Source organism: Ahaetulla prasina, chromosome 3, assembly GCF_028640845.1.
Source record: "Ahaetulla prasina isolate Xishuangbanna chromosome 3, ASM2864084v1, whole genome shotgun sequence".
Taxonomy (NCBI): Eukaryota; Metazoa; Chordata; class Lepidosauria; order Squamata; family Colubridae; genus Ahaetulla; species Ahaetulla prasina.
In genome coordinates, this window is record NC_080541.1 from 14,216,196 (window position 1) to 14,360,374 (window position 144,179).

Here is a 144,179-nt window from a genome sequence, read left to right on the forward strand (position 1 = left end):
TCATCAGTGCTTGGAATACTTTACCTGACTCTGTGGTCTCTTCCCATAATCCTAATAGCTTTAACCAAAAACTTTCTACTATTGACCTCACCCCATTCCTAAGAGGACCATAAGGGGCGTGCATAAGCGCACAAACGTGCCTACCGTTCCTGTCCTATTGTTTTTCTTTTCTTCTTCCTATATATGTTTATATGTGTATATACTACATAATCTTTTTGTATGATGTTGTGACAAATAAATAAATAAAAAATATAGGGTTTCCTGCCTGAGCCGGGAGTTGGACTAGACTAGAAGACCTCCAAGGTCCCTTCCAACTGTTATTCTGTTGCAAAAAGGAGGAGAAAGAAGGAGGAGGAAGAGGGGTGTCAGAGTAAATCAAACAATGTTTCATGGCCATAGTGCAAACCCTTTTCTATGTGCATTCTGACACTGCATGCATGCCCAAAATGGTGCAAAGGTGACTATGCAGTGACTGCTGCCTATAGCCCAATATTGCCAAGAGAGGATCCTATAAGGTCTCCAGGGCTTTAGCTGGCACATATGGGGCTATGGTGGCTCGTGTGGTTAGGACGCTGAGACAAAAGACCGTTGAGAGGTCAACAGCTCAGCAGTTCAAAACCCGAGAGCGAGCCACGTGACGGAATGAGCTCCCATTCATTTGTCTTAGCTCTTGCCCACCTAGCAGTTCGAAAGCATGCACGTGCAAGTAGATAAATAAGTACCACGTCAGAGGGAAAATAGCAGGGACATGAGAGGAGCCCCCTCGGGCCTCCCTTGGGCAATGGTGATGTTATCGGGTAATCCTTTCAACCCAGAAGTGCCTTGGTAGGTGCTTCCAACACAAAGGTAATAATAGCTAGGACATTTCCCATCACTCATTAGAGCACCTGGAATTTTTTCCCCCACACTCATCAGGAACCAGAATATCAACAGTCCATATTCATCCTATGTTGTCTGGCCTGTTGAGCTGAGACTTTAAATCAAAACTGAGAATTCTGGTCTTTTTTTTGACAAAACTTCTCAATTCACGATGCCGCTGGGGCAGTGGTGGGATTCCAATAATTTAACAACTGGTTCTCTGCCCTAATGATTGGCTGGCTGGCTGGAGAAGTTGGATTGATTATATTCAAAACAAATATCAGACTAAAAAATATCAAATAGCTTATGAGCGATTGTAGGAATTGTACTGTATTAGTGTATTTGTTTAAATGGGAAAGGGGAGTTAAGGTTGCAAAGGGGAGAGGAGAAGTTATGGGTGATGGTTTATTGCTGTATTTTAGCTTATGATTGTTAGATGTAATACCCTGTATTTTGCTCTGGGAAGTCTCGGTGTGGGGGTGGGGGTGGGGAAGAGTCAAGGGGAGGGTGGAGGGGAGAGGGTGGAGGGTGGAGGGAGGTGGGGGTGATAATTGTTGAAAAAAATTTTTTTGTAAAACTTTTTCAATAAAAAAAAAAGATTGGCTGGCTGGGTGTGGCCATGGTGGGCATGGCCAGGGGGTGTGGCAGGCAGCACTCAGCCTTCTGCACCCCCCTGGGAGCAAAAATGGGCTGTGGGGGGATGCGTCCCCCCCCCCGTGTCCCATTTTGGGCCTAGGAGCAGGGGTGAAATGGTCCCAATCTGATAGCGATGGTGGCGGATGGTTCAGAGAACCGGTAGCAAAAATCCCTGCCCCACCATGCCCAGCTGAGCCGCGCAATCATCAGAGGTTGTTTTTTTTTTTTTTTACTTTTAAAAGCATTTTTTTTTCGGCTGAAAAAATGCTTTTAAAAGTAAAAAAAAAAGCCTCTGTTGATCGCGCGGTTCGGCTGGGATCGTCAGAGCCTTTTAAAAGCATTTTTTCTACAACCTCTTTGGATGAAGAGGTTGTTAAAAATGCTTTTAAAAGGGTCTGACAATCCCAGCTGAGTTGCCTGATTGTCAGAGGCTTTTTTTTTCTTTTAAAGGCAAAAAAAAAAGCTTTTAAAAGAAAAGAAAAGCCTCTGATGATCAGGCAACTCAGCTGGGATCGTCAGACCCTTTTAAAAGCATTTTTTAAAAAACATCTTCGGCTGAAGAGATTGTAGAAAAAATGCTTTTAAAAGCAAAAAAAAAGAAAATTTGGCCATGCCCACCCAGTCACATTACGCCCCCCCTCGCAAGCCACGCCTAAAGAACCGGTAGTAACAAATTATACATTTCACCACTGCCTAGGAGGCCTCCCTGCACTTACCTGGGAGCCAAAATAGGGTGTGTGGGGACTCCTGGAAGGGGCAGGGTGGGAAAAGGCGGGCCAGTTAGTAATTTAACTACCAGTTCGCCTGAATCGGCCCCAACCGGCTGAATGCCCTCACTGCTCTGGTGTGTAGTTCAGTGAGGTAGAAATCTGATAAATAGGTCTTTATCCTTACCCTTCTCCCATCCAGGAACAGTGCATAATGGGACATGGCCCAGTGCATGATGGGGCAGTCAGTGCATGATGGAACATGCGTATAATTTAGGAAGTGATATTATAAATCGTGTGAATGTCAGCATTGTGTACAGGTTGTCCTTGACTTATGATCACAAGGGAGCCCAAAATTTTTGTTGTTGAGCCAGAGAGTTGTTATTTTTTTTTAATTTGAATTTATATCCCGCCCTTCTCCGAAGACTCAGGACGGCTTACACTGTGTTAAGTAATAGTCTTCATCCATTTGTATATTATATACAAAGTCAACTTTATTGCCCCCAACAATCTGGGTCCTCATTTTACCTACCCTATAAAGGATGGAAGGCTGAGTCAACCTTGGGCCTGGTGGGACTAGAACCTGCAGTAATTGCAAGCAGCTGCTGTTAATAACAGACTGTCTTAGCAGTCTGAGCCACCAGAGTTAAGTGAGATTTGCCCTGTAAAATGTTACAACTTTTCTTGTCACAGCTGTTAAGTGAATCACTAGCATGGCTGAATCAGTAACATGGTTGTTAAGTGAAGCTGGCTTTCCCGTTGTCAGAAGGTCACAACTGTAATAAGCACGAGCCAGTTGCCGAGCGTCTGAATTTTGATCACGTGACCATGGGGAATGCCACAATGGTCATAAGTGTAAAAAATGGTCATAAGTCACTTTCTTCAGTGCCGTTGTAACTTGGAACGGTCACTAAAGGAATGGCTGCAAATCAAGGACTAGTTGTACTTTTCTTTTTCAGAGCTCCCTGCAAAATTGGTTGATCTGGCAGCGATGAACCTGACGGGGATGGTGAATGGCATGCTAAACACCGCTCTCAGAGGTAGCTTCTCATTGGATGACTTTTTTCTCTTTGATGAATCACATTCAACCAGCAGACGAAGACATTGGAAAAGAGAAACACATATGTTCTGTCCCCCTCGCCTCAGTCCGAGCGATGGCTTAATTAGTCGGCACTATCAGCTCTGGCAGCAAATTAGCGAGCGTCTGCCAAGTGTCTCTGTTATCTCCCTTGATGCCGATGAGTCAACAAACAGTACTTCAGCTCTAGTCAAGCAGTTGATTTGCCTGCTATGAAGAGGCATAGCAGCCCTGCTGCTTTTATATCCTGTGGGGTGTGGCTCCATGACTCAGCACTTCCTAGGCCTGCCCCACCCCTGTTTCTGTTGTTCCCGCCTCTCGTGCCTATGAAACCTAGGGTCCAGCCAGGCCTGATTGCCATCAGCTGGGTTTGGAGGCTTGGCCTGGGGGGGGAGACCTCGTTATCTCCTCCACCTGGCCTGCCTCTGGCTCCTGGAGCTGGACCAGGGAAGCTGGTGCTCCCGAGATAAGTCCTGATGGCCCTTCCCCCTCACTTTCCAAGTCACTTCCTGGCAGGGGGCCCGGCTCGGGGGGCGCAGACACAACAGCATATGAAGTGGAGCCACTGCCCAAAACCCTGGAAAATATAGCAATAGCAATAGCCGTTAGACTTATATACCGCTTCATAATGAATTACACCACTTCTCTAAGTGGTTTACAGAGTCAGCCTATTGCCCCCAACAATCTGGGTCCTCGTTTCACCAACCTCAGAAGGATGGATGGAAGTCTGAGTTAAACTTGAGCCGGTTGTTGTGGCCCGTCGCCTGCCAGCAGAGCTAACAGCAAAATCTGACCAGGAGGACATTAAGGGAGAACCTGGGCCAGCTTTGGAGCTTTTGGAAGGCTCTGATAAGAAAACAGCCATTGGAGGCAGAGGCAGAGTTGGGGCCTTCCGTCCTCCCTCAGATGGAGAGGCAGATGTCTTTGGGGCCTGAGCTGAGTGAGGAGGAGGAACAGATGGGGCCCGTCCCAGGTGCACGTATGCACAGAGAGGAAAGGAGAAGAGAGCAAAGGAAAGCAATAAGCCGGCTCTCAGAGAGAGGCAGACGCAGATGATAGCCAGACTCTCCCTGGCTGGGAAATAAATAGGAGGGGTTTGGGAGTGGTCGGTTGTCACAAACAATTGTTCGTTTCTAGTATACAGCAAGCAATTGGCTAAACCCAGGTTTGTTGGGACTAATTACATTTGATTTTTTTGTTTATCATCTGTGATAATGTGATATTATTATTTGAATAAATGACTGTTACTGCCCTGTTATAAAAAAAGGGGGGGTTGTGTTACTCATGAGTAAACATCTTATCACTACTTCCGAAAGCTGGGTCAGAACACTGGTCAGAATCGAACTCCTATCATTGGGCAGAGTTAGCCTGCAATACTGCATTCTAACTACAGCGCCACCACGGCTTCTCCTGTGTTTCCCCGAAAACAAGACCCTGTCTTATATTTTTTTGAACTCTGAAATAAGTGCTTGGTCTTTTTGCCATGCGCTGAAAAGCCCGATTGGGCTTATTATCAGGGGACGTCTTATTTGGGGGGAGACTCCCAAATGAATGTAAAATAGCTCTGTTATTTCTTGACGTGTCAAAGTCAGAAATCTGATGCTATCATCCGGAACACGACAATATCTAAAGACTACACCAGCTCCACCTGCAAGCCCCATAAATATTTATTTGCAAGCATCCTTGTATTCAACATGTTTCCCCCAAATCTACCCAACTCTGAGTCCTACCTGCCAATTCTCCATCTTTCTTCTCTATTCCCCAGGGATTCCAGAGAATAAATTTTATCAGAAACTCAGGGAGTGAAATGTATTATGGATTCCTGTGGGGCCCAAAGTATTCACGAGGCATTTTAGCAGCCCTACATAAGTGGAATAGAAAGTTAGTTTCCTTGCAGCTCTTTTAATTATGAGTAGGGTGACTGTTTTTAAATTGTATTTCCACAGGAACAAAAGAATTCTTCTCTTTGCTGAGCATCGTATCTTATAGTTCGTACGCCTTCCACAAAGTTTCCATTGTCCTCTACAATAGTAAGTTAATGATAATTGGGACCACCCAATAGAATTTTAGTTTGTTTATATCCTGCCTTTATTTTTTTTTATAAGTAATTCAAAGTGGTAAAATACCTAATACTCCTTCCTCCTCCTATTTTCCCTATGACAACAATACTGTGAAGTGAATTGGGTTGGCCCAAAGTCACCCAGCCGGCTTTCATGAGTGAGGTGGGACTAGAACTCACCATTTCCTGGTGATTGGCCCAAAGTCACCCAGCTGACTTTCATGCCTAAGGTGGGACTAGAACTCTCCATCTCCTGGTGATTGGCCCAAAGTCACCCAGCCAGTGTTCATGTCTGAGGTGGGACTAGAACTCTTCATCTCCTGGTGATTGGCCCAAAGTCACCCAGCCAGCTTTCATGAGTGAGGTGGGACCAGAACTCATCATCTCCTGGTGATTGGCCCAAAGTCACCCAGCCAGCTTTCATGAATAAGGTGGGACTAGAACTCACCATTTCCTGGTGATTGGTCCAGTTACCCAGCTAGCTTTCATACTTAGGGTAGGACTAGAATTCACAGTCTCCTGGTTTCTAGTTCAGCACCTTAATCAAACTGGCTTTCTTATTCTTTTGGTGGATAAGATTTTATGGTCCATAATATTTTATTGTTCACAGTATCCAGCTTAAAGAACATAGATCCTACCAAGTTCTCCACACGATACTGCTATTGCTTAAACAACAGGACTAACGACTTAACAGGCAAGTTGTGAAACAGAAGTTCAAAAGAGATGTAATTTGTCAGTCTTTATAGTTTCATGCAAGCAATATATTGCCACTAAGAGGTGGAAAAGTAAAAAAGAAAAATAACATTCTTCCTAATTGTTTCTTTTGTCTTTTATCCTCAGTAGATGTTAGCTTTTTTTCTTGTTGACAATAGAATAGATATTAGTAAACAACATATATGAACATTAAGATTATTAGTATTGGATTAACTAAAGTCACTCCCCAATCACCCTCACCATATCTTCTCCGTACAATATAGATTTTCACATGATCTATATTAAAACTAAATTGTTGTTGTTGTTGTTAGTTGCAAAGTCGTGTCTGACCCATTGCGACCCCATGGACAATGTTCCTCCAGGTCTTCCTGTCCTCTGAAGTCCATTTAAACTCACGCCGACTGCTTCAGTGACTCCATCCAGCCACCTCATTCTTTGTCGTCCCCTTCTTTTTTTGCCCTCAATCGTTCCTAGCATTAGGTTCTTCTCCAGGGAGTCCTTCCTTTTCGTTAGGTAGCCAAAGTATTTGAGTTTCATCTTCAGGATCTGGCCTTCTAAAGAGCAGCCAGGGTTGATCTCAGGGGTGAAATCCAGCAGGTTCTGACAGGTTCTGGAGAACCGGTAGCGGAAATTTGGAGCAGTTCGGAGAACTGGAAAATACCACTTCTAGCTGGCCCCAGAGTGGAGTGAAAAGGGAGATTTTGCAATATCCTTCCCCCAGGAGTGGGAAGGGAAAGGGGACTTTGCATTATCCTTCCACTGGAGTGGGGTGAGAATGGAGATTTTGCAATATCCTTCCCCCAGGAGTGGGGTGAGAATGGAGATTTTGCTGTGTCCTTTCCCTACCACACGCACCAAGCCACACTCCCACAGAACCGGTAGTAAAAAAATTTGGATTTCACCATTGGTTGATATCCTCTACGACTGACTGGTTGGATCGCCTTGCAGTCCAAGGAGTCACAGGAGTCTTCTCCAGCACCATCGTTCAAAGAAAACTAAATTAAACTATATTAAAACTAAAAAAATAGGGGTTTTTGTGGGGGCGGGGAGAAACTAAGCAACAGTTTATGCCAAGAATTTATATGTCAGGATAGTCCTACCCTGGATTTAGGAGACCCAGTCTATAGCCTGCTATCAAAGAAATTAAAAAGGGGAAAAAGTATGGGATTTCCATACTGCCAACAAAGGAATACCACATGTTTAAACAGCCTTGAAAACAGATAGAAGGTTCTGAACCATGTAAACTAATCTTTTTGTTCAGTGATCCCGCAACAGTCTATTTTCCAAGGTCGAAGGTAGCAGGCTTTGGCCATAGGTTTTATGCAAATTCATTTATTGCCACTTGTCTTTTAGGTTTTTGAACCCTCCACACTTTTCTCTGCTTCGACAGTAGAAAGAAAACCGTACAATTCTTGGTGGTCTCTGAGCTTGGCTGTTTGTTTGCGGTTGTTTCGTTACCTAAGTTGGTAACAACATCAACACTGATGATATTACCGAGCTGGGTAATTAAATGTCTGCAAGGAAACACCCAAGTTCACAGACCCTCAAGGATTCCACAGTTCAACCCTGCGCTACAGATATTGTCTATTGTCCCATTGTCTTCTATGGGAAGAAAGGACAAGATTGGAATGTCAACAACATTCTTGTTAGGAAATTGCTATTTGTCTAACTAGTTGGTCAGGCAATATATAAACCAACTATGTATGTTTGCAGTAAGAAAGGTATTATATTGCTTTAAGGCTGTATTGCATCATCATGTATCCTGATTGGCTGAGCTCTGTAGCCAATGTACTTAAGGAAAGTTAAACTATGGTTTGTTTGGACACTACACCATTGTTACCTGCTGATATGCTGCAACTCTATGTTTGAGCTCTATGCATGATCGTTGCTTGATCATGGCTATTTAACGATTCTTTAATATTTACTGACTGTTGTGTACTGAACTGTGTTCTTGGCTGAACCTAAAGAAGATCTGGTTTGTTGTGCAAGTCTACGATTGGTAAGAAGACTTGAAATATCCCTGGACTGGCTTTATATGTGTATAACCTGTATAACTCACAGAATCATCTATTGTAATGTCCTTCCTGTTAAAGACTACTTCAGCTTTAATTGCAATAATACTAGAGCAACTAATAGATTTAAACTTAATGTCAACCGCTTTAATCTAGATGGCAGAAAATATGACTTCTGTAACAGAATCATCAGTGCTTGGAATACTTTACCTGACTCTGTGGTCTCTTCCCATAATCCTAAAAGCTTTATCCAAAAACTTTCTACTATTGACTTCACCCCATTCCTAAGAGGACCATAAGGGGCGTGCATAAGCGCAGAAACGTGCCTACCGTTCCTGTCCTATTGTTTTTTTCCTTTTCTTCTTCCTATTTATATGCTTATACCTCCTTATATTTACTCATATATGTGCTTATATACTATATAATCTTTTGTATGATACCTACATATATTGTTGTGACAAAATAAAATAAATAAATAAATAAAATAAATAACCTGGATTGTTTTTGGACTATGATTTTGCTTTTCCCTAAAAGTAAAATATTATCAAACCCTAGTTTGTCTGTGTAGTAACTGTTATTGTCCACAATCATTCTCAGTCGCTTTCATGCGCAATCTCAAAGGGGACTCTGCTCAGTAGTCCACAGCTTTGGCTGTGAGCCAGACAGTCCTTAACATTGGTTATGGGCCCAGAGTATCCTTAACTTTTTTTCTTTACTTTTCTAGATTTCACAGCGTTGCTGGTGGACATTGTGGGAAACTCTACCAGTTATCTTACTGAGATTTTCAAGTCGACTTCCATTGTGTCAGGTAAAAAATGGTTGCTGTCTCTTTTTTTTTATTTATTTATTTACATTTATATCCAGCCCTTCTCCGAAGACTCAGGGCGGCTTACAGTGTATAAGGCAATAGTCTCATTCTATTTGTATATTTTACAAAGTCAACTTATTGCCCCCCCAACAATCTGGGTCCTCATTTTACCTACCTTATAAAGGATGGAAGGCTGAGTCGACCTCGGGCCGGGCTTGAACCTGCAGTAATTGCAGGCTGCTGTGTTCTAATAACAGGCTTCTAACAGCCTGAGCTATCACGGCCCTTTGGCTGATCAATCCAATACTCATTTTATTCCACATGGCTAGATGAAGAAAATGAGGAAGAAGGGAATGTAGCTTAGAAAAGAAAATTTGGCTGAATGGGTACGAAGACCTCATCCCATCCCATCCATCTCTTAGCTCTCTTGCTTTCAGTTTTAGTACAGTTTTAATAATATTTTAATCTGTGTAGTTTTAATGTATGCCTCTTCCGACCCAGTTCTCCAAACATGACAAACCCTCAAAAATTCTTTAATAGGAGCGCCAGCAGCCCCGACAAAAAGTTTCTTTCTCAACGCAGGCTAACAAGTCTGTCTAGCCGGAAGATGAATAGTGGTCTGCCATATTTATTTATCTCTGCCCCCTGCCTTTTATCCCCAGAGCCAAGGGGCTTCGCTAGCAGTGGTGGCTGTTCCTTCCCAAGGACCGGCCCACGGATTTCCATTGTTCTCCTCTCCTTTGCCTTCTGTGCATCCGCACATGAGGTACTGGACCCAGCTGTTCCTCCTCTTCCTCATCAGCCACCTCCACACTTGGTGGCTGTTGACTCTCCATCTGTGGGCTGACAGATGGCCCAGGCCCAGGCTCCGCCCCCCCCCTCTCTCTTTCTGCCAGTTCTGCCAGTTCCATTCCCTCTTCCCCCTCTCAGGTTGCTTGCTGCTGATACTGACTCCCACACCTCCTTCTCCTCCTCTGACTCAGCTGCTGGAGGGGGCGGTGGCCACAACAAAGCCCACTTGAATTCTATGGAGGATGGCTTTCCACCATAGAACCAAGCCAGTCCATATCTCAATCCTTTAACTATAGAACCAATCAAAGAAAGCAATTTCAGGGGGGAAAAAATCAGGCAAAAACTCTAACCCTCCCCCAAATCATTTCCTTTTGCATTTAAGAAATTATCAGTAAGTATTAGTTTTTTTTGTTATCCATTGGCATTTGAGGCATTTTGATTGTAGAACCTCAGAGAGTTAATGGTTTGGGTTTTTTTTTTAAGTTTTTCTTATTTCCTTTCGTGTGCGAATTGAAAATTAGTTTCTGTTTGGATTTTAGTTCCAGTTTAAGGAACCTTAAATAAGTTAACCAAAAAAACCTGTCTTTTTTCAGTGAGCCAGAGCAATGATACAGACTGCATCTACATTTGTGTCATGTCAGGACGAATAGGTAAATCTAAGACTCATCTTTGTTCAGGAATTTACTGCTTAGAGTTGAACCCAATATATGTGTCTAGGCCTCTATCTCTCTTCCCTGTTCCAGTTATGGACTATACCATCTTACCTAAGCACAGGAACTGGGTATGTCTAGTTTAATGAAAAGAAGGACTAGGGGAGACACGATAGCAGTGTTCCAATATCTCAGGGGTTGCCACAAAGAAGAGGGAGTCAAAATATTCTCCAAAGCACCCGAGGGCAGGACAAGAAGCAATGGGTGGAAACTCATCAAGGAGAGAAGCAACCTAGAAGTTAGGAGAATTTTTCTGACCGTTAGAACAATTAATCAGCAGAATGACTTGCCTCCAGAAGTTGTGGATGCTCCAACAATGATTTTTAAGAAGAGTCTGGACATTTGTCTGAAATGGCATAAGGTTTCCTGCTTGAGCAGAGGGTTGGGCTAGAAGGTTGGATTCAAATTACCTTTACTACCATTTCACAACAGGACCATGCATGCTCACTCACTTTGCATGCACAGAAACTTCCTGATGACGTCCGGGTCAGTGGCCGGAACCCCCCACCAGTTTTACTACTGGTTCTTATGAATTGGTCCGAACCAGGGGCAACCCCCCACTGGTCCTCACTGTCCTGGTCTCTCAGAAATGCTTGAAGACCTGGTTCAGCTGACTCCCTTGGGGCCTACAGAGCAGCACATAATTGATCATCTATCCTCTATCCTCCATCTAGACATAGACATAGATATAGATATTGTTGTGTCTGCGCCCCCCGAGCCGGCCCTCCTGCCAGAAAGTGACTTGGAGCTGGGCCTCCTGCCAGAAAGTGACTTGGACAGTGAGGGGGAAGGTCCGTCAGGACTTACCTCGGGAGCATCGGCTTCCCTGGCTCAGCTCCAGGAGCCAGAGGCAGGCCAGGTGGAGGAGATAACGAGGCCTCCATCCCCTGACCCTTTCCCCCCCAGGCCACGCCTGCAGACCCAGCTGATGGCAATCAGGCCTGGCTGGACCCTAGGTTTCGTAGGCAGGAGAGGTGGGAACAACAGAAGCAGGGGTGGGGCAGGCCTAGGAAGTGCTGAGTCATGGAGCCACACCCCACAGGATATAAAAGACAGTGAGAGCTACTGTGTCTCTTTGTAGCAGGCAAATCCACTGATTAAGAGCTGAAGTTTGTTTCTGAGTGACTCACCAGCGTCGTGGAAGATAACGGAGGGTCTTGGCAAATGCTTGCTATTCTGCTGCCAGAGCCGATAGTGCTGGCTAATTAAGCCATCACTCGGACGGAGGCGAGGGAGGACACAACAGATATATATATTGATATTGATATTGATATTGATATTGATATAGATATAGATATAGATATAGATATAGATATAGATATAGAAATGGAGTGGTGTGGTGTGGTGATGAAGCGGTGGAGTTCTCGCCTCACAATCAGGAGACTGTGAGTTCGATCCTAGGTAGAGGCAGATATTTCTCTCTCTGGGCACATTGAGAATATATCTGCTGAACAAAACTCTGCATTGGTGACAGGAAGGGCATCCGGCCATTAAACGCTCTGCTAGCTCCATTCAGTTGCCCAGACTCCACCCTGCAAGGGATTATGGCGTCGTTAAAAATGATGATGATAGATATAGATATAGATGATAGATATACTGTATTAAATTCTGCAAAGACTTTTTGCTCTGGATTATGGGAGTTAAAGTTTTTCAACCCTGTCAATGCTCAGGTTCCTGCTACAGACAACCTCAGTGCAGTGATCTGACCACTAGTTATAGTAGTCACTGAACCAAAAGCAATGATATCTTTATCTTCCCACCCTTTTTTCTCCCCCTCCATAGGCAGAAACCTTACAGATCTATGGGAAGCAATAGAGAAATCTCCTATAGTGAACTACACTTTTTCCGGTAACATATCTGATTTCTTGGGTGAGTATATGTGATAGAAGGTAGTCTGGAGTTACAGGAGGGAAGGCCTTTTTTCCCAGATAGCTAAGGGACAACAGAGTTTGGAATTTCTGGTGGGCAGGAAGAGGCCAAGATCAGACCGTCTGTAGCAATTCACAAGCATATCAATAGTTATGTTGGATAATCGCCTTAGTCTGGCAAGATTCTGTCTGTAAGCAAATAACCAACTCTTTATAGTTGATATAGTGATATAGTACAGGGGTCTCCAACCTTGGTCCCTTTAAGACTTGTGGACTTCAACTCCCAGAGTCCCTCTGGGACTGGCTGAGGGACTCTGGGAGTTGAAGTCCACAAGTCTTGAAGGGACCAAGGTTGGAGACCCCTGATATAGTAGATATAGTGCTTTATCACACTCTAGATCTGATTTTTGTCTCTGGCCAGTGGGCGAATGAACTGATTTCAAAAGATTTAGTTATCGAACCTTTGTCATGGTCAGATCATTCTCTTCTTCGTCTGGACTTTTGAACCGCTACTCACCACCGCAGGGAGACGGAACCAATGCGTTGGTTCCGTCCCAGGCGCCTGATGGACCCAGAGAGGTTCCTGACGGAGCTTGGGCCGTTTCCTGAGAACCTGGCCCGCGGCACGATTGAAGAACTAGTTGCGGCCTGGGAACAGGCCGTGGCTGGAGCTTTGGACCGTGTCGTGCCTTTGTGGCCTCTGACCCGGCGCAGGTCTCAACCAGCTCCTTGGTTCTCCGAGGAGCTGAGGGAGATGAAACGCCGGAGAAGACACCTAGAGAGTGTCTGGAGATCCAGCCATTCTGAGTAGGACCTACCTAGTGGCATTGAGGGATGCGAAGCGTTCCTACGTTTCCTCCCTCATTGCGTCGGCAGATAACTGCCCGGCCGCCCTGTTTTGGGTTACCCGCTCTCTCCTTCAACAGGAGGGGCGGGAGGACCCATTACAAGGGTGTGCCGAGGAATTTAACAGTTATCTATACAATAAAATCGTTCAGCTTCGGGATGGATTGGATCAAAATTGGGTAGATCCAGGCGAGTGTTTCGAGACCCGTCTTGTTGAGACTGTTTGGGATGGTTTTGACCCTGTGACTCCCGAGGACATGGAAAGGTTGCTGGGAAGGTTGAATGCCACCACATGTTTACTGGACCCGTGCCCATCCTGGTTGGTGCTGGCCATGCAGGAGGTGACACGAGGCTGGCTCCGGGGAATTACAAATGCTTCTTTGCGGGAGGGGGTCTTTCCCGCTGCCTTGAAAGAGGCGGTGGTGAGACCTCTCCTCAAGAAGCCTTCCCTGGACCCAGCTGTTTTAGGAAATTATCGTCCAGTCTCCAACCTTCGTTTTATGGCGAAGGTTGTAGAGAGTGCGGTGGCATGTCAACTACCCCAGTACCTGGATGAAACCGTCTATTTAGACCCGTTCCAGTCTGGCTTCCAGCCTGGATACAGTACGGAGACAGCTTTGGTCGCATTGGTGGGTGATCTCTGGAGGGCCAGGGATAAGGGTTACTCCTCTGCCCTGGTCCTATTAGACCTCTCAGCGGCTTTCGATACCATCGACCATGGTATCCTGCTGCGCCGGTTGGAAGGGTTGGAAGTGGGAGGCACCGTTTATCGGTGGTTCTCCTCCTACCTCTCTGACCGGATGCAGACGGTGTTGACAGGGGGGCAGAGATCGACCCCGAGGCGCCTCATGTGTGGGGTGCCGCAGGGGTCGATTCTCTTGCCTCTCCTGTTCAACATCTATATGAAGCCGCTGGGTGAGATCATCAGTGGTTTTGGGGTGAGATACCAACTGTACGCTGATGATACGCAGCTGTACTTTTCCACCCCAGGCCACCCCAATGAAGCTATCGAAGTACTGTCCCGATGTCTGGAAGCCGTACGGGTCTGGATGGGGAGGAACAGGCTCAAGCTCAATCCCTCCAAGACGGAGTGGCTGTGGATGCTGGCACCCCGGTACAGTCAGCTGCAGCTGCGGCTGACTGTTGAGGGCGAGTCATTGGCCCCGATGGAAAGGGTGCGCAACTTGGGCGTTCTCCTGGATGGGCGGTTGTCGTTTGAAGATCACCTGACGACCGTCTCCAGGAGAGCTTTTTATCAGGTTCGCCTGGTTCGCCAGTTGCGCCCCTTCCTGGACCGGGATGCCCTATGCACAGTCACTCATGCTCTCGTTACTTCTCGCTTGGATTACTGCAATGCTCTCTACATGGGGCTCCCCTTGAAGAGCACTCGGAGGCTCCAGTTAGTCCAGAATGCAGCTGGACTAACTGGACAGAATGCAGTGATAGAGGGAGCTGTTCGGAGCTCCCATGTAACACCCATCCTGCGCAGACTGCACTGGCTACATGTTGTCTTCCGGGTGCGCTTCAAGGTATTGGTTACCATCTTTAAAGCACTCCATGGCTTAGGACCGGGATATTTACGGGTCCGCCTACTGCCATCTTGTATCTCCCAGCGACCGGTGCGTTCTCACAGAGAGGGACTCCTTAGGGTGCCGTCAGCCAAGCAATGTCGGCTGGCGGCCCCCAGGGGAAGAGCCTTCTCTGTGGGGGCTCCCACCCTGTGGAACGAGCTTCCCCCTGGACTTCGACAAATACCTGACCTTCGGACCTTTCGCCGCGAACTTAAGACTTATTTGTTTCGTCTTGCTGGACTGGCTTGAATTTTAATTTTAATTTTTAGCTGATTTTATGGGGTTTTAATTTTATATTAACTTTTAGTGTTACTTGTATTTTAATATTAGGCCAAATTTAATAAGTTTTTTAATGTTTGTTTTTAATATTGTATGTATTGCTGTATTTTTATTCTGGCTGTAAACCGCCCTGAGTCCTTCGGGAGAAGGGCGGTATACAAATTAAATTATTATTATTATTATTGTTATTGTTGTTGTTGTTGTTGTTGTTGTTGTTGTTGTTGTTGTTGTTATTATTATTATTATTATTATTATTATTATTATTATCATCACGAATGAAGGCGAATATACGTGTCCCAGGATAATGCTGCAGGATCCAATCTGGATCGGCATTGGGACCAGAGGTTTTGTCTTCTGATCTTTCAGACCTGTGCTGGAGCCCATCCTCAAGAGAACTTCTCTAGCACGAGTCTAGCCTAAAGAGAAATTCTCTGAAGATGGGCTCCAGCACAAGACAAAACGTCTGGTCCCAGTGACCGATCCAGATTGGGTCCTGTAACTATAAAGCAGCTACTCGGAAGAATCTCCATCTTAACTTATCTGACTTTATTATACCTTACTTTCATATTTATTCTCTAACCATGGATAAAATAAATCCCATATATTGTAATAATCAGCTTTCTTCCTTTCCTTTAATTGCAAATGTTAATCTATTCATTTCTGCAATATTCCAATATTACCTTAATCACGTTTTCATCAGCAGTAATCAAGTCAAATAAGTTAAGAAGGGAACTGTTATGATAATAGATATGTTGAGTATTAAGCATTAATATTAAAGTAAGAGTAGATATAAATAATGAATATGGTGGTAAGCTTTAACTGTTATGACACAAAAAATTTGTACCCAGACGACACACTGTTTAATGAATCAGGGAATGTTTTGCATTAAAAGAAAATTAAAAATAAAAATAAAAATTCAAAGAAGAATCTCCATGTGTCACTCTTAGTTCTTTGGGTCTAACATTATGTCCTGATTATGTTAATTCAGAAGAGAGAGAGACTGAGCAATGAAAAGAGGGTTTAGAGCAGGGGTCTCCAACCTTGGTCCCTTTAAGACTTGTGGACTTCAAGTCCCAGAGTCCCTCAGCCAGCAAAGCTAGCTGAGGAACTCTGGGTGTTGAAGTCCACAAGTCTTAAAGGGACCAAGGTGGAGATCCCTGGTTTAGAGTAGTCCCCAGCTGCGTGTTCATTGGAGCCAGTTCTGACATTAGACAGTGTGAAAGAAGCAGTCGTATGTTACAGTTGTTGCATGTCATGAAAGATTATTACAGCCCTCTCTCTCTCTGTGTCTGTCTCTCCCTTTCTCCCTCTCTCTCCCTCTCTCTCCCCCTCCCTCCCTCCCTCTCTCTTTTAAATACCAGGGATATACAAAAGAATCTTTCCTATCTCAAAAGCTGAATAATTTGATCTTTGTAGTTTTTAACATCTTAATGTTAAATTTGATTGTAAGATAAAAACACAAAAAGAAACAAAAGAAAACTAAGAGAAGAAAAAACAAGGGTCTGGAAAGAAAGAAAGAAAGAAAGAAAGAAAGAAAGAAAGAGAGAGAGAGAGAGAGAGAATAGAGACTTCTGACTTTTTTCAGTGCAGTAGATTACAAAAAGAACTAAAACCTCAGTAATGTAATATAGCTTTATATTTCTCCACATTTCAAGCCATTTCAAGAACAACAAAACCATTCTACTTATCAAAACCTAAAATCAAAATTTCACCTTTTTCCCAGTTGGAGCAAAAAGTTCAGGCGTTCAGTTTTTTTCACTTTGACCTCAGTTTTTCACAGTTTGACTTGGGTGAAATAAAGTCAGAATTTTACACCAGATTTTGTATTATTCCTCTTAGAGAGAGAGAGAGAAAAATAAGAAAATGGAAGAAGGAAGAAGGAGAAAGAACAAGAACAGAACACAATAAAGCTGGTGCCACACCAAAAATGAATATTCAGGGCTAGACATACCTAACTTTACAAAGATAATGTTTCTGCATCAGGCTCCTCTATTTTCTCCCAGATTTGTAGAAAGTTCAAGCTTTAATCAGAAGCTCTTTGCGACTGTCAACTTTTTTTTTTTTTGTCCCACTCTAGGTCAATATTTTGTTCCTTGGTTTCCTCTTGAAGATCTGTTCGTATTTTAAAAGAACTTAGGTCCAAATAGGAGGAGCTGAAAGAATTTGATCGTTGTACACTTAACAGATTGTTGTACACAGGAGAGACATTTTCTCGCTCCTCAGACAATGTATATCCACATTGACAAGCTGGCTGGCATGTAAGCTGGTTTGAACTGACCAGCTGGAAATACTAGGGAGAAAATACCTTTTTCTCATGTGCTGAAAGAGTGCACCGGCACCCATAATGCAATGTGCCCCGCTGCGCATGCTCACACGCACCCCCCAGCTCCCCATTGCTCCCCTGCGCATGCATGTGTGACCACCCCCCCACCCCATTTTAGGCCTCTCTGCAGCCTCCTGGGCCAAAATATGGGCTGCAGGGGGGCACCGCACCCCCAGTGCTCCCCCTGTCCGTCACATATGCGCGCACAACCCCTGCCCCCTGGACATGCAATGCGTGACCCCTCACACATGTATCTCCCGCATGCGCTCCACCCCCGTTCATCCTGAAAATCAGCTGGCTGGCAGGAGATGTGCTCGCATGCACGGTGGAGCTGAGCTGGATGATGGCTCACATGCCTGCAAAAAGGGCTCTGCGTGACAGCTGTGGCACGCATACCATATGTTCACCATCACGGTACTAGGGTTTGTAGCAGGGGTGAAATGCTCCCGGATCGGATGGGATCGCGCAATCTGGTAGCGATGGCAGCTGCTGGTTCAGAGGATCGGTAGCAAAAATCCCTGCCCCCAACACCTCTGCTGAGCCGCACCATCTGCAGAGGTTTTTTTTTTTTAACTTTTAAAAGCCGGTTTTGCTTCAGCAGAAACAGGCCTTTTAAAAGTAAAAAACAGCAGAACCTTACTTGTACTCTTACTTAAAGTAAAAGTAGAGATTCTAAGGCACTTACCTGATTACTGATGAAGGCATGGCTCTTTTTCCAGCCCAAAAGCAGTTTCAGTTTCAACCAGACAGAATCAATCTATTCTGCTAATCTATTTCCTCGGTGATCAACTGGCTGGCTTTGCTGGCTGAGGAACTCTGGGATTTGAAGTCCACAATAAAATAAAATAAAATAAAATATTTGTGCAGCTTTCTGAGATTTGGTGTGTTTCTGTAGTGTTTCACTCTAACTACACAAACACACAAAATCTCAGAAAGCTGTATGTGGCATATTTTGTGTGTGTGTGTGTGTGTGTGTGTGTAAAGTGTGAAAGTTGGTTTTTGAGCTTTTTGTGGCTGTGTGAAGTGGAGCTGCTTTTACACTGGGTGTGAGACAGTTGTGTTGTGTTGTGTTGTATGTGTGTAAAGTGTGAAAGTTGGTTTTTGAGCTTTTTGTGGCTGTGTGAAGTGTGAAGTGGAGCTGCTTTTACACTGGGTGTGAGACAGTTGTGTTGTGTTGTGTGTGTGTAAAGTGTGAAAGTTGATTTTTGGTACCTCTTATTGTTTTTTTATACTTTGTTTATTATTTTTATTATTTATTGTTATTGGCCATGACCACCAAGCCACGCCCACCAATTAAGCCACACCCACAGAACCGATAGGGAAATTTTTTAGATTTCACCGCTGGTTTGTAGCCCCCATACTCAACATGTCAACACTCCTCACATGCAGCCACTGTTTTTCCATATTCCATTTGGTAATAGCCATAACGTTTTATCTCTCCCTCCCTCCTTCCCTCCCTCCCTCCCTCCCTCTATCCATCCATCCATCCATCCATCCATCCATCCATCCATCCATCATCCTTCCATCCCTCACTCATGAATGTTCATAAGATTGCCGATCGAATGGTGGTGAAAGAATAGGGAAGATACCTCCTGGACACAAGCTAGTGAAACAACAGGCTAATCAATATTACATTTATTAGCAATATTTCATTTTTTGGGGGGTGGGGTTTGAATTGTCTGCTTTTCTGTATTTTATCCTACCAACTTTTAGCCTGTTGAGTACGTCAAGTGGTATCCCTAGAGATCTAATATCCCTGTACAGCCTTTAGATACAATGATGTGGAATGTATGAGTGTGAAGCTGAAACGCATTCCACAAACAATAACTATGTTTAACATCTTTCAGTTCCAAAGTTGCCTACCTGGACACATACCGGTACTTTGAAGGAAGACCTGTGGTTGACGAAACAGTCAAATTGGCTCAAACCTGGAAAAGCAGAAGGACCAGAAGTTCCATTGGTACAAGCTTCCTGGTGGCTGAAGACCAACGCTTCCAAAGAATCTGGTCTTCCATCTGCTGAACCAACCATAACAAGGTCTTCTCCTGCTTCTATAGAAATCTCCAGCACTTCGTCAAGTTTTCTGCCAGCTCATAGTGAGTCTGTATAGGCTATATAGTTCATCTTCTTTTAACGACTCCATAATCTCTTGCAAGGTGGAGTCTGGGCAACTGAATGGAGCTAGAGGAGCGTTATAATGGCCTGATGCCCTTCCAGTCGCCAATGCGGAGTTTTGTCCAGCAGATATATTCTCAGTGTGCCCAGAGAAAGAAATATTTCTCTCTACCTAGGATCGAACTCACAGCCTCCTGATTGTGAGTTGAGAGCTCCACCTCTAGGCCACCGTACCAGAGGTAGGTTTCAGCAGGTTCTGACCAGTTCTGGAGAACCGGTAGCGGAAATTTTGAGTAGTTCGGAGAACTGGTAATAAAAATTCTGACTGCCCCCTTCCCCATCTATTTTTTGCCTCCCAAGTCCCAGCTGATCGGGAGGAAATGGGGATTTTGCAGTAACCTTCCCCTGGATTGGGGAGGGAATGGAGATTTTATAGTATCCTTCCCCAAGCCCCACCCACAGAACTGGTAGTAAAAAAATGTGAAACCCACCACTGCACCGCACGATTTTTGTATAGGCTATGTAGTTGTGTGGTATGAATTTGATCATTTCAGCAAATCAATCATAGACTACTCAAACCATCGCTGACTTCATGCGGTATAATCTTACTTGTTTTAATATAATATAATATAACAACAGAGTTGGAAGGGACCTTGGAGGCCTTCTAGTCCAACCCCCTGCCCAGGCAGGAAACCCTACACCATTTCAGTCAGATAGTTATCCAACATTTTCTTAAAAATTTCCAGTGTTGGAGCATTCACAACTTCTGCAGGCAAGTTGTTCCACTTATTAATTGTTCTAACTGTCAGGAAATTTCTCCTTAGTTCTAAGTTGCTTTTAAGGGATTTTACTTGCTTAAGAGAATTTTTATTCCAGTCTTCCATTTATCGAAAATACATTCAACATGGTGTATAAGTATATTGTATGTGAGAGCCACTTTGGTGAATGTATCAGCCTAGAAATCAGAAGGCTCTGAGTTTTAGTCCTGCCTTCTTTGACTTAGGAAGGAGGCAATGACAAATCCCTTTTGAAAAACTTTGCCAAGAAAACTGCAGGGACTTTCTGGAGAGTCTCCAAGAATTAGATATAGTTGAACAGAAGACAAAAAATTGCATCATCTCCAAACTGGCTTGCAAGATCATCTCAAATTTAGAGATTGTGGCTTGCAACTACAATGCAGCTAAGAGTGTGGGTTAAAAGTGGGTTTGGTTGTATGTGTGTAAAGTGTGAAAGTTGGTTTTTGAGCTTTTTGTGGCTGTGTGAAGTGTGAAGTGCAGCTGCTTTTACATTGTGTGTGAGTCAGTTGTGTTGTGTTGTGTGTGTGTAAAGTGTGAAAGTTGATTTTTGGTACCTCTTATTGTTTTTTTATACTTTGTTTATTCTTTTTATTATTTATTGTTATTGGCCACGCCCACCAAGCCATCTGACCACCAAGCCACGCCCACCAATTAAGCCACGCCCACAGAACCGGTAGGGAAATTTTTTAGATTTCACCGCTGGTTTGTAGCCCCCATACTCAATATGTCAACACTCCTCACATGCAGCCACTGTTTTTCCATATTCCATTTGGTAATAACCATAACGTTTTATCTCTCCCTCCCTCCTTCCCTCCCTCCCTCCCTGTATCCATCCATCCATCCATCCATCCATCCATCCATCCATCTATCCATCATCCTTCCATCCTTCACTCATGAATGTTCATAAGATTGCCGATCGAACGGTGGTGAAAGAATAGAGAAGATACCTCCTGGACACAAGCTTGTGAAACAACAGGCTAATCAATATTACATTTATTAGCAATATTTCATTTTTTGGGGGGTGGGTTTGAATTGTCTGCTTTTCTGTATTTTATCCTACCAACTTTTAGCCTGTTGAGCACGTCAAGTGGTATCCCTAGAGATCTAATATCCCTGTACAGCCTTTAGATACAATGATGGGGAATGTATGAGTGTGAAGCTGAAACGCATTCCACAAACAATAACTATGTTTAACATCTTTCAGTTCCAAAGTTGCCTACCTGGACACATACCGGTACCTTGAAGGAAGACCTGTGGTTGACGAAACAGTCAAATTGGCTCAAACCTGGAAAAGCAGAAGGACCAGAAGTTCCATTGGTACAAGCTTCCTGGTGGCTGAAGACCAACGCTTCCAAAGAATCTGATCTTCCATCTGCTGAACCAACCATAACAAGGTCTTCTCCTGCTTCTATAGAAATCTCCAGCACTTCGTCAAGATTTCTGCCAGCTCATAGTGAGTCTGTATAGGCTATATAGTTCATCTTCTTTTAACGACCCCATAATCCCTTGCAAGGTGGAGTCTGGGCAACTGAATGGAGCTAGAGGAGCGTTATAATGGCTCGATGCCCTTCCAGTCGCCAATGCGGAGTTTTGTCCAGCAGATATATTCTCAGTGTGCCCAGAGAAAGAAATATTTCTCTCTACTTAGGATCGAACTCACAGCCTCCTGATTGTGAGGCGAGAGCTCCACCTCTAGGCCACCGTACCAGAGGTGGGTTTCAGCAGGTTCTGACCAGTTCTGGAGAACCGGTAGCGGAAATTTTGAGTAGTTCGGAAAACTGGTAGTAAAAATTCTGACTGCCCCCTTCCCCATCTATTTTTTGCCTCCCAAGTCCCAGCTGATCGGGAGGAAATGGGGATTTTGCAGTAACCTTCCCCTGGATTGGGGAGGGAATGGAGATTTTATAGTATCCTTCCCCAAGCCCCACCCACAGAACTGGTAGTAAAAAAATGTGAAACCCACCACTGCACCGCACGATTTTTGTATAGGCTATGTAGTTGTGTGGTATGAATTTGATCATTTCAACAAATCAATCATAGACTACTCAAACCATCACTGACTTCATGCGGTATAACCTTACTTGTTTTAATATAATATAATATAACAACAGAGTTAGAAGGGACCTTGGAGGCCTTCTAGTCCAACCCCCTGCCCAGGCAGGAAACCCTATAGCATTTCAGTCAGATAGTTATCCAACATTTTCTTAAAAATTTCCAGTGTTGGAGCATTCACAACTTCTGCAGGCAAGTCGTTCCACTTATTAATTGTTCTAACTGTCAGGAAATTTCTCCTTAGTTCTAAGTTGCTTTTAAGGGATTTTACTTGCTTAAGAGAATTTTTATTCCAGTCTTCCATTTAACGAAAATACATTCAACATGGTGTATAAGTATATTGTATGTGAGAGCCACTTTGGCGAATGTATCAGCCTAGAAATCAGAAGGCTCTGAGTTTTAGTCCTGCCCTCTTTGACTTAGGAAGGAGGCAATGACAAACCCCTTTTGAAAAACTTTGCCAAGAAAACTGCAGGGACTTTCTGGAGAGTCTCCAAGAATTAGATATAGTTGAACAGAAGACAAAAAATTGCATCATCTCCAAACTGGCTTGCAAGATCATCTCAAGTTTAGAGATTGTGGCTTGTAACTACAATGCAGCTGAGAGTGTGGGTTAAAAGTGGGTTTGGTTGTATGTGTGGTTTACTGGCCAAAAGGTGCCAGTGTTGTGACCCAGGCCCAAGTAGTTATTACCAGATGCAATCAGTCCTAAACAAACATTTTCAGAAAAAGTCCTTTGGCCTTATCACAAACCTTTGTCTTCTTTGGCACCCTGCCAAAGGCTTTTCTTGGCAAGAACCCCACAAAGTTCAGAAACAGGAGACCGGCTAGAAAGAAATGTAGCAACGTTGCTTTCCTACAAAGAGCCCAAGATCTGTTGCTGCTCTTTTAAGCCTTAAATGGGAGGGGCCAATTAAGGCCTTACTCCTGAGTCATCCTTTTTGCTTTAGCTGCTCTTGCCTGCTGGCAGCTCTTCCTATGCGTGCACTAGGAACAGGCTCCTCCTGTTTCTCTGCCTCTCTGCTGTCCACCTCTGGAGGCTCCGGAGTCCGTGCATTGCTCCCAGATGGCCCTGGCCCCACCTTTGCCTCTGATGCAGAGCCCTCATCTGGGCTTTCCCCTGACTCCAGGACTGGCCCATTGTCCTCCCCAGCCTTCTCACTGTATGACTCCGCTGCCAGCTCTGCAGGCTCCTGGCAGACCACAACAGCCAGAACTAACAACAGTTTATACCTTCTCTACCTTAATAAAAAATAATATGAGAATTAACAAATGTCATGATGGATATCAGAGGTCAATAGCTGTGGGCCCCTCTGATGAAGCCCATGGTTTTTAGAACGTTGCAACTTGGAATATCAAAGCAGTACATGATAAAGAATATGTATTGAACTGAAAGAAAAAGAAGAATTAGCTTTCTGTGAGACTATAAAAAAAAAAGTGGGGTGAGACAATAGACCTGAATCAAGGTGATATCGTCCTATGGCAGTGATGGTGAACCTTTTCGGCACCAAATACCCAAACCGGAACACGTGTGTATGTTCATGCACCGGAGCACCGGAAACCCAAAGACCAGCTGGCTGGCGCACATATATGTGCCAGCCAGCTGGTCTTCGGGTTTCTGGCATGTGCATGCATGCCGACCAGCTGATCTTCTTGCATGCCAGGGCACTGGAAACCTGAAGATCAGCTGGCTGGTGCACACATGCCTGTTTTTTGGCTGTTTTCAGGCTGTTTTCGGTTGTTTTTTGGGGCTTTTTTCAGACCCTTTTTTAGTGCTCTGGTGCCCATAAAGACCAGCTGGTGACGGCGCATGTGCCCACAGAGAAGGCTCTGTGTGCCACCGCTGGCACATGTGCCATAGCTTCACCATCACGGTCCTATGGAGTTGAGTTAAAGAATATTGGCAGGGAAGTGAAGGTCTATGTTTGATTGCCATAGGACCATGCATTCAAACCAATGAAACTTCCTTCTCAAGAAAGTTATCAAACATAAAAGCACCACATTTTACTCCAGGAGCTGCAGATCTCTTAAGGTGGATGGTAAATGTTCCATTAGAGACTCTGTTGATTTAAATACTTTTCTTTCTTTCTTTTTTCTCTCTCCAGCCCCAAGGATACCTTTACAAGCGAAGACCATTGTTGTGAAAGAGGATGAAACGGTCCCACAACCGTTCACAATATGGCAAAACTCTGCTACTTTGAAAAGTTCTCCAGGTCCTTCTCCTCAGATCTCATCTTGGTTGCAGGCAAACGCTTCAATGGGATGGGGCATTTCTCCTACCCAACCATCTATACCTTCAGCTCCTTTGATCCAATCAGACTTTCTGTCTATGACCCGGCCAGCACCAAGTAAGCGTTCAAAGTCTGGAAATATTCAGCATTTCAGCTCTCTTGTTTATTGCCAAGTTTCCCAAGCTTTTTTCCCTTTTTCCTTTCCTTTTTCCTCTTTCCTCTTTCCTCTTTCCTCTTTCCTCTTTCCTTTCCTTTCCTTTCCTTTCCTTTCTTTTCCTCTCCCCACTTCCTTCCCTCCCTCTCCTCTCCCCACTTCCTTCCCTTCCTTCCTTCCTTCCTCTCCTCTCCCCACTTCCCTTCCTTCCTTCCCTCCTCCCTCCTCCCTCCCTCCCTCCCTCCTCCCTCCCTCCTTTCCTTTCCTTTCCTTTCCTTTCCTCTTCCCTCCCTCCCTCTCCTCTCCTCTCCTCCTCTCCTCTCCTCCCTTCCTCTCCTCCCCCACTTCCCTTCCTTCCCTTCCCTCCTCCCTCCTCCCTTCCCTCCCTCCTCCCTCCCTCCCTCCTTTCCTTTCCTTTCCTTTCCTTTCCTCTTCCCTCCCTCCCTCTTCTCTCCTCCCCTCCCCTCTCCTCCCCTTCCCTCTCCTCTCCTCTCCTTTCCTCTCCTTTTCTCTCCTTTCCTTTTGCATCTTTGAATCATTGTTGACCCATGTCGACTGGCTGGACAAATCCCTGGAATTTTCTTAGCAGTATTCTTGGAAATGGCTTGTCATTGCTTGCTTCTTAGTGTTAAGAGAGAGGGACCTGCCCAAAGTCACTGAGCTGGCTTTCATGCCTGAGGCGGGACTAGAGCTCATGGTCTCCTCATGATTGGCCCAAAGTCACCCAGCTGACTTTCATGTTTAAGGTGGGACTAGAACTCACAGTCTCCAAGTGATTGGCCCAAGGTCATCCAGCTGGCTTTCATGCCTAAGGCAAGACTAGAACTCACAGCATCCTAGTAATCGGCCCAAAGTCACCCATGCCTAAGAGGAACTATAACTCCTGGCCACCTGGTTTCTAGTGTGATGCTTTAACCACTATACCAAACTGGCATTTTTTCATTTGATTTAATGTCATCCATTCACTTTCCTTCCCAGCCACTGCTGGTTTCTTTTTCCTGAGTATTCATATTTGTGATCCTCAGCTGTTAGGGATTCACACAATAAATGGGACAATGTCACCTGCAGGGACAACCTGGTTTAGTTATGTGATGACCTCTCTCAATTGAAATGGCCCAACTTATGCCGACAAAACTGGAGGAATTTCATTCCTTGAAAAAGTTGACTATCAAATTAATTTCTTATTAGTATTTATTTTAACAGCAAGCGAAGCATGAAATAATGAATCCCAGACTGTGCAAATAAACTCTCCATTCAGCCAACTGATGTTATTTTTTAAATAAAGCTTTTAAGCCTTTAAGAATATGCACAGAAAGTTTTTTTTTTAAAAAAGAGAGACTTTATTTCATGCAAGCAGAAAATCCTTTTAGGGTATCCACGCTTAAGAGCCATACGTTCTTTTTAATCCAGATCTCTCTCTTATTGTAGCTCGTCTTCTAGAATTTAAATTTCATTTTGATTAATTGAGATCGGCTGGGAGCAGACTAACGATTTTATTATTCAATATTTATAGCAATGGGTGTTCCTTCTCCATTGGCTTCTCCATCTACAGAGGAAAAACCAGTTGCCTTGAAGACCCATCCTCCTTCTAGTAAGTTGCAACGATTATGCGTCATACTGTGCTGTGTTCTGTTTGTCACACCTTAACAAAGTATATTTCAACACTTGAGAAGGTGCAGAAAAGGACTACACAAAGATCTTGGGAAACTTGTTTATGATCTTATTGCACTAATGAGGCCATACCTGGAATACAGTGTCCAATTCCGGTCATCAGGATACCAAAAAGAGGGTCTAATCTAGGGCAATTTGCCATGGCCAACTCACAATGGTCAACTCACCGTGGGACAACTGACCATGCAGTGGTGGAATTCAATTTTTTTTAACTACCGGTTCTGTGGGCATGGCTTGGTGGGCGTGACTAGGGGAAGGATACCGCAAAATCTCCATTCCCTCCTCACTCCAGGGGAAGGGTACTGCAAGATCCCCATTCCCTCTCCACTCCAGGGAAAGGATATTGCAAAATCCCCATTCCCTCCCCACTCCAGGGGAAGGATATTGCAAAATCCCCATTCCCTCCCCACTCCAGGGGAAGGATATTGCAAAATCCCCATTCCCTCTCCACTCCAGGGGAAGGATATTGCAAAATCTCCATTCCCTCCCCACTCCAGGGGAAGGATATTGCAAAATCCCCATTCCCACTCCACTCCAGGGGGAAGGATATTACAAAATCTCCATTCCCTTCCTCCTGGGGAAGGATATTGCAAAATCTCCATTCCCACCCCACTCTGGGTCCAGCCAGAGGTGGTATTTGCCAGTTCGCCGAACTATGCAAAATTTCCGCTCCCGGTTCTCCAGAACCTTTCAGAACCTGCTGAATAGCACCTTGGTTACCACAGCCAACTTGCTCTGGGACAAGAATTACACTAATCTTGAAGAAATGGTGGAAGAGAATTACAGAAAGGATGCCAAAGGAGGGACAAAATGAAACATGAATGACACAAATTAAAACAACATTTTAATTCTTTTAAATCATTAAATCGAATTGTTGAATTGTCCTGTGGTGAATTGTCCTGCGGTGAGTTGGCCATGGCCAGTTGGACATGACCAATGGATCAGGACAAAATGGCTGTGGTGAGTGGTCTCATTCCAAGATGCTAAGAACCTAAGAAAGAGTGCGGAGAAGAGCAACAAAGATGATGAAGGATCTGGGGACTAAATCATATGATGAGCAGTTTAGGGAGGTAGCTACGTCTCACTTATTGAAGAGAAGGATTGGGGGTGGGGCACATGATAACTGTCTTCCAATACTTGAGGGGTGTTCTGTCCCCCCTCGCCTCCGTCCGAGCGTTGGCTTAATTAGCTGGCACTATCAGCAAACTGGCGAGCATATGCCAAGTGACTCTGTTATCTCCCTTGATGCCGATGAGTCACCCAGGAACAAACAGTACTTCAGCTCTAGTCAAGCAGTTGATTTGCCTGCTACGAAGAGGCATAGCAGCCCTCGCTGGTTTTATATCCTGTGGGATGTGGCTACTATTCCCCGCCTCAAAAAGTAGTGTTATTAGCTGTTTTAGAAAATACATTTTTCCCCAAAAGGTTTCCAACCATTTTGATCACTACTGTATAGAGAATATAGTTCAACTCCTTGCGCATAAAGGACAACTCTCGGCTAGCTCAGCCACAGTTGTGTCAGATGCTGTGAGACGAAACAAGCCAACTTGGTTTTCTTTTCAATAGTGACTTCATTTGTTAGATCTGCTACAAACCGGTTTTCAGTAATAGTCGAGGTCTTTCTGTATAAAGTTAATGCTGAGAGCTTCTCCCTCTCAGCCCCTTTTTAAACATCCCACGCTGCTCATGCCCCGCCCCATGGCTGAACTGCTCCGTTGATTGGACGCCCGGCCACTCTCTCCTTCCTCGTCTGACAGCCTTAGCTGCCACGTCATCTGCTAAATCCCAGAACTAAAGCAGCTCTTTCTAACACCCAGCCCTCGTCTCCCTCTATCCCAGCCACCAGTGTGCTGATTCCCTTCCCATGCTTCCCAAACGCAGATCCCTGCTCCCCTTGAACAAGTCCTCGATATGTCATCCCTTTGAATCTTTGATTAGGGGATGCTCCCATGATCTGGATCCCTGTAGCGTCCTGTGTCGAGCCGGAGCTGGGCTCGACAACAAACATTGTGCTAACCCATAACTGCATTTCTAATGGGAACCTCCGCTAAAGCAGTGCAATTGACTTGAAATCTTGCGTTTAGAAAACTTAGAACTCCGCTGCCTTCAACACGACCTATGTGTAACTCATAGAATCATCTGTTGCAATGTCCTTCCTGTTGAAGACTACTTCAGCTTCAATCACAACAATACAAGAGCAAACAATAGATCTAAACTTAATGTTAACCGCTTCAATCTTGATTGCAGAAAATATGACTTCAGTAACAGAGTTTTTAATGCTTGGAACGCACTACCAGACTCTGTGGTATCTACTCAAAATCCCCAAAGCTTTAACCAAAAACTGTCTACTATTGACCTCACCACATTCCTAAGAGGTCTTTAAGGGGCGTGCATAAGAGCACAAACATGCCTACCGTTCCTGTCCTACTGTTTCCTTTCGTTATATTCAATTTATATAGTTATTACATATTTATACTCATATATATGCTTATATATTATATAGTTACTTCATGCTTATGCTTATATATACCGTTGTGACAAAATAAAATAAAAAAAAATAAAAAAAATTCACTGGTTGCTAATGTGTTATCTTCTGATTCTCCTTTCAGTGACAGAAAACACACCCTTACCTGCCCTCGTGACGTTGCCACAAAGACCTAACAGTGACAGCTTACCAAAGGTGAATTCCAGTAAGTAGTTTCCTTTCGAGCGAGCAAACATGGCATACATTTGCAGAACTATTCTCACAGACTCTACGCACGAAAAATACATCTTGAGGCAGAAAAAAATTGCTACAAGACATCCCACCTCCCATTTTCACCTCTCAATTTCTCTCAGGTTCTGAGCTTCGCCTTCATTCCTGCCTCTTCTCCTTTTGTTCCGAGTCACCATGTGGGACTATTAAAAACATTTCAAGCTTCTAGTCCTTAAGCTTATTATCTGCACCCATGATATCACTTTAAATTGAAGAGCTCCGCTTGTTTGAGATACGGTCTTGCTTTACTGCTTTTCTGCTGCTGCTGCAAAAAAAAAAATTGTTCTCTCTGAATTTGGGCCTGGAAATAGTTTTTAGTTCCATCTGGCATTTCTATTTCTTCTGACTGCTAACCTGATCAACAGGACTGGAAGAAAAGAGATGAATTTTAAAAAAAAGTTAAAAATTCCTTCCTTTAAAGGGCAAAAATGCATGCCTGGTCCATATTACACGTAGTCCTCGACCTATGACCACAATTGAGCCCAAAATTTCTGTTGTGAAGCAGAACATTTGTTAAATGAATTTTACCCCATTCTACAACCTATCTTGCCACAGTTGTTAAGTGAATCATTGTAGTTGTTACATTATTAACACAGCTGTTAAGTGAATCTGGCTTCCCTATTAACTTTGCTTGTCAGAAAGTCACAAAAGGGGATCTCCATTTATTTATTTATTTATTTATTTATTTATTTATTTATTTATTTATTTATTTATTTATTTATTATTATATTTGTATACCGCCCTTCTCCCGAAGGACTCAGGGCGGTTCACAGCCAATAAAAACAACAGAAAACATATAATACATATAAAACAGCTAAAAAAAGAATAGAAAACTTATTCAATTGATGGCCTAAAACTTTTAAATACAAATTTAAAACCCCGTTTAAAACCCCTGATTTAAAACCCCAATTTAAAACTATGTTCACGCTAGTCCTGCTCTTCGAAACAACAACGTCTTCAGCTCGCGGCGGAAGGTCCTGAGGTCGGGGAGTTGACGAAGCCCCAGAGGGAGCTCGTTCCAGAGGGTAGGAGCCCCCACAGAGAAGGCCCTCCCCCTGGAGGTCGCCAGCCGACATTGTTTAGCTGACGGTATCCGGAGGAGGCCCTCTCTGTGAGAGCGCACTGGTCGGTGAGAGGCTACTGGTGGCAGTAGGCGGTCCCGTAAATATCCCGGCCCTAAGCCATGGAGCGCTTTAAAGGTGATAACAAGTACCTTGAAGTGAACCCGGAAGACCACCGGGAGCCAGTGCAGACTGCGCAGGAGGGGTGTTACACGGGAGCCACAAGGTGCTCCCTCTATCACCCGCGCAGCCGCATTCTGGACCAGTTGGAGTCTCCGGGTACCCTTCAAGGGGAGCCCCATGTAGAGAGCATTGCAGTAGTCCAGGCGGGATGTAACAAGGGCATGAGCGACCGTGCATAAGGAAGCCCGATCCAGAAAGGGGCGTAACTGGCGTATCAGGAGAACCTGATGAAAAGCTCCCCTGGCGACGGCCGTCATATGATCTTCTAAAGACAGCCGTACATCCAGGAGGACGCCCAGATTGCGAGCCCTTTCCATGACTCCAGGACCCTGCAATGGTCATAAATATGAGTCGAAAGCCAAGCATCTGAATTTTGATCATATGGCCATGGGGTCATACATGTGAAGAACAGTCATAAGTCCAGTGGTGGGATCCTTCTGGTTTAACAACAGATTTGGTGATTGCACATGCGCAGTTTATCAAAAAAAAATCACCTTCCGCGTTAGTCCTCAGGAATGAAAACAGCTGAGGTGTGGCAATCCGCTCTGCCATGCTAATCAGCTGATTGTGGGAGCTACTGGTTTGCCCGAACTGGTCTGAACCAGTAGAATCCCACCCCTGCATAAGTTACATCTTTCAGTGCCATTGTAACAGTCACTACTCGGTATGTCTAGTTTAATGAAAAGAAGGACTAAGGGAGACATAATAGCAGTGTTCCACTATCTCAGGGGCTGCCACAAAGAAAAGGGAGTCAAACTATTCTCCAAAGCACCTGAGGGCAGAACAAGAAGCAATGGGTGGAAACTGATCAAGGAAAGAAGCAACTTAGAACTAAGGAGAAATTCCCTGACATTGAGAACAATTCATCAGTGGAACGACTTGCCTCCAGAAGTTGTGAATGCTCCGACACTAGAAGTTTTAAAGAAGAGGTTGGATAACCATTTGTCTGAGATGGTGTAGAGTTTCCTGCCTGGGCAGGGGGTTGGACTAGAAGGCCTCCAAGTTCCCTTCCAACTCTGTTATTATTATTATTATTATTATTACTAAACAAATTGTTGTAAATCGAGGACTACCTAAATATTTCTGAAGCAGGACCATTGGTGAAGGAAACAGACAAAAGAAGATAACATGCCAATAATATCGTAGGAGATTCAGGGCACAAATTCACACTTGCACATAAGACATTCCTGTTCCAGTGTGTATCTGCATTGCTATAGCAGGACACCTCTAGAAAAAACAGACAGGAGAAACTGCACAAATTTCAAGCAAATGTCTTCCCTGCATACATCTATGGAGACTCTCAGTCCCAAAGGTGCTTTTTTTCAAGAAGCAACTAGACTTTCTGGTTTTTCTTTGAAGAAGTTTCGCTCCTCATCTAAGAAGCTTGTTCAGCTCTGCTTAGGTTGAATTTAGTGGAATTGACTGAATTCTCTGGACCGAAGACGGGAGGTCAAAAGATCGGGTATCCAATTCCTTGCATAATTGCATTCTTCAGTCCGCTGGCCCTATTAGCTTATATTCCTTTGAGGCTGTCTCTGCAAAGTTGGGCCTCGTGGCTCCCGAGTGACACCTATCCTGCGCCGGCTGCACTGGCTACCTGTGGCCTTCCGGTGCGCTCAAGGTGTTGGTGAATGTCTTAAAGCGCCCATGGCATAGGGCCGGGTACTTACGGGACCGCCTGCTGCTACCGAATACCTCTCACCGCCCGTGCGCTCTCACAGAGGGACTCCTCAGGGTGCCGTCAGCTAGGCAGTGTCGTCTGGCGACACCCAGGGAAGGGCCTTCTCTGTGGGGCTCCGCCCTCTGGAACGAACTCCCCAGGACTCCGTCAACTTCCGGACCTCCAACCTTTAGATGAGCTTAAAACCTACTTATTCATCTGCGCTGGACTGGGTTAGTGTTTTAATGGGTTTTAATGGGTTTTAGTTCTAAATTTTAATTCTGGCCAATTTTAATAAATTTTTTAACTGTATTTTAATTTGTATTTATAGTATTGTATTTTTACTTGGCTGTGAACCGCCCTGAGTCCTTCGGGAGAAGGGCGGTATACAAATTTAAATAATAAATAAATAAATAAATAAATAAATAAGAACAGTCATAAGTCCAGTGGTGGGATCCTTCTGGTTTAACAACAGATTTGGTGATTGCACATGCGCAGTTTATCAAAAAAAAATCACCTTCCTGCTCAGGAATGAAAACAGCTGAGGTGTGGCAATCCGCTCTGCCATGCTAATCAGCTGATTGTGGGAGCTACTGGTTTGCCCGAACTGGTCTGAACCAGTAGAATCCCACCCCTGCATAAGTTACATCTTTCAGTGCCATTGTAACAGTCACTACTCGGTATGTCTAGTTTAATGAAAAGAAGGACTAGAGGTGACATGATAGCAGTGTTCCACTATCTCAGGGGTTGCCACAAAGAAGGGGGAGTCAAACTATTCTCCAAAGCACCTGAAGGCAGAACAAGAAGCAATGGGTGGAAACTGATCAAGGAAAGAAGCAACCTAGAACTAAGGAGAAATTCCCTGACATTGAGAACAATTCATCAGTGGAACAACTTGCCTCCAGAAGCTGTGAATGCTCCGACACTGGAAGTTTTAAAGAAGAGGTTGGATAACCATTTGTCTGAGATGGTGTAGAGTTTCCTGCCTGGGCAGGGGGTTGGACTAGAAGGCCTCCAAGTTCCCTTCCAACTCTGTTATTATTATTATTATTATTATTATTATTATTACTAAACAAATTGTTGTAAATCGAGGACTACCTAAATATTTCTGAAGCAGGACCATTGGTGAAGGAAACAGACAAAAGAAGATAACATGCCAATAATATCGTAGGAGATTCAGGGCACAAATTCACACTTGCACATAAGACATTCCTGTTCCAGTGTGTATCTGCATTGCTATAGCAGGACACCTCTAGAAAAAACAGACAGGAGAAACTGCACAAATTTCAAGCAAATGTCTTCCCTGCATATGTCTATGGAGACTCTCAGTCCCAAAGGTGCTTTTTTTCAAGAAGCAACTAGACTTTCTGGTTTTTCTTTGAAGAAGTTTCGCTCCTCATCTAAGAAGCTTGTTCAGCTCTGCTTAGGTTGAATTTAGTGGAATTGACGGGAGGTCAAAAGATCGGGTATCCAATTCCTTGCATAATTGCATTCTTCAGTCCGCTGGCCCTATTAGCTTATATTCCTTTGAGGCTGTCTCTGCAAAGTTGGGCCCCTCGTGGCTCCCGCATAACACCCATCCTGCGCAGGCTGCACTGGCTACCTGTGGCCTTCCGGGTGCGCTTCAAGGTTTTGGTGACCACCTTTAAAGCGCTCCATGGCATAGGGCCGGGTTATCTACGGGACCGCCTACTGCGACCAGATACCTCTCACCGCCCCGTGCGCTCTCACAGAGAGGGACTCCTCAGGGTGCCGTCAGCTAGGCAGTGTCGTCTGGCGACGCCCAGGGGAAGGGCCTTCTCTGTGGGGGCTCCCGCCCTCTGGAACGAGCTCCCCCCGGGACTCCGTCAACTTCCGGACCTTCGAACCTTCCGTCGCGAGCTCAAGACACACTTATTCATCTGTGCAGGACTGGCTTAGATTTTAAATTTACAGGGGTTTTAAATTGATTTTAATATTTATATTTTTATTTTTAATAATAGGGCATTGGAATAAGTTTTTTAAAGATTATTTTAATTTTGTATATTGATGTTTTATATGCCTGTGAACCGCCCTGAGTCCTTTGGGAGATAGGGCGGTATATAAATTTAAATAATAAATAAATAAATAAAACCAAGTCACCGAGCATCGCCAACAAATTTACAGTCTTAACCTGGAAGATTCTGTTTCAAGCAACTAATTGACCTGAAAGCTGCCCATTTTTCTTGTTTTTGCTTTTCTTGGAATGGGCAGAATTTATCCTCAGTAATTACTTAACAAAGAGAGAGTCAGGGGGTGCAGCTATCCTGACACAAAGCTGGCACAACGTCAGTGATAATTTTTTTAAAAATATTTATTTATTAATTTATATCCCACCATTATTATTTTTAGAAATAGCTCAGGGAACAGACATACCTAATACTCATTTCTCCTCCTGTTTTCCCCACAACTCTACAACCCTGTTAGGTGGGTTGGGCTGGGATGGACTGGCCCAAAATCACAAAACTCACAATCTCCTGGTGATTGGACAAAATTCACCCAATGGGCTTTCATGCTTAAGGCAGGACTAGAATTTACAGTCTCCTAGGGATTGGCCCACAGTCACCCAGCAGGCTTTCATGCCTAAGGCGGGACTATAATTCATGGTCTCTTAGTGATTGGCCCAAATTCACCCAGCAGGCTTTCATGCCTAAGGCAGGACTATAATTCACTGTCTCCTGGTTTCTAGCCTGATGCCCTAAACTTTATATCAAACTGAATCACTTGCAGGGAATGCTGACTCCTTACGCATGAGTGGATCTTGTTTCCCAGAATTCTTGGCAAAGGCCACGTCTCAATTAGAACATTCTAGGAATCCAAATTTACACAATTGGAGGCTATCGGGGTGGAAACAATTAATTTAGAGCAGGGATCTCCAAGCTTAGCAACTTTAAGACTTGTGGACTTCAACTCCCAGAGTTCCACAGCCAGCTTTGCTGGCTGAGGGACTCTGGGAGTTGAAGTCCACAAGTCTTAAAGTTGCCAAGGTTGGAGACACTTGATGTAGAGTACAGATAGTTCTCGCTTAATGACCAGTCACTTTAGTCACCATTCAAAATTAAGACAGACCTCCCCCAAAAGGTACTTACAACTGATTTTGAATTTCTCACACGCCCACCTATGCTTACATAATTGCTTTTTGGGCTCTTGGCATTCGACTCACATTTATGGCTGTTTGCAGCCTACCGTCATGTAAGATTTTTGGTGGTGCATTTGTTGTGATCTTCACTTAAGGACTGTGGCATTTTTTTTTAAAAAACAACCGTGGTATTTGTTTCATGACCACTACAAAATTGTAAAATTGATCACGGTCACATGGTGACGTGCTTAATGATGGCCCTGAGTTACGACTGTAATTCCAGGATCAAATGTAGTTGTAAGTCAAACATTACCTGTTACTGACATGTGTCCTAGGACTGGCTGATAGGCTGAATTCACTCTCCTATTGCATAATATCTCTGCAATAAATAATTTGTAAGGTACATTGGTGTGGAATGTAGAGTATGAAGATTTAGGTTGAGGCACGAGTCTGTCCTGCTTTAAGCACCCCATACTTCTTTTGCGGAATGCGGTGGCTCAGGGGCTAGGACATTGAACTTGTCGATCGAAAGGTCGGCAGCTCAGCGGTTCGAATCCCTAGTGCTGCCGCGTAATGGGGTGAGCTCCCATTACTTGTCCCAGCTTCTGCCAACCTAGCAGTTTCGAAACCACGTAAAAATGCAAGTAGAAAAAATAGGGACCACCTTTGGTGGGAAGGTAACAGCGTTCCGTGCACCTTTGGCGTTGAGTCACGCTGGCCACATGACCACAGAGACGTCTTCGGACAGTGCTGGCTCTTTGGCTTTGAAACAGAAATGAGCACCGCCCCCTAGAGTCGGCAATGACTAGCACGTATATGTGAGGGGAACCTTTACCTTTTTTTACTTCTTTTGCATTGAATGGACGTCTTGCAAAATTACATAGATGATTTTGCTAATTTTCCCATGGATCTTATGGGATGTTTAATTGGTGTTGAGAAAGGGGAAGATGAGCTGGATTTTGGCAGGCTGATTAGAAATATTAGGAACTAAACCAACCATCAACAAAAGTTAGCCTTTGAAGTGGTTTCAAATTCATTCAGAACTGAATTTCTAATGTGAAATTTGAACAGTCTTGGGTTGATTAAAAAAATAATCCATCTTTTCTGTCAGTACGATATAGGGAGGTTGTCTTTGGAAAACATGGGGCAGGGTGAATTACTACTATTAAGGTTGTAGTAATGTTCTAATTCCCTAAAAATTAGCTCCGCCAAGCTTAAAGGGCCTGAACAGAAGATTCTACGACATTGCAAGGTTTAATTTGACTGGATTGTACCTCTTACCATGACTGGATTGTTGTGTTATTTATAGCAGGGGTCTGCAACCTTGATCCCTTTAAAACTTGTGGACTTCAACTTCCAGAGTTCCTCAACCAGCTTTGCTGGCTGAGGGACTCTGGGAGTTGAAGTCCACAAGTCTTAAAGGGACCAAGGTTGGAGACCCCTGATTTATAGAGTCCATATTTTTTTTTTATTTTGTCACAACAGTATACACAAGCATCAACATAAAATAACTACATATCATATAAGCATATATATGAACAAAAGTATGCAATAACTATATTAATTCGATATAATGAAAGGAAACAATAGGACAGGAACGGTAGGTACTTTTGTGCTCTTATGCATGCCCCTTAAAGTCCTCTTGGGAATGGGGTGAGGTCAATAGTAGACAGTTTTTGGTTAAAGCTTTTGGGATTTTGAGAAGAAACCACAGAGTTAGGTAGTGTGTTCCAAGTGTTAATAACTCTGTTACAGAAGTCATATTTTCTACAATCAAGATTGAAGTGGTAACATTAAGTTTAAATCTATTGTTTGCTCTTGTATTATTGCGATTGAAGCTGAAGTAGTCTTCAACAGGAAGGACATTGCAATAGATGATTCTATGAGTTAAACACAGGTCTTGTTGGAGTCGGAGGAGTTCTAAGTTTTCTAAACCCAGGATTTCAAGTCTGATGGTATAAGGCATTTTGTTGTTTTCCGAGGAGCAGAGAACTCTTCTTGTAAAATACTTCCGGACACATTCAATTGTATTGATGTCAGAAATGAAATATAGTGTAGTATGATATATATATATGTATGTATATATATGACTACCAAACCAAATTAACCAACCTACTCCAAGACCCTGCATACAAGCCCCTAAAAACAGACCCCACCACCTACCTAGAAAAAACCACTAGATCCAAAATAAAAGCCTCCCCCATCAGCGAAGAAATCCAACAAAGAATCATTCCCAGAGAGAAATCATCCAGATGCCCTAAGCTCTACGGCCTCCCCAAGATACACAAAGAAGGAACCCCACTCAGACCCATAGTCAGCTCCATAGGCTCACCTCTACAAAACCTAGCCAAATTTCTCGCCAAACAACTACAGCCCTATGCAGAATCCATCGCTTCACACGTAAAAACCCCTTTCCAGTTCATAGAGATCATAAAGAAACAAAACTTACAGCCCAGCGACCTACTCGTGAGCTTTGATGTCATATCCCCCTTCACCCAAGTGCCAATCAAAGAAGCCTTGACAGCTATCCAAAACAAATATAACCCCCCCAAGCACATACTAGATCTGACCAACCACTGCCTATCCAACACATACTTCATCTATAACGGACAAAAATACAAACAAATAGAAGGCGCACCCATGGGATCACCCTCTCACCTGTCATTGCCAACCTCTACATGGAACACTTTGAAACCCAAGCACTAGAAAAATCTGATCACAAACCCAAACTCTGGCTCAGATACGTAGACGACACCTTCATAATCTGGCCACACGGGAAAGAAAAACTTGAAAACTTCCTCACACACCTCAATAGCCTACACCCCAAAATACAGTTCACCATGGAAACAGAAGTTAACAACCAACTTCCTTCCTAGATGTCTTAGTCTACAAGAAACCCAATGGCTCCCTAGGACACACCATCTACCAGAAGAAAACACACACAAACCGCTATCTGCATGCACTCTCACACCACCACCCAGCACAGATCAACTCCGTAGCCAAGACACTCATCTCTAGAACAAAATGCTTAGCTGATGAACAACACCTAAAACCGAACTACACACTCTCACAAACGTACTAACATCCAATGGATTCCAGAGAAATAAGATTACCAAACTAATCCAAAAGAACCCCCACTAAAACCCAAGACAGAGAGCAAGAAAATGGCACAGCCCTCCTCCCATATATAAAAGGCACCACAGACAGAATCAGCAAGATCCTCCACAAACATAACATCAAGACAGCATTCTGCACAAACCAAAAATATCCACCATCCTAAGAAACCCCAAAGACAAAATTGAGTTAGAAAATCAAGGAGTATATGAAATCCCATGCACCGCCTGCCCCACCACATACATTGGACAAACCAACAGAAGAATAAGTGCACGATTGAAGAACACAAGAACTCATTCAAAAAGAGGAACCAACTTCTTCCTGGTCCAACACTTTAAAGTCACAGGACACGATATTGACTTTAAAAGACCAGAACTATCGCCAAAACTGAACACTTTAACAACAGAATAATCAGAGAAGCCATCGAGATAGAAAACGCCCACACAGCATGAACAAACGAGATGATACCTCCGCCTACCAGCCATTTGAAACCTGCCCTTATTGACAAACGTGTCCCTAACACGAGGAATGACACCAGACCCACACTCACGAGGTCCACACAGGATGTCACCACCACACATCCACCCAGAAAGCACACCCAAACCCACACTGATCAGGAAGCACGACCAAGGACCAGAAGCCAGACCGCAGCTGCAACATTAGCCACTTCAAATGGCTGGTAGGCGGAGTCAACCTTGGGCGGGCTCGCGCCTGCAGTAATTGCAGGCTACTGTGTTCTTAATAAGCCTTAATAACAGGCTTTACCAGCGTGAGCTAAACCGGCCCTATATATATATATATATATATATATATATATTACACGGGAGAAAACCCGAACAACCAAAGACCTATATACATATACATATATATATAGTGTAGCCCTATATATATATAGTGTAGCCCTATATATATATAGTGTAGCCCTATATATATATATACATATACATATACATATACATATACATATACATATACATATACATATACATATACATATATATATACATATACATGCACATATATATATACATATACATATACATATACATATACATATACATATACATATATATATAGTGTAGCCCTATATATATATAGTGTAGCCCTATATATATATATATAGTGTAGCCCTATATATATATACATATACATATACATATACATATACATATATATATATAGTGTAGCCCTATATATATATACATATACATATACATATACATATACATATACATATACATATACATATATATATATATATATATATATATATAGTGTAGCATGAAATAAATGAAATATCATGATTTATAGATCATTTCTGTCGATAACTAACTTGTGGAATAGAATGTATGGGCCGTTTTGATAGGAGCAGAAACAACAACTGAAGCAGTTAGATTAATTCTGCCATTCTGCCATTCTGCCATTCTGCCATTCTGCCATTCTGCCATTCTGCCATTCTGCCATTCTGCCATTCTGCCATTCTGCCATTCTGCCATTCTGCCATTCTGCCATTCTGCCATTCTGCCATTCTGCCATTCTGCCATTCTGCCATTCTGCCATTCTGCCATTCTGCCATTCTGCCATTCTGCCATTCTGCCATTCTGCCATTCTGCCATTCTGCCATTCTGCCATTCTGCCATTCTGCCATTCTGCCATTCTGCCATTCTGCCATTCTGCCATTCTGCCATTCTGCCATTCTGCCATTCTGCCATTCTGCCATTCTGCCATTCTGCCATTCTGCCATTCTGCCATTCTGCCATTCTGCCATTCTGCCATTCTGCCATTCTGCCATTCTGCCATTCTGCCATTTTGTTGTTAGTTGCGAAGTTGTGTCCGATCCATCGCAACCCCCTGGACAATGTTCCTCTAGGCCTTTCTGTCCTCTACCATCCCCCGGAGACCATTGAAGCTCACACCTACTGCTTCAGTGACTCCATCCAACCACCTCGTTCTCTGTCGTCCCATTCTTCTTTTGCCCTCCATCGTTCCCAGCATTAGGCTTTTCTCCAGTGAGTCTTTCCTTCTCATTAGGTGGCCAAAGTATTTGAGTTTCATCTTCAGGATCTGGCCTTCTAAAGAGCAGTCAGGGTTGATCTCCTCTAGGACTGACCATCTGGATCTTGCAGTCCTGCTCCAGCTCCTTTCTTGTGAGCTCCTCAGAATTTCAGGTGAACCCCAAAGTGCCAATCCTGTCTTGTTTATTGATGACCATTCCATGCCTGCTATGGGTCTGAGACCACCGTTCTGGAAGTTCAACCTCTGATAGAAGTTAGGATACCCATCACTGCAGTAAAATAAAAGTCCAGAGATTGGAGATAAATTGTTGCCCTCCTTCTGCCAAATTTGGAATTTTACAGAATGCTACAGTCCCAGAATTGGAGACACCATTGAAGTCATTGAATTCAACTCTTCATTCAGTGCAAGGATCCAAATGGAAGCATCTCATGAGTGAGGTCAACACATCTGTTGAATGAAGTCTATCACCTCTTTGAATAGATAGAATAGATTTTTTTATTGGCCAAGTGTGATTGGACACACAAGGAATTTGTCTTGGTGCATATGCTCTCAGTGTACATAAAAGAAAAGATACATTCGTCAAGAATCATAAGGTACAACACTTAATGATAGTCATAGAGTACAAATAAGCAATCAGGAAACAATCAATATTAATATAAATCATAAGGATACTGGCAACAAGGTTACAGTCATACAGTCATCAGTGGAAGGAGATGGGTGATGGGAACATTAATAGTAGTGCAGATTTAGTAACTAGTTTGACAGTGTTGAGGGAATTATTTGTTTATCAGAGTGATGCCCTTCGGAAGAAACTGTTCTTGTGTCTAGTTGTTCTTGTGGCCATAGTTCTGGTCTTTTTAAAGTCAATATCGTGTCCTGTGGCTTTAAGGTGTTGGACCAGGGAAGAAGTTGGTTCCTCTTTTTTGACTGAGTTCTTGTGTTCTTCAATGCGTGCACTTATTCTTCTGTTGGTTTGTCCGATGTATGTGGTGGGACAGGCGGTGCGTGGGATTTCATATACTCCTTGATTTTCTAACTCAATTTTTTCTTTGGGGTTTCTTAGGATGGTGGATATTTTTCGGTTGTGCAGAATGCTGTCTTGATGTTATGTTTGTGGAGGATCTTGCTAATTCTGTCTGTGGTGCCTTTTATATATGGGAGGAGGGCTGTGCCGTTTTCTTGTTCTCCGTCTTGGATTTTAGTGGGGGGTTCTTTTTGGATTAGTTTGGTAATCTTATTTCTCTGGAATCCATTGGATGTTAGTACGTTTGTGAGAGTGTGTAGTTCGGTTTTTAGGTGTTGTTCGTCAGCTAAGCATTTTGTTCTAGAGATGAGTGTCTTGGCTACGGAGTTGATCTGTGCTGGGTGGTGGTGTGAGAGTGCGTGCATTCTGCACAAACCAAAAAATATCCACCATCCTAAGAAACCCCAAAGACAAAATTGATGTCTTTGCTTTTTAGTACGCTGTCTAGATTTGCCATGGCTTTCCTCCCCAGGAGCAAGCGTCTTTTAATGTCTCGGCTGCAGTCCCCATCTGCAGTGATCTTGGAGCCCAGGAAAATAAAATCTGTCTCTACCTCCATTTCTTCCCCATCTATTTGCCATGAATTGAGAGGGGCGGGTGCCATGAGCTTAGTTTTCTTAATGTTGAGTTTCAAGCCAGCTTTTGCACTCAATTCTGCCATATTGTCTTATTATTTGCTTTCAAGCTCAATAAGTAAGCATCTTGCAGTCCTGCTCCAGCTCCTTTCTTGTGAGTTCCTCAGAATTTCAAGTGAACCCCAACGTGCCAGTCCTGTCTTGTTTATTGATGACCATTCCATGCCTGCTATGGGTCTGAGACCACCGTTCTGGAAGTTCAACCTCTGATAGAAGTTAGGACACCCATCACTGCAGTAAAATAAAAGTCCAGAGATTGGAGATAAATTGTTGCCCTCCTTCTGCCAAATTTGGAATTTTACAGAATGCTACAGTCCCAGAATTGGAGACACCATTGAAGTCATTGAATTCAACTCGTCGTTCAGTGCAAGGATCCAAATGGAAGCATTTCATGACTGAGGTCAACACATCTGTTGAATGAAGTCTATCACCTCTTTGAATAGATAGAATAGATTTTTTTATTGGCCAAGTGTGATTGGACACACAAGGAATTTGTCTTGGTGCATATGCTCTCAGTGTACATAAAAGAAAAGACACATTCGTCAAGAATCATAAGGTACAACACTTAATGATAGTCATAGAGTACAAATAAGCAATCAGGAAACAATCAATATTAATATAAATCATAAGGATACCGGCAACAAGGTTACAGTCATACAGTCATCAGTGGAAGGAGATGGGTGATGGGAACAATGAGAAGATTAATAGTAGTGCAGATTTAGTAACTAGTTTGACAGTGTTGAGGGAATTATTTGTTTATCAGAGTGATGCCCTTCGGGAAGAAACTGTTCTTGTGTCTAGTTGTTCTTGTGTGCAGTGCTCTGTAGCATCGTTTTGAGGGTAGGAGTTAAAACGGTTTATGTCCAGGATGCGAGGGGTCTGTAAATATTTTCACAGCCCTTTTTTTGACTCGTGCAGTCTACAGGTCCTCAATGGCAGGCGGGTTGGTAGCCATTGCATTTTCTGCAGTTCTAATTATCCTCTGAACTCTGCGTCTGTCTTGTTGGGTTGCAGAACCATTTGGGTCATTGGTTTCATTGCTGAACTGCTGTTAAAGCTAGGAAACTTTTCAAACCATCCATCAAATCTGTTTCCTGTCATTTAAATCTGATATGAAGTGTCTTGATCTCTGAAATTGTGAGCTGCCGTCAGCAAGGAATTGTGGAAGTTGTAGTTCAAGCCAGATAGAAAACATCAAGCCAGATAGAAAACATCAAGTTGCCTGCATGGGTTGATCACATGGAGATAGTTAGGGGATAACAGAAAACCAGAAGGAGTTTCCACTTCTGGCTTTTGAAGGTGTTTCTCTGAGATGTCCACCAGGACTAAAAGACTGGTCAAATCTTGGAGATGAAAGCAAGAATTGAGAAGTCTTCTTTTGATGGTTGGACTTGATAGCAGGTATACATTTTCTTCTCAACAATTTCCTTGTCTGTTTTGGCTTTCTTCCCCCGAAGTGTATAACTTGCTCATTGCTGGCACATGACTTTTTAATTTTAAACAGGCGGCGAGGGATGGAGAGCTGGAAAAAGAATAAGGCCATTGTCTCTGGAAGAGGGAAAGCCACACCTGACCATCTCACCCCTGAAGTATGGGGAAATGATATATTTTTTTTCCCTGCCTGGCTTTGGTTCAAGAATGTGACAGAAAATGGATTGGTTTTGGGGGCAGGCATCTCCTCACCTACAAGATAAAGCTGTCTATTTTTTTTTCTTTTGCCGGGAGAGATTCTTCTAAAGCAGTGGTTCTCAACCTTTATAGTGCTGTGACCCCTTTAATACAATTCCCCATGATGTGGCGACCCCTTTAATACAATTCCCCACGATGTGGCGACCCCCAACCGTAAAATTATTTTCGTTTTGAATTTATCACGCCTGAAGCCGTATTGGCTAGCGATCTGAACTGCTTGCGATTGCCTTGAGGACGGAGGCATTAAAGCGGAGACTCCTCCCCTATTAAGTTTATCGCGCCTGAAGCCAGATTAGGCTAGCGATTGGGAGTGATTGCAGCTGGCTTGAGAGGGAGACATCAGAGCAAAGATTTCTCTCTTTTTTTAATTGATCACGCCTGAAGCCGAATTCAGCTAGCAATTTGAAGAGCCTGCAGCTGGCTTGTGAAGTCAACCATTGGAGCGCGATTCTTCAACTCGCAAGTATACTTCCCATATTTCCGATGGTCTTAGGCGACCCCTGGCAAATCGTCATTCGACCTCCAATGGGGTCCCGACCCACAGGTTGAGAACCACTGTTCTAAAGGGTTGAAGAGACGTTGAAGGCCACACGAGATATTTCTTCCTTTTCCCCCAAAAGACCCTGTAGGCTTCAGTTCTTTTATCATGACCGAACCCAAGCCCCGTCTTGGAAAGATAACAGTCCGATACAAAGGATTTTACATTCATAATATTACACTCAACCAAGGAAATCTGTGTTTTTGTCATCATTTCAGGAATGACTTGGCCTTCGTGGCTTCTTCTGAACGTACGTCACGTGTATTGTGAGAACCACAACTAGTCCTCGACGTACGACCGCAATTGAGCCCAAAATTTCTGTTGCTAAACGAGACAGCTGTTAAGTGAGTTTTGCCCCATTCTACAACCTGGCTCGCCACAGCTTTTAAATGAATCAGTGCAGTGGTTAAAGTTAGTCGCACCGTTTTTTTTTGGGTTTTTTTTGTTTACATTTATATCCCGCCCTTCTCCGAAGACTCAGGGCGGCTTACAGTGTGTAAGGCAATAGTCTCATTCTATTTGTATATTTACAAAGTCAACTTATTGCCCCCCCCAACAATCTGGGTCCTCATTTTACCTACCTTATAAAGGATGGAAGGCTGAGTCAACCTTGGACCTGGTGGGGCTTGAACCTGCAGTAATTGCAGGCAGCTGTGTTTAATAACAGGCTTCTTACAGCCTGAGCCACACCTTCACTTCACCGTTGTTAAGTGAATCCGACTTCTCATTGACTTTGCCGATCAGAAGGTCACAAAAGGTGATCACGTGACCCCGGGACTCTGCAACTGTCATACGTGTGAACCAGTTGCCAAAATTCAACCACTTTGACTTTTGATCACGTGACCATGGGGATGCTGCAATGGTCATAAGTGTGAAAAATGGTTTTTTTCAGTGCCGTTGTAACTTCAAACAGTCACTGAACGAACGGTTGTAAGTTGAGGACTACCTACAAAGGCACATTGTATTTAGGAGAGGAAAAAAATAGCAATAAACTGCTTGGGTTACTGACGGTTTTACAAAGGACATTTGCAAGAGGAGAAAGAGGAAGTTGTAGATATCTTTTTTTTTTTGTTTATTTATTTATTTTTGTCACACAGTATATATAAGCATAAGCATATAATTTGTTTTCTGAGGTTTTCGCGGGTGTTTGTATGTAGGTCTTTGGTTATTCGGGTTTTCTCCCGCGTAAAATTGGAAATGTCTTGGCGACGTTTTGACGAAGTCTCATTCGTCATCTTCAGGCTTCAGCTTCGTGCTTCTGGGAGCAATGTTGCTCCCAGAAGCACGAAGCTGAAGCCTGAAGATGACGAATGAGACTTCGTCGAAACGTCGCCAAGACACTTCCAATTTTACGCGGGAGAAAACCTGAATAACCAAAGACCTACATAAGCATATAATAACTATACAATATATAAGTATATATATAAGTATGAGTATGTAATAACTATATTAATTGGTTATAACAAAAGGAAACAATAGGACAGGAATGATAGGCACGCTTGTGCTCTTATGCACGCCCCTTACAGACCTCTTAGAAATGGGGTGAGGTCAATAGTAGACAATTTTTGGTTGAAGCTTTTGGGATTTTGGGAAGAGACCACAGAGTCAGGTAGTTTATTCCAAGCATTAACACCTCTGCTACTGAAGTCATATTTTCTGCAATCAAGATTAGAGCAGTTAACATTAAGCTTAAATCTATTGTGCGCTCACGTATTGTTGTGATTGAAGTTGAAGTAGTCTTCGACAGGAAAGACTTTGTAATAGATGATTCTATGAGTTAAACTCAGATCATGTCGAAGGCGGCATAGTTCTAAATTTTCTAAACCCAGGATTTCAAGTCTGGTGGCATAAGGTATTTTGTTGTATTCAGAGGAGTGGAGAACTCTTCTTGTAAAATATTTCTGGACATGTTCAATTGTATTGATGTCAGAAATGTGGTATGGGTTCCAAACAGGTGAGCTGTATTCTAGAATTGGTCTAGCAATATCTGTTTGCTTCGAGGAGTGAAGAAGTGACTAAAATCTAAATTTTGGCTTTGGTTTCCTGCCTGCAGAGTCTGGATTCAAAAATATGATTTTCAAAGCCCTTTTTTGATAAAACGCTCAGCTAAAATTAAAACGAGGAAAAGTTTCTGTTTCTGGTTTGCTCCTCAGAGCTCAATTCACTCCCTGTTTAAATTTTGCAACAACTCTGAAGTAAGTTCATCCAAGGAGTGACAAGGTCACACCGTTGGTTCTGTGGCAGACCTGAGAGCCTTCCAGCCCCTTCCCTTGACAGCTTGTCAAGTATTGTATGTGATTCTTTGTCTTGAATGTAGTTTTCCTCTTCTGCTGTAATTAGATGCCATTTTCTATTAATTTCATGGCTGCTTCTGACAGCTCAGGCATATGTCATCAGCCTTTCATTACTTGGGGGACACTTCCCCACCACTCTCTGATCATGTAATCGGTTCAAAGTCATGAAGAATGCTAAGCACGATTCCTGAGGGAATTCAATCTCCCAGCCCAAGAGAGAGAGAGAGAAAAAGACTTTTGATAAGGCTCAACTTCCAAGAGCAAAGATTTGAGATCGGATGAAGGTTCAGGTTCCTTCTTAAGTTTAAGGAAACATTATTTGGGTTACCGAAGGGAATCAATCATCAGGAAATGATTCTCTTTGAGAAAGATCAGTGAGCTTACCAAGCTGATGAGAATTTGGGCTGTCATCTGTTGTACGTTAATTTGAGTGTTCCAAATTTTTCAAAAGGCAACTGGATTTTCTTTTGTTTTTCCTTGAAACCATTTTGCTTCTCATCGAAAAAGCTTCCTCCGTTCTGACTGAATGGTGGAGAATGGAAGAATTTATATTCCTCGCAGTCATCTGGTCATTCATCCTCTTTCTGAGAGTCGTTGAGGCCACTTGGGAGTTTATCTGTGCCCTCAGGGTCACCTGAATAATGCAACTGAAAATCTCCATAGATGTGAATTTGAGAGGAAATGTTACCGGTTCACACCGGTTCAGGTGAACCGGTAGTAATAAAAGCTACCAGTTCATCCGAATCGGTATTTCCGACGGTCAGCTGTGCCTCATGATTTATATTTAAATCTAAATATAATTAGCAAATCTAAATCGCGCGGCACAGCTGTTTCCCCCCCCCCGCTGTTCTACTTACCTTCAAAAGGCTTCTTTTTCCACGCAAAGAGCACATTTGGTGCGCAGTGTGCATGTGCATGTGTACAGCATGTGTTTGTGCATGTATGCACGCGGTGCGCACTGTGCCTGCAGGGGCAGCGAACCAGTGGCAACCCGCGGAGGATTTCCCCACTGGAGGAAACTCCAGGTTGTTTAAGGGGATTTATTAATTTATGAAACTTAAGTGGAAAGGGTGTTGAACTAAATATATGATGAAAGTGCTTCTAAAGAACAACCCCTGTCATAAATTACTATTTTTAAAAAAAATATTTAAAATTTATTTTTATTTTTATTTATTTATTTTGTCACAACAATATATATAAGTGTCATACAAAAAATTATATAGTATATAAACATATATGAGTAAATATAAGGAGGTATAAGCATATATATATATAGAAAGAAGAAAAGAAAAACAATAGGACAGGAACGGTAGGCACGTTTGTGCGCTTATGTACGCCCCTTATGGTCCTCTTAGGAATGGGGTGAGGTCAATAGTAGAAAGTTTTTGGATAAAACTTTTAGGATTATGGGAAGAGACCACAGAGTCAGGTAAAGTGTTCCAAGCACTGATGATTCTGTTACAGAAGTCATATTTTCTGCAATCTAGATTAAAGCATTAATGAAGAAATCACATTTCTTTACAGAGATCTCAAAGAGGCCATAATGGAACTTTTCACAACTTAGTCTCAGAAATATTCACTTAGACATTATGTAAAAAGTTGAGCTCCTAGGATGGCTGTGTGGTATGGTGTCGGCTGCTTAAAACAAAACTCCAGTGTCAGGGTTCCTACGGATGCCGTAACTAAATCATGAACCTCGAGCCAAGCTTTGAAAGAAATCCAGTTATTTATTAGGAGCTTCATGTCGGCAGGTTCCCAAGTGAAGCCAGCTCTGACGCTACATAATTTATGCCCCAATTATAACCCCATTTTCCCCCTGCTCCCCAGGGTGTGTCATCAATCGCATTTCCCACAAAGCAATTTTGTGTGTTGTAGAGGTCACTCCCCTCCGGTTGCTGTAGGTAACCCTGGTATACAGCCTTGAGAGAGATAAGCATGGAATGTGCATCTGTCTTTGGCTGCCATGTCATTTCGCCAGTTCCACCCCCAACCCCTGATCTATGGCAACTCAAGAGGACGCCTGGGATGCTTGCCAAGTTGACATCCAGAATATTGGTTTTCTCAGTGCAAAAACACCTATTTCTTTAAATAAAAGTACTCAGATGTGCCAACAATTGTCTTATTACACAATCATAAAATGTCAATCCCATGGACTACTTTGGGATTACATGCTTCTTTTTCTCTAGAATGCACACAGGTCATCAAAAAAGGCAATTTTGTGACTGTGCCATCCCTCACGGTTCAAAAGCTGAATCCTTGTGTGATGGAGTTGTGCAAGTTTTATCAACGGTGCTTCTGTACCAGAGACCGGAGTTACTCAAGGGATCACGCTATGAGGTAAATCTAAAAATGGTCTCATCGAAGTTCTTAGTGGGGAATCTAGATATTACAAGTTGTGCAGATTCTCATGAGGGCGTTTTGTTTTGGTGAAGAGTTGAGTGATACGCTTCTTCCAAGTTGATGCTTGAAGCAAGAGAGGTTCATGCTTTTCAGAAGAAAGCCAACCCCCCATGTTGGTTTCTGGATCTTTCTAGTCTCTCCTAAGCTCTACTTCTCCATCTTTTCTTATCAAACTTTGGTGAGATTGCCACAAAGCATGCCCTTTACCAGCAGCCAGCTTTGGCTATCACCATTGGACAACACCTTCTCTCGCATGTTCTCACCCTCAAATATCAGGAACATGTAACATGAACTTCTAACATCTTCTAGAGTTCCCCAACCATGGTGTTCCAAACTAGACCAATGAGGCTAGACTTATGTCACTTCAGTAATGAGTGGGTGATATATGAAGATACCAGAAGTCACTGATGGAGAAATGGGTCCAAAGATGGTTCTTCAGAGGAAAACCCATCCTTCTGGTGAACCCCAGTGATCTCAAACAGGCTCAGCGCATACGAGGCGAGGGAGTTAAGAATGTTTCCTTGAGTTTACATTAAAAAATTCTAGACAAATCATTAGATATTTCTGCACCTGAAACTCTGGGGGTAGAAGCTTGAGGAAGAAGAGAGCATCAGCTGAATTTGGCTACTTTAGATTTGATTTTATGGGCTTAATAAACGATGACCTCCTTAAAAGGGATCTCATCGGATTTAATGAACGGGTACTAATAGAACAAACATGGTTCATATTTAATAAGTAGAAATCAAGCTTCCTCAGCTTGAGAGAATCAGAAAGGCCTGGCAATTTCTTTGATCTATTTATTCATTCATTTACTTAGTTTTGCAGATGTTAGTATAACCATCCCATTTCAGGGAGTGTGGTTTGCAAAGCAGCGCAAGCAAAATCAATAAGAATTAATAACAAAACCATAAAATATATGTAGATAGCCCAGTCCACCCCCACCCCCATACTATAAGCCGATAGGAACAGAATTTTACGACTATGCAAAGAAGTAAATAGGATGTCTCAAAGGTGCTGATTTTCAAGAGGCAACTGGGCTTCCTTGTTTTTCTTTGAAGATGTTTCGCTTCTTATCCAAGAAGCTTCTTCAGCTCTGACTGGATGGTGGGGAATGGAAGGATTTATATTCCTTGCAAACAGCTGGTCATTTGCATCCTTTTTAGAGGGTCGTTGAAGCCACTTGGAGGTTTATCTGTTTCCTCAGTGGTGCAAATGGGTATGGAGCCTTCTTGGAACTGCTGAAAGGACTGTGTTTATGCAAGATATTTTTCTGCCCTGTGTCCCTTCACTGTTGAAGACCAGCACAGGCTATTGGGGATGAGTCTGTGTTGTCTGTATCTCAAAATGAAGCACAGACGGTTCCTGTAGCCTGCAATTTTTTTGTTCATGCTCCTGCACCATTTGAAGGATGTTCATCCCAAAGATCAAAGCTAAAGCTCTATGGAGAATCTCAGTATTATGACCTGGACAGTCCTTCCAGGAGTTCCATTTACACTACTCAGTCGGCCCTGAGGACACAGACGAACCTCCAAGTGACCTCAACGACTCTCTAAAAGGATGCAAATGACCAGCTGTCTGCAAGGAGTATGAATCCTTCCATTCCCCACCGTCCAGTCAGATCTGAAGAAGCTTCTTGGATGAGAAGTGAAACGTCTTCAAAGAAAAAACAAAAAAAGTCCAGTTGCCTCTTGAAAAAACACCTTTGGGACAGCCATGACATGGATGACTGAGAGTCTCCATAGATAATAGGATATCAGGATATAAATATGTGGGAATTCACAACAAGCTTCCCATATATTTAAAAGATGTGATAATACAGTAATGGCCAAAATTGTGGAAACCTTTTGGGAAAAGTGTATTATTTGGAGTTTGATGGCTAATAACACCCCTTTTTTTTGGAGTTTCAAAATAATCCTATTCCACTGCTGGAATGACCTGGGAATAGCCCAGACCTTAACTCAATTGAAAATCTATGGAGCCGACTAGAGAAACTTGTTAGTCAGAAGCGACCCAGCAATAAAACCCAGTTAAAAGAAGCAATCCTTCAATCTTGGTTTTATATTGTAACAGCTGCAGAACTAAAAGACTTGGTTCACTCCATGGGAAGACATTGTAAGGCCTTAATTCATGCTAAAGGTTACCCACCTAAATATTAACTGACATGGTGATAATTTTTGTATATCTGGTTTTTTTCTATGGTGGTAATTTTTGTCTATTGCATTTTTTCTATGTGTTTCACTTTTCTTTTTTATACTGTAACTGCTATTCTAATAGCAAATCCTTCATAAACGTTATTGCATTACACTCTTGATTCAATTATCTTTCCACTGATATATAATTTTATGGTACTACTAAAAAAAAAGTGGTCTTATTAGCTAGTTTTAGAAAATACACTTTCCCCAAAAGGTTTCCACAATTTTGGCCACCACTTTAGATACTATGTTCTCCCCTACCTAATATGTCTTTTGTCAACCATATTCTGTGTGCCACAATCAGACACTTTTGTTGTGTGAGAGAGATTTGTAGAGGAGAAACAACTGTTGATGGCTGTTATCTAATCTTCATATTTCCCATTTGAATACACAGCTGAATTTTAGCCTGGTGGAAATATAATTAAATTTTGTTGCAGGGAGCTATAAGATTAATGATCCTGTTGCTTATTTTCTTCCTGGGTGTTTTTTTTTTTTTTGGTTTTCATTTTTTTCTTTTTGTCTTTTCGGAAAGCACAAAACAGCTAGGTCTCTAAACCCAGCATTCCTTGGTACTGAATTTATCACCCAATAAACTTACCGTGACCTTAGCAAGGAATTACCATATGGGTTTTCATCTCAAAAGCGATAGAATAGGAGAAATAACAAGGCCTCAGAGAGAATACAGGGGAAAAACTAAAATGAACTTATGTTCCAGTAAAATGTATCGGGGAATTAAAAGGAAAGGAAGCACTGAAGCTGTGACTTCAGTAGCCCTGGGATAAGAATTGATTTGGAGAAGTCCTTAAGATTGTGTATTTCTTATGGCTCAGTATTGAAAACAATGTTTTGGAAGTCATTTCTGGAAGTCAAGTATGTTTGTTACTTTAGTTCTGTGATGGCGAACCCAGTGGTGGGATTCAGCCAGTTCGCACCTATTCGGGAGAACCGGTTGTTAATTTTCTAAGCAGAAAGAGAACTGGTTGTTGGAAGAAAACTTATTTTTTTTTTCACTTTACAGGGCTAATCCTGTAAAGAAGGCAGGAAGGAAACATTCTGGTGGTGTTTCTAGCTTAATCTTTATTGCCCTGCTTACAGAAACTGCCTCTCTGGTTAACCCTTATTACATTGTAACAGCTAAGGCAAAGCGCCTATCGACATGAGTGATGTTGAGTTGGCCACGCCCACACAGTCACATGACCACCGAGCCACACCTACCCAGCTGGTCACTAAGGCAGAGAACCGGTTGTTAAATTATTTGAATCCCACCACTGGGCAAACCTATGGCATGTGTGCCGGAAGAGGCATGCAAAGCCATCTCTCCAGGTACATGAGCCATCACTCGTTGCTCTTCTGGGCGCGCCAGCCAGCTGGTCTTTGTGTGCGTGGGAACACCAAAAGCTGGAAGAGCAGCAGCCCGGAGCGCATGCGTGCACCAGGTAGCTGCCCTTCTGGTTTTTGGCATGCGCATGCACACTGGCCAGCTGATCTTCTGGTTTCTGGTGCCAGCCAGCTGGTCTTCATGCACGTGGGAGTACTGGAAACTGGAAGAACAGCAGCCAGGTGCTCATGCGCGTGCCGTGTGGCTGCTCTTTCAGTTTCCAGCGCATGCATGTCCACCGGTCGCATGGTCTTCTGGTTTCTGGTGCACATGTGCACATGAAGACCAGCTGGCCAATGCACACGCGCATGCTCCCATTTCGGCACTCGGTGTCGAAAAGGTTCGCCAACACTGCTTTAGTTACAGACATCAGCTACAGATTTCAATCCACAAATGCACGATTCAAATATATATCCTATTCATCTTTTGATATGGGTTTACGTTTTAGGTACTGTATTGAAAACTATCCCTGGTTCTTTAAAAATGCAGCATTTATCTGTGAAAAGGTCAAGAGATCAACTTATTCTAAGAGTAAGTAGACATCCTATCTGGTCTATTTCTGTCGGATTTAGGCAGGGGTGAAATGCTACCGGTTCACTCCGGTTCAGGCAAACCGGTGGTTTAAAAAAGCTACTGGTTCCTTCAGATTAGTATTTCCAATGATCAGCTGTGCCGCGCAATTTAGCTTTGCTATAAAGCAGGAATCCTGCTTTCTAGCAAAGCTAAATCGCGCGGCACAGCTGATCCACCCCCTTGCTATTCTATTTACCTTCCAAAGCCTCCTTTTGGCCCATACCGTGCCTGCGTGCGCACAGCACACTGTGCATGTGCATGCAGCACATGTTTGGTGAGCACTACTCACTTGTCATGCAGCGTGCATGCGCGGCCAGTGAACCTGTAGCAAACCGGTTCAGATTTCACCACTGGATTTAGGCCCATTGAGTTGAATGTCCTTGGATAGGATTGTAACTATAATAGTGTATCCTCCTAAGAAATCTACTACTTAATAAACTACCCCAAACTTTTCTTTAGGTTTCCAAATTTCCCCCACCAAGTTTTGGCAGAAGAATGGGAAAATGGGAAGAGGCGGAAAAACCAATCTTAGTTTCCCTGATGATTGTTTATGATTGACTTGACTGCACTTTTGACATGTTCAAGTCATTGAAGTTATTTTGTAGAGGGAGACCCACAATAGAGCCAGGAATGATGGGTATCGTAATGCATTCATGACGTTTCATTTGGGGAAGTATGAAGATTGACTAAGTCTGTGGGATCCTGGGTGCTCTTTCAGCTTGTTTTCTTGCAAACATTGCATTACCCAACTAGGTAACATCACCTGTGTTAGAAGGGAGTGGAATTTGATCTTGCTCTGTCAGTGTTGGTTGGGAGTGTTCTTGGTAGTTCCTTAATTAGGTTGTTATTTATTGTTTGATTGCCTGAGTTGGTATTTCATTGATTGGGGTATTTGTTAATTGCTTGATTATTCTTCTGGAATTAATCCTGCTGTTAATCTCTATCTGTCTAGGTGTTGGTTGCTGGTGTTTTGGTCTTTTGTTTCCTTTTTAGTTGTTTTATTGTCTTTTTTGAATGGTATGTAGCTGTTACTTATCTGTATGAGCCTGTTGATCGCTGATTTGTCTGAGTGTCAGGCTTCCAGAAATTCTCTAGCATTTTTGCACCTAGCTTGGTCTAAGATGCTCAGAGTTTCCCCTTTGAAATTAGGATTAAGTCTGTCCATGTCTGTTGCCATTAAGTTTTCAACAAACAAACAATCCAATAGTAAACAGCATCCTAATCAAGAACCCTCCCACCAATGTTGATAAGGCAAACGATATATAAACAGAGCAAATCCCCACTCCCTTCTAACACTGATGATGCTACCTAGTTGGGTAAGGAAACACCTACAAAAAAACAACATCAGCATCAAGGAAACTGGTTGAACCCTGAGCAACAAATATTCTCTTCTGTCTTTGTCTGCATTGAATTGTCCTTTCTTTCTTTTTTTTTCTAGCATTGAAACAGAAGTGCCTTAAATATATTTGTAAATCCATCTGATTCTCCAAGAGGAATTGATGAGAACAAGGCAACATGGAAGAAGTCCATAGGTTTATTCCATTGTTCAGTGCAAGAAACCACACACACACACACACACACACACACACACACACACACACACAAATACACTACTAACAGAAGAGGAAAAATAGGATTTTCCTTGGATGGCAGGATCTTCTTGCTTGCACGCTGATTAAACAAAGTTAATCATGAATAGAAGGTGACATTCACAAGAAGAAACTTACCTGGAAATGAAGAGTTATAATAATTATTGTTATGTTTCCTTAAAGAATGTTTCCTAGTTTGTTAGTGAATGTAAATCGCTGGACTCTTAATTGTTTGAAACAATCGTGAAACCACATTTGAAATTAAAATGTAAAAATGACATTGCAGTTCTGTCTTCACTTAAAAAAGAAAAATGGGTGATAAGATTACTGCTATTTATTTATTTATTTATTTATTTATTTATTTATTTATTTATTTATATTTTGGGTTACTTTTGGATGTCGCTGCTCAATTTAAGGTTCTTTCTTATTGATGAGTAAACCAATTTGACCTTCTATCGTTATAGATTTATTCTAGAGCAGGGGTCTCCAACCTTGGTCCCTTTAAGACTTGTGGACTTCAACTCTTAGAGTTCCTCAGCTTTGCTGGCTGAGGGACTCTGGGAATTGAAGTCCACAATTCTTAAAGGGACCAATGTTGGAGACTCCTGTTCTAGAGCACAGATTGGTTTTATAAGCTTGGAATGGTTGACTCGCCAGAAGAATTTTCACGCTAAAAAATGGGATGTTTGGATGAGCCTTTTTGCCTTTTCATAACCAAAGTGAAAGGGATATCCTGTACTTTATAAGGTTTCAGAGATAGTCCTCAACTTACAATAATTCATTTAGCGACCATTCAAAGTTACGGTACTAAAAAAAAGTAAGTTTTGACAGTTTTTCACAGTTATGACCGTTGCTGCATTTCCCTGGTCATATGATCAGAATTCGGAAGTTTGGCAACTGACTCATATTTATGACCGTTGCAGTGTCCCGGGGTCACGTGATCCTCTTTTGTGACCTTCTGGCTAGCAAGTGGGGAAGCCAGATTCACTTAACAACCCTGTCATTAACTTACAAACCGCAGTGATTCTCACTTCACAACTGTGGCAAGAAAGGTCATAAATGAGGCAAAATACCGTTAACAAATGTCTCACTTAGCAACAGAAATTTCGGGCTCGATTGTGGCCGTAAGTCGAGGACCACCAGTATTTCACTTGCATTGTCTTCTCCTTTGAAAGTTTTAGGGAAACAATTTCTTTTCTATCACACCTGCTAGAAATAATTAAGGGGGGGAAAAAAACACAGGAATTTTTTTTGGGATGGAACAGTTCGTAGAAACATCTGCCTCAGAGTTTGCTCTGAGAAGCAGACTTGACAATTTTAGGATGGATGAACTTCAACTCCCAGGATTCCCCAGCTCACTTTGCTATGAAAATTTTATCTTTGTTCAACATTTGAGGGCTCCTCAGAGGCCCAAAATATCCTTTTGAATATCCTTCTTCACATTATAAACTTTCTTTCCTCTAAAATATTTTGTGTTCTGCAAAAACCTCAAGTCTTCACAGAAACTTCAGTTTGACTTCCCAAAGGCACTAGAAGTCCATGAGTTCAGTGTTAGTGTGTATGCATTTGAGAACACTACCATGCATCCACAGCTGCTCCTCAACTTAGGACTGGTCGCTCAGCAATAAAAAAAGAGACTTATGATCCTGATCCAAAGTTAATGACTGCACTTCAGGCACTTGGCAATATGGCCACATGAAGGCTCTTTGCAGCATCCTGTGGCCCTGTGACTGTTTTTTACAATATTTTTTATAGAATAGAATAGAGTAGAGTAGAGTAGGGTAGAGTAGAGAAGAGTAGAATAGAATAGAATAGAATAGAGTAGAGTAGAGAAGAGAAGAGAAGAATAGAATAGAATAGAATAGAATAGAATAGAATAGAATAGAGTAGAGTAGAGAAGAGTAGAATAGAATAGAATAGAATAGAGTAGAGTAGAGTAGAGTAGAATAGAGAAGACTAGAGTAGAGTAGACTAGATTAGAGTCGAATCGAGTAGAGTAGAGTAGAGAAGAGTAGAATAGAATAGAATAGAGTACAGTACAGTACAATACAGTAGAGAAGAGTAGAGTAGTGTAGACTAGAGTAGAGTAGAGTAGAGTAGAGTAGAGTGGAGTGGAGTGGAGTGGAGTAGAGTAGAGTAGACTACAGTCGTCGAGTCAAGTAGAGTAGAGAAGAGAAGAGAGGAGTAGAGTAGAATAGAATAGAATAGAATAGAATTGTTGTGTCTTGCCTGCCCTCAGAGCAGCCGGGGCCTTCTTATCTGCTCCCGAACACGGAGGAATGTATGCCTCCCGGCCCCAGTCCTGGCTCCATGCCCAGACAAACTGCAGAAGAAGGAGCACCTCCCGCCCCCAGCCCTGACTCCATGCCCAGGCAAACAGAGCAGCTAGCCCCCCCCCCCCCCCCGCCAGCATGTGACCCGGAGGAGGGTTTATTACCAACAGCTGATTGGAGTGACCCTCGCATCAGAAGATTGGATAGGCGGAGGCAACAGAAGGAAGGGAGGGGCAGGCCTTAATGAGTGCTGAGTCATGGAGCCACACCCCATGGCCTATATAAAGGATCTGCTTTCTGGCAGTCTCTGAGTCAGGCAAAAGTCGAACTTATCTTGCTGAAGTCACTTACTGGTCTCCTGCCTGCTCTGAGGACTTTGCTAGGACTTTGGGCAGAGCTGCAGAGGCAAGCCTGATTCGGATTTCCCTGACCCGGCCGTCAGCGGAGGAGTGGGACACGACAAGAATAGAATAGAATAGAGTACAGTACAGTACAGTACAGTACTGTAGAGAAGAGTAGAGTAGAATAGAGTAGACTAGACTAGACGAGAGGAGAGGAGTGGAGTGGAGTGGAGTGGAGTAGAGTAGAGTAGAGTAGAGTAGCGTAGCGTAGCGTAGCGTAGCGTAGCGTAGCATAGAACTAGAAGGGACCTTGGAGGGCTTCTAGTCCAGAACCGATACCATCTCAGACAAGTGACTGTCCAGCCTCTTCTTAAAAACCTCCAGTGATGGAGCACCTGCGATTTCAGGAGGCAAGCCGTTCCACTGGTTAACTGTCCTCACTGTCAGGAAGTTTCTGCTGCTTGTCCTCTTTCTCTCTTTTCTTCCACTTTTCCCAATATCAGAGTCTTCTCTGAGGGGTCCTTGGTGCTCCCTGAGCTTGCTGGTTTTCTTGCAGACATTCCATTACCCAAACTAGGTGACATCATCAATATTAGTGCTAGCCCTGATGATGTTACTTAGCTTGGTAATGAAAGGTCTGCAAGAAAACAACCAAGCTCAGAGGGCACGAAGGATCCCTCATGTCAACCCTGAGCTACAAATATTCTCCTTTATTACAGTCTTTCTGTTGGAAAGGGCAAAATAGGAGTAAGGAGAACAGAATAGAATGAATGAGCTGGAAGGGATTTTGGAGAGCTTCTAGTCCAGCCCCTGCTCAAGCAGGATAACCTATACTATTTCACATAAGTGACTGTCTAGTCTCTTGTTAAAAACCTCCAGTGATGGAGCACCCATGATTTCTCAAGGCAAGCTGTTCCTCTGCTTAATTTTCTTCACTGTTAGGATGTTTCTCCTTAATTCCAGGTTGCTTCTCTCTTTGATTGGTTTCCAATCATTACTTCTTGTCCTGCCCTCTGGTACTTTGGAGAATAATTTGACCCCTTCTTCTTTGTGGCAGCCCCTCAAATACTGGAATACTGCTATCATGTCACTGCTAATTCTTCTTTTCTTTAGAGTAGCCAGACCCAAAACCTGCAGCCATTCTTCATACCAGGGGTCTCCAACCTTGGTCACTTTAAGACTTGTGGACTTCAACTCCCAGATTCCCTCCTGCCAGCAAAGCTGGGTGAGGAACTCTGGGAGTTGAAGTCCACAAGTCTTAAAGTGACCAAGGTTGGAGACCCCTGCTTCATATGGTTTCGCCTCCAGTCTTTTTGATCATCTTAGTTGCTCTTCTCTGCACTTTTTCCAAAGTCTCAATGCCTTTTTTGTAGTACGGCGACTAAAATTTGGTTGCAGTATTCCAGATGTGGTCTTACTAGAGTTGCTTCCAGTTTTTGGCAAAACATGTCATAGCAAACAATAGGCTCGCTTAAACAATCATTGACATGTTCGCTGAATGACTGCCACCCAAAAAAATGACATAAAATCATGACTGACCCATTTAACATCCATTATGACTTACCATTTTAAATGGGCAAGCTCCATTAAGATCATAATTTGAGGACTACCTGGCTACCTCTTGTGGGTTCCCATCATTCTCTTGCTTGCCTTTCCAGAAAAAACTTTCTGATAGTAAGACCTGCTGCTACAGTAGAACAATCGACCTATGGAGGTTATGAGTCCTCCATCTCTGGAGAGAAGACGCTGGACCGTGACCTCGTGAGATTAGTTTCACTGGTTTCTCCTGCAAAGAGTTCGTCTAAATCAGGGGTCTTCAACCTTGGCAACTTGAAGCGTGGAAGACTTCAACTCCCAGAATTCTGGGAGTTGAAGTCCTCCAGGCTTCAAGTTGCTGAGTTTGGAGACTCCTGGTCTAAATGATTTTTGTGGCCCTTTTCAAAACTTCTCGGATCTGTGATTCCATAATTTTATGGAATCTTTCAATGTTTGTTTTCCAAGTCCACCCCCTCTGAGCATTTCAGCACTCAAGAGATTTGGGGGGTCTGCCCTATCGTCTAATTTTTCACCTGTCCCTCAACCGTGAATGAAGCTGTTTATTAAGTTCTTAGTCCCCGCCATTATCTGACTTAGCAGGAAAGGGATAACAAAGGGAGGATTGTTTCATGACAACAAGGCCTGTATTAGGGTAGCTTTTAGGAGCCTTGGAAGGGGGGGGTAAGAACCTCCCCCTGACTGAATATAACCTTAAGTACATAAGTGATCTATAATGTTCACCCTTGCTGCTCTAGGAATTGCGACCTGCCGGAATTTTTAATGAAAGGGACGATTGAGAAAGGTTGAGTTTTGGGTTGATGAAGAAAGTACAGTAGTCACGTGACCAAGGGAGGGCAGAGCCAAAAAAGGTATAAATCACTAAAGCCTAACCTCCTTAAGGCCAAATTCTTCCTTTTACCTTCCTTTGAGAAGTATCCTTCAAGGTAAGCAATTGTTTCCCACGTTCTAGGGGTGCGGAAAGGCTGCTGAATCAACAGCGAGCGAATTATTAAGCCGGTTTTCTGAGCTGAGATCTGTGAACCTGGAAGTCAATTTCAGGAGAAATGGAAGCTCAAGGAAAAAGTCACCAGCATACTGGCCTGGACTGGCAAAATCTCCATGGCCACTGCATGGTGGCAAAGACTTAGAGGTTTTTTTTTTAAATCTCTTTGTTGCCATCTTGTGATGATGGGTTGGACTTTTGCAGATCTGGCAGTATTCGATAATACCAGAATAAGGCCAGTTATGCAAAGAGTTTTGTTGCTCAGATAAGCACATGTTGACCATCGGTTTGCAAACTCCAGAGATTGAGTTAGGATTCTAAGCATCAGCCTGGCACCACCTCATGCTCAGCTGGAAGCATGTCGTCCTGTAGATAAAGGTACATGTAAAGGCTCCCCTTGCACATTGTTGTTCCCGACCCTAGGGGGCGGTGCTCATCTCAGTTTCAAAGCCGAAGAGCCAGCGCTGTCCGAAGACATCTCCGTGGTCATGTGGCCAGCATGACTAAATGCCAAAGGTGCACAGAATGCTGTTCCCTTCCCACCAAAGGTGGTCCCTATTTTTTCTGCTTGCATTTTTTACGTGCTTTTGAACTGCTAGGTTGGCAGAAGCTGGGACAAGTAACGGGAGCTCACCCCCGTTACGTGGCACTAGGGATTTGAACCGCCAAACTGCCAACTTTTTGATTGACAAGCTCAGCATCTTAGCCACTGAGCCACCACGTCCCTTCCTGTCGATACAATCTAAGTCAGAAATTGAACTTCTAATTAGCGCGTACCAGTATAAAGATACAGTGATAAGATCCGTGCAGTGTGTACAAAATACCATACTATAGCTAAGAGTAGTCCGACGTTTCTGTAGAATGTTTTCAGTTCATCAATTTAAGTATTGGGTTACAACTCATCTACAAAAGGGTGCAGAACTTTCCTTGGTGTCAGTGGGGTAGACTACTAATTGTGGTGACGAGATCAAGATTGTAGAGAGGACAGATTCAACTTTCTTCCAGAATGGTGGCTCAGACAAATAAGGGACTCCCCCCCCCCCATAGCTGGTCATAGGTAAAATTTGCCCATGTAATCTCAGATCTGTCTCGCAATCTCTGCATAGTAACAGTACTGACCAACCTTAAACGGCCGTTCCACATCTTGGTTAAAGGGATGCAAAATCCATTGGGTATCCAAAACGTGTAGAAATCTGTGCAAGCATACTTGTACAAAAGTTTTATGTGGCATGAACCTAGGCTGATTGTGGGCAAAACCTTTTGAACTTTGGGATTTTTTCCCTTACTTTTAACATGTAAATTTTAACTTTGTTTTTAGACTGTTTTAACTTTGCTTTTTAGTCACATTTTATATTATTTTATGATGTTGTTTGTAAACCGCCCATTAAGTAAAATGGATAGTATAGAAATTTGATATAGAAACAACTAAAAAAAAAATCCCTTTGGGGGGGGTTAATTTTTTTTCATATAGCAGACAGAATGTGGCTATTCGAAATGTGATGAATACCTTGATGAACGTATCTTTTCTTTTATGTACACTGAGAGCATATGCACCAAGACAAATTCCTTGTGTGTCCAATCACACTTGGCCAATAAAATTCTATTCTATTCTATTCTATTCTATTCTATTCTATTCTATTCTATTCTATTCTATTCTATTCTATTCTATTCTATTCTATTCTATTCTATGTGCATTGCCCCAAATGTCCTGCCTTAAGTGTTGAACTCCATGTGGCACTTTTTGCAACTCTACTACACAATTCTACTTTTTGCAACCACCCGAATATGTGAGATCTCATCTCAACTCAACTGAGCAATTGTCCTTTCCTTTCCTCCCAAAAGCTAAATGCAAAATGAGCGCAAAGAACGCAACAAATGAATTTTACACGATGCAAAAATATTCTTTCCCTTGCTCTCCCTCAGTTTGCGTTTCTTGAAGTTACTCATCAGTTCATTGAACAATCTGAAATTCTATCGAGAGAAAGGGAGAAGGATCTGTTCTCTCTTTCTCGGCACAGCTGTCTAGTTCCAAAACTCCACCAAGATTCCCACTTGAATAATGTCCTCTTCTAAATTTGGAAACTGCCAAATGTTTTAGTCCTTCTTGGTGCGAGCAATAAGCAGCTCAAACATTCAACCCAACCTAAATGTGTTAGAATTCCGTTCACATAACCTGGTAGAACCAGCTTTGTTGCTTTGGGATTATAGGATGTAAAATCTAGATCTACATCTGGATGGAATCTGATTCTGGGAGATGTTTTAGAATAACATCTGCTTTGGTACTCTTTTCAAAGGTGCATTTTGAAAGGCAACTGGACTTTCTTGAAGACGTTTCACTTCTCCTCCAAGAAGCTTCTTCAGTTCTGAGACAGAACTGAAGAAGCTTCTTAGAGGAGAAGTGAAATGTCTTCAAGAAAAACAACAACACAAGAAAGTCCAGTTGCATTCTGGAAAAGAACTGCTGGGGCAACCATGACCTGGATGATTGAAAATCTGCTTTGGTAATTACCATGTGGTTATACACGAAGCACAAGTATGTTGATGCTATACCATGGGCGAATCATATTTTATTGTCTTAACGGACATTTATATAAACATTTTATTTAATTCACCAGGCAAGCTTCCTGAAAAATAATGCTGATAATTCTATTGATGACTATATTGGTGGTTTTACGTAATGGTGGTAAGTGAAAAAATTATGTCATTGTTTTGCTTCCTTCCTCTTCTCTAGATTATTTGGTAATAGGCAGTTTGTTCAAATCACTCCGTGAGGTGAATTTCTGCAGGCAGAATAGTTGCTGTTATTGCTATTAATATTATTGGGTAAAACATAGTAAAAGTAGATCTACACATTAAATCCCATTGATTTAATTTGACAATAAAGTTGATTGTTATTGATTTTTGTGGTTATTGGGAGTTAAGTGATATATACATTTATATAATGAGAATTATTATAAAATAATGGTAACACTATCAGATTTCTAGAATGAAATGCTGCAGGTATGGCTGGCTATGCTGTTTTTGTTCCGTATGACTGTTAAGCAATAACATGATTAGACTAACAGTAAAATACACCACTGTTTTTGAATGTTACACATAATGACTTTTTTGTGGTGGTCCCTATATGCCTTGATTGACATGTTAGGATTCCTCTATGGATAGGAATAATCAGTGGTGGGATTCAAGTAATTTAACAACCGGTTCTCTGCCCTAATGATTTCTTCCAACAACCAGTTTGCCAAATTGCTCAGAAAGTTAACAACCGGTTCTCCCGAAGTGGTGCGAACTGGCTGAATCCCACAACTGGGAATAATCCTTTTCCCCCCCGAAAAATTATTATCTAATAATCTGTATAAATAACAAAGATGATTAGGGGCCTAGAATCTATAACAAATGAAGAACGATTGCAGGAATTGGGTAGATCTAGTTGAGTGAAAAGAAGGACAAGGAGTGACATGATAGTAGTCTTTCAGTACTTGGAGGGCTACCACAAGGAATAGGGGGCCAGCCTAGTTTCCAAAGCACTTGAAGGCAAGACAAGAAACAATGGATGGAAGCTAATCATGGAGAGACGCAGCCTAGAACTAAGGAGAAAATTCCAGTGGAACAGCTTGCCTCCAGAAGTTCTCGGTGTTCCATCACTGGAGGTTTTCAAAAAAGAGACTGGACAGCCATTTATCTGCAATGGTATAGTAGGGTCTTTGGTTGAACAGGGGGTTATACTAGATGATCTCGAAGATCCCTTCCAACTTTGTCATTGTTACTACTTGTGCTAACTAATTACTCTAATCTTAGGCAAAAAGGACTGATGATTTTAGGAAATTTCTAAACCAGTAGATATAGAATTAGAAACTGAAATCTGCTCCTGACTTCTTAGCAAGGATATTCCTAGGTGTACATAGATGTAGATGTAGATGTAGATGTAGATCAGAGGTCTCCAACCTTGGCAACTTTAAGCCTGGAGGACTTCCAGAATTCCCCAGCCAGCTGGGAGTTGAAGTCCTTCAGGCTGAAAGTTGCCAAGGTTGGAGACCCCTGATGTAGATGATATAGATGATATAGATGTTAAAACGGAAGATAAAAACGAATAGAAACCAATGCAAACTAAGAAAGAGAAATCAAAACGAAAGCTAAAAGTGCAAGAGAAGGAAAAAATAAAAATAGAAAAATAGAAAAGAAAGAAAAATAATTCAAAGAAATAGCTTCTGATCTTTACAGCTGTTATAAGTACAATTGTAAATTGTACTTATAACAGCCTCTTATTCTATGGTTACAGCATGACTCTCTTCTTTCTACAATCTGTCTAATCATCAAAAACCATCAAAACCATAAATTCATTTTTTTTTCTGCTTCATGAAAAGAAGTCCATAAGCCATTAATAAAGATAAATTTTATCCTTTCTCTGATCAAAAAAGACAATTCAGCCATTTCTGAAAGTCACCTTCACCGGCCATTCGTCTATTGTGGATAATGCCGAATCATCCCCATCTTTGCACGTACAATAATCCTGCTTCAGTTATCATGTATAAAAACATGATTTCATAAATTTTTTTTTGCAATTTTATGTCATCATTCTTGTGGGAAGCAGGGAGGGGTTCAATCTACGTTTATCTTTTGTCAGGTGTGGAATGGGTTAGGGATGCTAACTTATCCTTAAGAGCTAATTTGATTTCCCCTCTGAATGCATATCTCTCTCCCTCTCCCTCTCCCTCTCCCTCTCCCTCTCCCTCTCCCTCTCCCTCTCCCTCTCTCTCCCTCCCTCCCTCTCTCTCCCTCTCCCTCTCCCTCTCCCTCTCCCTCTCCCTCTCTCGCTCCCTCCCTCCCTCCCTACCTCATGGTTGATGCAGGTACTCAAGGATCAGAGACAGGACCTAGAGGTATTTCGCTGGACCTCCCACATGCAGCAGAAAGAAATCTAAGTAAGAGATATTTTTTAAGATAGTCATTGATTTATTTATTTTTTGGCAAACAAGAAGTTACAGAGCCCTGGCATCTCAACTCTCCGCCTTTTCTCCCAAATTTCCAGCTAATAACTGGAAGCGGCCAGATGAAAGGCAGATGTAGAGAAAACCCGTGGAGAAGATCTGTTGAGACCATTAGTGAAACATGAACTTAGCTTGGAAAAACAGTGCATCATCATGACTCACTTGGGTATAAGAGGAAGGGCAGAGAAAGGCTGTCAATAAAGTCGGGGGTCTGGCATTTTTGGTGGTCCCTATTTCCTGACCTGGTACATCTCAAAAGGCTGACTTAAGTCTTTTATACCAAAGCTTACACCGAAGAGACATAGTTGGACAATTGTAAGTTTCTTTTTCTTGTCTCTCCAGGATGAATTCATGGTTTCCTAATAGTGTCTGCAGTTCTTCTCCAAGATCATCCCTTTATTTTCGTACCCTAGCTGAGCGATGTAAACCAGAAGATTTCAGCTATATGTTAGGCAGTTACAAACACCGTCCATCTTTTTAGACAGCATCTTCCCAGAGCTTCATACAACCTTCGCCCTACTGTCTTTACATAAAACCCAGTTCTTCCCTTGGGTCTTAGATCTGTGTAAGGTTGGGCCTCTTTAAATCATAAAATGGAGAGAGCAATTTTTTTGGGGGGAGGGATTTGCTCCCTCTGTGATTGCTCTTCTTTTTATACAATACTATCTGATAACCCGGCGTTGCCCGGGTGTTTATTTATCCCAATCCTGTATTAGACAGGAAGAGCAACTTCACTCTGAGCCCTGATTTCGGTGAGAATTAAATTAGTTAAAAATGTTTTCCCTGTGTTTCCAGAAGCGTCAAGTCAAATAATACCACCGTGTTTTTCTTCTAGCTGATCCATGATCATTTGGTATGCTTTTTTCTGATCTTGGTTTAGAAGTGGCTTCTTGTCCGCCATATATGCACTAAGCTGTTGCAGTTCTTTTCTCGTATGTAATCTGTGTGAAGTACGTCGTGTGGGTCTTATAATGATGCAAGCAGGCCGAGTTGCAATAATGTTTTATTGATCATGGCCATACATTTGTCCGTAAGAATAATCAAAGCCTTGCTGAAAATGTCCGGACCAAATGTAATTTCTAATATTGGATTTTCCCCCTTACCAGAGGGAGCCCCCTTGCGGAGTACCGTGAAGCCGTTACCATGGCAACTCCACTGTGCTGTACAGTAGAAGCCATTTTAAGGCAGTACAGTAGCAGCCATTTTAAGGCACAACAGGCGGTATCTTAATAGAACACACACCCCAAGGGGTGTTGGGATGTCTTATGGTATTCCCACAGTATTTTTTTTTCAGAAAGTAAGTCATCTGTAAACCAAGTTTGGTTGAAATTGCTCAAGGCATTTCAGAGTTATGCTGGAACATACACACACACACACACACACATATATTGCTGCTATTTTTTTAATTGAAAAGCCATCCAGAGTTGGTTTTGGAGTGAGGTAACCTAGACATTTGACAAATTAAAAAACTTAAATAAATAACTTTATCCTCCAGGTTGGCTCTCTACTAAGATGTTCAAAACTGGAAATAACAAGAAAGGACATTTCAGAGTCTTTCTGTATTCAAAGCCTGACCTCTTGTTTCTGAGAGGTTTTAAGGCATTAATAGATAATGAAAACATTAAATTATAATCTTTCCTTGAAGGCGGCAAAAGGATTGAATTACTCCCTTCAACAAATCAGAGGTAGGATTCGAAGCAGTCTTAAAGTGCATTAATGTTGGCCTTCACTAAAAAGGAAGAAAAAAGCAATTAAATTAGCAGCAGAAATATGAAATTGTGCGGAATGGTACCAACTCATATTAAATGGAGGGGAAACTGCCATACGTTTGATTTCTCTCTTTATATTAAATAACTTTTTTGTCAAATTTTGCCACAGAATAAAGGAATTTCCCCATAGTTCTTGCATTTACTTATGCTACATTGGTGAAATAGTCCAATACTTTGAGCAACACCAGTAACAAAACAGTCTCCCACCCTAAATTACACTACCAAAATAAAACTAGCAAAAATGGAGACACCAAATGTATATTTGTGTATGTTTGTATGGACACGGTGTGAACTCCATTCTATTCTGCTTCTACACACATATTCATTTTTAAAAAAACAGTTTGGGACTAAGAGATTAAGAGACAGATGGTGGGACTTGGATTTTTATCTTGTAAAGGTGAAATTTACCTCCTGTTGCTATAAGATGTGATATAATTCTGTGATTTTCTAATGTTCTTCAGATATATATTAGTGGCCAAAATTGTGGAAACCTTTTGGGAAAAATGTATTTTCTAAAACTAGCTAATAACACCACTTTTTTTTAGTAGTACCATAAAATTATAAAATCAATGGGAAGATAATTTAATTAGGAATGTAATGCAATAACTTTTATGCAGGATTTGCTATTAGAATAGCAGTTATAGTATAAAGAAGAAAAGTGAAACAAGCAGAAAAAAATGAGATAGTTTCTGACTAACAAGTTTTTTTTAAATTTACATTTATATCCCACCCTTCTCCGAAGACTCAGGGCGGCTTACAGTGTGTAAGGCAATAGTCTCATTCTATTTGTATATTTACAAAGTCAACTTATTGCCCCCCCCAACAATCTGGGTCCTCATTTTACCTACCTTATAAAGGATGGAAGGCTGAGTCAACCTTGGGCCTGGTGGGATTCGAGCCTGCAGTAATTGCAGGCTGCTGTGTTTTAATAAAAGGCTATCTTACAGCCTGAGCCACCACGGCCCTTTAAGTTTCTTTAGTCGGCTCCATAGATTTTCAATTGGATTAAGGTCTGGGCTATTCCCAGGCCATTCCAGCAGTGGAATAGGATTATCTTGAAACTCCCCCCCCATAAAAGTGGTGTTATTAGCCATCAAACCCCAAAAACACACTTTTCCCAAAAGGTGAAATACTCCCCTCAAAAAAATGATTTCCACAATTTTGGCCACTACTGTATTTGTGTTTTAATAGTTCGTGTTTCCCCTCAGATAATATCACCTTCTTCAATGGAGTCTTTGAAAATGTGGAAAGTGTTGCTGTGTTCTTTGGTAAGTGGGTTTTTATTTGCATGTTGGTTTCCGTTGGAATAAAGGATCCCTTTGTCCGTATCGGAATTTAACAGAATAACAGAATTGGAAGGGACCAACAGAGTTGGAGGTTTTCAAGTCCAACCCTCTGTTCAAGCAGGAAATCCCATACCATTTCAGACAGACGGTTGTCCAATCTCTTCTTTAAAACCTACAGTGTTGGAGCGCCCACAACTTCTAGATTCTTGCTCCACTGATTAATTGTTCTAACTTTTCCCACAAATGATGAAGAAATGTGGATGCATCTGAATGCAGATAGGTTGCAAACTTGGGAAGAGCTAGTCAGCTGCATATCGTGAATGGAAGGTGTGGCAAAGCACAACTTATTAGAACTCTTCTGGTCTTTGCTTTGAAATACAAAAGCAAACTTGATAGAGCGCATGGCTAAGCAGGTACAAGTGATAGATTGGCCCATTCGTCTGTCTGTATGAGATCCACATCATTTTTCAGCAGTGGTCTTCTACAGAGGTGGGCTGCTGGGGGTTCACAAGGGTTTGGGAGAACCTCTAGCTAAGATTCTGTGCAGTTCAGAGAACCCCCGAATCCCACTTCTAGCTGGCCCCATCTATCCCGCCTCTCTCAGGAGTCCCCACACGCCCCGTTTTGGATGCAGGCAAGTGCAGAGCACACTCAGAGGCCCAGCGAGGGTGAAAAACGGGCCTACTGGAAGTTTGGGAAGGCTGGAAATGGGCCCATTTCAGGCCTCCAGAGGACTTCTGGAGACTGGGGAGGCTGTTTTGCCCTCCCAGAGGCTTGAGGAAAGCCTCTGGAGCCCAGGGAGGGCAAAAACACCTGCCCGCCATGGTGCAGGTGGCCGACTAGGCCACGCCCACCATGGCCATGCCCATCCAGCAACCAGGCAGAGTATCCCTTGCTAAATTTTTTGAAGCCCTCTCCTGGTCTTCTACGACATTTCGATGCTCACCCAAAACTCTTAACCAGCTTAAAGGAAGACAAAGCTGATGCATTTCTTCAACCAGCTCAATTTCATTAGTGATAACTTTAATTGTTTATTAGTTGCTTTAAATATGATTCAGGGTGTTGCTTAAGAATATTAATACAGAAACTAGATTACATTTGAGCCCTAATTAAGAAACTAGCCATAATGAACCCTGGTGGTGTAGTAGTTAGAGTGCAGTACTGCAGGCTACTTCTGCTGACTGCCGGCTGAACTGCAGTTTGGCAGTTCGATTCTCACAAGTTCAGGGTTGACTCAGCCTTCCATCCTTCTGAGGTTGGTAAAATGAAGACCCAGATTGTTGGGGGCAATATGCTGAATGTCAGGGTTCCAGGTAACACCCCCAATGAAAGAAAACTCTGAGGCTTGAGTTTCCCCAAAATTCCATTGTATTACAGATGTCATATCGGCACATCTGGGAAAACCCGAATCTGAAAGTTTCCAGGTTTTCCCCCACCTAAAGGAAAGTTCAAGTCCCTGCCCAAAACCAACATGTCCATCACATGGTTCAGTCAAAGCACCTTCCCAACCGGAGAGGTCTCCCAGTTCCAGCCCTCCAGTTACAGGGCAAAATGTCCTTGACTCTTTGAGAAAGGAATATTATTATGACTATATATCTCACACATGCTCCATACAATCCCCCCTCCCAGTTTCCCACAGTAGTAAATGTGGCAGGCCTGAAGATCCAATGCAAAAGATGGCTTCCAAACCTGACACTGACTCTGTAAAACCGCTTAGAGAGGGCTGTAAATGCACCGTGAAGCAGTATATAAGTCTAAGTGCTGTTGCTATTGCTATTTGTTGTACAAAGCTTCCTAGAAACCAGAGGAAAAAGGAAATCAATTTACCAGACCTTTGGGTGGCCACCAGCTGATGTTTTGAAGCTTTGCATTAGAAGAGATGAATAACATTGTGATACTAACTTTAAGGAACGTTTTTGAGGCAGCAAATTTAGCATTCCCAGTGCAGTTTCAGCCTTTTGAATTAGACTCAAAGCTCCAACAAAGTTCAGATGAAATTTAATATAGACTTAATCAGATCACTAGTGGCTTATCAGTGAAGGTGAATTTTTAAAGCAAATGTAGTGAAAAATCTTGAATTCATTTATTGGAGTCACCTCATTTACATCGTGGTATGATAGCCATGATAGTAAAGAAACTAAAAGGACAAGTCAAATATAAGTTATATTTTATTAAACATTCTGATAGTTTAATAAACAGAAACTTCTGTATATCATGGTAGAAGAAAGAAGGAAGGACGGAGAAGAAAGGAGGGAGGGAGAGAAGGAAGGAGGAAGGGAGGGAGGGAGGGAGGGAAGGCAGGAGGGAGGCAGGAAGGAAGGAGAAGGAAGAAAGGAGAAGGAAGGAAGGAAGGAGAAGAAAGGAGGGAAGGAGGGAGGGAGGAGGAAGGAGGAGGAGGAAGGAAGGAGGAGGAGGGAGGGAGGAAGGAAGGAAGGAGAAGGAAGAAAGTAGGGAAGGAGGGAGAGAGGGAGGGAGGGGAGGCAGGAAGGAAGGAAGGAGAAGGAAGGAAGGAGGGAAGGAGAGAATGAGGGAGGGAGGGAGGGAGGAAGGAAGCTAAAGTGAAGACCTTTAGGTCTGCTGATCAGACAAAAGCATATTAGAGATAATGAGAGGATCAAAGAAGAAATTCCTTCCCCATTATTTTGACCACTGATCTCCTACTAAATGGTGCCATAGGTGAATGATAGAAAAAGTGGATTCTTCTGGAATTTTATTTATCACAAAAAAAAAAAAAAGGAAATGCATTAGGAATTATACAGGACACACATTTTTATAAAACTTCTATGAGCTAATGAAGGTAGATGGAAGCATAGATAGAATACCCATTAACATCGATAGACACATGACTGTATTTTAAATAGAAGCGCAGCACATTTTACCAGAGTACAAAGACTATGACCGAGTGACTCCTGGGCTCACTTCCTTGTGGGATGTGAAAGTGTTGATTTCTGTGGATAATTATAAATGTGAACATAATTACTTGGTTTGAAAGCCACCAGGGGTAGAAATGCTCCCAGTTCGGACCGGATTGCCCAATCCAGTAGCGATGGCGGTGGATGGTTTGGAGAACCGGTAGCAAAAATCCCTTCCCCCCCTCCATGGCCAGCTGAGTCGCGCTATCATCAGAGATTTTTTATTATTATTATTTTTAAAAACATTTTTTCTTTCGCCGAAAAAATGCTTTTTAAAGTAAAAAAAGCTTCTGATGATCACGTGGCTCAGCTGGGATCATCAGAGCCTCTTAAAAGCATTTTTTCTACAACCTCTTTGGCCGAAGAGGTTATAGAAAAAACGCTTTTAAAAGGCTCTGATGATTCCAGCTGAGTTGCCTGATCGTCAGAACCTTTTAAAAACATTTTTTTACAACCTCTTTGGCTGAAGAGGTTGTAGAAAAAACGCTTTTAAAAGGCTCTGATGATCCCAGCTGAGTTGCCTGATCGTCAGAACCTTTTAAAAGCATTTTTTACAACCTCTTTGGCCGAAGAGGTTGTAGAAAAAATGCTTTTAAAAGTTAAAAAAAAAAAAAAGTTGGCCACGCCTACCTAGTCACATTACCCCCCAATCCACACCCACAGAACCGGTAGTAACAAATTTTACATTTCACTTTTTAAAGTGAAGGATGAGCCGAACCTGAGATGCTGCAGATGTCAAACTTATCCTTGACTTTACTTGGATGCCAGTTTGACTGTTAGCTTCTTCCCATCTTTGCAGATTGTTTGGGCTCTCACTTCTCTTGGCTTCAGTCCGTGTTCACCAGCTTTCCTCCGTTGCTCAACTTTGTGAGCAGAATGAAGTGTGTGACTGGTGTTTGCCCAAGAGACTTTGAAGACTATGGCTGTGCCTGCCGATTCGAGACGGAGGGTTTCCCTGTGGATGAAGTAGATGGGTAAGATTTGGACCACAGACAAATTCCTTGTGTTTCCAATCACACATGGCCAATAAAGTATTCTATTCTATTCTATTCTATTCTATTCTATTCTATTCTATTCTATTCTATTCTATTCTATTCTATTCTATTCTGTTCTGTTCTGTTCTGTTCTGTTTTATTCTATTCTTTTATATTGTTCTATTCTATATTATTCTATTCTATTCTATTCTATTCTATTTTTTTTAAATTGAATTTATATCCCGCCCTTCTCCGAAGACTCAGGGCAGCTTACAATGTGTTAAGCTATAGTCTTCATCCATTTGTATATTATATACAAAGTCAACTTTATTGCCCCCAACAATCTGGGTCCTCATTTTACCTACTTTATAAAGGATAGAAGGCTGAGTCAACCTTGGGCCTAGTGGGACTTGAACTTGCAGTAATTGCAAGCAGCTGTGTTAATAGCAGACAGACTTAGTCTGCTGAGCCACCAGAGGCCCTATTCTATTCTATTCTGTTCTGTTCTGTTCCGTTCCGTTCCGTTCCGTTCCGTTCCATTCTATTCTATTCTATTCTATTCTATTCTATTCTATTCTATTCTATTCTATTCTGTTCTGTTCTGTTCTTCTGTTCTGTTCTCTTGTCTTCTCTTGTGTTCTCTTCTAGAAGCTAAGTTTGAAAAACAAATGCTAATCCTTGAAATGATCGGTGGTGAGATTGAAACCAGATCAGTTCGATTCTTGATAAGTCTTTCCATTTTTTAGTTTTGTGGCTGTTCAGAAACGCTTCAAAGCGAACGTGCTTAAAGAAATAGCGTCAGGCAAAACTGAACATTGAAGCTGCCACGAACCATCTCTCTTAATGATACTTTGATTTCTTCTTCTCTTCTGGAACCAGCTGCTGTTTTCAACATCGGAAATGCTATGAAGAGGCAAACGAAGAAGAATGCGCCTGGGATCCTACCAAAATCATCATGAACATCAGTTGTCTAACCAAAAACATCACCTGTGGTGAGTTTGAAGTAACAAAGCACTACGAAACTGTCAGAGTATATTCATGGACTGGAATAGGGCATAGCAACAATGCCAATGAGGGCTGTTTGGTAACTGAAACATAGCATTTGTCACATGGGGCCATAAGAGGCAGCTTGGCGTCTGAGCGTGACTTAACTGTTTTGTATATAAGCCTGAGAGCACTAGCTTGTCTTCTCCTCCATTTTGCCTTCCCCATTTTGTGCTTCCATTTTGCGCTGTGTTTGTACTTGCTATTTTTCTTCTCTACAACCTGGAAAAAACCAACAAGGGCATCGTATGCCTTATGTGTTGTTATATATACAAAGGCGTTTTGAATCCTGCTTAATAGGCTGCTTGCGTGTGCTGCAACAAACTCTGACAAAAACTTTTTATTCTGCTATTTTCTTTTGTTAGCGAAAGAAGTCCTTTCCTGACTTGTATAGGTAGTTCCGAAGCTTAGAACCGTTCACTTAGTTCGAAGTTTTGAAACAAGTGTCACAGTAACAGAGCTGGAAGGGACCTTGGAGGTCATCTAGTCCGACCACCTGCTCACGCAGGAGACCTATGCTAGGGATTCAAACATCCGAACTGCCAACATTTCTAATCGACGAGCTCAGCGTCTTAGCTTGTGACTTATGACCATCTTTTCATTCTTTAAGACCATTGCAGCATCCCCATGGTCATGTGATCAGACCTTGGGTGCTTGGCAACTGACTCATATTTATGACGGTTACAATGTCCCGGGGTCATGTGATCTCACCTTTTGCGTCCTCCTGTCAAGCGAAGTCAATGGGGAAACGTAACAGCCATGTTATTGATATAACAGCTGCTGTAATTCTCTTAACAACAGTGACACGAAAGATCATAAAATGGGGCAAAGTTCACTTAACTACTGTCTCACATAGCAACAGAAATGTTGGGCTCAATTGTAGTTGTAAGTCAAGGACTAGCTACCACGTTTCCCTGAAAACAAGACCCTGTCTTATATTTTTCTGAACCCTTATTGCCATGCGCTCAAAAGCCCGATAGGGCTTATTGTCAGGGGACGTCTTATTTTTGCGGGAAACAGGGTATATATAAAGTGGTTTAGGAATTACTCAGATTCAGATTCTATTATTAATTCTGTAAAAGAAAAAAGTTCAGGTAACCCTTGATTTACCACCATTCATTTAGTGACCATTTCAAGTTACAACAACACTGAAAAAAATGACTTAAGACCGCTTCTTGAACACATAACTATCACAGCTTCCCATCTTTACATGATCAAAATTTGGGTGCTGGTCATTTGACATGTATTAATGATGGTTGTAGTCACATGATCACCATTTGTGACCTTCCCAGCCATCTTCCCTTCCAACTCTGTTTTTCTATTCTATTCTATTGTGTTCTGTTCTGTTCTGTTCTGTTCTGCTCTGTTCTATTCTATTCTATTCTATTCTATTCTATTCTACTCTACTCTACTCTACTCTACTCTACTCTACTCTACTCTACTCTACTCTACTCTACTCTACTCTACTCTACTCCTATTCTGTTCTGTTCTGTTCTGTTCTGTTGTGTTGTGTTGTGTTCTGCTCTACTCTACTCTAGTACTGTACTGTACTGTATTCTATTCTACTCTACTCTACTCTACTCTACTCCTATTCTATTCTATTCTATTCTATTCTATTCTATTCTATTCTATTCTATTCTATTCTATTCTATTCTATTCTATTCTATTCTATTCCAACAAAGAAAGTCAAAGGGGGAAGATGGATTTGCTTAATAGCTGCATGATTCACTTAACAACTGCAGTGGTTCACTTAATAACCGTGGCAAAAAAAAAAGAATTGCAATATAAAATTAAGCAGTGAAACAGCTTATGATGAGAAGTTGTAGGAGCTTCATCACTGGAGATTTTTTAAAAGAAGAGATTGGGCAGCCACTTGTCTGATATGGGTATAGGGTCTCCTGCTTGAGCAGGGGGTTGGAGTAGATGATCTCCAAGGTCCTTTCCAGTTCTAGTCTGATTGATCGATCGATTGATTGGGCCCAACTCATTTAACAAACACCTTGCTTATCAATGGAAATGCTGGTCTCAACTGTTGTCGTAGGGCCAGGACTACCTGTAGCCAAAATATTGTTTCACAAACTTATAAAAAGAAATATTGCAATCAGGGGCCTCTACAACAGGGATGTCAAAGAAGTCAAGAAGGCCACTGCCCAATTAAAGTCACACTTCTTTTTCATGTACATTGTGTTGTACATCGCAAAGGGCTGAGCTTAGGTTGTGCAGTTGAGGCTGCCCTCTTGAGTTATTTTGACTTCTTGTTGAGGATACACCTGATTGTAATCCAAATACTTATTGTTCTGAAAGGGAGGGGCCAACAAAATCGGCATCCATGATGATGTGACTGAAGCGATATCTTCTTTTCTTTTTTTTTATGTGTGTCGAGAGCTTCAATCACATCCTTGTGGTTCTTTTTCTATACTCTGTGGACAGCTTTGCTGTGAAGAAGGCCTTCAGAAGTGTTTTTATTCATTTCAGAGAAAACACACCGCAGCTCATGCAGAAAACCCAGTTATAGGCTCACCGTGTATCTTCCTATGCATGGCCTGCATTTCTTTGATGCAATCTCAACCTTATCATGTCGCCCAGATTCCAAACATTTGGAAACTTTAGAAATTGGATAAGCTTTAAGTCCCAATCACTGGGACCCGGTGGCTCAGTGGTTAACACACTGAGCTTGTCGATCGAAAGGTTGGCAGTTCAATGGTTCGAATCCCTAGCACCACGTAAGGGAGTGAGCTCCCGTTACTTGTCCGAGCTTCTGTCAACCTAGCAGTTCGAAAGCACGTAAAAAAATGCAAGTAGAAAAATAGAGACCACCTTTGGTAGGAAGGTAACAGCGTTCCGTGCGCCTTCGGCATCTAGTCATGTTGGCACATGACTACAGAGACATCTTCAGACAGCACTGGCTCTTTGGCTTTGAAACAGAGATAAGCACTGCCCCCTAGAGTAAGGAACAACTAGCACATATGTGCGAGGGGAACCTTTACCTTTATCTAAGTCCCAAAGTCCCTTTTATTAAAATTAAAACTAAGAGTTTAGTTCAAGAGCCAGGTACTATGAAAAGATGACAATGTTTATGCCATCCCTTACTTTACAAACTTAAGCATGTGAGATAAAATCAGGATACAATTTATTTATTTATTTATTTTATTTTGTTACAACTATATATAAGCATGAGCATGAAATAACTATATGATATATAAGCATATATATAATCATAATAATGTAATGACTATATAAAATTGAATACAATCAAAGGAAACATTAGGACAGGAGTGGTAGACCTGTTGGTGCTCTTATGCACGCCCCTTACAGACCTCTGAGGAATGGTGTGAGGTCAATAGTAGATAGTTTTTGGTTAAAGCTTTTGGGATTTAGGGAAGAGACCACAGAGTCTGGTAGTGCATTCCAGGCATTAACAACTCTGTTTCTGAAGTCATATTTTCTGCAATCAAGATTGGAGCGGTTCACATTAAGCTTAACTCTATTGTGTGCTTGTGTACTGTTGTGATTGAAGCTGAAGTAGTCATCAACAGGAAGGACGTTGTAACAGATGATTCTATGAGTTAAACTCAGGTCCTGTCAAAGGCGGCGGAGTTCTAAATTTTCTAAACTCAGGATTTCAAGTCTTGTGGTATAAGGTATTTTGTTGTAAACAGGAGTGGAGAACTCTTCTTGTAAAATATTTCTGGACACGCTCAATTGTATTAATGTCCGAAATGAGGTATGGGTTCCAGACAGGTGAGCTGTATTCAAGAATTGGTCTAGCGAGTGTTTTGTATGCTCTGGTTAGTAGTATAATGTTTCTGGAGAAGAAGCTACACAAGATTAAGTTTACAACTCTTAAAGCCTTTTTTGTGATGTAGTTGCAGTGTGCTTTGGCACTTAGATCTTTTGATATGAAAACTCCAAGGTCTTTAATGAGGTGGGGGTCATCTACAAGGTAATGACCATCAAGCTTGTATTTGGTGTTCAGATTCTTTTTCCCAATGTGTAAAACAGAGCATTTGCTGGTTGAGATTTGAAGTTGCCAAGTTTTTGACCAATCCAACACAAAGTCAAGGTCTTTTTGAAGGGTAGCTGTATTGTTGGTAGTGTTGAATAGTTTAACATCATCAGCGAAGAGTACACAATTACTTGTAATATAATCACAGAGATCATTAATATATAATATGAAGAGTGTTGGTCCAAGAACACTGCCTTGTGGAACGCCGCTATTGACAGGAACAGGATTTGATAGCACATTGTCTATTTTGACCATTTGTTGTCTGTTTGACAGGAACGCTGTTATCCAATTGTGGAGGGGTCCTGAGATGCTGTAGGATTTTAGTATTAGGAGAAGTTTGTCATGTACCACAGAGTCAAAAGCTTTATAGAAGTCTATGTAAATTGCATCTATTGCTTTGCCCTGATCAAGATTTTTAGTCCATATATTTTTGCAGTGGAGAAGTTATAGATTACAAGATAGATTTTTTTCTGAAACCAAATTGTTTAGTAGAGAGTAGATTGTTTGTTTCTAGGTGGAGGGTAATAGATTGGTTGATGATTGATTCCATTACTTTGCAGGTAACGCAGCATAAAGAGATTGGTCTGTAATTTTCAACTAGGCAGGGGCCTCCTTTTTTGAAGACAGGAATGACCGTGGCTAGTGACCAAAGTTTGGGAAGGGAGCTGGTCATGAAAGCTTTTTCAAAGATTATGCTTAGGGGTTCAGCTATAATAGTGGAAAGCTTTTTTAGGAAGTATGCACATAGTCCATCAGGTCCAATAGATAGGGATGGTTTCAGTTTGCGAAGGGCCTTTTCAACATTATCTTCTGTGAAATCTATTTGTGAAATCTACTTGTGTTTATAGATAAACAATATTTATCATCTCACATTGTTCTTTTCTCTTCCTCTTACTGTTGACCTCCCCGTTTCTGACTCCATTGCAAAATCATGTTGCTTATCCCAACCTAGAACTAAGGAGACATTTCCTGACAGTTAGAACAATTAATCAGAGGGAACCGCTTGCCTTCAGAAGCTGTGGGTGCTCCATCACTGGAGGTTTTTAAGGAGAGATTGGACAATCATTTGTCTGAAATAGTATAGGGCAGGGGTCTGCAAACCTAGCTCTTTTAAGACTTGTGGACTTCAACTCCCAGCAAAGCTGGCTGAGGAACTCTGGGAGTTGAAATCCACAAGTCTTAAAAGAGCCAAGTTTGCAGACCCCTGATATAGGGTATCCTGTTTGAGCAGGGGGTTGGACCAGAAGACCTCCAAGGTCCCTTCCAACTCAGTTGTGAAGAGAAAGACCACGGGAGACATGATAGCAGTCTTCCAATATTTGAGGGGCTGCCACAGAGAGGAAGGAATCAAGCCATTTTCCAAGGCACCTGAAGGCCAGACAAGGAATAATGGATGGAAACTGAACAAGGAGAGATTTAACCTGGAAATAAGGAGAAATTTTCTGATAGTGAGAACAATCAACCAGTGGAACAGCTTGCCTTTGGAAGTTCTGGGAGCTTCATCACTTGAGTCTTTCAAGAAGAGATTGGGCTGCCATTTGTCAGAAATGGTGTAGGGTGTCCTGCCTGGGTGGGGGGCGGGGGTTGGACTAGATGATCCACAAGGTCCCTTCCAACTCTGTTATCTGTAATTCTATTATTCTGTTATGCTTATTCCTGTCATTTAACTTGTGTGGCAGATTGTAACTTTCAGAGAAGCTTCTGAATTCTGTTAGTACCATTCTAGAATGAACATTCTTCCCAACAGTTCAAGTCTTGGGGGATGGGGGACGGGGGGACGGGGAAGAAAAAGCATTTTACAAAAAAAGAATGAATTTTCTATTGTGTTCAAATGACTTCTTGCTGTGAAATGAACTCAATCCTGCTTTCCTCCTGCGGTGATGAACTGCGTCTGGGCCCAGGATATAAATAAAATGTAACCCTCTGGGTTAAAACCTTACAGAGAGTCAGCAGATTATAGCAAAAAAACATCTCCATCCAACTTTGTAAACGGGGTTTTCATTCTCTCTCTCTCTTTTTTTACATGCTGTTTGTTCTTTTTTTTTTCCCCTCACAGGATCTGAGGATTCTTGCGAGCATTTGCTCTGCAACTGTGATAAAGAAGCTATTGAATGTTTCTTGCATTCTCCCGTTAACTCTTCCTTGAATAATTTTGATGCTTCCCTCTGCTCCTCTCTGGAGACAGGTAAGAAAATTGGGAAAAATCTCTCGGTTCTTTGTTCCTGTTCAGATCCTTCATTTCCTTGCTCGGTAAATTCATCTTATTCACATAACATAACGTAACATAATAACAGAGTTGGAAGGGACCTTGGAGGTCTTCTAGTCCAACCCCCTGCCCAGGCAGGAAACTCTACACCATTTCAGACAAATGGCTATCCAACATTTTCTTAAAAATTTCCAGTGTTGGAGCATTCACAACTTTGCAGACAAGTTGTTCCACTTATTGATTGTTCTAACTGTCAGGAAATTTCTCCTTAGTTCTAAGTTGCTTCTCTTCTTGATTAGTTTCCACCCATTGCTTCTTGTCCTGCCCTCAGGTGCTTTGGAGAATAGTTTGACTCCCTCTTCTTTGTGGCAACCCCTGAGATATTGGAACACTGCTATCATGTCCTTTGAAGGCACCGCGTGCTGAAGAAACAAATCAATGTTGCCTAATTTTACCTCATGCAAGAGTCATCCTAAGGCAGGGTTTGCCAATCTTGGCAACTTCAAGACGTGTGGACTTCAACTCCCAGAATTCCCCAGCCACGTTGACTGGAGAATTCTGGGAGTTGAAGTCCATATGTCTTAAACTTGACAAGATTGGCAAACCCTTGCCGAAGGGGAGAGACAGCAATCTTTTCTGGAGAGTTTATATAGTACATCGTGTTTGGTGACAATAAATTTTGGTTTCCAAAGTCCTAAAAAAATTGGCTTAAAATTCAGTATAGGCCAGGGATGGGCTGCTGGGAGTTCGCATGGATTCAGACGATCCTCTAGCTAGGATTCTGCCCAGTTCGATGAACCCCCAAATCCCATGCCTGGCTGGCCTCGCCCCTCCCAGAGTCACTCAACAACCAGGTTACTAACTGAACAATGGCAGTGATTCACTTAACAACTGTGGCAAGAAAGGTTGTAAAATGGGGGCAAAACTCCACTTAACAATCGTCTCACTTAGCAACTCTCACTTTAGTTGAGGGCAACATACATTTTTGGAAGCTGTCCGGAGTGACCATTAATGAGTTGTGCAGCCATGTAAATTTTCTTAGTCGGTAGATTGATGGGTTGATGGATTGATTTTAGGATCAGTATTAGCAGAAGACTTCTCCCCACAATTTTTTTTATCATTTAGTTATTTCTAGAGTTTTAAGAACATGAGCATTAGGGCAATCAAAATGGAGAGACCAGGCATCTGGCAAATATTCAAACAATTGAAATTATTCCTGGCTGTAAAGGTCATCTGAGGGAGTGAGGGAGAAGGGGAACTCAAGATGGTGGACATGTCCTGCCCCTTTCTATGTGGAAACACCTGTTCTGTCCTCCCTTGCCTCCGTCCGAATGATGGCTTAATTAGCCATCACTATCAGCTCTGGCAGCAGAATAGCCCACATCTGCCAAGAGCCTCCGTTATCTTCTACAACGCTGGTGACACCTAGAAACAAACTTCAGCTCTTAATCAGTGGATTTGCCTGTTACAAAGAGACACAGCAGCTCTGGCTGCCTTTTATATCCTGTGGGGTGTGGCTCCATGACTCAGCACTTCCTAGGCCTGCCCCACCCCTGCTTCTGTTGTTCCCGCCTCTCCTGCCTACAAAACCAAGCCTAATTGCCATTAGCTGGGTCTGCAGGCGTGGCCTGGGGGGGGAAGAGTCAGGGGATGGAGGCCTCGTTATCTCTTCCACCTGGCCTGTTTCTGGCTCCTGGAGCTGAGCCAGGGGAGCCAGTGCTCCTAGGGTAAGTCCTGACGGCCCTTCCCCCTCACTTTCCAAGTCACTTTCCGGCAGCAGGGCCGGCTCGGGGGGCGCAGACACAACACCACCATTCCTGGCATCATGATGGCTTCAGATGGACTTTTCTGACTGGCCTCTTCTACAGAATTGGCTATTCAATTTCAAGACCTGTTGTGAAATATAGGAGGGATATGGTGGACGTTCGAACTGGCACCAACATTTTCTTGCCTGCTTGCCCTAAAAGTTTGCAATGCATATACCTCAAAAGCTAGCAAGCCAAAGAAGTTAAATGTTAAGCTGAAAACCTAAGCTGCTTTTTTTTTCATTGCAAGTTGCGAGTCCTTAGGAGTCCAGAAGAAGGGAACACCTGCTAGCAGTAGTGGGATTCAATTTCTTTTACTACCAGTTATGTGGGCGTGGCTTGGTGGGCATGGCTTGGTGGGCGTGGCAAGGGAAGGATACTATAAAATTTCCATTCCCATCCCACTCCAGGAGAAGGATACTGTAAAATCTCCATTCCCTCCCCACTCCAGGGGAAGGTTACTGCAAAATCCCCATTTCCCCCCAAATCAGCTGGGACTCCGGAGGCAGAGAATAGATGGGGGCAGGGCCAGCCAGAGGTGGTATTTACTGGTTCTCCAAACTACTCAAAATTTCCGGTTCTCCGAACTACTCAAAATTTCTGCTACCAGTTCTCCAGAACTGGTTAGAACCTGCTGAATACCACCTCTCCCTGCTAGGCTTTTTAAGGCATGGATCAGGAAATAGAGCATGTCAGAAAGGAATATGTTATGTGTTGTAATCACTATATGCTCGGTGGTGTAGTGGTTAGAATGCAGTACTGTAGGCTACTTCTTGAGGTGGGTAAAATGAGGACCTAGATTATTGGGGGCGATATGCTGACTCTGTAAAACCACTTAGAGAGGGCTGTAAAAGCACTGTGAAGCAGAATAGAAAACTAAGTGCTATTGCTATTGCTATGCTACACGTGCTCTACAGACATACGATAATTTCCTGTGATATGATATATGCACAATCATATGATGCATTTATATTACTGGCTACCTGTTCCCTCTCTTTTCAGAAACATCTAGTGTGAAAGCTCACACCACAGTTCCTGCTTCAGGTATGCATCATACCTATAGAATATTCATTTATTAAACCCGTTCGTTTTTCCCCCCCTCCAATTTATAGGGCCACTTGATTCAAAATGCCACTGGGCAGCTTGGGACAAATTTAAAGTCTGGTAAAAACCACACACACACAAAAAGCAATTGGCAGTTGTGAACCATCACACCATAAGACTCTTGAAACCTCTCTTAGCGGGCCTAGAGCCCATAGGAGAAGACTAGTCTTCAATCTCTTTCAAACAATGGAAAATGTTTTCTTTTTGGATCCCATCTGGCGACATTGACATTGATAACTTTCCTGAAAAATAGTTTACTTCTCAGTACCCAGATCTGCATCCTTTAAATGAGGGGTGTCAAATTCAAGGCCCATGGCCCAGATCCAGCCTGTGGGGTACTTAGATCTGGCCCACGGTGCCTCTGCCAGAAAAAATGAAGCTTGGGAGGGCCGCGTGCCCTACTGAGCTCCGTTTTCGCTGGCAGAGGATTGCAGGAGGCTGTTGCAGCCAAAAACGGAGCTCGGGAGTCCATTTTTGCTGGCAGAGCAGTTGGGCCACCACAGGCGCCCCTGACATGAGTGATGTTGCACTGGCCACACCCACCATGGCCATGCCTCCCCAGCCTCCCCAAGTTCAAACACAACCCTGACGTGACCTTAATGAAATTGAGTTTGGCACCCTTTAGATCAGTGATGGCTAACCTTTTTGCCGTCGCGTGCCAAAAGCGTGGGGAGCGTGGAGGGGTCGTGCGCGTGTGTGCCCACACCCATAATTTAATGTACCCCATTCCCCCCCTGCATGCTTGCGCCCCTGCGCTCCCATCGCTTTTGGCACGCGATGACATGTGGGCCCGTTTTTCCAGAGCCTTTCTAGGAGCCTGGGGAGGGCGAAAACGGCCTTCCCAGGAGGCCCACTGGAAGCAGCTCCTTTCCTGACTTCCAGTGGGCTCGGAAGGCCCAAAAATCAGCTGGCCGGCATGCGCAAGCGCACTGGAGCTGAGCTAGGACAACGCTTGCGTGCCCACAGATAGGTTCACCATCATGGCCTTAGATGGTTAGAAATTAGTTGATACAGTTAAGAATTTTGAAGGCCTGTTTTTTTTTTTTAAAAAAGAAAGAATAAAGTATCTCTTTGCCAACACTGGTTTAGCAAAGCAGTATTGATTTCAGGGCTGCAGAAAAAAAGCAAACCAAAATCCCAAATTTAAAGAATACCTCTCTTTTAATTTTTTTCTGCAGAGCTTCAATACCTGAGGACCAAAGAGACTCAGTTAACAGACAGGATCCCGGCAGATGGTTGGTGCCTGTTTTATTCCTCTCCTTTTTTCACGTTCCTCTCGTGTGTACGAACGCTTTGCACCTAGATATTTATTTATTTATTTATTTATTTATTTATTTATTTATTTATTTATTTAATTTATTTATTTATTCAAATTTTTATACCGCCCTATCTCCCGAAGGACTCAGGGCGGTTTACAGCCCGATAAAAATAAAAATATAATACAAGATAAAACACTAAATTAAAAAACTTATTTAAGTAGGCCAAAATTTAAAATTACAATTAAAATGATAAAAACTCCATTAAAATTAAAATTAAAATTAAAATTCTAGTCCAGTCCTGCACAGATAAATAGATGTGTTTTAAGCTCGCAGCAGAAGGTTCGAAGGTCAGGAAGTTGGCGGAGTCCTGGGGGAAGTTCATTCCAGAGGGTGGGAGCCCCCACAGAGAAGGCCCTTCCCCTGGGTGTCGCCAGTCGGCACTGCCTGGCGGATGGCACCCCAAGGAGTCCCACCCTGTGAGAGCACACGGGTCGGTGGGAGGCAATCAGTGGCAGTAGACGGTCCCGTAAGTAGCCCGGCCCTAAGCCATGGAGCACTTTGAAGATGGTTACCAAAACCTTGAAGCGCACCCGGAAGGCCACAGGCAGCCAGTGCAGTCTGCGCAGGAGTGGTGTCACATGGGAGCCACGAGGGGCTCCCTCTATCACCCGCGCAGCCGCATTCTGGACTAACTGGAGCCTCCGGGTGCTCCTCAAGGGAAGCCCCATGTAGAGAGCATTGCAGTAATCCAGGCGAGATGTCACAAGAGCATGAGTGACTGTGCATAGGGCATCCCGGTCCAGGAAGGGGCGCAACTGGCGAACCAGGCGAACCTGGTAAAAGGCTCTCCTGGAGACGGCCGTCAAATGGTCTTCAAAAGACAGCCGTCCATCCAGGAGAACGCCCAAGTTGTGCACCCTTTCCATTGGGGCCAATGACTCGCCCCCAACAGTCAGCCGCAATTTTATATCGTTCCTTTTTTCAAAAGACTTGGCAGAATTCCTTTTGTAGAAGCAATGAAGCTCCTAAAATTGAAGTTTACAGGTTTAAAAAATGGCTGCCAAGCTGGATGAGATAGACAAGGCCTTATGAAGAGATGTAAAATTCTATTCTAATTGGACAGATGATCCTGGCAGCTTAACATTTTGACTCAGTCAAAAAGAACAGAACGAAACCAGTGGTGAAATCCAATTTTTTTTTACTACTGGTTCTGTGGGTGTGGCTTGGTGGGTGTGGCATGGCTTGGTGGGCGTGGCTTGGTGGGCGTGGAGTGGCTTGATGGGTGTGGCTTGGTGGGCGTGGCAGGGGAAGGATACTTCAAAATCTCCATTCCCACCCCACTCCAGGGGAAGGATACTACAAAATCCCCATTCCCTCCCCACCCCTGGAGGAAGGATATTGCAAAATCTCCATTCCCATCCCACTCTGGGACCAGCCAGAGGTGGTATTTGCCAGTTCTCTAAACTTCTCAAAATTTCCACTACTGGTTCTCCAGAACCTGTTAGAACCTGCTGGATTTCACCCCCGGATAAAACTTAACAGGGACCAATACAAAGTTCTTTATTTTCCAAGAAATAAGGAATTATTCATTAATGGTAGATAGATTTTAGTATATTATATTTCTTTATCATTCCCTATCCAACTTAATGGCAACAATTTATGGTACATGGATTATTTTAAAGTTGTTTTATTGCTTCCCCCCCCCAAAAAAAAAACTTGATTGTCAGCTTCTTTGAATATTTTACAGTGATAAATAAATGCGTAGAGAAGTCAAATGCATAGGTATAGCACGGGGAATACTACATATGGGTTATTCATAATACATGTGAAAAAAAATTGGATCACAAGATGACATGAATCCACAGGGGCATATACTGTGACCCAATTTAGGGAAGTGGTGAAGGTGCTGACCTAGAAACCAGGAGACTGTGAATTCTAGGCCACCTTAAGCATGAAAGCCAGTGGGCGACTTTGGGCCAATCACCAGGAGACTGTGAGTTCTAGTTCCATCTTAGGCATGAAAGCTAGCTGGGTGGCTTCGGGCCAATTACCAGGAGACTGTGAGTTGTAGTCCTATTTTAGGCATGAAAGCCAGCTGGATGACTTTGGGCAGTCACCAGGAGACTGTGAGTTCTAGTTCCACCTTAGGCATGAAAGCCAGCTGGATGACTTTGGGCAGTCACCAGGAGACTGTGAGTTCTAGTTCCAACATAGGCCTGAAAGCTGGCTGGGTGACTTTGGGCAGTCACCAGGAGACTGTGAATTCTAGTTCCACCTTAGGCATGAAAGCCAGCTGGATGACTTTGGGCAGTCACCAGGAGACTGTGAGTTCTAGTTCCACCTTAGGCATGAAAGCCAGCTGGATGGCTTTGGGCAGTCACCAGGAGACTGTGAGTTCTAGTTCCACCTTAGGCATGAAAGCCAGCTGGATGACTTTGGGCAGTCACCAGGAGACTGTGAGTTCTAGTTCCAATTTAGGCATGAAAGCCAGCTGGATGACTTTGGGCAGTCACCAAGAGACTGTGAGTTCTAGTTCCACCTTAGGCATGAAAGCCAGCTGGATGACTTTGGGCAGTCACCAGGAGACTTTGAGTTCTAGTTCCACCTTAGGCATGAAAGCCAGCTGGATGACTTTGGGCAGTCACCAGGAGACTGTGAGTTCTAGTTCCACCTTAGGCATGAAAGCCAGCTGGATGACTTTGGGCAGTCACCAAGAGACTGTGAGTTCTAGTTCCACCTTAGGCATGAAAGCCAGCTGGATGACTTTGGGCAGTCACCAGGAGACTTTGAGTTCTAGTTCCACCTTAGGCATGAAAGCCAGCTGGATGACTTTGGGCAGTCACCAGGAGACTGTGAGTTCTAGTTCCACCTTAGGCATGAAAGCCAGCTGGATGACTTTGGGCAGTCACCAGGAGACTGTGAGTTCTAGTTCCACCTTAGGCATGAAAGCCAGCTGGATGACTTTGGGCAGTCACCAGGAGACTGTGAGTTCTAGTTCCACCTTAGGCATGAAAGCCAGCTGGGTGGCTTTGGGCAGTCACCAGGAGACTGTGAGTTCTAGTTCCACCTTAGGCATGAAAGCCAGCTGGATGACTTCGGCCAATCACCAGGAGACTGTGAGTTCTAGTTCCACTTTAGGCATGAAGGGGATTGACCAAGTACAGCCAGCATTTGTTGATGTAACATGTTACAACAACACGCAGCAAATGATGTTGGAAAACGTTACAAACTAGGAAGACAATTGCTTTTTTGGACTGACACATCCCATAAAATTTCATCACAATCAGATCATTTATTCCCTCAAACAATTTTATTCAGTTCCCTTTTGGGCTTCTGATACATATGCTGGACAGCGATTGAGAGAGTTGAGTAGAGAAGGGAGGCTGAAGTGAAGGAAAGAGAAGTGAAGCAGGTACAAGAACAGATTGTGATGGAAGAAGATTTATTACAAGTGTTGGAAATACCTACGACGGGTTTAGATTCAAAAGAACAAAGGCTGACAAGAGCTGCTGCTAAACGCAAGGAACAAGAGATGAAGGCACAACAACAACTGGCAACTACTACAACGGAAACAGTGGGAGGAGCAAGGCCTAAAGTAAAATGTGATCTGCGGCTGGTGTTCCAAAAGTTTCCTTCGGCCGATAATGGCAATTAAACTATTATCTTGGAATGTTAATGGCCTGAATTCACCGCAGAAGAGAAGGAAAGTATTTCATTATTTGAAACAATTTAAAAATGACATTACCTGTTTACAAGAAACACATATTAGATCTTGCTAAATGTTGGAGATGCGATTGTGAAGATGCTACTTATTATCATTTGGATTAAAGTATGGTGGATCATGCAGAATATTTTGAAAAAGAAGATTAAGTTTACTCCGCAGTTCTTTCTACTAGGAATAATTATGGACTATACAGCTATAGAGACTAAATTGATTTTGAACTTAATAACAGTCGCAAGACTTTTGATTGCTCAGTATTGGAAGAAAGAAGAATTACCTACAATCAAGAATGGACACTCAAAGTATCAAATCTGGCAGAGATGACAAAATCTCCGCTTACTTGAAAGACTATACACTAGAAAAATATATTTTAGAATGGAAAATGTGGATTGATTATATTCAAAATAAGTATCAGATAAAAAAATATCGAATAGCATATGAGTAAATTTAGGAAATATTTTGTATTAGATATATTTTTGAAAGAGAGGGGAATTGAGAGTGTGACTAAGTGTGGTGTGACTAGAGATTATAATTTAGGAATTATTTTGGATTATGATTGTTAGTTTTGATACCCTGCATTTTGTTCTGGGAAGTCGGGGTGGGGGTGGGGGTAAGGGGAGGGAATTGGGGGGTTTGGTAGAGATGGAGTGATGGTTAATGTACAGGGATTATTGAAGAAATATAATTAATGTAGGGTCGGGTCTGCATAGTTACCATTTTAGAACGGTGAGGAGGAAGAAAAGAGAGAGTAGGAGGTAGGAAAGAGGAGAAGAGGAAGGAAGAGGGATAGTAGAGGGAGAAGGAAGGTGTAGGGTGGAGGGAGGAGCGGATGTAGATAAGAGAAGGAGAGGAAGGTTTGGAAAGTAAAAGAAGGTAGAAGAGGGAAGAGTGTTAAAAAGGGTGGTGGTGACTGGGCAAGCCCGACTAATTGTATATAACTGTACATTGGATGAATTATTTGATATGATTGTAAAAATAAAACTTTTTATAAAAAAAAAAAAGAGAGAGTTGAGTAGAAATCTGCTGCAAAATTTCAGACGGCACACAGCTTTCCATCTAGCACGAGAGCAAAAAAATAGCTTGCTGTCAGGAGCAAAACTTTATTTATTTATTTTTAAATGGGATTATAGTTCAGGAGGATTCAGGCAGAGAGAGAGAGTACTGAGGTCAAAACTTTGAAATGTTTCTGTAGGTGGCTAATCTGATTATACTGGAAACTCAGATGCTTCTATCTGGGCAAAAGCTTTATTGGGTTAAAATTTTATTGGGTTGTTTATATTTTAATATTTTAATTCGTTTTTAAATCTGGCCATTTTATAATATGCTTGTTTTAATTTCTTTTAATATTGATATTGTGATTTTTTACTTGGCTGTACACCGCCCTGAGTCCTTCGGGAGAAGGGCGGTATAAAAATTGAATAAAATAAATAAAATAAAATAAAGCTATAATTGTCATGGTTGACATTTTCATTAAAATGCCGTTAAGAATAAGGCTTCTGCCAACCTAGCAGTTTTAAAGCTCGTAAAAAATGCCAGTAGAAAAATAGGGACCACCTTTGGTGGGAAGGGAACAGCGTTCCGTGCACCTTTGGCATTTAGTCATGCCGGCCACATGACCATGGAGACATCTTTGGACAGCGCTGGCTCTTCGGCTTTGAAACGGAGATGAGCACCGCCCCCTAGAGTCGGCAATGACTAGCACATATGTGCGAGGGGAACCTTTACCTATGAATAAGGCTCGCATGATCTCACAAGGATAACCTGTTTTATTACCTATTTGTCTTCTAGTTATTCCCCAGCCCACCACTGGCCCAGCTGTAATGATTCTGGGAGCTGAGCGTAAGTCCATCAGTACTGCAATCATTATTATTGTTTAATCTGACTTGTTTAATAACGCCAATTCACTTGGAACGTTATCTGGGAGAAGCAGAATTATGGGTTTGCTTTGTGATCAAGTCTACATGCCTGTATTGATAGTCTTTTATTCCGAATAGTTACTGTAGAAGCGGAAAGCAACGGAAATACCGATTTTCAGAGGGGAAGAGAAGGAGGCGGAGGAGGTACGATATCTGTAAAAGTTCAGACGGTTGCATTCTCATGAAAGTACCATGTTTTCCCCAAAATAAGACATGTCTGGATAATAAGCCCAATCGGGCTTTTCAATGAATGCGATAATATAAGCCACCCCTTCAAAATAAGCCCCCCCCACTACTTACTGTCTTTTTGGGAGTATAAGACGCACCTTCATTTTTGAGGAGGAAAATAAGAAAAAAGCTGATTGACAGGTGGATCGGCCTCCTGGAATACCCCCAATCAGCTGTTCCCAGAGGTGAATTTTAGCAACAGGTTCCTTGGTTGTGAGCTCTGTGCCTTCCTTTTTTTTTTTTTTCTTTTTTTGCTTTTTTTCCTGCCTCTGAAACTCTGTTTCAGGAAAAAAACCTTTTTCTGCCTCTGAAAGTCTCCAAGCCAGAGCTTCAGAAAGAAAGCGCCTGTAGCTCCGTTTGGGGCTTTTTTTCTAAGCTCCATTTCTGATGCTTCTTTCAGCCTCTGAAACCTCCGTTTGAGAAGCTGGGCGGGACTACATTTGGAGTATAAGACGCATCCAGATTTTCACCCTATTTTTTGGGGAAAAAGGTGCGTCTTATACTCTGAAAAATACAATACAGGTATGTGCAGCCAGTCCCGCCATTTCCTCTGGTTGCTTGCTGCGCAACCAAAATGAGTTGAGGAGGCGAGGCCGGGGGGGTGGACAGGGGGACATGCTCTCCCCTCCCTGTTTTTCACGCCGGCCGAGCAGCCCAACACATCCTATCCCACCCTAATGGCAACAGCAGCCTGGCTGCTTCCCTTCCTTTTTATTGAGAGGGGTGGCAGATGGGGAGGGGGAGAAGTGAGATCCGTGGAGTGAGATGTGGCTCCCCTTGCCGTCTCTTCTCCCCCACTCACCGGGCAAGGAGGGCTCCTGCCCATTGCTTAGCCACCCGCCCCTTTTAGGGATGCAATTTGGGGAAGGGCACGGGGGGCTGGTGAGAAGCGGGACGCAGGTCTTAGCTTTCAAGCTCCATCACTTTCCTTACCGTTGTGTCCAGGGAAACACCCTGAAAAAGAAAACCTTCTCGTGAGTTTAATCACACTTCTTGAACTCGTGAGAAGGCTTTCTTTTACAGCGTGTTTCCCTGGACACAATGGCAAGGAACGCTGTTGTGACCCAGGGCCCAAGTAGGTAGTAGGAAACTTAGTCAGTGTAAAAACAGAAAAACTTTATTAGAACAGCTGAGAATTAATTCATTCTCAGTGTAGTTCAATGACATCTGCCTGAGTGACTTTGGGCCAATCGTCAGGAAGTTTTGAGTTCTAGTCCCATCTTAGGCAGGAAAGTCACCCAGATGACTTTGAGCCAAACACCAGGTAACAGCGAGTTCTAGTCCCACCTTAAGTATGAAAGCCAGCTTGGAGCAATTGCCAGGAAATGGTGAGTTTTAGTCTTGCCTTAGACATGAAAAGCTGATTAGGTGATTCTGAACCAGTCACTTTTTCTCAGCCCAGCCCATTTCACAAAGTTGTTGTGGGAAAAACAGAAGGAGAAGGGAGTACTATTATGGGGTAACTGCCTTGAGTTACCTATATAATAAAAAGGCAAAATAAAAGTCTAATAAATATTTATTATAATTGCCATATTGATTTTTTTGACCCTTATCCAAAAAAATCCCCCATATCTATTATTTTTGACATCCTAAGTCATATGTTATGTGGGTTTTTTCTTCTACCTTCAAAACGACGCTATAGGGCACTGCATGTCAGAACAACTAGACACAAGGACAATTTTTCCCTCATGTCATCACTCCACTAAACAACTAATTCCCACAACACTGTCAAACTATCTAGTAAGGCTGTATTCTATTATTCTCATCTTTCCTATCTCCTTATCTGCTTTTGACTATAACTTTGTTGCTTGTACCTTATGATTTATATTGTTTACTTAGTTTCCTAGTATGATTTATATTGATTGCTTATTTAGTATCCTACAACTATCACTGTGTTGTATCTTATGATTTGTGATGAATGTATTTTTACAATGACTATGATTGTGATTTATCACTTACTGCTTGTATGAACACTAAGAGTTTATGCACTGGAGACAAATTCCTTGTGTGTCCAATCACATTTGGTCAATAAATAAACTTCTTCTTCTTCTTCTTCTTCTTCTTCTTCTTCTTCTTCTTCTTCTTCTTCTTCTTCTTCTTCTTCTTCTTCTTCTTCTTCTTCTTCTTCTTCTTCTTCTTCTTCTTCTTCTTCTTCTTCTTCTTCTTCTCTCCTCCTCCTCCTCCTCCTGGTTCTCCTTCTCCTTCTCCTTCTCCTCCTCTTCTTCTTCTCCTTCTCCTTCCTCCTCCTCTTCCTCTTCCTCTCCTTCTCCTTCTTCTGGTTCTCCTTCTCCTCCTTCTCCTTCCTCCTCCTCTTCCTCTCCTTCTCCTTCTCCTTCTTCTGGTTCTCCTTCTCCTCTCCTCCTCCTTTTCCATCCCCTTCCTCCTCCTCTTTCTTTTCCTCTCCTTCTCCTTCTCCCTCCTCTTCCTCCTCTTTTTCTCCTCCTCCTCCCTCCTCCTCCTCCTCCTCCTCCTCCTCCTCCTCTTCTTCTTCTCCTTCTCCTTCTCCTTCTCCTTCTCCTTCTCCTTCTCCATTCTTTTTTTAAAAAATCACTTCTGTTAATTCTTGGAGTAAGTTACAAAACAAGATTTGTCACAGAATCTATTTTTTGTTCCTTGACAGACGTTCCTCAAGAGTTCAGTGACCTGATCCTGAACAACCATGAAAGATGTAAGTGAATACATTCTTCTGGACTGGTGCAACTGTTGTCTCTTTAAAATTCTTAGATTTTCAGAATAACCAAAGATGGATAACAAATCCTTTGATTAACTTTTTCTTCTTTACATTGGCACAGCAGTGAGCAGCATTTGAATGTAGATTTCTCCACACTCAATCCCTCCCTCAATAGACCAGGACATCTCAATGAACCTTAGCTAATACAGGTTGTCCTCAACTTACAACAGTTCACTTAGTGACTGTACAAAGTTACAACAGCACTGAAAAAAGTGACATGACCATTTTTCACAGCTATGACCTCTGTAGCATAGCCATGATCATCTGTGTCGTGTCCCACTCCTCCGCTGACGGCCGGGTCAGGGAAATTCGAATCAGGTGTGCCTCTGCAGCTCTGCCAAAGTCCTAGGGCAGGCAGGAGACCAGAAAGTGACTTCAGCAAGATATGTTAGACTTTGCCTGACTCAGAGAATGCCAGAAAGCAGATCCTTTATATAGGCCATGGGGTGTGGCTCCATGACTCAGCACTTATCCAGGCCTGCCCCTCCCTTCCTTCTGACGCCGCCGCCTATCAATCCTTCTGAAGCGAGGGTCACTCCAGTCTGCAGCTGTTGGTAATAGACCCTCCTCAGGCTCACATGCTGTGGAGGAGGGGGAGGGGTCTAGTTGCTCCGTTTGCCTGGGCATGGAGCCAGAGCTGGGGGCTGGAGATACTTGCTCTTCTTCAGCCTGTCTGGGCATGGAGCCAGGGCTGGGGCCGGGAGGCCTGCTAGGACATTCTTCAGCGTTCGGAAGCAGATAAGCAGACCCCGGCTGTGGTGGTGAGATCGGATGAGACACAACAATCTGAGCAAGGTTCATACTTATGACCATTGCTGTGTCCCATGGTCATGTGACCACCTTTTGCGACCTTCTGGCAAGCAAAGTCTATAGGAAAACCTGATAGTGAATAACAACTGGGTTACTAACTTATCAGCTGCAGTGATTCACATGACAACAATGGCAAGACTCCGTAAAATGGGCAAAACTCACTTAACAAATGTCTCACTTAACAACAGACATTTTTGGCTTAATTGTGGTCGTAAATCGAGAACCACCTGTAGTATCTTCTATATCAAGAGTTCCCAAACTTGGCAATGTTACAACTTGTGGAGTTCAGTTCTCAGGATTCTCCAGCCAACAAGAAGAATTCTGCATCAAAATCTAGAACAAATATAGAGAAGAGCAAGAAAGATGATTAGGGGGTCTGGAGGCTAAAATATAGAATAGAATAGAATAGAATTTTTTATTGGCCAAGTGTGATTGGACACACAAGGAATTTGTCTTGGTGCATACGCTCTCAGTGTACATAAAAGAAAAGATACCTTCATCAAGGTACAACATTTACAACACAAATGATGGTCAATATATCAATATAAATCAATATATAAATATAAATATATGAAGAACGGTTGCAGGAATTGGGTATGTCTAGTCCAGGGGTCTGCAAACTTGGCTCTTTTAAGACTTGTGGACTTCAACTCCCAGAGTTCCCCAGCCAGCAAAGCTGGCTGAGGGACTCTGGGAGTTGAAGTCTACAAGTCTTAAAGGGACCAAGGTTGGAGACCCCTGCTCTATCAGACATGCAGAATCTCTTTACATAGGAGCAACAGATATTCCTGGAGGAGAAATACCTGTTTACTTTTTATACTGTGATTGTAAGCTACCCAAGGGGAGTGGTAGTAGCAAATTTTACATTTCACCCCTGGTCTAGGGCAGGGGTCTACAAACTTGGCTCTTTTAAGACTTGTGGACTTCAACTCCCAGAGTTGGAGTTGAAGTCCACAAGTCTTAAAAGAGCCAAGTTTGCAGACCCCTGGTTCAGTCTAATGAAGAGACGGGCCAGGGGTGACATGATAGCAGTATTCCAATATCTCAGGAACTACCACAAAGGGACATGTGGCTCAGTGGCTAAGATGCTGAGTTTGTCGATCAGGAGGTCAGCAGTTCGAATCCCTAGTGCCCCGTAATGGGGTGAGCTCCCATTACTTGTCCCAGCTTCTGCCAACCTAGCAGTTCGAAAGCACGTAAAAAAATAGGGACTGCTTTTGGTAGGAAGGTAACAGCACTCTGTGCACCTTCAGTGTTTAGTGATGCTGGCCACGTGACCATGGAGACATCTTTGAACGGCGCTGGCTCTTCAGCTTAGAATTGGAGATGAGCATAGCCCCTAGAGCCGGAAACAACTATCACACATGTGCAGGGGAACCTTTACCACAAAGAAGAGGGAGTCAGCCTATTCTCCGAAGCGCCTGAAGGCAGGACAAGAAATAATGGATGTAAACTTATGAAGAAAAGATCCAACCAAGGAGAAATTTCCTGACATCTTGACTGAACAATTAATCAGTGGAATAACTTGCCTCCAGAAGTTGTGGGTGCTCCAGTAGTGGAAGTTTTTAAGAAGAGACTGAAATGATATAGGGTTTCTGCCTGAGCAGGGGGTTGGACTAGAACCCTCAGCCCATGGATTGGTACTGGTCCATGTCATACCAGCAACAAGGCTGAGCAAACAAGCCAAGCCCCATTCATGGGATGCAGGCAGCATGTGAAACCATGCCCCATCTGGTCTGCAGAAAAACCTCTCTCCACAGAACCAGTCCTTGGGGCCCTAAAGTTTGGGGCAGGGGTGGTATTCACTTACTTTCCCTACTGGTTTGCAAATGTGAGTGTGCACCCGGCCTTCCGTGCATGTGCTTTGCTGGCGTGCACACCTTCCACGAAAGGCGCACAGTCTCAAAAATGTGCCTAAATAAGATGACATAGGGCTGGGGTGGGCAATTTCCGCTACCAGTTCAGGCGAATCACTCCAAACCAGCTGAATACCACTTCTGGTTTGGGGGCCACTGAACTAGAAGACTTCCAAGCAGGGGTGAAATGCTCCCGGTTCGGACCGGATCGCCTGATCCGGTAGCGATGGCGGTGGGTGGTTCGGAGAACCGGTAGCAAAAATCCCTGCCCACCACCCCAGCCATGCCCAGCTGAGCCATGCGATCATCAGAGGTTTGGGGTTTTTTTACTTTTAAAAACATTTTTTCTTCAGCCGAAAAAATGCTTTTAAAAGTAAAAAAAAAAAAAGCCTCCGATGATCACATGACTGAGCTGGCATCGTCAGAATCTTTTAAAAGCATTTTTTCTACAACCTCTTCGGCCGAAGAGGTTATAGAAAAAGTGCTTATAAAGGGTTCTGGCAATCAGGCAACTCAGCTGGGATCTTCAGAACCTTTAGAAGCATATTTTCTACAACCCCTTCGGCCAAAGAGGTTGTAGAAAAAATGCTTTTAAAAGTAAAAAAAAAAAAAAGCCTCCGATGATCACATGGTTGAGCTGGGATCATCAGTACCTTTTAAAAGCATTTTTTCTACAACCTATTCGGCTGAAGAGGTTATAGAAAAAATGCTAATAAAGGGTTCTGGCGATCAGGCAACTCATCTGGGATCCTCAGAACCCTTTAGAAGCATTTTTTCTACAACCCCTTCGGCCAAAGAGGTTGTAGAAAAAATGCTTTTAAAAGTAAAAAAAAAAAAGTTGGCCACACCCACACAGTCACATTACCTCCCCCACCACCACCAAGCCATGCCCACAGAACCGGTAGTAACAAATTTTACATTTCTCCCCTGTCTCCAAGGTCCCTTCCAACTTTGTTATTCTGTTATCATTGATTATCAAAAAAAAAAAAAAAAAAAAAGGAAAGTGAAACATCTAACTGAGCAGACAGGAAAAAAAATGAAACGTCTAGCTATGTACAAATGTGACTTCTTGCCCTTTGTTCATTTATGTCCTGATATCACATAGTGTCGTGTCCCACTCCTCTGCTGATGGCCGGGTCAGGGAAATCCGAATCAGGCATGCCTCTGCAGCTCTGCCAAAGTCCTAGCAAAGTCCTCAGGGCAGGCAGGAGACCAGAAAGTGACTTCAGCAAGATATGTTTAGACTTTGCCTGACTCAGAGAATGCCAGAAAGCAGGTCCTTTATATAGGCCATGGGGTGTGGTTCCATGACTCAGCACTTATCCAGGCCTGCCCCTCCCTTCCTTCTGTTGCCTCCGTCTATCAAGTCTTCTGACGCGAGGGTCACTCCAGTCTGCAGCTGTTGGCAATTGACCTCCCTCAGGCTCACATGCTGTGGAGGAGGGGGAGGGGTCTAGTTGCTCCGTTTGCCTGGGCTGGGGGCTGGAGATACTTCCTCCTCTTCAGCCTGTCTGGGCATGGAGCCAGGGCTGGGGCCGGGAGGCATACTAGGACATTCCTCCGTGTTCGGAAGCAGATAAGAAGGCCCCGGCTGTGGTGAGATCGGATACTCAGGAGAAGAAAGTGGAAAGGCTGGTGAGGAATCCTCTTCAAGGTAGATCTCTTTGGTCCATAGCTAAAAACTGAGGCACCTTGATCCATGCTTGAGATTGATACTGAAGCGACATTTTCATCACTTGATTCCTGATAGGCCTGTGATGGCCTTTGGTCTAGGTTAGAAGAACACAGAAGTTCCAATTGTTCACCATCTGCTCTGAAACAATAATTCTCCAAGACAGGGCTTCTCTACCTGTGATCTGCAGACCCCTGGGCGGCCCCCAACATCTTCACAGGGGGTCAACGAAGGCTTGAAGAAATGTTATGATTTAAATCCGTGGCCACACAAGGTATTTAAGGCCGTGGTGGCTCAGGCTGTAAGATAGCCTGTTATTAAAACACAGCAGCCTGCAATTACTGCAGGCTCGAATCCCACCAGGCCCAAGGTTGACTCAGCCTTCCATCCTTTATAAGGTAGGTAAAATGAGGACCCAGATTGTTGGGGGGGGCAATAAGTTGACTTTGTAAATATACAAATAGAATGAGACTATTGCCTTACACACTGTAAGCCTACCTGAGTTTTCGGAGAAGAGCGGGATATAAATGTAAATAAATAAACAAATAAATAAAAATTTAAAGAGGGTCCGTGGTGAAGAAAAGGCTAAGAATCACTGCTCTAAGAAATTTCATCTTGAGATACTGTAGATTTCACTCCTCATATGGCTTCCTTCAAATCAAACAGATTTTTGTTATAAATAATTCGATGATTTGATGCTTGTTTACTAGGAGGAATCCATGCACATTTTTACGCCCAACGTATCTGTTTTTCTTTCAGTTTCTTCAGACATTGAAAGCAGTGGAGTCCTTGAACCCTTCAGAGGAGGGGGTACTGTATAGGTCTCCATATTTCATTATGACAACATGTAGAAAATGTATTTCAACATACTTCAACATGGGGTGAACCTTAAGCCATTTCAGGAAGCACCGATTTTTTTTAACACCCAGATGGTCCTAGCATTGCCTAAGGGACAAATGTGGTTCAAAACAAATATAAGAAATTCTTGTATTTAGCAAGAGCTCAAGGGGGAATTCCTTCCTTCCTTCCTTCCTTCCTTCCTTCCTTCCTTCCTTCCTTCCTTCCTTCCTTCCTCCCTCCCTCCCTCCCTCCCTCCCTCCCTCCCTCCCTTCCCCTTTCTTTTCCCCCTGTAGTTTTCTTGGCCATTTCTGGAAGTGACAGAAGTTTGCTTCAGCTCATTCAGTTAAGCATCAAACTCCTGTTTTCATCATCTGTAAAAAGGAAGTAGTAGAAAAGGCATTTGATTGCTTAGAGAGGCACGTTTTGAAATTTTGCTGATCAAGGAAATTACAAAAAAAAACAACCATAAACATTATCTGATATGGTAACACAAACTTTTCTTGTGTATGTTGCTTTATAGCTGTAACCCAGAAAGATGCAACTGTTGTTTTTGATAATTCAGAACTAAGAGGTAAGTTGGTACTTTGCAGTTTGTTCCCAGAGTGAACAAGTCTTCAGTCCTGCTGTGGAATCTGTTTGTTTAATTCACAGTTATTGGAAACATTGTCTTCCATTTAACCTGGCCTTTAAAACAGTGGTCACCAACTGGTGGTTCACGGACCACTGGTGGTCCACAGAAAAATTATTTGCATTTTTTATATTGCACTAAATACTATTTATCTTTTTTAAAAAAATCATATAGTGGTCCACGGGATTTAAAATTAGGAATTTAATGGTCCCTGAGGACCAAAAGGTTGGTGGCCCCTGCTCTAGAAAGAGTGTAGTAGAAAGTAACCTGGCTTGCAAAGACTTTCATGCCTTGAGTGACCTTGCTAGGAATATATACATATCTTACATCCAACATTTCCTCTGACCAGGGGTGGGCTTCAAAAATTTTAGCAAGAGGTTCTCTGCCCAGTTGCTGGGTGGGTGTGGCATGGTGGGCGGGATCTAGTCAGCCGCCTGCACCAAGGTGGGAGGGCGTTTTTGCCCTCCCTGGGCTCCAGAGGTTTTTGTCGAGCCTCCGGAATGGTGAAAATGGCCACCCCAGGCTCCTGAGGCCCCCTAGAGGCCTTCCTGAACTTCTGATAGGCCCATTTTTTGCCCTCCCCGAGGCTCTGCGCGTACCCTGCACTTACCTGCATCCAGAACGGGCCCTGTGGGGAGTCCTGGAAGGGGCAGGAGGGACCATCCAGGAGTGGGATTTGGGGGGGTCTCTGAACTGCACAGAATCTTAGCTAGAGGTTCTCCCAAACCCCTGCGAACCCCCAGCAGCCCACCCTGTGTACCCCCCGCCAAACCTCCCTCCTGATAATATAGCAAGACTTGGAAGATTGAGTAGGGGAAAAAACATAGTTGTACTTGACTTAAATTAATATAGAGTCTAATGTCCTACTAAGAAGTGAAGGAAGCTGAGATATTCCTGCTAGCATGCTACTAGTATACTAGTATAATATAGTATAATAAGGGTAATACATATTTAATTTTACCTATTTTAACAGCAGACAGGATTGGGTACGCACAATATTGGGAAAATGAACGAATTACCACAGATGGGAATATAATCAAAAAAACAATGGAATGTGCAAAAATGGATAGGTTTAACGCTAAAAACGAAAGAAAAATAAGATTCTGAATATTTTATCACATGGGAGCTTTTTTTTTTACAAACGGTTAGTCGATAGATCAGATGGATGGGTTTATATGAAGTATGGATTATATGAGAAAGAAAAATTGAATTAGTGAACATTTTGATGCTTATATAATTGATGTTAATATGGAAGATGGAATACTTTATAACAATGATTGATAGTGGCTACTATATGTTTGTATGTTGATATGATTATAATGATTATGTTTACATTTTAATACTTTTGTTACCTAAAAAACACAATTTTCAATTTAGAAATGGAATTTGTGATAGAAAAACAATAGTTTAAAAAAAGGGGGGGGGAAAGAATAGAATAGAATTGAATAGAATTTTTATTGGCCAAGTGTGATTGGACACACAAGGAATTTGTCTTGGTGCATATGCTCTCAGTGTACATAAAAGAAAAGATACGTTCATCAAGGTACAACATTTACAACACAATTGATGGTCAATATATCAATATAAATCATAAGGATTGCCAGCAACAAGTTATAGTCATACAGTCATAAATGGAAAGAGATTGGTGATGGGAACTATGAGAAGATTAATAGTAGTGCAGATTCAGTAAATAGTTTGACAGTGTTGATGGAATTATTTGTTTAGCAGAGTGATGGCCTTCGGGAAAAAACTGTTCTTGTGTCTAGTTGTTCTGGTGTGCAGTGCTCTATAGCATCGTTTTGAGGGTAGGAGTTGAAACAGTTTATGTCCAGGATGCGAGGGGTCTGTAAATATTTTCACGGCCCTCTTCTTGATTCGTGCAGTATACAGGTCCTCAATGGAAGGCAGGTTGGTAGCAATTATTTTTTCTGCAGTTCTAATGATCCTCTGAAGTCTGTGTTTTTCTTGTTGGGTTGCAGAACTGAACCAGACAGTTATAGAGGTGCAAATGACAGACTCAATCATTCCTCTGTAGAACTGTATCAGCAGCTCCTTGGGCAGTTTGAGCTTACTGAGTTGGCGCAGAAAGAACATTCTTTGTTGTCCTTTTTTAATGATGTTTTTGATGTTAGCTGTCCATTTGAGATCTTGCGATATGATAGAACCTAGAAATTTGAAGGTTTCTACTGTTGATACTGTGTTGTCTAGTATTGTGAGAGGTGGAAGTATGGAAGGGTTTTTCCTAAAGTCTACCACCATTTCTACGGTTTTGAGTGTGTTCAGTTCCAGATTGTTTTGGTTGCACCACAAGGCTAGTCGTTCGACCTCTTGTCTATATGCGGATTCGTCATTGTCTTGAATGAGACCAATCACTGTTGTGTCATCATTGTTGTGTCATCACTGTTGTGTCAAGTAAAGGAGTTAATCCTGTGTCTTTTCCCAGGATTGTCAGGGAGCTATTTTGCTACAATAAGAACGACAACCTCTTCACCTGGGACTAGCACACCAGAAGCAGAATTCATACCAACTTCAGAATTTCCAAGACCAGCAAACAGCGGCAAGTAAAATTCCTATTGCCGAGGGATTCATTAGAAAAAAAAAAGCAGTGCAAGCACATATGTGGCTATATGTTTAAAGTGCACCTCTACTTTTTATTTATCATCATTATCATTATTTATATATAAGACACTTATTTAAAGTGAGATTTGCCAAAATAGATGGAAAATGGGGAGGGGGGGATGAAGAAGATATTATAGATATAAATGTACAACCATAAAATGATGGATTGGGTAAAATAGAAAAGAAATTGAAAAGAAAATATATATGTGTTATTAGAAGATTGGAGTTGCTCAGATAGCAAACAAGGGAAATAATATACAACAAGGAAGAAAGAAAGAAGAGAGGAATAGAAGGTAAGATAGTGGAGGTGAAGGAGTGAGAGAGATGGAAGGAAGGAGAAGGAGAGATAAGTTAGGGGATAAGAGTAGGAGAAAAGGTGAGAAAGGAGGGAAAGAGAAGAGGAGTGGGGGAGAGGAAAGGGAAGTAGGTATGAGGAAGGAGAGGAGGAGGAAGGTAGGAAAAGAGAAGAAGAAGGTTTCTTGTAAAACGAAGGGAAAGAAAGGGTAGAAGAGGAACTCCAAAGATAATTAAAATGTATGATTATTGTGCTTTCTTTAAAGAGAATATGTATAATTATCTATGAATAAGAAAATGTACATTTATAATATGTGTATAAGAAAAATAAAAAATAAAAAAACTTTTTTTTTAAAAAAAAGTGAGATTCGTGGAAGGATGGCACAGTTTTTTTTTATTGAAAAAGTTTTTACAAAAAATTTTACTCCCTTTTCCCCTGCCCCCCTCCTCCCTCCCCTCCTCCAAAAGCACCCTCCTCCCTCCCCCCCTACTTCCCAGAACAAACACAAGATATAGTTCAAAACAAAACAAAACCCATTCGCTAAATTTTCCCTAACACAAATTATAATCCTCCCCTTCTTCTCAAATCCTAACTTCCCCCATACAAATCAAAGATAAATACATTCTAATCATTCAAAAGCAATCTGATCTCTCTTAATCTGATATCTATTTTGCATATATTCAATCCATTTTTTCCATTCAGTTAGATATATTTTTTTTAATTTACATTTATATCCCGCCCTTCTCCAAAGACTCAGGGCGGCTTACAGTGTGTAAGGCAATAGTCTCATTCTATTTGTATATTTACAAAGTCAACTTATTGCCCCCCCCAACAATCTGGGTCCTCATTTTACCTACCTTATAAAGGATGGAAGGCTGAGTCAACCTTGGACCTGGTGGGACTAGAACCTGCAGTAATTGCAGGCAGCTGTGTTTTAATAACAGGCTTCTTACAGTCTGAGCCATACCGCACCTTTTTTCTTGCGTATTGTCTTTCAAAAAGGCTGAGATTTTAGCCATCTCAGCCAAATTAGCAACTTTCAATATCCATTCTTCTATTGTAGGGGCACAGGTTTTTTTTTTTCATTCAAGAACTCTATAGGATTCTGCTTTTTTTGTTACTTCTTTAATAGATCTTAGGTCTGTTAAGGATAGTCTTATCTCACAACCGATGTTGTGGGTTATTGAGCGATTACCCTTTGAGTTTGTGCATGAAAGTGACTGAGAATGATTGTGGATAATAACAGTTAACATACAAAAAACCTGGGTTTTGATAATATTCTACTTTTAGGGGGAAAAGCAAAACCATCGTCCAACAAACAATCCAAGTCATACACGTTTGAAGTGAGATAAGATCAGTCCAGGAATATTTTCCAAATATTAAGTCTTCTTACCAATTGTAGAAAAATACAATAAAACAGATCTTCTTTAGTTTCATTCAGGAACAAAGTTCAATATAAAAACGGTCAATAAATATTAAAGAAGCAATAAATAGCCATGATCAAACAATGATCGTGCATAGAGATCAAATATAGAGTTACAGCATATCAGCAGGTAAAATGGTCCACACAAACCATAATTCAGCTTTCCTTAAGTACATTGGCTACAGAGCTCAGCCAGTCAGGATGCATGATGATGCAATAAAGTTTTTAAACCTACATAATACTTTTAGCTACAAACACACAATGTTGGTTTATATATTTCCTGACCAACCAGTTGGGCAATAACAATAACTAAGAGGTCCGTAAGGGGCGTGCGTAAGAGCACAAACGTGCCTACCATTCCTGTCCTATTGTTTTCTTTCATTATATCCAATTAATATAGTTATTGCATGCTTATGCTTATATATATATATATATGCTTATATATTATAGCCATATAAATAGAATAGAATAGAATAGAATTTTTATTGGCCAAGTGTGATTGGACACACAAGGAATTTGTCTTGGTGCATATGCTCTCAGTGTACATAAAAGAAAAGATACCTTCATCAAGGTACAACATTTACAACACAAATGATGGTCAATATATCAATATAAATCACAAGGATTACCAGCAACAAAGTTACAGTCATACAGTCATAAGTGGAAAGAGATTGGTGATGAGAACGATGAGAAGATTAATAGTAGTGCAGATTTAGTAAATAGTTTGACAGTGTTGAGGGAATTATTTGTTTAGCAAATAATATATAGTTACTTTATATAGTTACTTTCATGCTTATGCTTATACGACCTGTGCGCTCCCACAGAGTGGGGCTTCTCAGGGTGCCATCGACCAAACAATGTTGGTTGGCGGCCCACAGCGGGAGAGCCTTCTCTGTGGCAGCACCGGCCCTTTGGAATGAGTTGCCTCCGGGGTTACGCCAACTCCCCGACCTCCGGACCTTCAAATGGGAACTGAAGACTTTATTATTTCATCGAGCGGGACTAGCCTAAGTGTATTTTAACTGTAAATTTTAAGGGGTTTTATGTCGGTCTATGACCGTTTTAGTCGATTGGCCTACTAAATATTTGTTTTTAAATGCTTTTTAAATTTGCTATTTATTAGACCCCTTGCAATTTGCATACCGAGCAAATAGATCAACAGATGATGCTGTTAATATGGCTCTGCACTACATCCTACAACATCTTGAGTCTCCAAAGACCTATGCAAGGGTCCTTTTTGTAGACTTTAGTTCAGCATTCAATACCATCATTCCAGACATTCTCCTAACTAAGCTAAACCAGCTACAGGTACCGGAACAGGCTTGTAAGTGGATCACAAGCTTCCTAACAAACAGGAAGCAGCAGGTGAAGCTAAGCAAGATCACATCAAATACCTGTACAATTAGCACAGGGCCCCCCCAAGGCTGTGTGCTCTCCCCACTTCTCTTCTCTCTGTATACCAATGACTGCATCTCCAATGATCCATCAGTTAAGCTACTGAAGTTCGCAGATGACACAACAGTGATTGGTCTCATTCGAGACAATGACGAATCCGCATATAGATGAGAGGTCGAATGACTAGCCTTGTGGTGCAACCAAAACAATCTGGAACTGAACACACTCAAAACCGTAGAAATGGTGGTAGACTTTAGGAAAAACCCTTCCATACTTCCACCTCTCACAATACTTGACAACACAGTATCAACAGTAGAAACCTTCAAATTTCTGGGTTCTATCATATCGCAAGATCTCAAATGGACAGCTAACATCAAAAACATCATTAAAAAAGGACAACAAAGAATGTTCTTTCTGCGCCAACTCAGTAAGCTCAAACTGCCCAAGGAGCTGCTGATCCAATTCTACAGAGGAATTATTGAGTCTGTCATTTGCACCTGTATAACTGTCTGGTTCGGTTCTGCAACCCAACAAGAAAAACACAGACTTCAGAGGATAATTAGAACTGCAGAAAAAATAATTGCTACTAACTTGCCTTCCATTGAGGATCTGTATACTGCATGAATCAAGAAGAGGGCCATGAAAATATTTGCAGATCACTTGCATCCTGGACATAAACTGTTTCAACTCCTACCCTCAAAACGACGCTATAGAGCACTGCACACCAGAACAACTAGACACAAGAACAGTTTTTTCCCGAAGGCCATCACTCTGCTAAACAAATAATTCCCTCAACACTGTCAGACTATTTACTGAATCTGCACTACTATTAATCGTTTCATAGTTCCCATCACCAATCTCTTTCCACTTATGACTGTATGACTATAACTTGTTGCTGGCAATCCTTATGATTTACATTGATATATTGATCATCAATTGTGTTGTAAATGTTGTACCTTGATGAAGGTATCTTTTCTTTTATGTACACTGAGAGCATATGCACCAAGACAAATTCCTTGTGTGTCCAATCACACTTGGCCAATAAAAATTCTATTCTATTCTATTCTATTCTTTGTATTTTAATATGGCTGTAAACCGCCCTGAGTCCTTCGGGAGAAGGGCGGTATAGAAATTAAATTATAAATAAATAAATAAATAAAATAAATAAATAAAATTTCCCAACCAGGTCCACTGCAGAAGTGGCATTCAACCAGTTCAGACGGGTTCACCCAGATATCATGGGTGGGTCTGCCCACCTGCCCCAGCTCGATGCCATCTCATTTAGTCATGTTTGTGAGGCTGGGTGCATGAGTGGAAGATGTATATGCCAGCAAAGCGCATGCACCAGCAAAGCGAATGCACGGCAAGCTGGGTGCAATGCGTGGACGGGGCGCGTGCGAGCAAAGCGCCTACATTGACATTTGCGAACTGGTAGGGAAGTACGTGAATACCACCCCTGGTCCACTGAATCTAAAAAGACATCTTTTTAACCCAAAATCCAGGACATCACTTCAAAGTAGCTGGGGAGGAAGCAGTGACATTTTCTACGATGATTCCAGAAGAGTCACCATCTCCTGAAGAATCTTTCAGAGAAGGTATGAAATGCTTTCACTCAACCTAGTAATTTAACTGGAAGAAAAGAGGGGAGACCTAGAAAACAGTTAGTTTGAGAGTTACTTGAGCGTTACACATGAAAGAAAAATGTAAATAGAAAAGAAGTGACCCACCAGTATATTAATCCTTCAGGAGATGTTAAAAAAACTCCCTTTCATGACTCTGGAATCCCTTAATTCGGGGTAGAGTTGTGGCGATTGATTGCAGGTGAGCATTTATTAGCTGGATGCCCTCCCTGACACCACACAGAGTTCACAGCAAATATTTTCTCTCTGTGCCCTAACAGAGAAACCTCTGCCACGATCTAGGATTGAACTCTCAACTTTCTGAGTGGGAGGTGAACACCTTCACCTCCCACTCAGAAGCCAAGATATCGTTAGGAGATATCTTGGGTTTAATTTTTTTTTTTAATAGCACACGGAAATTACATCAACAACTGCCATTTGCTAGTTGGATGGACAGTTCCAGAAAAATGGGTTCTTTAGCCCAATTCAGCCTTATCTTTCTGATGCCCAGATCTTCTCTAGAGCAGGGATCTGCAAACTTGGCTCTTTTAAGACTTGTGGACTTCAACTCCCAGAGTTTCTCAGCCAGCAAAGCTCTCTTCCCACCAAATAAAAAAGGAGGGGCCACCTTTGGTGGGAAGAGAGCTTTGCTGGCTGAGGAACTCTGGGAGTTGAAGTCCACAAGTCTTAAAAGAGCCAAGTTTGCAGACCCCTGGTCTAGTCTAATGAAGAGAAGGGCCAGGGGTGACATGACAGCAGTATTCCAATATCTCAGGAACTACCACAAAGGGACATGGTGGCTCAGTGGCTAAGATGTTGAGCGTGTCGATCAGGAGGTCAGCAGTTCAGCAGTTCAAATCCCTAGTGTTGCGTAACAGGGTGAGCTCCCGTTACTTGTCCCAGCTTCTGCCAACCTAGCAGTTTGAAAGCACGTAAAAAATGCAAGTAAAAAAAGAGGGGCCACCTTTGGTGGGAAGAGAGCTTTGCTGGCTGAGGAACTCTGGGAGTTGAAGTCCACAAGTCTTAAAAGAGCCAAGTTTGCAGACCCCTGTTCTAGAAGGTTGGAAGATAAAGGGGAGAAAATAGGAGGAATATGAGAGTTGCAGCAGAAAAGAGAATTCCGTAGTCATCTGTATATGTACTCTCCAGAATAAAACTGTGAAATGCGTTTCTTCTTTCCATAGTGTGTGATCGTTTCTCTTTTCTGCAACGGGATGAGAATGGAAAACTCAAACAAGAGTTTCCACAGTTGGGTGAGATGCTCCACTGCTTGACCGACCGGTGTCCAGAGGAGTTCGAATTATATGGCTGCTTTTGTGGACAAGAGGGAAGAGGACATCCGACCGATCAACTGGACAGGTGGCTAACATTAAAAGCAAACCAAAGGAATCACCAATGCTCCGAGAGCAGCATGCGTTTGGTTAACTTAAATCTTCTATCCAGGCATGCGGGTCCTAAATCAATATTTACGGTTAACAATAAAATAGAATGAAACAGACGGTGGGGAGAAATCTTCCCCCATTTCTGCTCAGCAAGAGATGTTGGGCAGGATATTAGATATTATGTACCACATATACCAATAATGATGTATTCAATTTGATCATTATGTAGCATGTATTCAATTGATGTATTTCCATTGTGTTCTTTTTCACTGTTTACTTTATTCTATTGTTGTACTATTCTTCCTTCCTTCTTTCCTTTCCTCCTTCCTCCGTCCCTCCCTCCTTCCCTCCCTGCTCTTTCTCTCCTTCCTTCCTTCTGTCCCTCCCTTTTCCCTTTCTCTCCTTCCTTCCCTCCCTCCCTCCTCCCTCCCTCCTCTCTTTCTCTCCTTCCTTCCTCCTTTCTCCCTCGCTCCTTTCTCTCTTTCTCTCCTTCCTTCCTTCCTCCCTGCCTTCCTCCCTTCCCCTTCGCTCCCTTCTCTCTTTCTCTCCTTCCTTCCTTTCTTCCCTTCCTCCCTTCTCTCTTTCTCTCCTTCCTTCCCTCCCTCCCTCCCTCCTCCTTCTCTCTTCTCTCCTTCTTCCTCCTCCTTCTCCTCCCTCCTTCCTTCCTTCCTTCCTTCCTTCCTTCCTTCCTTCCTTCCTTCCTTCCTTCCTCCTCCTTCCTCCTCCCTCCTCCTTCCTTCCTTCCTTCCTTCCTTCCTCCCTCCCTCCCTCCCTCCCCCTCCCTCCCTCCCTTCCATATATACATACATATATACATACTGCTTTCTGGGTTCTACTAGTTGCATTGCTGAAGCAACAGGATCCAGATGGTACCAACTCTGTCAGATTTCAAATGATGGACAGAAATCACAGAGAGATATGGTCCTCTTTGCCCCTCACCTCTTCTTGTGGCTGGCTCTACCTCCTGCCCATCTCCCATCTTTGACCTGAACCAGATGATATGATAAATCAAAAGAGAAAATATTTTTTTTCAAAATATGATACCTGCTAGCTTTATATCAGTCAGGAATGCTGCAGTCCATGTAAGTAGAAAATGGTTTCAAAACATTAATTCTCTTATTCTTTCCGTCTAACAGATGCTGTTTCTCCCATCAATGCTGCCTGGAACAAGTTAAAAGACTAGGATGTCAGCCAGAAAAAAAATCAAGATCTGAAGTTGTGTGTTTTGATCACACACCAACATGTAAGTTTTGAGATAGCGGTGTCCAAGAATCACTTCTTTCTTAAGCGAAACATTTTTAAAAGAAAAAAAAATCACTTTTCTCTGGTAAATATAGGAAAGTCTTCAAGGGAAGGCTTTTAACAGAGTTAGAATTTTATCAGATCTTTAGAATGTCAGGGTTCCGATGGATGCCCTAATTAAATCATGAGCCTCCAGCCAAGCTTCAAAAGAAATCCAATTATTTATTAGGACCTTCATGTTGGCATGTTCCAAGTGAAGCCAACTCTGACCCCACGTAATTTACGACCCAGACTTGACCCTGTTTCCCCCCTTCCCCAAAAGTGTGTCACCAGTCACATTTGCCAACGGAGCAATTTCGCAGGTTGTAGAGATCATTCCCTTCCAGCTGCTCTGGGTAACCCTGGGAGACACCCTTGAGAGAGATATGTCTGGAATATGCTTTTGTTTTTGGCTGCTGTGCTGCTTCACCGTTTTCCCATCCCCCTTGCCTATGGCAACTCGAGAACAGGCTAGGGACGCTTTGCGAGTTGACATAGAAATTCATCTCCCCGATCCACAATGAATATATATTTTGGAGGGGGTGTGAATATCAAATTTGTCAAAATGATAAATCTGACCAAATAATCAATTGGAATCCTTGGTGCTGTCTGAGTTTAGTTGTTTTCTTGCAAACGTTTCATTACCCAACTAGGTAATATCTCAGTGCTTCCTTCTAGAACTCAGCAGTTAGTTGGGGATTGCTCAGTGTTTATTATACAGCTGGCTTGCCTTGCTAGTGTTTGTGGGAATCTGCTTTTTCTTCATTCCTTCATTCTTAGTAGTTCTTTGAATTATCACGTCTTGTCTCTATAACATGCACTGCATACTCTTAAAAAGAGGTGGGGCTTTGATTGCCAATAGCCAATAGCAGAGATTATTTGTAGATCAGGGCAGAAATGAGGGGGTCCTTGGTGCTCTCTGCACTTGGTGGTTTCCTCCAGATGTTCCATTACCCCACTAGATACAGTAACGGCCAAAATTTTGGGGAAAGTGTATTTTTGAGGTTCGATGGCTAATAACACCACTTTTTTGGGGGAGGGTGGAGTTTCAAGATAATCATATTCCACTGCTGGAATGGCCTGGGAATACCCCAGACCTTCACCCAATTGAAAATCTATGGAGCCGACTAAAGAAACTTGTTAGTCAGAAGTGACCCAGCAATAAAACCCAGTTAATAGAAGCAATCCTTCATTCTTGGTTTTACATGATAACAGCTGCAGAACTAAAAGACTTGGTTCACTCCGTGGGAAGACATTGGAAGGCCGTAATTCATGCTAAATGTGACCCAACTAAGTATTAATTGACATGGGGATCATTTTTGTATATCTCGTTTTTTCTACAGATAATTTTTGCATCTCTCATTTTTTTCTACGTTTCACTTTTCTTCTTTATACTGTAACTGCTATTCTAATAGCAAATCCTTCATAAAGGTTATTGCATTACATTCTTGGTTAAATTTTCTTTCCACTGATATATAATTTTATGGTACTACTCCAAAAAATGTGGTGTTATTAGCTAGTTTTAGAAAATACACTTTTCCCAAAAGGTTTCCACAATTTTGGCCACTACTGTAGTGATAATGTTAGTGATGCTAGCACTGATAATGTTACTTAGTTTTTTTTGTTTTTTTTTTATTTGAATTTTATATCCCGCCCTTCTCCAAAGACTCAGGGCGGCTTACACTGTGTTAAGCAATAATCTTCATCCATTTGTATATTATATACAAAGTCAACTTTTATTGCCCCCAACAATCTGGGTCCTCATTTTACCTACCTTATAAAGGATAGAAGGCTGAGTCAACCTTGGGCCTGGTGGGACTTGAACTTGCAGTAACTGCAAGCAGCTGTGTTAATAACAGACTGACTTAGTCTGCTGAGCCACCAGAGGCCCCTGGTGGGTAATGAAACATCTGCAAGAAAACAATGAAGCTTAGAGAGCATCAAAGATCTTGTCAAGGTTCCAACTAACACAACCCCAAACCAAAGAACTCTGACGCACGCAATCTCCCCAAAGAACATTTTATTTGGGCATGTCACATTGGCACAATGCTGGTGAAAACCAGATCTATGTTTCCACAGGTTTCCCCCCCGCCAATTAAAAGTAAAAGTTTGTCACTTCCCCAGAAGTGTCAATCCCACAGTCCAGACATGGGATGGTCTCAGTCTCCACCCTCCAACCACCTGCACATACGACCTTAATTCCCAGGGGAAAAAAATGTTGTTTTGGTTATAGCACCGCATCTATCTCTACAGCCCTCTCCCTATCCCTCATATCCAGTCTGTGCCAGCACTGAAGCTCTGTAGCAAAGAAAACCCCCAGTAGAACAAGAAACTGGCCACCAGCCAGACAGCTTCAGGGTTTACAAATCTCTTATTTGATTGCTTGGTTGCACCTCTTGTTTAACATCATTGGCTCTCTACCCCATGGACTATATTACCATGATGGTAAACAGTTCCGTCAATCATGGCCTCATTGTAGCCACTGCAGTGGTGGGTTTCAAATTTTTTTACTACCGGTTCTGTGGGTGGGTGTGGTTTGGTGGGCATTGCAGGGGAAGAATACTGTAAAATCTCCATTCCCACCTCACTCCAGGGGAAGGATACTACAAAAATCCCCATTTCCTCCCAATCAGCTAGAACCTGGGAGGCAGAGACTAGATGGGGGCGGGGCCAGTCAGAATGTTTATTACTGGTTCTCCGAACTACTCAAAATTTCCACTACCGGTTCTCAAGAACTGGTCAGAATCTGCTGAAACCCACCTCTGAGCCACTGTGAGATTTGATGCAGAAGCTACTCTCCACCATCTTCCTTTCTCTCAGGTGTTGGATGGACCCTGTGTGAAAACCTCCTGTGTTCCTGCGATAAAGCTGCGGCCGAATGCATGGCTGCAGCCCCATTCAACGAAAGCTGGAGGTTGCCCAGCAGACAGGCTTGCCAAGAGGAGAGACTGGCTTGCCGCTGGGCAGGGCGTGAGAGGCCTCCAAGCATCCCTCCAAGAGGTGCCAGAACGTCTAGTGAAGAAGAAGAAAGTAGCAGCGAGGAGGCAGATCCAGCTCAGCCCCTCTTGAGACGTGGGAAAAGAGCAATACGGAATGGCAGACGAAGCTCCAGTATGGTCCCATTGCAAACAAGATAATCTCTACTTCTCTGTCCAGCTACAGAACTACTGGCAATGTTGCTCAAGAGGCAGCCAGTAGTGTATCTATCCTATATGGCTGTCCAGTCTTTTCTTAAAAGCTCCAATGATGAAGCTGTTGTGACCCAGGCCCAAGTAGGTAGTAATAAACATATAGTCCGTTGAAAAACAAACTTTATTCGAACAGCTGGGAATTACTTCATTTCCAACATCGTTCAACTCAAAGTAAAACAAATTCCTCCCAACACAAATTCTTCAGTCCTTATCACAAACCTTAGTCTAATTAGGCAAACTGCCAAAGGCCTTTCTTGGTAAATGTTCAGAAGTCACAAAAATAAAGGCAAGACGTAGACGAAGCAGAAGACAAAGCTACCAACGTTGTTTTCCAGCAAAGCTGAAATGCCAGTGCTGGTCTGTTTTAAGCCTTATGGGAGGGCCCAATAATCTCTTGGCCCTACTCCCGAGTTGTCCTTTTTGCTCTTGCCTTCTGGCAGCTCTTCTCATGTGTGCATTAGGAACAGGCTCCTCCTTTTCCTCTGCCTCACTACTATCAGACTCTGGAGGCTCTGGAGTCCGCACCTCACTTCCTGATGGCCCTGGTCTCACCTCAGCCTCATTGCTGTCCGACTCCATTGCCAGCTCTGTAGGCTGCTGACGGACCACAACAGAAGCACCCACAACTTCTGAAGGCAAGTTGTTCCAGTGATTAATTTTGTTCTCAGAGTTAGGAAATTTCTCAGTGGTGAAATCCAATTTTTTTTACTACTGGTTCCGCGGGCGTGGCTTGTTGGGCATGGTGTGGTGTGGCTTGATGGGCATGGCTTGGTGGATGTGGCAAGGGAAGGATACTGTAAAATCTCCATTCCCATCCCATTCCTGGGGGAAGGATATTGCAAAAACGCCATTCCCACCCCACTCTGGGGCCAGCCAGAGGTGGTATTTTCCAGTTCTCCAAACTATTCAAAATTTCTGCTACCAGTTCTCCAGAACCTGTCAGAACCTGTTGGATTTCACTCCTGAAGTTTCTCCTCAGTTCTAGCAACTTTGTGTGTCATCCATCCATTGAGGCTTTTAATAAGAGACTGGACAGCCACTAGTCTGGAATGGTATAGGGTCTCCTGCTTGAGCAGGGGGTTGGACTAGAGCAGGGGTCTCCAACCGTGGCAACTTTAAGCCTTGAGGACTTCAACTCCTAGAATTCCTCAACCAGCAAAGCTCACCAGCTCAAATCCCCCTGCAACTCAGATTAATCTGAGCACAACCAAGCCCCCACCCAAACAGGACACCCCCCCCCCCATCCAATCAGAGCACAAAAAAACCCCATCCAATCAGAGCACAGCCAAGCTCCCACCCAATCAGTTCAAACCCTCACTAGCAGTTAAAAAGGAAGAAACAGCTGCAATCACACATTGCTCCCAGAAGCACGAAGCTGAAGCCTGAAGATGACGAATGAGACTTCGTCGAAACGTCGCCAAGACACTTCCAATTTTACGCGGGAGAAAACCCGAATAACCAAAGACCTACATACAAACATATATCTATCAATGGTGAAGAACCACAACACACCTCCTAGTTATACAGCCATAATACCTATTTCATTTTTAATCTCTTATGGGTAGGATGAAGGTTGTACAAAGGTCAAGAGGAGCAGAGATGAAAGGTTCTAAGCGGAATTTCAATACCATCACCGGTTTTCTAAATCTCTGTTTCTGGAACAATCCATCAGGACTTGGTTCATCATTCCTAATTCTAATATATAACTCTGCGCACAACACTAAACCAAAACAAATAACGCCTACTTGATATTATGGCTTATCATCCCATGTAGATGAAAGTTCCTATTAAAAGCTTGACACTGCTTCTTCCTTTGTCCTTATTTTTAGGAACAAATTTAAGTACACTAACAATTCTTCTTCCGAGTTTGCTTTAATACTGGAGGGGCTGAGCCCATGGATATGAATCCTATTTGTAAGAGAATGGCAAAGTAATCACGCCTGAATTGTCCTTGACTTAATTTCTGGTGGGGCCAACCATTGCATTTGTTGCTTTAGATGTTTGGATTGTCTCAAAAGCCTTACGATAAGCTTCAATGGAGACCTAATTGCCAAGAGTACAAACTGATCTTCTGGCTGAGCAGGGGGTTGGACTAGAAGACCTTCAAAGTCCCTTCCAACTGTTATTCTGTTAATTCCTGCTAATACAAGAAAAAACAGTTAATACAGTTAACTGTTTTGCTTCCTAAATTGCATTACCAGAGGGATACAATCAAGATCAAGTGAGGTACTAATACCACTCTATAAAGCCCCTAGTAAGACCACACATAGAATACTGGATCCAGTTTTGATCACCACACTATAAAAAATATGTTGAGACTCTAGAAAGAGTGCAGAGGAGCAACCAGGATGCTTAGGGGACTGGAGACTAAAACATACGATGAATGGTTGCAGGAACTGGGCATGGCTGGTCTAGTGAAGAGAAGGACCAGGGGAGACATGATAGCAGTCTTCCAATATTTGAGGGGCTGCCACAGAGAGGAGGGGGTCAAGCTATTTTCCAAAACACCTGTAGACCAGACAAGGAATAATGGATGGAAACTGAACAAGGAGAGATTTAACCAGAAAATAAGGAGAAACTTTCTGACAGTGAGAAGTTGAACAATCAACCGATGGAACAGAAGTTGCCTTTGGAAATTGTGGGAGCTTCATCACTGGAGACTTTCAAGAAGAGACTGGACTCCCATTTGTCAGAAATGGTGTAGGGTCTCCTGCTTGGGCAGGGGGTTGGACGAGATGACCTACAAGGTCCCTTCCAACTCTGTTAATCCGCTTAGTGTGCTCATATACTCGATGGAATTTGCGATAGTACCGATCTGGATGTGAACTGGGCTAATTTTATTTTTCCGGGGGAGAGAATAGAAGTCTGCTTCTCTGGGGCTATTTACAACACGTAGAAGAAACGGCTATGATCCCCACGGAAACTAATCCTAGTTGAGAATTGTGTTTCTATCCGCTTTGTGCTTCTTCAAAACACACACTGTCCCTTTGGGTTTCCACGTTCTCATCGGAGAGCTGAACAGATTTACTGCTCCAAAGGAGAATTAATGCAAAACTTTTTTTTTTTTTTGAAACTCTCAAGCTCTGGGAATCTTATAGTTGCGATGATTTCCAATTGGCAGCAACTCTCACATCGTTCAGCCTCCAGGCTCCACCTGGGATCCATTCAGTTACTTTCCACTCGCCCTAGATGTTCAACTGTTGTGTCATCACCCAGAGATGCTATCTTTCAAATTTGAGAGAGAGAATGAAAGAGGCAGGGAGATTTTAACAATTTATGAGGCCTTGTCCTTTAGCACAGGGGTCCCAAACCTTTTGAACCTCAGGGACCAGTAAATTCATAATTTTAAATCCCGCGGACCACTAATATGATCAGCCTAATGACTGGATGGGTGGACGTGGCTAGGTGGTCATGTGACTGGATGGGCGTGGCCAACTCAATGTCACTCACGTCAAGGGGTGCCTCACCGGCCTTTACTCGCCCCTTGCCTCCCAGCCCCTTCTTGCCTGCCCGCTTGGGCTCCTTAGGGCCCCAATAGGAAGCAGTTGTTGGAGCTAAGCAGTCACCATGAGGAAGACTTGGCAAAACAGCTCAGTTCAAATTGGATCTGACCGAGAAGGAAGCTCAGCAGAAGCGTCTCACTGAGGACTAGGAGCATAGGCTTTCCAAGCAGAGGGGAGACCTGCAGGAGTGCAAGGCCAGATACTGGTGCCTGGAGGCTCAGCGGGCTGAGATGGTCAGCCAGTTCCAGGCCATGATGCTGTCCCACTGGAACAAGGCCCTCCGGCTCTTTGCCACCAGCGCTGCTTCCCTCCAGCCTTTGCCCAAAGCCCCACCCCAATTCGGAATTTCTGCCCCCCTCTGACCCGCACAAAAAGACCCCAAAGGGGGAGACTCTCTGCTGCAACACAAATGTTCATTGCACGTCCCAGGGGCCATAGTTTGAGGACCCCAGAGTTCGTGCAATATAAAAAATGCAAATAATTTTTCTGTGGACTACCAAGATTTTCTTACGGACCACCAGTGGTCCACAGACCACCAGATGGTGATCGCTGCTCCAGCACAGGGGTCTCCAACTGTGGCAACTTTAAGCCTGGAGGACTTCAACTCCCAGAATGCCCCAGCCAGGTTTCCTGGCTGGGGAATTCTGGGAGTTGAAATCCTCCAGGCTTAAAGTTGCCAAGGTTGAGACCCCTGTTCTAGCAGAAAGTGCTCAAGCTTGGGCAGGGGGTTGGACTAGATGACCTACAAGGTCCCTTCCAACTCTGTTAATCCACTTAGTGTGCTCATATACTCGATGGAATTTGCGATAGTACCGGTCTGGATGTGAACTGGGCTAATTTTATTTTTCTGGGGGAGAGAATAGAAGTCTGCTTCTCTGGGGCTATTTACAACACGTAGAAGAAACGGCTATGATCCCCATGGAAACTAATCCTAGTTGAGAATTGTGTTTCTATCCACTTTGTGCTTCTTCAAAATGCACACTGCCCCTTTGGGTTTCCATGTTCTCATCGGAGAGCTGAACAGATTTACTGCTCCAAAGAAGAATTAATGCAAAACTTTTTTTTTTTGGGGAAACTCTCAAGCTCTGGGAATCTTATAGTTGCGATGATTTCCAATTGGCAGCAACTCTCACATCGTTCAGCCTCCAGGCTCCACCTGGGATCCATTCAGTTACTTTCCACTCGCCCTAGATGTTCAACTGCTGTGTCATCACCCAAGAGATGCTGTCTTTCAAATTTGAGAGAGAGAATGAAAGAGGCAGGGAGATTTTAACAATTTATGAGGCCTTGTCCTTTAGCACAGGGGTCCCAAACCTTTTGGACCTCAGGGACCACTAAATTCATAATTTTAAACCCCGCGGACCACTAATATGATCTGCCTAATGACTGGCTGGGTAAGCGTGGCTAGGTAGTCATGTGACTGGATGGGCGTGGCCAACTCAATGTCACTCATGTCAAGGGGCGCCTCATCGGCCTCTACTCGGCCCTCCCCTCCTAGCCCCTTCTTGCCTGCCCTCCCGGGCTCCTTAGGGCCCCAACAGGAAGCAGTTGTTGGAGCTAAGCAGTCACCACTAAGCAGCAGAAAGACTTGGTAAAACAGCTCAGCTCAAATTGGATCTGACCGAGAAGGAGGCTCAGCAGAAGCATCTCACTGAGAATTAGGAGCATAGGCTTTCCAAGCAGAGGGGAGACCTGCGGGAGTGCAAGGCCAGGTACTGGTGCCTGGAGGCTCAACGGGCTGAGATAGTCAGCCAGTTCCAGGCCATGATGCTGTCCCACTGGAACAAGGCCCTCTGGCTCTTCGCCACCAGCGCTGCTTCCCTCCAGCCTTTGCCCAAAGCCCCACCCCAATTCGGAATTTCTGCCCCCCTCTGACCCACACACAAAGTCCCCGAAGGGGGACTCTCTGCTGCAACACAAATGTTCATTGCACGTCCCAGGGGCCATAGTTTGAGGACCCCAGAGTTAGTGCAATATAAAAAATGCAAATAATTTTTCTGTGGACTACCAAGATTTTCTTACGGACCATCAGTGGTCCACAGACCACCAGATGGTGACCGCTGCTCCAGCACAGGGGTCTCCAACTGTGGCAACTTTAAGCCTGGGGGACTTCAACTCCCAGAATGCCCCAGCCAGCTTTCCTGGCTGGGGAATTCTGGGAGTTGAAATCCTCCAGGCTTAAAGTTGCCAAGGTTGGAGACCCCTGCTCTAGCAGAAAGTGCTCAAGCTTTTTATGTACAGGTAGACTTCCACTTACAGCTGTTTATTTAGTGACTGTTCAACGCTACAAATGACCATTTTTCACACTGATGACCATGTTCATGATTTAGGACTGTTTTTCACACTTGCGATCCGTGATCCAAACTCGGAAGCTTGGCAATTGGCGTGTATTTATGGTGGTCTCTGGGTCATGTGATCTCTTTTTGTGACCTTCTGATAAGCAAATGTCTATGGAGATTCTCAATCATCCAGGTCATGGTTGTCTCAAAGGTGCTTTTTCAAGAGGCAACTGGACTTTTTTTGTTTTTTAACATAACATAACATAACAACAGAGTTGGAAGGGACCTTGGAGGCCTTCTAGTCCAACCCCCTGCCCAGGCAGGAAACCCTACACCATCTCAGTCAGATGGTTATCCAACATTTTCTTAAAAATTTCCAGTGTTGGAGCATTCACAACTTCTGAAGGCAAGTCGTTCCACTTATTAATTGTTCTAACTGTCAGGAAATTTCTCCTTAGTTCTAAGTTGCTTCTTTCTTTGATCAGTTTCCACCCATTGCTTCTTGTTCTACCCTCAGGTGCTTTGGAGAACAGCCCGACTCCCTCTTCTTTGTGGCAGCCCCTGAGATATTGGAACACAGCTATCATGTCTCCCCTAGTCCTTCTTTTTATTAAACTAGACATACCTAGTTCCTGCAACCGTTCTTCATATGTTTTAGCTCCAGTCCCCTAATCATCTTTGTTGCTCTTCTCTGCACTCTTTCTAGAATCTCAACATCTTTTTTACATAGTGGCGACCAAAACTGGATGCATTTTCTTTGAAGACGTTTCACTTCTCATCCAAGAAGCTTCTTCAGCTCTGACTGGATGGTGGGGGAATAGAAAGATTGATACTCCTTGCAGACAAAGCTGGTCATTTGCATCCTTCTAGAGAGTTGTTGAGGCCATTTGGTGATTTATCTGTGTCCTCAGGGTCACCTGAGTGGTGCAAATGCGTGTGGAGCCTTCTTGGAACTGCTGAAAGGAGGCTCCACACCATGGGTGAAATCTCCCGGTTCTGACCGGATCGCCCGATCTGGTAGCGATGGTGACGGGTGGTTTGGAGAACCGGTGGAAAAAATCCCTGCCCCCGCCCATGCCCAGCTGAGCTATGCGATCATCAGAGGTTTTTTTTTTTACTTTTAAAAGCATTTTTTTCTTCGGCCAAAAAAATGCTTTTAAAAGTAAAAAAAAAAAGGCTCTGATGATCGTGCAGCTCAGCTGGGTGCTTGCCAAAAAACGGCGGGGGGGGGGAGGTCCTTTTTTCCTCCCAGCAGGCTTCCCTGAAGCTTCCTTGAAGCCTGCAGGGAGGAAAAATGGACTCCCCACCTCCTTGTTTTTTGGTTTGGCTATCAGGGAAGCCTGCTAGGAGGAAAAATGGGGTGCGTGTGGGAGGGTCATTTTTGAGAGAGAGAGAGAGAGAGAGAGAAAGTGGAGGCAGGGAAGGAAGGAAGGAGGAGAGGGAGGAAGGAGTACAAATCTGGCTCTAGAGGCAGCTTCAGAGGATAATCCAGGGCTGGAAGGGACTTGGAAGTCATCTAGTCCAACCCTACTCCAGCAGGACATTGCTAGTGAGTTTCTGTCTTTTGATCCCCCAGTCACATAGCCACGCCCACCCAGTCACATGACCCCCCCCACCAAGCCATGCCCAAGGGAGCCGTAACAAAAAAAAAATAGATTTCACCCCTGCTCCACATCCATTTGCACCACTCAGGTGACCCTAACAACACAGATAAACCTCCAGGTGTCCTTAACGACCTGCTAAAAGAATGCAAATGACCAGCTGTCCGCAAGGCATATAAACCCTTCCATTCCCCACCATCCAGTCAGAGTTGAAGGAGCTTCTTGGATGAGGAGGGAAATCTCTTCAAAATAAAAAACAAAACAACCCAAAGTCCTGTTGCTTCTTGAAAAAAGGACCTTTCGTGACCTTCTGATACGCAAAGTCAATAGGGAAGCCAGATTGACTTAACAACTGGGTTACTTCATGGTCATCAAAATACTTTAGATATTGCAAATATGTGTGCCGTAGCCAGCAAATATAATTAAACAGTTGAACAGTGAAAGAAGGCTGGGAAGTCCTGAAGAACAATATAAGTTTCGTTCATTCTTTTTTTTTTAATAAAAACTTTTTTATTTTGAACACATTGAAACACAAGACAAACATACAACATTTATATACATATCACTGTTTCTTACCAGCTGTTCAAAGCGGTCCTTTCTTACAGAGTTTCATTCATTCTTATTTGAGGTCAAGTACATTTATCCCGGTTTGTAGTCTAATATAATTAATCAGTCAACCCTAATATTCTTCCTCCCGAGCAGTTTATTTTCATTTGGACAATAAGAACAGTAATACTTTAATTGCAGATCCTTTTATACCTGATGAAGTGAATTGAGTTAAATGAATATTTCAGTACCTGCCTGTAGTTTTGTTTTCGATTGTATCGGCACAAGGCATGCTGCTAAATTTATTTATTTATTTATTCATATTTTTATACCGCCCTTCTCCGAAGACTCAGTCTTCGCCAATAAAACGACAAGAATCCTAACAAATTAAAATAAAATATCAAGTTTAAAAATGATTCAATCGCTGTATACTTAAAATATTAGCTAAAATTTATCAAAGCTAAAACCTTAGTAAAACCCTATTAAAACCCACTAAAACCCCCATACTAAAATCAATTCAGGCCAGCCCCGCTTGGTGAAAAAAGAAAGTCTTGAGCTCGCACTTAAAGATCCGGAGATCAGGGAGGAGACGGAGTCCCACCGGCAGCTCATTCCATAAAGCCGGGGCCCCCACAGAGAACGCCCTTCCCCTGGGGGCCGCCAGCCGACATTGACTAGCCGACGGCACCCTAAGAAGACCCTCCCTGTGGGTGCGCACTGGACGTACCGGACAATGGGAGGTAACTGTCGGCAGCAGGCGGTCCCGTAAATATCCCGGTCCAATGCCATGGAGCGCTTTAAAGGTGATAACCAACACCTTGAAGCGCACCCGGAAGACCACCGGCAACCAATGCAGCCTGCGCAGGAGAGGTGTTACATAGGAGCTACGAGGAGCTCCTTCAATCCCCCGCGCGGCAGCATTCTGCACCAGTTGGAGCCTCTGGGTGCTCCTCAAGGGGAGCCCCATGTAGAGAGCATTGCAGTAATCCAGACGGGAAGTGACGAGGGCATGAGTGACTGTGCATAATGCGTCCCGGTCCAGGAAAGGGCGCAATTGGCGAATCAGGCGAACCTGATGAAAAGCTCCCCTGGCGATGGCTGTCAAATGGTCTTCTAAAGACAGCCGTGCATCCAGGAGAACGCCTAAATTGCGCACCGATTCCCTGAGGGATAACGATTCGCCCCCCACAGTCAGCGATGGAGTAAGCTGACTGTGCCGGGACACTGGCATCCACAGCCACTCCGTCTTGGATGGGTTGAGTCGGAGCCTGTTCGTCCCCATCCAGACCCGAACGGCCTCAAGACACTGAGTCATCACATTGACGGCTTTGTTGGGGTGGTTCGGGGTGGAGATGTACAATTGAGTGTCGTCAGCATACAGCTGACAGCTCACCCCGAAACCACGGATGATCTCTCCCAGCGGCTTCATATAGATGTTGAACAAGAGGGGCGAGAGAATCGACCAGCTTGATTCCTCCAGTTGTTATGGGTGACAACATTAACCATTTATAGTGTGCATAGTCAGTTGAACTGTTTAAACTGGAATGAGTCGTTCAAAGGATGGACATTTTTTTAACATAGCCAAAAATGCTAATAAAAGTCCTTGTTTGTATAAGCAGAGGCATAGTGTCAAAATCACATGATATATTTGTACCACTTTTTAAGGCCACACCTGGAATACTGGATCCAGTTTTGGTCACCACATTACAAAAACAGATGTTGAGACTTCAGAAAAAGTGCAAAAAAGAGGAACTAAGATGATTAAAGGCCTGGAGACTAAACATATCAAGTACGGTTGCAAGATTTGGGTTTGGCTAGTCTAGAGAAAAGAAGGACTAAGGGGGACTTGATAGCAGCATTCCAGTACTTGAGGAGCTGCCACATGGAAGAAGGAGTCAACTTATTTTCCAAAGCACCAGAAGGCAGGACAAGAAACAATGGATGGAAACTAATCAAGGAGAGAAGCAACCTGGAATTAAGGAGAAACTTCCTAGCAGTGAGGACAATTAACCAGTGGAACAGCTTGCCTTCAGAAGTTGTGGATGCTTCATCACTGGAGGTTTTTAAGAAGAGACTCGACAGACACTTGTCTGAAATAGTACAGGGTCCCCTGCTTGAGCAAGGGGTTGGATTAGAAGATGTCCAAGGTCCCTTCCAGCACTATCCTGATTTATTTATTTATTTATTTATTTATTTATTTATTTATTTATTTATTTTGTCACAACAGCATATATAAGCATAAGCATGAAAGTAACTATATAATATATAAGCATGTATATATAAGCATAAGCATGCAATAACTATATTAATTGGATATAATGAAAGAAAACAATAGGACAGGAACGGTAGGCATGCTGGTGCTCTTATGCATGCCCCTTACAGACCTCTTAGGAAAGGGGTGAGGTCAATAGTAGACAGTTTTTGGTTAAAGCTTTGGGGATTTTGAGAAGAGACCACAGAGTCAGGTAGTGTGTTCCAAGCATTAACAACTCTGTTACTGAAATCATATTTTCTGCAATCAAGATTGGAGCAGTTCACATTAAGCTTAAATCTATTGTGTGCTCGTGTATTGTTGTGATTGAAGCTGAAGTAGCCTTCAACTGGAAGGACATTGCAATAGATGATTCTATGAGTTAAACACAGGTCATGTCGAAGGCGGCGGAGTTCTAAGTTTTCTAAACCCAAGATTTCAAGTCTGGTGGCATAAGGTATTTTGTTGTATTCAGAGGAGTGGAGAACTCTTCTTGTAAAATATCATATAATATCATCAAGTATTTCATAATTTGGGTGCTATGAAGAAAAAGTCTTCCTCCAATCTTTCTTTTGGATTGTCACCAGCATAAATTCAGAAAAAAAAAAGTGTTTAGAAAAGCTTCTCTTCTGAAGGCCAAAGAGAAGCAGGAGAGTTGATATGCAAATCAGTTTTATTGGAAGTGGCACTCTCTAGATGAATTGGACTACGATTCCCAACATCTCTACCACCAAAAGAAAGCAATCTGCTCAGACAGTTGGGCACCATATAGTATAGAACAGAATGAGTTGGAAGGGACCCTGGAGGTCTTCTAGTCTAGCCCCCTGCTCAAGCAGGAGAACCTATAGCATTTTAGATAAGTGATTGTCTAGTGCAGTGGTGGGATTCAGATTTTTTTACTACTGGTTCTGTGGGTGTGGCTTAGTGGGCGTGGCTTGGTGGGCATGGCAGGGGAAGGATACTGTAAAATCTCCATTTCCTCCCCACTCCACGGGAAAGTTATTACAAAATCCCCATTCCCTCCCAATCAGCTGGGCCTTGGGAGGCAGAGAATAGATGGAGGCAGTGCCAATCAGAGGTGGTATTTTACCGGTTCTACAAAATGCTCAAAATTTCTGCTACCGGTTCTCCAGAACTGGTCAGAACCTGCTGAATGCCACCTCTGGTCTGCTTTCAGGTGTGCTTTAAGATTTTGGTTACCACCTTTAAAGCGCTCCATGGCTTAGGACCCGGGTACTTACGGGACCGCCTGCTGTTATCTTATGTCTCCCACCGACCTGTACGCTCACACAGGGAGGGCCTTCTCAGGGTGCCGTCCGCCAAACAATGTCGGCTGGCGGCCCCCAGGGGCAGGGCCTTCTCTGTTGGAGCGCCTACGCTTTGGAACGAACTTCCCCCTGGTTTACGTCAAGTGCCTGATCTTCGGACTCTTCGCCGTGAGCTGAAAACGCACCTATTTATTCAAGCGGGACTGGCTTAAAAGTCTTAAAAGTTTTATTAAATTTAATTTAATAAATTTGGGGCTATTTAATTTGGGGCTATTTATTAATTTTATGATCTTAAATTGTTTTAAATTTCGGCCATTTGTAATATGCTTGTTTTAGTTTTGTTTTAATGTGTATATTGTGGGTTTTTTATATTTGGCTGTACACCACCCCGAGTCCTTCGGGAGAAGGGCGGTATAAAAATCTAATAAAATAAAATAAATAAAAATAAATACTGTCTTCTTAAAAACCTTTTTAAAAAAAAAAAAGAGAGAGAGAGCGAGCTGAGGTATACTTAGCAACTTAACAACTGCAGTGATTCTCTGAACAACTGGCAAGAAAGGTCTTCAATGGGGCAAAACCAGGGGTGGGATTCAGCCAGTTGGGACCAGTTCAGGTGAACCCGTAGTTGTGACTTGCGGGTGGGCCCGGTCACCCTCCCTGGAGCTATGCTGTTCCTATTTAGCTGCATTTTTTAAGCCGCACGCATGCGTGCAAGCACATGTGCGAGCAAAGTGCATACGTAGAACGCCACATACGCTTTTACATTTTTGGTACTGGGTGAACCAGTTGTTATTTCATGTGCTGCCCACCACTGGGCAAAACTCACTGAACGTCTTGTTTAGCAATGGAAATTTTGGGCTCAGTTGCGGGCATAAGTCAAAGATTACCTGCAATTTATTGGTGAAATGTATACTGTATGCTGGGGGGACGCAGTGGCTCAGGGGCTAGGACGTTGAGCTTGTCGATCGAAAGGTCGGCAGCTCAGCGGTTCGAATCCCTAGTGCTGCCATGTAATGGGGTGAGCTCCTGTTACTTGTCCCAGCTTCTGCCAACCTAGCAGTTTCGAAAGCACGTAAAAAATGCAAGTAGAAGGTAACAGCGTTCTGTGCGCCTTTGGCATCGAGTCATGCCAGCCACATGACCACTGAGACATCTTTGGACAGCGCTGGCTCTTCGGCTTTGAAACGGAGATGAGCACCGCCCCCTAGAGTTGGCAACGACTAGCACATATGTGTGAGGGGAACCTTTACCTTTATCTTTTTACTGTATGCTGCTCATTCCCTCATGGGGTTATTCTAGGTGGCTGGTTCCTGCCATTCAGGGGTGGTATTCACTTACTTCCCCTATTGCAGGGGTCTGCAAACTTGGCTCTTTTAAGACTTGTGGACTTCGACTCCCAGAGTTCCTCAGCCAGCTTTGCTGGGAGTTGAAGTCCACAAGTCTTAAAAGAGCCAAGTTTGCAGACTCCTGCCTTACCGGTTCGCAAATGTGAGTGTTGTGACTCCAGCCCCCGAACCTGGCCCCATGCCCAGAAGTGACTTGGAGCCGGGCCTGCTGCCAGAAAGTGACTTGGACAGTGAGGGGGAAGGGCCGTCAGGACTTACCTCGGGAGCACCGGCTTCCCTGGCTCAGCTCCAGGAGCCAGAGGCAGGCCAGGTGAAAGAGATAACGAGGCCTCTGTCCCCTGACTCTTCCCCCCCCTCCAGGCCACGCCTGCAGACCCAGCTGACAGCAATCAGGCTTGGTTTCGTAGGCAGGAGAGAAGGGAACAACAGAAGCAGGGGAGGGGCAGGCCTAGGAAGTGCTGAGTCATGGAGCCACACCCCACAGGATATAAAAGACAGCAAGAGCTGGTGTGTCTCTTTGTAACAGGCAAATCCACTGATTGACTAGAGCTGAAGTTTGTGACTCACCAGCGTCATGGAAGATAATGAGGGCTCTTGGCAGACGCTGGCTCTTTTGCTGCCAGAGCTGATAGTGCCAGCTAATTAAGCCATCATTTGGATGGAGGTGGAGGAGGACAGAACAGTGAGTGCATGCCCGTGCACGCTTCGCTTGCATATGCCTCAGTCCACACATGCACCTGGCCTTCCATGCATGCACTTTGCTGATGTATGCGCCGTTCGCTCATGAGCCTGGCCTAAAAAATGTGCCTAAATAGGATGGCATATAGCCGGAGTAGGGGTGGGGGTGGGGGGCGGGGAGGCCACCCACGGTTTCCGTTATCGGTTCAGGTGAACCGGTGTGAACCACTTGAATACCACCTCCACTGCCATTCTCAAAATACTAAATTTGGCCCACCCTAAAATGCGTATATGGGACGCGGTGGCTCAGGATCTAGGACATTGAGCTTGTTGATCAAAAGGTCGGCAGCTCGGTGGTTCGAATCCCTAGTGCTGCCGTGTAACAGGGCAAGTTCCCGTTACTTGTCCCAGCTTCTGCCAACCTAGCAGTTTTGAAAACAAGTAAAAATGCAAGTAGAAAAAATAGGGACCACCTTTGGTGGGAAGGTAACAGGGTTCTGTGCGCCTTTGGCATTGAGTCATGCCGGCCACATGACCACGGAGATGTCTTTGGACAGCGCTGGCTCTTCGGCTTTGAAACGGAGATGAGCACCGCCCCCTAGAGTCAGCAATGACTAGTACATATGTGCGAGGGGAACCTTTACCTTAAAGTGCGTATAGTCCAAGGCTATGGTTTTCCCAGTTGCAATGTATGGCTGTGAAAGTTGGACCCTAAGGAAGGCTGAGCGCCAAAGAATTGAGGCCTTTGAATTCTGGTCCTGGAGAAGACTCCTGAGAGTCCCTTGGACTGCAAGGCAATCAAACCGGTCAGTCCTAGAGGAGATCAACCCTGACTGCTCCTTAGAAGGTCAGATCCTGAAGATGAAACTGAAATATTTGACCACCTAATGAGAAGGAAGGACTCACTGGAGAAGAGCCTCATGCTGGGAAAGATTGAGGGCAAAAGAAGAAGTGGGCAGCAAAGAACGAGGTGGCTGGATGGAGTCACTGAAGCAGTAGGCATGAGCTTAAATGGACTCCAGAGGATGGTAGAGGACAGGAAGGCCTGGAGGAACATTGTCCATGGGGTCGCGATGGTTCGAACATGACCTCGCAACAACAGCAACAACAACAAGTTTTAGCTTCCTAAAATCAGTCAAGATAACACAGGTTACTTATTACCATTTAGCTAAGTTTAGGATTATGTACCAGCTCGCAATTAAAAAGAAAAAGAAAATAAAGGAAAGGAAAGGAAAGGAAAGCAGAAAGAGCAGGAAAATCTTCAGTTCCCCTCCCCGCCCCCGTCAGCATCAATATTTTTCTGAGGATGAAAAGTTCTGGCAGAAACTTTGGACTTTAGTTCATTTTGCTCTGATCTGGCATGCATTTGAAATGCTGGCTGTCATGTGAAAAGAGGCGAGGGTGGAGGATGAAAGATAGGAAAGATTTCGGAAAGAGGGGGGCAAAAAAGAATCAAAGTACCGAAGGCAAAGTCTCAGGCTGCTGGGAGCCTTTGCAACTGAAAGCAATTCAAAGCCATCCCTACCACACAGGGCTTCATTCGTTCCATGGGGCCTCCAGGATCAATGGAAACCGATTCAATCAAAACGGGCAATTGAGCTAAAATAAAAGGCAGTAGAAGCAGTAGAAACACTGTGGGAGCTATAACTGTTGTTTTTTTATTATGAACATATGATAGTGTCCTATCACAAGATAAATAATTGCTTTCCTTGCTACCAAGACTAATTGGAGCAGTTTTCTTCATGGCCACAGTTTTCATAGTTGGAGCCAGCCAGCGGTGGGATTCACATGTTGTTGCTACTGGTTCGATGTGTGCGTGCAGGCGTGCTTTGTGCGTGGCTGTCTTCGGCGCATGTACCCGGTTTCAAAAATGTGCCTAAATAGGACAGCACAGAGCCAGGGTGGGGTAAATGGGGTAAGTTTTTTTTTAATTTGCATTTATATCCCACCCTTCTCCGAAGACTCAGGGCGGCTTACACTATGTCAAGCAATATTTTGGGTTACTTTTGGATGTCGCAGCTCAATTTAAGGTTTGTATTATATACAAAGTCAACTTATTGCTCCCAACAATCTGGGTCCTCATTTTACCTACCTTATAAAGGATGGAAGTTGAACTGTTTAAACTAGAATGACTACTTCAAAGGATGGACATTTTTTTGACATAGCCAAAAATGCTAATAAAAGTCCTCGTTTGTATAAGCAGAGGCATAGAATCAAAATCACATGAAATATTTGTACCACTTTTTAAGGCCACACCTGGAATATTGGATCTAGTTTTGGTTACCACATTACAAAAACAGATGTTGAGACTTCAGAAAAAGTGTAAAGAAGAGGAACTAAGTTGATTAAAGGCCTGGAGACTAAAACATATCAAGAACGGTTGCAAGATTTGGGTTTGGCTAGTCTAGAGAAAAGAAGGACCAAGGGGGACTTGATAGTAGTATTCCAGTACTTGAGGAGCTGCCACATGGAAGAAGGAGTCAACTTATTTTCCAAAGCACCAGAAGGCAGGACAAGAAACAATGCCTGGAAACTAATCAAGGAGAGATTGATTGTCCGCTACCAGTTCGGGCAAACCGGTCCAAATCGGCTGAATAGCACCTCTGGATCCAGCACCATTGGAGTGTTATAGGGGGTGTGTGATAGCTCAGCTGTTAAAGACTGGCAGCCTGAGTTTGAGACCCAAGCGCTGGGCAGAAGGAGAAAAGTTTCCTCTAGAGCAGGGATGTCAAACTCAAGGCCTGGGACCTGGATTCGGCCTGTGGGATATTTAGATCTGGCCGGCGGGGCCGCCCTGAAAACAGAGAAGTCCATTCCTCCCCAGAATAGACTTTAAACTGGAATGTTTCTGTTGTGCCTCGTCCTCCCTCCTCTCCTCAGCTGGGCCCCTCCCATCTATACCTGGGCCTGTTATCAGACTCTGAGTCTGATAATGAAGATGAATGACCTGTCACACCTCCAGCCCCCAGCCCTGGCCCCATGCCCGGACAGGATGTCAGGAGTGAACAGACAAACCTGATAAACTTCACTCCTACAGCGTGTGAGCAGGAAGCCAGCCACGTGCTGGAATTTCCGACAGCAGATCCAGCTGAAGAGATTTCACAGTGGGAGGATCCTCGCTTCCAGAGATCTGAGAGGCAATGGCAGCAGAAGGAAGGGAGGGGCAGGCCTGGATAAATGCTGAGTCATGGAGCCACACTCCACAGCCTGTATAAAGGACCTGCTTGTGGCATTCCAACCTTGAGTCAAGCAAAGTCTCATCTAGTTTGCTGAAGTAACAACTTGGACTCCTGCCTGCCCTGAGAAACCTGGAAGGAATTTGGCAAAACTGCAGAGGCTTCGTGGCCACGCTTGATACGGACTTCCTAGACCCAGTCGTCGGAGAGGGAGTGGAACACGACAGTTTCCTCTAGAACAGGGGTGTCAAACTCAATTTCATCAGGGTTTGACCTGGGGAAGGGCGGGGTAGAGGGGCTGAGGTGGGCGTGGCCAGCTTGACATCACTCTGGTCAGGGGTGCCTGTGGTGGCCCAAGCGCTCTGTCAGTGAAAACAGGCTCCTGAGTTCAATTTTCACTGGCAGAGGGTTGCAGGAGGCTGTGGCAGCTGAAAAAGGAACTTGGGAGACTGTTTTCTCAGGCAGAGTGCTCAGGCCACCACAGGAACCTCCAACAGGAGTGACATCAAGCTGACGATGCCTACCCTGGCCAAGCCCATCCTGGCCCCCCCAGGTCAAACACAATCCTGATGTGGCTCTCAACGAAATCGAGTTTGACACCCATGCTCTAGAGCAGGTGTCTCCAACCTTGGTCCCTTTAAGACTTGTGGACTTCAACTCCCAGAGTTCCTCAGCCAAGTCCACAAGTCTTAAAGGGACCAAGGTTGGAGACCCCTGATATAGGTTCTCCTGCTTGAGCAGGGGCTGGTCTAGAAGACCTCCAAGGTCCCTTCCAGCTCATTCTTTCTATTCTATTCTCCTTACTGCACCTATTTTGCCCTTTCCAAACAGAAAGACTGTATGTAATAAAGGAGAATACTTGTAGATCAGGGTTGACCTGAGGGGTCCTTGGTGCCCTCTGAGCTTGCCTGCTTTCTTGTAGACCTTTCATTACCAAGCTAGGTAACATCATCAGGGCTAACACTAACATTGATGATGTCACCTAGTTTGCTTTGCTGGCTGAGGGACTCTGGGAGTTGAAGTCCACAAGTCTTAAAGGGACCAAGGTTGGAGACCCCTGCTCTAGAGGAAGCAAAGAGACATTCCAGTTTAGAGCCCATTCTGGGGAGGAAACGTTTGGGGTCAAATTCTTAAGTCTATATCAGTGGTGGGTTGCTACCGGTTCACCCCAGATTGGGTGAACCAGTAGCGGTGGCGATGGGAGGCTCTGCCGACCCACAGAGAGGCTTCTGCGCATGTGGAGAAGCGTTGTGCATGTGTGTGAGAGCCCACGAGCAAACCAGTAGTGATGGGATTTGCAACCTACTACTGGTCTATATCTGCCCTTTCCCAAGGGAAGGCAGTTTAAGACAGTCTTGCAATATAGGTGATCAACAATAAAGTATCTACTTGGGGCAATCCACTAATGCTTCAGTGGCTTGGTTGCTTTTTATTTAGCATTTTTTATTGAGTTTCTAGCTTCTTCGCTATGATTTTTGCTATTTTGCTTGTGTATTGTATATAATTTCTGTTGCCTTAGAATAGAATAGAATAAGAGAGTTGGAAGGGATATTGGAGGTCTTCTAGTTCAACCCCCTGCTTAGGCAGGAAACCCTACACCACTTCAGACAAATTGCTATCCAACATCTTCTTAAAAATTTCCAGTGTTGGAGCATCCACAATTTCTGCAGGCAAGTTGTTTCACTGATTAATTGTTCTGTCAGGAAATTTCTCCTTAGTTCTAAGTTGCTTCTCTGCTTGATCAGTTTCCACCCATTGCTTCTTGTTCTGTCCTCAGATGCTTTGGAGAATAGCTTGACTCCCTCTTCTTTGGGGCAGCCGCTGAGATATTGGAAGACTGCTTTCATGTTTCACCTTGTCTTTCTTTTCATTAAACTAGACATACCCAGTTCCTGCCACCGTTCTTCATATGTTTTAGCCTCCAGTCCCCTAACCATCTTTGCTGCTCTTCTCTGTACTCTTGTAGACATCTACGAAGCCATTTTCATTTTAATTACACTCATGTCTAATCAATTTTCTGGAGGAAATAAAATATAATTATGAGTTGAGAATAGGAATATTCCATTTTATGTTTTTCATAAACCTTTTTGTACAAAACAAAAATCTAATTATAAGTGCAATTAAGCTAGGAGTGATTTGGAAGATCTATTTAACATCTAGGGCAATTGAGATGGAAAACAAATCCATCTAGCATTTTCAAATGGTTACATTCTTGTAACTTTTTTGTTCACTCACAAATTTTAAAAGAGCTTAAAAACAACAGCGGGAACAGTGAAACAGATTGAATGTGGCCAGGTTTCCAGGTTAGAGTCAGACTCTGAATCATGGCTTATAACATTGTAGACCAGGGTGAAATCCAGCAGGTTCTGACAGGTTCTGGAGAACCGGTAGTGGAAATTTTGAGTAGTTCGGAGAACCAGCAAATACCACCTCTAGCTGGTCCCAGAGTGGGGAAGGAATGGGGATTTTGCAGTATCCTTCCCCTGGAGTGGGGTAGGAATGGAGATTTTGCAGTATCATTCCCCTGCCACAGCCATAAAGCCATGCCTACCAAGCCATGCCCGCAGAACCGGTAGTAAGAAAAATTGGATTTCACCACTGCTGCATTAAATAAAATTTCAGATCAAGCATTTGAATATAAAGGAATCAGCAATCAGACGAGGTGATCCAAACTCATTGGCAGCCTCACATTGTGATGAACAAGGGCATGCATTCAATTTTGCAGCTACTAAGATTGTTGGTCCAGCAGGGATAAAAATAGCCAGCGAAATTATCGAAGTCTGGGAAACGGGCCTCTTGTCAGTCAACAAGAGTTCTGATTTACCATCAGCTTATCAAGTACTTAGGACTGAGGGTTGGACAATACAAGGAAACATCAACCCAACAATTTAATAGCAGGCCATCAACACCCCAATCAACAACTAAAAAAATTACACCCAACCAGCACTACATAAATACTACACATAGAACAGCTCAAAGCACACATCCTGCTAGGCAGAAGTTCCCTGAGGATGGGCTCCAGCAGTCAGAAGACTAAACCTCTGATACCAGTGAAGGACACAGACTGGATCCTGCAACATTATCCTGGGACATGTATATTTGTCTTCATTTGTAAGAAGCTTTAACCCACCTGTAAGTTTGCCTGAGGGGGACGCGGTGGCTCAGGTGCTAGGACATTGAGCTTGTCGATTGAAAGGTCGGCAGCTCAATGGTTCGAATCCCTAGTGCTGCCGTGTAACGGGGTGAGCTCCCATTACTTGTCCCAGCTTCTGCCAACCTAGCAGTTTCGAAAGCACATAAAAATGCAAGTAGAAAAATAGGGACCACCTTTGGTGGGAAGGTAACAGCGTTCCGTGCGCCTTTGGTGTTTAGTCATGCTGGCCACATGACCACGGAGACTTCTTCGGACAGCGCTGGCTCTTCGGCTTTGAAACGGAGATGAGCACCGCCCCGTAGAATCGGCAATGACTAGCACGTATGTGCGAGGGGAACCTTTACCTTAAGTTTGCCTGGCTGACTTAGTTTCAAACAAACACACATCCATGGAGGTTTGCTGTAATCTTCCTTTATCACTTGAACTGAAAATTGATTTTCCCAGCCCAAAGCTAACCAGTTCTGAATTATTCACTGAATTATTCACAGTTCTGAATTATTCACAGTTATTCACTGAATTATTCACCCAAAACACAACAAACCCTCTGAAGTTAATTCAAAGATTCTTTTATTGGGAGCACCAGCAGCCCTGGCAAAAAATTTCTCTCTCACTGCAGGCTAACAAGTCTGTCCGGCAAGGAGATGAATAGTTGTCTGCCACATCTATTCATCTCTGTCCCCTTGCCTTTTATCCTCAGAGCTAGGGTGGGGCTTCGCTAGCAGTGGTGGCTCTTCCGTCCCAAGGATCGGCCCATAGATTTCCACTGCTCTCCTCTCCTCTGCCTTCTGCGCATCTACATGTCAGGCACTGGACCCAGCTGTTCTTCCTCTTCCTCATCAGCCACCTCCAGACCTGGGGGCTGTGGAGTCTCCATCTGAGCGCTGACGGACAACCCCAGGCTCCGCCTCTGTCTCTCTCTCTCTGCCAGCTCCATTCCCTCTTTCCCCTCGGAGCTCTCAGGTTGCCTTGATGCTGACCCTGACTCCCTCGCCTCCTTCTCCTCCTCTGACTCAGCTGCTGGAGGGCCCGTCGGCCAATAGGACACCACACAAACATTTGTCTGGTTCTTTTTGAGGAATGATGCATTTTGCTGGGGTTGAGACCAAAACAGTTTGTTATCTGTTGAGGCAGCCGGAGGGTTAATTTTTGACAGAAAAGTTGAGGCTTTTCCAGTCAACCAGAAAAGATTGCGCAATCTCTTTCTACCTGTCTTCACAAACGGCAGTAACTGCAAATTAGTTAAGCTGTTGCTAAGGCCTAACCTAAAAATGGCTAAAAGAACCCTAATAAATCACCCAGGTCGCCCATAAAAATAATGTTTTTAACCCCGATGTAAAAATAGGCTATTATTCTATAATTAAAACATCCTCTATGGATAATACTCAAACATTTATTTCCAGCTGAATGAAAAGGCTGGTTAGACAGGTTAGGTGTCAAGTGACACTCTTGGAAAAATAACTGTTTGTGCTTGCTGTCTTTCAAATAATTTTGCAAAAGTTAATAGGCTGTGATTTCCTTTAATTGCCTGCCTACTCTAATTTAAAACATCTTTTTTAATAGTCTTTTGGTCTGTATCTGAAATGGCCATCACACAAGAAGAGGGGAGGTGTGTATATATATATATACATATACAGAACAATGAATCAGTGGAACAGTTTGCCTCCAAAAGTTGTGAATGCTCCAACACTGGAGGTTTTTAAGAAGAGGTTGGACAGCTATTTGTCTGAACTGGTATAGAGTTTCCTGCTTGAGCAGCGGTGTGGACTAGAAGACCTCCAAGGTCCCTTGCCAACTCTATTATTCTGTACATATCCCACTGAATTCAGTGACTATCCAATCTGTCTTATTCCCAAGGAAATAGGTGCAATATACATAGAAAACAATAGATGCAATATACATAGACTTCTGTAAAGCTTTTGACTCAGTAGTACATGATAAACTTCTCCTAAAATTAAAATCCTATGGCATTTCAGGACCCTTACACAACTGGATATCTGCTTTTCTGTCGAACAGACAACAAGTGGTTAAGGTTGGTAGTGCTATATCAAATCCTGTTCCTGTCAAGAGTGGTGTTCCTCAAGGTAGCGTTCTTGGACCAACTCTCTTTATAGTATTCATAAATGATCTTTGTGATCACATCTCAAGTGACTGTGTTCTCTTTGCTGATGATGTCAAACTTTTTAACACCACTGACAATACATCTACAATTCAAAAAGACCTTGATCATCTAACCGCTTGGTCTAAAATTTGGCAACTACGAATCTCAACCAGCAAATGCTCAGTCCTACATATTGGAAGAAAGAACCCAATCACTAAGTACATGCTTGATGGACATTACCTCACAGATGACCCCCACCCAGTCAAAGACCTTGGAGTTTTTATATCTAACGATCTAAGTGCCAAAGCCCACTGCAACTATATAGCAAAAAAGGCTCTAAAAGTTGTTAACTTAATTCTACGTAGCTTCTTTTCCAAAAACACCACGCTACTGACCAGAGCATATAAAACTTTTGCTAGGCCAATTCTTGATTACTGCTCGCCTGTCTGGAACCCATATATCTGATATCAATACAGTTGAGTGTGTCCAAAGGTATTTTATGAGAAGAGTTCTCCACTCCTCCGTAACCAATAAAATACCTTATTCCACCAGACTTGATATCCTGGGTTTAGAAAACTTGGAACTTTGTCGCGTTCGACAGGACCTGGATTTAGCTCATAGAATCATCTGTTATAATGTCCTTCCTGCCAATGACTACTTCAGTTTCAACTACAATAACACAAGAGCTACCAACAGATTTAAACTTAATGTCAACCGCACCAGTTTAGATTGCAGAAAACACGATTTCTGTAACAGAATTATCTATGCTTGGAATGCATTACCTGACTTTGTGGTCTCTTCTCATAACCCCAAAAGTTTTATTAAAAATCTATCCACTGTTGACCTCACCACATTTCTAAGAGGACTCTAAGGGGCGGGCATAAGAGCATAAATGTGCCTACTGTTCCTGTCCTATTGTTTCTTCCCCTATATATATATATATGCTTATACTACCTTGTTTCTCCTCATATATAGGTTTATATATTATATAATCTTTTGTGTTATGCTTGTTATGCTTGTGTATATTGTTATGACAAAATTAAATTGAGGATTTAAATTTAAATTTAAATTGAGGATTTAAATTGAGGATTAAATTGAGCTCCATTGAGGACCTGTATACTGCACGAATCAAGAAGAGGGCCGTGAAAATATTTGCAGATCCCTCGCATCCTGGACATAAACTGTTTCAACTCCTACCCTCAAAACGACGCTATAGAGCACTGCACACCAGAACAACTAGACACAAGAACAGTTTTTTCCCAAAGGCCATCACTCTGCTAAACAAATAATCCCCTCAACACTGTCAGACTATTTACTGAATCTGCACTACTATTAATCGTTTCATAGTTCCCATCACCAATCTCTTTCCACTTATGACTGTATAACTATAACTTGTTGCTGGCAATCCTTATGATTTATATTGATATATTGATCATCAATTGTGTTGTAAATGTTGTACCTTGATGAACGTATCTTTTCTTTTATGTACACTGAGAGCATATGCACCAAGACAAATTCCTTGTGTGTCCAATCACACTTGGCCAATAAAATTCTATTCTATTCTATTCTATTCTATTCTATTCTATTCTATTCTATTCTATTCTATTCTATTCTATTCTAAATAAATAAATAAATAAATAAATGGATTCAGCACTAGTCAGAAACTTGCTGTTGTGCATCTGTGTGGCCCACCTATGTTGAATAAAGGAAAGTACAGGCTTTCGCAACAAAAAAAAAATGCAATGGGTGGTAGGGTGAATCAAAACTTCATCTGCTTTTCACTTTCTCCCGTACTCTAAAAATATTGATCAAATCTGGCAGAAATGGCAAAAATCTCTGCTTACTTGAAAGACTATACACAAGAAAAATATATTTCAGAATGGAAAATGTGGATTGATTATATTCAAAATAAGTACCAGATAAAAAAATATCGATTAGCATATGAGTAAATTTAGGAAATATTTTGTATTGGATATATTTCTGAAGGAGAGGGGAATTGAGAGTGTGATTAAGTGTGGAGAGACTAGAGATTATAATTTAGGAATTATTTTAGATTATGATTGTTAGTTTTGATACCCTGCATTTTGTTCTGGGAAGTCGGGGTGGGGGGTGGGGGGTAAGGAGGAGGGGAATTGGGGGGTTGAGGTTAGAGATGGAGTGATGGTTAATGTACAGGGATTATTGAAGATGTATAAATATAATTAATGTAGGGTCGGGTCTGCCCAGTTATCATTTTAGAACGGTGGGGAGGGAGAAAAGAGAGAGTAGGAGGTAGGAAAGAGGAGAAGAGGAAGGAAGAGGGGTAGAAGAGGGAGAAGGAAGGTATAGGGTGGAGGGAGGAGAGGATGTAGATAAGAGAAGGAGAGGAAGGTCTGGGAAGTAAAAGAAGGTAGAAGAGGGAAGAGTGTTAAAAAGGGGGGTGGTGACTGGGCAGGCCCGACTAATTGTATATAACTGTACATTGGATGAGCTGTTTGACATGATTGTAAAAATAAAACATTTTTATGAAAAAAAAATTAAAAAAAATATTGATTTACATTTTCATTTTGCCATGATTGAGGTCAGAATGCTTAACACATTTCTGAGCCTTAAGACTTTTTTGGAACAAACAATAATTATAACGTCAAATGTCAAAAAATGAAATGGAATGAAATGAAATGACAACGTCGTGCCTTCCCCTTGGCTAGCAGAAGCTTTTAACAGCTAGCTATTTCCCCAAAATTACAATATTGAATCTATGTGTCTTCATGCAAGGTCACATCATTTAAAAACTATGCGGGCCGTCCATCGTGTAGCGATTCCATTTTATATAACAAGGGAGCACATTAACCACTTTGTCCTCACCCACAATTTAAAAAGTTTGGAAAGAACTATGGGTTTTAGCAGGGGTGAAATCCAGCAGGTTCTGACAGGTTCTGGAGAACCGGTAGCGGAAATTTTCCTTGTGGTCCAAATCTTACAACCATATATTACTACTAGGAAAACTATAGCTTCCTTCCTTCCTTCCTTCCTTCCTTCCTTCCTTCCTTCCTTCCTTCCTTCCTTCCTTCCTTCCTTCCTTCCTTCTTCCTTTTCTCTCTCTCTCTCTCTCTCTCTCTTTCTCTCTCTCTTTCTTTTTTTCTTTCTTTCATGGCTAGACTAGATATTTACAGTGGATCCATGCATTATTTTCTCGTGAGCCTTTTGTTTTAATGCAAAATAGCCTCCTCGGGGGCAGGCTTCAAAAATTTTAGCAAGGGGTCTCTATCCAGTTGCTAGTTGGACGTGACCATGGTGGGCATGCCTAGTCAGCCTCCTGCATCATTGGGGAGGCATTTCTGCCCTCCCCAGGCTCCAGAGGCTTTCCTTGAGCTTCTGGAAGGGCAAAAACAGCCTCCCCAGGCTCTGGAGGCTCTCTGGAGGCTTCCCAAACTTCTGATAGGCCTCCCTGAGCCTCCGTGCATGCCCTGCACTTACCTGCATTCAAAATGAGCTGTGTGGGGACTCCTGGGAGGGGTGGGCAGGATGGGAGGGGCCAGCCAAGAGTGGGATTTGGGTGTTCTCCAAATTGCACAGTATATTTTTATTTTATTTTATTTTATTTTATTTTATTTTATTTTATTTTATTTTATTTTATTTTATTTTATTTTATTTTATTTTATTTTATTTTATTTTATTTTATTTTATTTTATTTTATTATCTTAGCTAGAGGTTCTCCCGAAACCCCTGCAAACCCCCAGCAGCCCACCCCTGGGTCTCCTGCTTGAGCAGGGGTTGGACCTCCAAAATCCCTTCCAACTCTTGTTACTCTGTCAAGAGTGAAAGACAAGGATTTCATGCCCAGCCATTGGCTTCTTTTTTTAAGCAAATCAATTCAGGAACAGCCTGAGCATTTCACTGATATTATCGTTGCCTTCTGAAAGAAAGTTTAAAGTCAATTCTTTTTCAACACATCGAAGGAGAAGTGGTAGAAAAAAAAGCAACTGTGGCATTTCTCTCCACGGCACTAATTATGACTAAGGCATTGACTCAAAACAGGCTACTCAGAACTGTAAGTGGTTAAGAAGACACACAGCAACCTATTGCTATTGGCAGAGAAAGATGTCCTTCTCGTTTCAGCTAGGTGGGTTCCTATCTCTCGTCAATGTTTTCTCCTACGCGCAGCCATCTGTCTGAACCATATGTGTCTTCTACCCACTCCTCAGTACTAAGTCCATATGAGAAGAGTCACAATATCCACAAGGAAAATAAGACGAGAAACTTATTGCCTGAACTCCCTGAGACCAACAGAGCGACAACTCATAAATCACGTCTCCAAGCTCAACTTCATTTGTGTGTACCCAGAGGGTAGAAATGTGACTCTCAGGGAGCCACATTTTTTTCGATCCGAATTTTATTTGAAAGCAATTTCTAGTACCTCCCAGATGCTTAATTGTAATGGGACTGGTACTCGGATAAAAAAAGAATTAGCTGCCTGTATTATTATTTTTATTATTATTTTATTATTTTATTATTATTATTATTATTATTATTATTATTATTATTATTATTGTTGTTGTTGTTGTTGTTGTTGTTGTTGTTGTTGTTGTTGTTGTTGTTGTTGTTGTTGTTGTTATTATTATTATTATTATTATTATTATTATTATTATTATTATTATTATTATTATTATTATTATAGAATCATCATTTCACCAGAAGCTTAATGTGGATTTGCATGGGACTATAATAACAGTTCTAAAGAAACAAGAAGTGTGTGTATCTTTTCATATTTAGATCAGCTACGGGACAAATTTGTGTTGCAGAAGTTATTGACTTATAACACTCGGCACTTTAAACCGATAGAGCGAAAAAACAAAGACTTCTGGGAATTGTAGTTCAATGGCCATCAAAGAACCACAAATTCTCCAAAACCAGATTTAGATGACTTCTAGCCGGCATGACCTTCATGAAAGAGAAAAGCCTCAGCTGACAGTTATGAATATTTTGCTTCAGTTGAATGCAGCTAGCGCCTACATGATTTAATTTCCTACATCTTAGGAGACTTCTATCACCAAAACCAGCAATCCATGAGGAGAACAAGCTCTAATCTCTTCCATTTTGAGGATTTATTTTATTTTTATTATTTATTTGTCAATCATATATAAGATAACAGGTAAAAGTATAAACATAATTTGGATACATGAAAAGAGTAAGTAAAAAAGGAATATTAGGACAGGGACGGTAGGCGCGCTGTGTCGTGTCCCCCTCCCCCTCCGATGACCGGGTCTAGGAAGTCCGTATTAAACATGGCAACGAAGCCTCCGCAGCTTGTCAAATTCCTTCGAGGTTTATCAGGGCAGGTAGGAGTCCAAGTGGTGACTTCAGCGATAGAGTCCGATAGCAGCAAACTAGATGAGACTTTGCTTGACTCAAGGTTGGAATGCCAAAAGCAGGTCCTTTATATAGGCTGTGGGGTGTGGCTCCATGACTCAGCATTTATCCAGGCCTGCCCCTCCCTTCCTTCTGCTGGCGTCGCTTCTCAGATCTCCGGAAGCGAGGATCCTCCCACTTTGAATTCTCTTCAGCTGGATTTGCTGTCTGTAATTCCAGCACATGGCTGGCTTCCTGCTCACACGCTGTAGGAGTGACGTTTCTCGGGCTTGTCTGTTCACTCCTGACCTCCTCTCTGGGCATGGGCCAGGGCCGGGGGCTGGAGTCATGACAGGCCGTTCATCTTCATTATCAGATTCGGAGTCTGATAACAGACCCAGGTAGAGACAGGAAGGGCCCGGCTGAGGAGAGGAAGGAGGACAAGGCACAACACGCTGGTGCAGTTATGCACGCCCCTTGCAGCCCTCTTAGAAATGGGGTGAGGTCAACAATAGAGAGTTTAAGTTTACAGCTGTTGGGGGGGGCAATCCACCTGCCAATCAGCTTTTTTCTTATTTTCCTCCCCAAAAACTAAGGTGCGTCTTATACTCCAGTGCATCTTATACTCCGAAAAATACAATATTGTTTACTAACATTTCTTAACGAATACTGTATTGTATATCCCTTTTTAGTGTTTACAAAAAAAAACTGACAAATGCATAGTAATACATACAAATACATATGAAGAACGGTTGCAGGATGTGGGTTTGGCTAGTCTAGAGAAAAGAAAAAATGGAAAAGGTCTTCTGCAGTCATGACATAAGCCTAAGACTGTAAATCAGGCGGGGTAGATGTTACATCTTTTCTATCCTGCTCAATGGAGCAAAGAGTTGGACTAGAAGCATTTGAAATGTGGATTTACAGGCGGCTGTTACGTATAAACTGAGTTAACAAAATCACAAATGAGGAGGTGATAAGCCACCTGGGAAAGCCAAGGGAAATCATCCAAACCATAAAAAAGCGAAAGTTGGAATATTCTGGACACCCAGAAAAATATGGTATACTTCATTTAATCCTCAAAGGAAAGATTGAAGGGAAACGAAGTCCAGGCAGAAGAAGAACATCATGGCTTCAAAACCTAAGGGACTGGTTTGGACAAAACTCAGCAGCACTTTTTCCATACGGCTGTTGACAAAAATAGGATTGCCAACATGATCGACAACGTCCAATGATGGATATGGCACAAGAAGAAGAAGAGAAAAGAAGGACTGGGGGGGGACGGGACGACGACATGATAACAGTATTGCAGTATTTGAGTGGTTTCCACAAGGAAGAGGGGGGTCAACTTATTTCCCAAAGCACCAGAAGGCAGGACAAGAAACAATGGATGGAAACTAATTGAGGAGAGAACGAACCTGGAATTAAGGAGAAACTTCCTAACTGTAAGAACCAGGGGTTGTATTCACTTACCTTTCCTACTGCTTTGCAAATGTGTGTGTGTGAGTGTGTGTGTGTGTGCGTGCGTGCGCTAGGCTCGCATGCACTGTCTTTGCTCATGCGCAAGACCTTCCGCGCATGCACAGAGCCTAGAAAACATGAAAAAATGGGACATCATGACATCCGCGCTGATGGACAGGGCATCCTGCAATCGGCCCTACCGGTTTGCCCGATCCGGATATAACCGGCTGAATACCACTACTGGTAAGAACAATTAACCAGTGGAAGGTCTTGCCTTCAGAAGATATGGATGCTTCATCACTGGGTGTTTTTAAGAAGGGACTGGACAGTCACTTGTCTGGAATGGTATAGGATCTCCTGCTTGAGCAGAGGGCTGGACTACAAGACCTCCAAGCTACCCTTCCAGCTCTATTCTGATTGAAATGAGCCTCTGTGCAGCCGTTCTTCTGAATCCTCCATGTGGTTTTATCTGTTCACTAGAGGGTGCTAAAGACTAGAATACATATTATTACAACCAGACGCATATAAAAAAAGCCTGGATTTTCACTCCCCATCAAATATTTGTTTGCAGCTATTTAATTTCAGATTAGTGCATCATGCAGTATTTGTTTCATGGGCTTTAAAAAAATTTTTTTTTTAATCTATGACCAATCAGCTTGTAAAATAAAAAGAATTCATTGAAATATATCCAAAATGGAAACAGAGATGGTCCGATGCAATATTCAGATTTTGGGAAGACGGTGATTTTGTGTTGAAACACTCATGTACTTTTAAGTGGTGAGAGTTTAAAAGGGTGCTTTCATACGTAAGACTTTCCAGAATAAAACATACATAGTTAATGCTACCTTATTTGGGAATTGTTTCATGCAGAAAACCAACCAGCACAGCAATTGATAATAGTTAACATTTTTGCTTTTTATTGTCAGCACTGTCTGCTTTCTGGAGGCAGAGTCATGATTCAGGCCCCAGAGATTAAAACAGGAACATTTGACCTTCAAGGGTTTATTTTAGGAGGGGAAAAAAAATGGTCATAAATTGAAACAATTAGGAATAAAACAGTTTAGAAGCAAACCAAGCTTTATTAGTAACCATTTCTATGCCATCTGTGAAACTATGACTGAAGAGTCAGGAGTGCTGAGCACCCCTCATCTGCCTTTCTAGAACTTTCTAGAAGATTCCAGATACTCTTCTTTTAATACAGGATCACAAATGCAGCATGGCTGCTAGGTCCCACATGATGAGTTTAACAATCATTTCCTTTTGAAAAAATTCTGCATTATATCTGTAGCACAAAGGTGGTTTTATTTTTTCAGCTGGGTTCAAAAATATTTTCCCTCAGTTTGAAAGGGAATCAGTTGATGGTTGATTGATTAAAAGCTGGACTAAGCTTGAATCTAATGTAGTCCAGCCTTCCTCAATTGGATGTCCTTTTAATGATTTCCTCCCCTTCCATATAATTGTGTCCAATTCCCAGATCCTTGTGGTTTTCTTAGCAAGGAGGGTTTTGCCATTGCCTTCTTCCTAGGGGTGAGAGAAAGTGACTGGCTCAAGGCCACCCAGATGGCTTCACCACTACTGGCTCTCTTCAAAGATGCTGGGTTTAAAACATTGTCTTCCTTACCAAAAGGCCTTTGGAGAGGGTAACTGGAATTCTGGACAATTGAATGTAAGACATCTCCGGAGCACACCAGTTTGAGTGTATATGTGTAAATATGGGACTCAGCTATACACATAGAGACATCCTTTTAACATTTAAAGTATGGCATACCTCTGCTGCAGAATCAATTGGATAGGAAAAAAAAATCAAAGGAGGCAGGAAAGTGAAAAATACAATTTTAGATAGTGTGAGTAGCCAACACTTATGAAGCTGGAGGCCACACATATGGAAAATAAATACTGCGATACTGCATCCAGTTTTGGTCGCCACGATGTAAAAAAAAGATGTTGAGACTCTAGAAAGAGTGCAGAGAAGAGCAACCAAGATGATTAGGAAACTGGAGGCTAAAACATATGAAGAACGGTTGCAGGAACTCGGTATGTCTAGTTTAATGAAAAGAAGGACTAGGGGAGACATGATAGCAGTGTTCCAATATCTCAGGGGTTGCCACAAAGAAGAGGGAGTTGGGCTGTTCTCCAAAGCACCTGAGGGTAGAACAAGAAGCAATGGGTGGAAACTGATCAAGGAAAGAAGCAACTTAGAACTAAGGAGAAATTTCCTGACAGTTAGAACAATTAATAAGTGGAACGACTTGCCTGCAGAAGTTGTGAATGCTCCAACACTGGAAATTTTTAAGAAAATGTTGGATAACCATCTGACTGTGATGGTGTAGGGTTTCCTGCCTGGGCAGGGGGTTGGACTAGAAGGCCTCCAAGGTCCCTTCCAACTCTGTTGTTATATTATATTATATTATATATATGTAGGTCTTTGGTTGTTCGGGTTTTCTCCCGTGTAAAATTGGAAGTGTCTTGGTGACGTTTCGACAAAGTCTCATTTGTCATCTTCAGGCTGGTGTTTACTGCTTCGTGCTTCTAGGAGAAATGTGTGATCGCAGCTGTTCCTTCCTTTTAACTGCTAGTGGGGGCTTGAACTGATTGGTCCATAAAGAAACCCCTACTAAAGAATCCATAAAGAAACCCCCACTAAAATCCAAGACAGAGAACAAGAAAACGGCAAAGCCCTCCTCCCATATATAAAAGGAACACAGACAGAATCAGCAAGATCCTCCACAAACACAACATCAAGACACCACCTTAACAGCATTCTGCACAAACCGAAAAATATCCACCATCCTAAGAAACCCCAAAGACAAAATTGAGTTAGAAAATCAAGGAGTATATGAAATCCCATGCACCACCTGCAGTACCACATACATTGGACAAACCAACAGAAGAAAAAGTGCACACATTGAAGAACATAAGAACTCAGTCAGAAAAGAGGAACCAACTTCTTCCCTGGTCCAACACCTTAAAGTCACAGGACACAAAATTGACTTTAAAAATACCAGAACTATTGCCAAAACTGAACACTTTAACAACAGAATAATCAGAGAAGCCATCGAGATAGAAAAATGCCCACACAGCATGAATAAACGAGATGATACCTCCCACCTACCAGCCATTTGGAAACCCGCCCTTATCAACAAACGAGTCCCTAACATGAAGAATGTTGCAAGACCCACACTCACGAGTGCCACACTCACGAGTGCCACACAGCATGTCACCATCACACATCCACGCAGAAAGCAGACTCAAACCCACACCAATGATGAAGCACAACCACGGACCAGAAACCAGACCGCAGCTGCATCATTAGCCATTTCAAACCCCTCCAATCCATACATGCAGCAGACTGATACCCACCATGAAGATGTAGCACAACCACAAATGCAAAGCCAAACAACAGCAATGCAGCTTACCAATTCAAATCCCCCTGCAACTCAGACTAACCTGAGCACAACCAAGCCCCCCCACCCAAACAGAACACACCCCTATCCAATCAGAGCACAGCCAAACCCCCCAACCAATCAGAACACACCTCCACCCAATCAGAAGATGGCCAAGCTCCCAACCAATCAGTTCAAACCCCCACTAGCAGTTAAAAGGAAGAAACAGCTGCGATCACACATTGCTCCCAGAAGCACGAAGCTGAAGCCTGAAGATGACGAATGAGACTTCGTCGAAACGTCGCCAAGACACTTCCAATTTTACGCGGTTTCCTACACTACATAAACTATAAACATATATATAAATAATAAATTACTGCTGGGAACTCAAAAATAGTCAGGTCCAGCCTCATCTGCAGGTGGCTGGAAATCCAATGGTAGTAGGTCCAGCAGATGCCTCCAGCCATAGTAGTCACAACTCACTGGATAAAAGAGTTACTTCTCCTTTAGAAACTTGATTCTATTTCAGCTGCCCACAATTGGTGAGATGCAACCCAACTCACAGCAGCCTAAACCCCATTTCCCCGAAAATAAGACCTATCCCCAAAATAAGACCTAGCATGTTTTAGGCATATGCCTGATATAAGCCCTACCCCCCCCAAAATAAGCCCTACTTAAGAGCCTGCACGGCCACCCGGCTGCCTATTCCATCTGGTCGCTCATGATGCCATGGCCACAAGGCGAGGCAGGGGGTGGAGCCGCCCCACACACCCCGCCCAAGCTTACCACAAGGCCCCGCAGCCAGGCCACCCATGCCCGACACCTGCCTCTCCTTGTGGCCACAGCACTGGCGCATCACTCAGATTCCTGCTCTGTTGGGGCTGCAAGCAAGCAGCAGAAGTGGGCTAGCAGCTATGCAGGGTCCTGCTGGACAGGGCTGTTGGAGCCGCTGCCCCAAGGCAAAGAAGGAATCAGGGCATGGGTGGCCTGACTGGAGGATCCTGAGGTAAGGCGGTGTGTGGTACATGGGGTAGCTCCAGCCCTTGGCCTCATGGTGGCAGCATTGGCACACCGTGTGGCCTCCTGCCCTGCTGCAAGCAAGCAGAAGTGGGCCTCCTGTATATGAGGGGGGGAAAAAAGATGCCCCCTGAAAATAAGTCCTAGTGCTTATTTGGGGGCCCAAAAGAAAATAAGACCTGGTCTTATTTTCGGGGAAAAATGGGTATCAGTCTAGGCCAGGGGTCTACAACCGTGGCAACTTTAAGCCTGGAGGATTTCAACTCCCAGAATTCCCCAGCCAGCTTTTGGGAGTTGAAGTCCTCCAGGCTTAAAGTTGCCAAGGTTGGAGACCCCTGGTCTAGGCCACTTTTTCCATTCTCCGCTCTCTCCTAGTTTCTCTGGCTCTGACCTCACTTTTAATCATCATCTACTCCAGCACATTTGGCCAAAACTGTACTAGGAAAAGGTCTTGCAGCATCTTACTTTGCCCTTAATTGAAGTGTGCTCTAAAGGGTGCTGGTG

At 43.0% G+C, this 144,179-nt stretch overlaps 1 protein-coding gene across 1 annotated transcript; it reads left to right on the plus strand.

Moving 5' to 3' along the window:
• The first annotated feature begins 3,192 nt into the window (after positions 1-3,192).
• Positions 3,193-110,535, plus strand: LOC131194211 (otoconin-90-like). The gene is made up of 11 exons (XM_058174943.1): positions 3,193-3,241; positions 5,226-5,309; positions 8,789-8,872; positions 12,157-12,243; positions 67,595-67,654; positions 71,384-71,558; positions 72,438-72,550; positions 78,665-78,793; positions 105,920-106,094; positions 107,254-107,360; positions 110,219-110,535. The coding sequence occupies exons 1-11, from the start codon at positions 3,193-3,195 to the stop codon at positions 110,533-110,535; spliced, it is 1,380 nt and encodes a 459-aa protein (XP_058030926.1).
• Positions 110,536-144,179: the final 33,644 nt, after the last annotated feature.

What these genes read in the sequence shown, in the direction of transcription:
- LOC131194211 (XM_058174943.1), top strand. Translation starts at nt 3,193, where the DNA reads ATGAACCTGACGGGGATGGTGAATGGCATGCTAAACACCGCTCTCAGA. An exon ending in TTCCATTGTCCTCTACAATA is followed by an intron (nt 5,310 to 8,788) that starts GTAAGTTAATGA and finishes TTACTTTTCTAG; the next exon opens with ATTTCACAGCGTTGCTGGTG. An exon ending in TTTTGATCACACACCAACAT is followed by an intron (nt 107,361 to 110,218) that starts GTAAGTTTTGAG and finishes CCTTTCTCTCAG; the next exon opens with GTGTTGGATGGACCCTGTGT.